We start from the raw sequence: 144,179 nt of genomic DNA, 5'->3' as shown, positions 1-144,179 counted from the left end.
TAGACTGAATTCCGCTGGCTGCAGTTGTTAGTCGGGCCTTCCTGGCGAAATCAATCTATTTCGTCCTTGAACAAGACCGCGCTATTGTTTGCTGCGTACTGTTCTTCGCTGGAACACGAAGCCCGACATGAACGTCAGAGGTCGTGACAGGGGAACAAACTTTGTTGCCAATGTCTTGCACAACTTGAAGGCCACTTTCACCTTCATAAAGGTACACCTCGTATGTCTACGTTGTTGACGCGTGAACACTGTTCCAGATCGCCAGTGCGCTTAACCAGCTCTTTGTTTTCGGATTCAGAAGCTTTTTTTTTCCTTTATCAAACTTTCATTTTCAACCTTAACGTTTTCTCAGGTCTCATTAAACATTTTCAGACTCTCGCGCATTAGGGCAATTTCGGCTAGGAGATCACAGGCGTCTTTTGCTAGTTCGACGTTAGTCACCATATCAAAAGTTGCACGAACAACGTAAGGATAGCAGTGAATTGGGCAAAAAATTGCACAATTTCAGAACAAAACAATCCGTGTACACACCTGCGTACGCAGTGCACCAAGGAATGTCTGCGATGCTCGTACCCGCAATCACTGCTGCCACACAAAAGTCCGTATGTTGCGGTGAATTACGGTCGGACGTTCTTGTGAAGCCCGTATGAGGAAACGCTCTTTTAAAATAGCAGAACTGATGCATTTCATTTGCGAATAACGTCCGTAGTTATAATACGTTGCCAGAACCTGACTGGTGCCGTACATTTTAAAAATAGTAATGAATTCATAAATGTCACAGAGCCAAAGGCTTTTAGGCGACTCTGCTAGTAGAGGGGTGGATGACGCAAGGTAGTTAGGTAATCAACTGGTTTTCCCGTTCAACCTTGATCACGCTTATATATAAAAAGGTTCTGACCTTATAACTATATCTTGTACAACTGACAACCCCTTGTTGGGAAAACTGCAACAGCCCACGTCCACTGATAAACTTTAATAAGTACAGCGTCCTTCTGCAGCAGTTTCTTTGCTCTGTGCTTGGAGGTGCAGGCTCAACTAAGCGGACAAATTTCAAGGTCATTGGCTATATTCTCCTGTCAGTTTTAAATCGAACAAACATAAAATATGCAGCAAATATGTCTAAGCAAAACGTAATTTTTTGCATCAACAACATAAAGCTGGATTCTGACAGATTTCGTGTTTCGTATATATATATATATATATATATATATATATATATATATATATATATATCAAAGTTGCAGTCCTTATTGCCAGTGCGGTTTGGCGTTTTAACAGTGTTTTTTTATAGTGCCGAATGAGGTATGATTGCATTTTTTTTGCAGGAATAAATAATCGAAAATTCAAGTGGAGAAAAAATGCACCGTTTTTTCCGGAAGCGGAAAAAACGGCGCATTTTTTCTCCACTTGAATTTTCGATTATTTATTCCTGCAAAAAAAAATGCAATCATACCTCATTCGGCACTATAAAAAAACACTGTTAAAACGCCAAACCGCACTGGCAATAAGGACTGCAACTTTGATATGTGTCCTTACGGAACCCCTCGTCCCGTACGTCTCTGTTCTACAAAATATATATATATATATATATAGAAATATATATATATATATATATATATATAGCCGAGGACTCGTGAAAGAGCGGTTTATTCCGAGAGCCGAAGACCCAGTAAGACCCCGTTAGAGTGAACTACTAGAATACTTGGGTAGTGGAAAAAGCGGCCGCCGCCGAGTGAGGCACTTCGTGTCAACCACGCGCGGTGGAGCTCGCGTCCCCGCCCGAGCGCTTTTTCGCCTCGGGTAGCGGCGGGTAGGCGTGCGTTGGGGCATTCTCCGAGGGGCTACAGCTCTTTTTTAAGTGCGAATGCACTTCTTAAGCGACCCTGAATCACGCGTCCACCGCCGTCCGTCCGTCCGCACCACATATCACTTAGGGCGATTGGCCAAGAAGAGGTCCTAATTTCTTTAGCACATACCCACTTAGGGCGATTGGCCAAGAAGAAGAAGGGCGGCGAGTGGTTGATGGAATACATGCTCGCCAACCACTCCATGACGTGCCTACCGCTAGAGGCTCCCACCACCATCAACGGCATCTACATCGACCTGGCCTTTGCGAGGAACTGTCTGATACGCGCGGTCTTGCAACAACTCTTGACCGTACATTTCAGTGACCACAAGGCGGTCATAATGACCGTCAACTACAACGACAACACCATCAAGTGCTGAATAAAGACTACTGTCGTTTCACTTCACTTGCGTGTGTGTGTGATCTCCTCGAACATACACTTTAATTCACCAAGATTTCCAGAGAACGACTAACGGGGTGTGTGAATCCCCACTTGATCACGCGGGGGTGTTAAATGCAACTAACGGGCCAATGCCAACACAGTTCAACATAACTCCCCCTCATAGCATCACCCGTGCATTCGCACTTCCCCATGCTCCCCTTCGGGGAAATGCGGGTGATTTTTCATGTAAAAACCGTTGATAATGCTATTAATGTACCAGGGTTTTTATGGGAAAGGTAGCTACGTCGTGTATTTACTGTTTGCTCATTTCTTCATCCCATTTAGCCAACCGAGCAGACCACGCCGTGCTTTAGCAAATCGAGCTCGTTATCATGCCGATATTTTTTTCTTCGTTGTTTGATGATTTTGCTATCGTATTGACAGAGGAAAGAGTGGCGTGCTTTAGGCTGGCCACCATACGTCACTTCTGATTTTTTTCTTTATTTTCTTGCTGATTTTTCTATCAAGATCTGCATACCGAGCAAACTGCGTCGTGCGTACGCAAACGTTTCCCGTTTTCTTTTTTTTCAAATTTCACACATGCAGCACACATGACAGATGTCTTAAAACTTCAGTTAAGTCAACAAAAAGAGCGCAAATACAGGATTCGCAACCGCAATTCTCGGAAAAGCACCAAGTCACACGGCATAATTTTATTGCTTGATCATTTTATTTATTAAATAAACATAATTTTATTGCGCGTGCGTGTGCGCGCGCGTGGGTGCTTCAGTGCGTGCAAGCGTGCGTGTATGTGTGTTCGCGCGTGCGCGCGTGTGTATGTGCGTGTGTGTTCGCACGTGCATGCGTGTATATGTGCGTGCCTGCGCGTGTGTGTGTGTGTGCAAGTGTGCCTGCACACACACACGCACACACAAATATAATAAATAAGCCTGAGCCCGCCAAACTGTTCCTAAATATCAGCCCGCGTCCGACAGAGTATGAGCCCAAAAACAATCGGCCTTTTCAACCTAAAGTGCGTATATATACAGATATATCGCATTTAATTTTCTTAAACTTGGACCGAGCTTTGTACAACACACACACGCACACACACACACACGCACACACACACACACACACATATATATATATATATATATATATATATATATATATATATATATATATATATATATATATATATATATATATATATATATATATACAGAAATAAGGGTTGGCAGTCGAGAAGACCTCGGAAAGCAAAGGGGAGGATGTGGGAGATCATTGAAACAGATTAAGAATTTGGAAAGAAAGAAAGAAAGTGAAGAAAAAATGCCCGCCAGGTGGGATCCGAACCCACGACCTCCAGAATACCGGTCTAGTGCGATAACCACTACGCTACCGGCGGGGCGATTTTCTCCCTCACTTTCTGGGCTATTTATGTTAGGTATTTTTGTTTCCTATGCTTGGGGGTGGTAGCCAGCGCCATTCGGACTACTCGGGGTGAAGGGGACCTTCTTTTTAACCCCCGGGTCGTGACTCGAGTGTCTACGACCTGTCCAGAGTGGTCGACCAGCTTTGAATCCTCTTAAGCTTCCTATGGCACCAAGACTGCCAGAACAGAGGCCCTCGCTATGCATGTAGCGAATCAGAATAGGAAATGAGGGGCTCGTTGAAAATAACACAGAAATAAGGGTTGGCAGTCGACAAAACCTCGGAAAGCAAAGGGGAGGATGTGGGAGATCATTGAAACAGATTAAGAATTTGGAAAGAAAGAAAGAAAGTGAAGAAAAAATGCCCGCCAGGTGGGATCCGAACCCACGACCTCCAGAATACCGGTCTGGTGCGATAACCACTACGCTACCGGCGGGGCGATTTTCTCCCTCACTTTCTGGGCTATTTATGTTAGGTATTTTTGTTTCCTATGCTTGGGGGTGGTAGCCAGCGCCATTCGGACTACTCGGGGTGAAGGGGACCTTCTTTTTAACCCCCGGGTCGTGACTCGAGTGTCTACGACCTGTCCAGAGTGGTCGACCAGCTTTGAATCCTCTTAAGCTTCCTATGGCACCAAGACTGCCAGAACAGAGGCCCTCGCTATGCATATAGCGAATCAGAATAGGAAATGAGGGGCTCGTTGAAAATAACACAGAAATAAGGGTTGGCAGTCGACAAAACCTCGGAAAGCAAGGGGGAGGATGTGGGAGATCATTGAAACAGATTAAGAATTTGGAAAGAAAGAAAGAAAGTGAAGAAAAAATGCCCGCCAGGTGGGATCCGAACCCACGACCTCCAGAATACCGGTCTGGTGCGATAACCACTACGCTACCGGCGGGGCGATTTTCTCCCTCACTTTCTGGGCTATTTATGTTAGGTATTTTTGTTTCCTATGCTTGGGGGTGGTAGCCAGCGCCATTCGGACTACTCGGGGTGAAGGGGACCTTCTTTTTAACCCCCGGGTCGTGACTCGAGTGTCTACGACCTGTCCAGAGTGGTCGACCAGCTTTGAACCCTCTTAAGCTTCCTATGGCACCAAGACTGCCAGAACAGAGGCCCTCGCTATGCATGTAGCGAATCAGAATAGGAAATGAGGGGCTCGTTGAAAATAACACAGAAATAAGGGTTGGCAGTCGAGAAAACCTCGGAAAGCAAAGGGGAGGATGTGGGAAATCATTGAAACAGATTAAGAATTTGGAAAGAAAGAAAGAAAGTGAAGAAAAAATGCCCGCCAGGTGGGATCCGAACCCACGACCTCCAGAATACCGGTCTGGTGCGATAACCACTACGCTACCGGCGGGGCGATTTTCTCCCTCACTTTCTGGGCTATTTATGTTAGGTATTTTTGTTTCCTATGCTTGGGGGTGGTAGCCAGCGCCATTCGGACTACTCGGGGTGAAGGGGACCTTCTTTTTAACCCCCGGGTCGTGACTCGAGTGTCTACGACCTGTCCAGAGTGGTCGACCAGCTTTGAACCCTCTTAAGCTTCCTATGGCACCAAGACTGCCAGAACAGAGGCCCTCGCTATGCATGTAGCGAATCAGAATAGGAAATGAGGGGCTCGTTGAAAATAACACAGAAATAAGGGTTGGCAGTCGAGAAAACCTCGGAAAGCAAAGGGGAGGATGTGGGAAATCATTGAAACAGATTAAGAATTTGGAAAGAAAGAAAGAAAGTGAAGAAAAAATGCCCGACAGGTGGGATCCGAACCCACGACCTCCAGAATACCGGTCTGGTGCGATAACCACTACGCTACCGGCGGGGCGATTTTCTCCCTCACTTTCTGGGCTATTTATGTTAGGTATTTTTGTTTCCTATGCTTGGGGGTGGTAGCCAGCGCCATTCGGACTATTCGGGGTGAAGGGGACCTTCTTTTTAACCCCCGGGTCGTGACTCGAGTGTCTACGACCTGTCCAGAGTGGTCGACCAGCTTTGAACCCTCTTAAGCTTTCTATGGCACCAAGACTGCCAGAACAGAGGCCCTCGCTATGCATGTAGCGAATCAGAATAGGAAATGAGGGGCTCGTTGAAAATAACACAGAAATAAGGGTTGGCAGTCGAGAAAACCTCGGAAAGCAAAGGGGAGGATGTGGGAGATCATTGAAACAGATTAAGAATTTGGAAAGAAAGAAAGAAAGTGAAGAAAAAATGCCCGCCAGGTGGGATCCGAACCCACGACCTCCAGAATACCGGTCTGGTGCGATAACCACTACGCTACCGGCGGGGCGAATGGCGAATGGCGCTGGCTACCACCCCCAAGCATAGGAAACAAAAATACCTAACATAAATAGCCCAGAAAGTGAGGGAGAAAATCGCCCCGCCGGTAGCGTAGTGGTTATCGCACCAGACCGGTATTCTGGAGGTCGTGGGTTCGGATCCCACCTGGCGGGCATTTTTTCTTCACTTTCTTTCTTTCTTTCCAAATTCTTAATCTGTTTCAATGATCTCCCACATCCTCCCCTTTGCTTTCCGAGGTTTTCTCGACTGCCAACCCTTATTTCTGTGTTATTTTCAACGAGCCCCTCATTTCCTATTCTGATTCGCTACATGCATAGCGAGGGCCTCTGTTCTGGCAGTCTTGGTGCCATAGGAAGCTTAAGAGGGTTCAAAGCTGGTCGACCACTCTGGACAGGTCGTAGACACTCGAGTCACGACCCGGGGGTTAAAAAGAAGGTCCCCTTCACCCCGAGTAGTCCGAATGGCGCTGGCTACCACCCCCAAGCATAGGAAACAAAAATACCTAACATAAATAGCCCAGAAAGTGAGGGAGAAAATAGCCCCGCCGGTAGCGTAGTGGTTATCGCACCAGACCGGTATTCTGGAGGTCGTGGGTTCGGATCCCACCTGGCGGGCATTTTTTCTTCACTTTCTTTCTTTCTTTCCAAATTCTTAATCTGTTTCAATGATCTCCCACATCCTCCCCTTTGCTTTCGGAGGTTTTCTCGACTGCCAACCCTTATTTCTGTGTTATTTTCAACGAGCCCCTCATTTCCTATTCTGATTCGCTACATGCATAGCGAGGGCCTCTGTTCTGGCAGTCTTGGTGCCATAGGAAGCTTAAGAGGGTTCAAAGCTGGTCGACCACTCTGGACAGGTCGTAGACACTCGAGTCACGACCCGGGGGTTAAAAAGAAGGTCCCCTTCACCCCGAGTAGTCCGAATGGCGCTGGCTACCACCCCCAAGCATAGGAAACAAAAATACCTAACATAAATAGCCCAGAAAGTGAGGGAGAAAATCGCCCCGCCGGTAGCGTAGTGGTTATCGCACCAGACCGGTATTCTGGAGGTCGTGGGTTCGGATCCCACCTGGCGGGCATTTTTTCTTCACTTTCTTTCTTTCTTTCCAAATTCTTAATCTGTTTCAATGATCTCCCACATCCACCCCTTTGCTTTCCGAGGTTTTCTCGACTGCCAACCCTTATTTCTGTGTTATTTTCAACGAGCCCCTCATTTCCTATTCTGATTCGCTACATGCATAGCGAGGGCCTCTGTTCTGGCAGTCTTGGTGCCATAGGAAGCTTAAGAGGGTTCAAAGCTGGTTGACCACTCTGGACAGGTCGTAGACACTCGAGTCACGACCCGGGGGTTAAAAAGAAGGTCCCCTTCACCCCGAGTAGTCCGAATGGCGCTGGCTACCACCCCCAAACATAGGAAACAAAAATACCTAACATAAATAGCCCAGAAAGTGAGGGAGAAAATCGCCCCGCCGGTAGCGTAGTGGTTATCGCACCAGACCGGTATTCTGGAGGTCGTGGGTTCGGATCCCACCTGGCGGGCATTTTTTCTTCACTTTCTTTCTTTCTTTCCAAATTCTTAATCTGTTTCAATTATCTCCCACATCCTCCCCTTTGCTTTCCGAGGTTTTCTCGACTGCCAACCCTTATTTCTGTGTTATTTTCAACGAGCCCCTCATTTCCTATTCTGATTCGCTACATATATATATATATATATATATATATATATATATATATATACATATATATATATATATAGAAAGTAAGGGTTGGCATTCAAGAAAACCTCGGAAAGCAAAGGGGAGGTTGTGGTGGATCATAGAAACAGATGAAGAATTTTTTGAGTCAGAAATTTGTGGTGAAAAAATGCCCGCCGGGTGGGATCCGAACCCACGACCTCCAGAATACCGGTCTGGTGCGCACCAGACCGGTATTCTGGAGGTCGTGGGTTCGGATCCCAGCCGGCGGGCATTTTTTCACCACTTTCGCACCAGACCGGTATTCTGGAGGCCGTGGGTTCGGATCCCACCCGGCGGGCATTTTTTCACCACTTTCTTTCTGAGCGGGACGAGTGCTTAGATATGTATATCAAAGCTGTGCAACAAGACATCATTGAAGCTTACAAAAAGCAGTCTACCTTCCGCCATAACCTCTCCATCAGTGAAAAAAAAAATCATTAGAAACCCTCTCTAACCGCACTGATATTGTAATTAAACCAGCTGACAAAGGTGGTGCAATAGTAATACTTAACCAACTTGACTACGTTAAAGAAGCACAGAGGCAGCTATCAGACTCTTCATTCTACAAACCACTCAAAAATTATCCTTCAGACGACGTTAAAGAAACCGTTACAGAACATCTCGCTCAACTGGCGAAGGATGGAGTAATGGCAGAAAGAACCGCCCATTCACTTGTTCCGCTTAATCCTGTAGCTGGCAGGTTTTACTTGCTGCCGAAAATCTACAAAAAAGATAATCCCGGCCGCCCAATCGTCGCGGGGATAGGCACCGCCACGGAACACCTTTCGCGGTACGTGGACTCGATAATTAGCATCAGACCGCCTAGTTTTCCTTCCTACATTAAAGATACTAACCGCTTCCTTTCGGACGTTTTAGATTTGGATATTCCCAGCAATTCCCTCCTGGTTACAATGGATGTTGCGTCACTCTACACAAATATTCCGCACGACGATGGAATCCGAGCAGTAACTCACGCTTGCCGGGAAGCAACCTTTGACAAACTTATTGATGGCTCTACACTAAGCACTCTTCTTCGGCTAATTCTAGAGCTTCACAATTTTGAGTTCGATGGAAAACACTACGTCCAAATAAGTGGCACATCTATGGGAACACGCGTAGGGCCAAACTGTGCCAATATATTTATGGGCGTCCTGGAGGGTGAATTTCTGAATAGCCAGAGCTTAAAACCACTCTATTATAAGCGTTTCATTGATGATGTATTCCTGATTTGGACCCACGGGCAGACGAACCTGATAACCTTCATAGATGCGTTCAACTCTGCGCATCCCTACTTTTCTTTTTCTTACCAATATTCCCCGTCTAATGTTAATTTTCTTGACGTAAACGTCACCGTCTCAGAGGGCAAATTGATCACTAAACTGTACCGAAAACCGACCGACAAGCAACAGTACCTACATTTTCAAAGCAGTCACGTCAAACATTGCAAAACCGGAATTCTCTATAGCCAAGCTTATCGTTTTCGTCGAATATGCTCAAAGGAAGAGGACTTCAATGATAATTGCAAGGAGCTACGCAGTGCACTTTTGAAACAAAAATATCCCGTTGAAATAATTGACAACGCTATAGACAGAGCACGAAACCTGAATCGCTCAGACATTCTCAGAGGCACCAAAACCTCCCACGACACCCCGCAAACGAACTTGGTCTTAACACATTCCGCATCTGTTCCCAAAATCTCGTCTATACTAAAAACGCTTTATACATTTGTACCCAAAGTGAGCGCCTAAAACATATTTTTCCCGAATCCCCACGGGTTGTGTACAGGAGAAACAAAAACATCCGGGATGTCCTGACCTCATCCAAAATAAGGACTCAAGCGACCGGCGGATGCAGTCCTTGCGGGAAGCCTCGATGTCAAATATGCACGCACATGTCCACAACGGATACCGCGGTCAGTTCAGCCTTTGACTTTCGGCTAAAAATCGGAGGAAACCTGAACTGCGATAGTTCCAATGTGGTATATTTGCTCGAGTGTACGGTGTGCCACCTACACTACATCGGGCAAACACAAAAGTCGTTCAGAACTAGGTTTAATAATCAGAAGTCACATTCCAAAACCCTGCCATCTCTCCCGTTGTCAAAACACGTTAACCTTCCTGGGCACTCTTTTGACCACCTCAGAGTCACGATATTAGAATCTGGGTTTCGCTCTCACCATGATCGACTAATCCGCGAATCGTACCTCATTTACAAGCTCAAATCCGCATCCGCAGGCATTAATGAGAGTTTGGGGAAATTACCGTCCTTGGTGGGTACGTAAGCCATTTTCACTTTTTTTCCATTTTATCCGTTTTTTTTCTTTCTTTCTTTTTTCTTTTTTGTTTCATTTCCCCTACCGAACACTGTCAGCCACCACACGTTTCCCCCCCCCTCCCCACCCTTGTCTGTCTCCCCTTTTTTGCGTGGAATAGTAGCTGCATCCCCAGTATGCCTCCGCTCCCGCGGTTGGCAGTCCCCTTTGGGGGGTTAAATTTGTTATCGCGAACGCGCCATCCGCGCGGTCACTCACCATTTTATTCGATGTTGCGCGGTCCCCCCCCCCCCCCCCCCTACGCTTCTTGGACAGTCAATCACTACTCACTTCTTTGCATGCCTCCATCATGCTGTGACATGCTTTTATTATATACACGGAAACTTGTTGACGCTTACTGGCGACCGATTTAATAGTTGCTTCCACGCAGGACGCACCTAGTTACTTCCTACCTGGCTAAATAATTGGTTGCGTTGCTGGCACGTGCGCTCTTCTGTGAACTTGTACACTGCCCTGACATTCCCAACGCTGCCGGTAATTGGTGCTTTCAGGAATGGATGTGTCACCGGCGGCTTCCGTTCTGTATTTGTTGTTCGTGTACTTTGCATTTCGTGTGTCGAGACGTTCCCTGCACCATTCATTTATTCGTGTAATTCGTATGAAAAGTGTTTTTTAACAGCTCCCAACCCTGTCTTTTTTAGGGGCGAAGCTCCTGGGTCTGTCCATCCCTTGTGTCTCGTGGTACGTGACCGCCACATGCTTTCGGAGATGTCGCAAAGTGGGCCGCGTTGCACGCGCAAGAACCGGCTGCAACCGGCAGCGCAAACTCGGCACCGGGAGCGCGAGCTTGTCTGTGTTCGCCAACGGAGGCGCGAGTGCAGGTGCACTGCGAGGGGGAGATCACGCAAGAGATCACGCCACGAACGCAGGCAGTCGTTCTCGGAGATCGAACGAGATGCAAGGACCTTTGCTCGTTTCCTGTCGTCTTGTTCGGGCACAAGTTCGCTCTAAATAAAAGTTCTTTCTTTACCGTTGTGTCCCATCCTACGTGACAAATCGTGGTAGAGGTGCGGGGTAGTCCTCGATGGCGCGGGGTCTTTCACCAGGTCTGGGCCTGGGAGCATTGACTCCGAAAATAAAAGTTGATTTGTACAATGTACGCACACAGTCTTACGTCTTTCTTAATGATGTAATGGGCGAACTTTCACGGGAGAGTTACAGTTACCGATGATCTCCCCCTCTCGAGCTTCGCCCCACTTATCATCATTCATTCCGTGGATATGGCGTGATTTTTTTTAATGAATGAAGTTGAATATTGCTGGCCTTTTTAGAAAAGAGTTTGTCATGATGTATAGTGCCACATGTATAATGCCCTCCCTTCCCTGTTCCCTCGCCCCAACCCGCCAATGTTGTTAACAAGAGTGCACTGCAGCACACCTTCTGCACCTAAAGTAACCTGGAGCAGAGGCTGCTATGCCCTGGAGCAAACACACAGGCCCTTTACATCTTCCGCAAGAACTTCCGCTCCTTCAACGTTCAGGTGACCGAACCTACTAAGTTAGGCTTAAGCGCAATATATCACAGACGATTTTTTTATTTCAGCTGGTCTGCGAAGCAGACGAGATCGCAAACATCGTTGCGTGGTGGCGGGGCAGCCCTTACGACAACCGTATCTCGGAGGATTCTAACCTCCGTAAGAACTTTATTGCCATCGTAACTAACAAATTTTGCACGTTCTCGCAATGCGTGCGTTGACCTAAAATACAAGGCTCACTAAGCTTGCACCACTAAACACAAATGGCGACTAGGGAGAAACGCAACACCGCTGTAATTAGGTCAGAGTCACTGTCGAAAGCTGAAAAGAAAACGCTGTACGTATCGAAACATTCTACCTGAACAATTTGAAAACAGAGAGCAATGAAAGCAGTGAAGCAAAGACTTTCTGGGAACACACTAGTTTATTTCAGGCGCCGCGTACGGCAAGAGGGATAAGAAGTCGCTGAAAGAACCTTTCACGCGCTTGCAACGTTGCCTTTTACCAACCTGTCTTTGAACTCGGGAAGAAACACCCGAGATGAACAGAGACTCGCGAATGTATCCGTTTCAGCGCACCACTTATAAAACGCCACGAACGAAGCCTAGGGAAACGAAATTAGCGTATGCCGCTGAGATGTCCGGTGATAGCGGCAACACATTTCACGTACGCGTTCCTGTGTTGCTTTGGCCCACACAAACAGCATACAAAAACGCCGTAGAAACGTTTGAAGGTCCACCAAAAACGCTTGCACGGGCCACAAACCGGAACGACGATCATTACACCTTTGACATCCACACAGTTTGGGCAAAATATTCTATGTAGAGATGCGTCTCGCTCAGGAGTCATCCGGATCTTTTGAGCCGCTCTTTTCGGTGAACGAGTGAGCCGTGGCTCAGTAAAAGCGAGCGGCTGTTCTTTTGGAGAGAGGGAGCCCCCTCTCGCCCCCTCAGTGATCCGTGCCGAACTGGGCGAGACACAGCCCCACAGCACAGGAAACCAAGGAGAAAGAGCCAACGAAGCCGGGAAGCCGTGTCAAAGCTCTCTGCGCCAGCTATATATTGCCGACGCGAGAGAGAAACTCCACTGCCGGGCCAGCTGGGGCTAATTTTCCAAATTCCTCCAGCGCCCCCTGTCGTGGGAGCAGACAATTCGAGCGAGAAGAACCTGATGCAGTTTTGACCCGTTCTTCGGCTCTTCCGGCTCTTCCGCTCAGTTACTGAGCCGAAGAACCGAAGATCCGGGTCAAATGAGCTGTCTCTCTGTGGCATCTATTGTCGGCACGAGAAAGCAATTGTACTGCCAGGCCAGCTGGGGCTAATTTTTCAAATTCCTCCAGCGCCCCCTGTCGTGGGAGCAGACAATTCGAGCCAGAAGAACCTGATGCAGTTTTGACCCGTTCTTCGGCTCTTCCGGCTCTTCCGCTCAGTTACTGAGCCGAAGAACCGAAGACCCGGGTCAAATGAGCCATCTCTCTGTGCCATATATTGTCGGCGCGAGAAGGCAACTGTACAGCCGGGCCAGCTGGGGCTAATTTTCCAAATTCCTCCAGCGCCCCCTGTAGTGCGAGCAGACAGTTCGAGTCAGGTGAACCGGATGCAGTTTTGACGCGTTCATCGGCTCTTCCTGCTCTTTCGCTCAGTTACTGAGCCGAATAACCGAAGACCCAGGTCAAATGAGCCGTCTCTCTGTGCCATCTATTGTCGGCGCGAGAAAGCAACTGTACTGCCGGGCCAGCTGAGGCTAATTTTTCAAATTCCTCCACCGCGCCCCCTGTCGTACGAGCAGACAGTTCGGGTCAGGTGAACCGGAAGCAGTTTTGACCCGTTCTTCGGCTCTTCCGGCTCTTCCGCTCAGTTACTGAGCCGAAGAACCGAAGACCAGGTTCAAATGAGCCGTCTCTCTGTGCCATCTATTGTCGGCGCGAGAAAGCAACTGTACTTCCGGGCCAGCTGGGGCTAATTTTCCAAATTCCTCCACCGCGCCCCCTGTCGTGCGAGCAGACAGTTCGAGTCAGGTGAACCGGATGCAGTTTTGACCCGTTCATCGGCTCTTCCAGCTCTTCCGCTCAGTTACTGAACCGAAGAGCCGAAGAACGGCTCCCGCTCTTTTCGAGAGCCGCTCTTCGCGAAGCGGATCTTCTAAGGCGCCATTAGGGAACCGCGGCTACGGTGGCAGTGAATGAAAGATCGGGAGGCCGCAATGGCAGCAGTGAACGAACTGCGTCCGTATTTTCAAAGTAATAGGAAAATAAACTCCTGTGACCATATTATTTACCACAGTTACATTTGTGCGTGCAGCTGTTGTTCGAGTCAGGAACAAGCCGGATCTTCTCAACCGCTCAGTTCCGCGGTGATTCTCGGCTCCCGGCGGTTCTTTGGCAGAGCGGCTCTCCTAAGAACCGGTGTTCAGCGGCTGCTTGCTCTATTAGAGAATCGTGCTGAGCATGGCTCTGAACAAGTCGTGTCGGCACGTTCCGGTAGAGTTCTTAAAGGCGTATCGGCCACCCCAGCTGGGTCTTGCGTGCAACTTTCGCGTCATGTATTACCACTGCCATAAAGCGGACCCGTCTCTCTTCGAATAAACTGAACAAAGTGTTGTTCACCACCACAATATTAAAATTAGTTTTTTGTATCATGTCTTCCAGAATCATTTTTTCTGGCGTCACAGCTCACTAGTAAAGATCATATTTGTGAGGTTATAAAGTTGACAAAAATTGCATTTTTTTCTTTATATATGGAGCGAGAGTAATTCTGAAATACCACTGACCCAAAAACTTTTGTAATGATGGTGAGGCCGATTCTTTTGAGTACAAATACACTGGATATTGTTACAAAATAAATGACTCAATAACAGTTAACTAGTAATTGAGATTATGCATGCTTACCAGAGGTTACAGACCTAAATGAACCGCTGAACCGTTCAAATGAACCGTTTCACTTCAGTGAACCGAGCCGTCTGAGCCACTCACTGAAGCACAGAACAGGGAGGATTTCAGAGAAGCAAAGGTCTAGCTTTCCCTGTACTGCCAGCGGCGTCGTGAACTACCCAGGACGCCCGCTTGATGGCGCTGTAAACACGGCTTTGCAAACATGGCTTTGGACACATCAGTTGTCCAAGGGAGCAACTTAGCCTGTGCAGAGTCAAGTGTAACACAATTTCACTGAAACAATTTATGAACCTCTTTTCTGTAAACTGGGGCAAGCATTACAGTTCCAGGGTGTTCGCCTAGCGCACAAATATTCATATCAGCAAAATGTGACAACAGCGCACACACTCTGCCTATAGATAGCCGTGCCAGATGTCCTATTTCAGACGTTCTTCCCCGTCACAAGTACTATGTTGACATACGTCATGAAGCTGATACATTGGTGCTCCTGCTAAAGCTCTGTGCTTCTCAGTTTACTGCAGCAAACATAGCCAATATTGCTATGCACTGTTTCGTAAAACTGGCTTGTTCAACCAGCACACAGGTACAACTTAAGAACGTCAATTGCTCATGTAGTTTGCCACTCTGTTGAAGCGGCAACGTCATGACGCAAACACATGCACTTTTTTTGAAAAGAGGTAGAACTTACTGCCCGAAATTTTAATTTTCTCACAACATTTGTCAACATTGCAGTAGTTTATAAGTGGCTTAAGTCAGAAAAATCGGGAAAATGACCTGTGTCACGGTAAAATACTTGCTGCACTACATTCGTCGCTACAGGGATGAACAGCCAGCTGCGGTGATGAGCTGAAAGGGCAACTTCCCTTGTTGTTTTTAACTTAACCCTCTGAACTCACCATTACACATGCAGCATATTGGTTATCCTGCGACATGTAGCTATATATTCACATGGATGGGGCAGTGAATTGCAAGTAAGCTAGCACTGATGCACTCTGGGTGGGGTATTGTCTGGTGCAAAAATACATTCAAAGTGTTTAAGCTTATCATAAGCTGTCATCAAACCTAGGAAGAAAACATTTAGCCTCATAAGCAGGCGATACATATCGTCAAAAGCAAAATTCAAACATGTCAGCCCATCAGCAGACGCCGTCGTCAAAAAAAGGAATAAAACCTGTTCAGCAGCTGCTGCCGTCAAAGGAGGAGTGAAAACATGTAGCCTCATCAGCAGGTCATGTAGTCAAAAGCAAAATTCAAACATGACAGCCCATCAGCAGACGCCGTCGTCAAAAACCGAATAAAGCCTGTTCAGCAGCTGCTGCCGTCAAAGGAGGAGTGAAAACATTTACCCTCATGAGCAGACGATACATATCGGCAAAAGCAAAATTCAAACATGTCTGCCCATCAGCAGACGCTGTCGTCAAAAAAGGAATAAAACCTGTTCAGCAGCTGCTGCCGTGAAAGGAGGAGTGAAAACATTTAGCCTCATCAGCAGGTGATGTCGTCAAAATCAAACTTATAAAGCAAGGAGGCTCATTAGCACATGCTGTCGTCAAATGCAGAAAAAACATTGAGGTTCATAAGATTATGCTGTCGAGGAAAAAGCTTAGAATATGGAACAATAACTGGCATGCCTTACAGGCTTAGGGCAACTGCGTCCCGCAAGGCAGTTGCTGGGGCAGGTGTGTCGTGTCCCTGCAAAGGATCAGGAGGTGACACATCTGTTCCACTGTCGGGGAGAGCTTCGTCGTCGTTGAGCTGGTCGGAAGCCCTCTGTGCGATGTTGTGCAGGACACAGGCTCCCAACATGGTATCGACAGCTTGTGGAATTGTTAGGACGTCAATGTGCAGAAGGCGTCGGAAACGGCCCTTCAGCAATCCAAAGGCGCCCTCAATTACCACTCGCTGCCGATTGTGGGCACTGTTGAAGGCCTGCATGTGTGGCTGCCACCTTCCTGTAGCCTGCTTGTAGGGGGTCAGCAGCCAAGGTTGCAGCGGGTAGGCAGAGAACCCAAGGAGGTACCCACCTGCAAATGTCTATGTGGGAAGCTTGCTATAGAAAAAATAATACAAACAAGGGCAATATTTTTATGAATCGTACGTGCGTAGAGGAAGAAAATGAAATGCTCTTTGTATTTTAGTATAAAGATTATCTGCACAAAAATCTACCCGAAGGAACTTTTGCTGCAACAAGTGGAACTGCATTGTTGGCAAATTAATTTTTACACATTGCAAATTTGCCTGCGCCTCCATCCAGAATTCAACCAAATTTATAGAAGTGCTGCTGTAGCACATACTTTAATGGGTAAATATGTGCATACCTCACTACCATTTCTCTATCATTACCTTTCGTCGAGCTTTTGCACTTCAAAAGGGATTAAGTTCGGCATTCGTGGCAGACCATCTGGCCCAACGAGAGGTGCACATTATCACCGATACGGCATCGGCCCAAAACAGCGAGATGGCTTACATGGAATTATTAATCAGCATTTCACAATTTACCTACGTATGCCTCTGTATTTGCGGCAGACAGTTTGCAGTTATTAGGTCACCAGTCCTTACCTTCGCACTTGGACGCCGCGTTCTGGAAGAAGAAGCTTTCCCGCAACACACGGGGGTCGTGGGCACTACCCGGAAACCCGGCGAACACATCCGTGAACAACATGTCCGCGTCACTGATGCCCTGCAGGACGATCGAGTGGAACTTCTTCCTGTTATAATAGCTCTCCTCCGACTCCGATGGCCTGGAAATGCGGATGTGGCATCCATCGACGGCCCCAATGACTTCCGGCAGGGCACCACGACTACCGAGTGACGAAAACGTCCGCTTCATCCTTCCGCGCTCGCCGGCGTCCGGCCACCGGATCTCTCGGGCGCTGATGGAATACAAGAATGCCAACACCCGGTTGATGGCAAGGTGCACGCTGGATTCGGCGACGTCGAATTTGTCCGCAATCCGGTACATCGCACTCTGCGTACCGATGTACGTGAGGGCGATGAGCAGGGTCTTCTCGGAGCTCATTTTTCTTCGTCCATGGTGCCCAGCAGGGTAGAATGCAGAAGTCTCAAATTCAGCACCAAGCTGAGCGACCGTGGACCGTGAGAGCCTGAACATCTTGCGGAATTCAAACTCCAAGTACGTGGAGACGACCCGCTCAACGTACAGGGGCACTCGGTGCCGCTCCTCCCTCACCAGCTTCGTCAAAATCAGGAGCGCAACGTAGAGGTCGGCGGAACATTCGTCGTCGCTGTCGCAGTCACTTCCATCGGAATCTGAACTCTCAGATTCCAGCAATTCAAGCACAGCGCCAAGAGCGCGAACATCTTCCGCCGACATGTTCGAGGGCAGACGATGCAGCAGACGATTTTTCCCGCCTCTCGTTTTTTGCCGGGCGCCGCCTGGCAGAGAGCGCAGAACTTCGCCGCAAAAACTGCCAGCTTACGTCACTGTGACGTCACTTCCTATCCAAACAGGAAGTGTTCGGACTCACGGCGGACTATCCGAGACTGGTAAATCGAAGAGGCCCAGTGTTGTTCGTTTTCTAACGACGTCACGCCGCACGCGACGTCACGATGGTGCGTTTTCGGTCTCTATTCGGGTGCGGGTTTTCCTTCCGACCGCCGCTTGCCGCCGCGCCGTCTCCGATTCAGCAGCGAAGTTCCGAAACCAGCGCTCCGCGTCCGCTGGACAGACATGAATTACCCACGCTGTGTCGTTGTTTCCAAAGTCAGCGACTGGCGTAATGTGAAAACGAGGCACGCTCTGCCGAAAGATCGTTTGGGTGCCACTCATCGGACTCTCGGAGTCGACGATTCCAACATTTTTTTCTTGCTTCTGGCAGGGACTTCTATCTTTTAAAATGTCTGCGATATACTGGCCTATTAAAGGTTATAATCCCTTGATCGCGAGGTTGCTCCGATAGTTTGAACACTTAATCAATTCGGCAAACGCATTTTCGCGAAGTTATACGCGCATTTGCAACGTAAACAAACCGTCCTCGTCGCAAGCCCAGCCGGCAAAGCCGGCGGAGCAATCCAAAAGTCGAAAAAAAAAGTAATCAATAAATGGTTGAAAAAGGTTTCAACACCCTTCCGCCGCCCCCGACAGTAAGTTAACTATGTAAAGGAAAATGTAAACCAAATATTAAACAGCCTAGGAAAATTTACAGCATATGTACAACTGGGGGCTTACCAGCAAGCCCCTACAACAAATTTATATCAGAGCTATAGAAACAATCATAGTTTATGCCGCTCCAATTTGGTATAAAAAACAGGTACCAATCAGAAAAAAACTAAGGAGTATTCAAAGAACAAGCCTCATAAAGTTACCAAAGCATTTAAAACAGTATCCAATCCGGCCTTAAATATCATAGCTAATGTCCCACCAATTCATCTACGATCGAAAAAGAAATCGAAGCATTTAACGTACTTTTTGCCGGAAAAATTTCACCTGGAAAAAGCGCTCTTTTACGAGAGACCAAATAAGTAACAAAGTAGATATATGGCAGCTGCATCCAGCAGATAAGATATCTTTTACCTATCTTACCCAACCAATTTCGCAGACAGATTTTGCAGTATTTACAGACGGCTCCCAAGATAAAAACGACATAGTAGCAGCTTTTATAATTCTAGACAAATCTCGCAAAATAGTAGAAACCAAACAATACAAACTTCCGGAGTACAGCAATAACTTTGAGGCAGAAGGAATCGCGATTTTAAAAGCACTTGAATACCTCCAAACTAGCTTCAAAGAAGGTAACGTACAGTTGTATACTGATAGCCTATCAACCCTAAAAGCGATTAGCAATCCAAATAATCGGAACCCGCATATCTTTAAAAATAAAGAAATGCTAAACAAAATAGCAAAACAGATCAAAATAACATTAACTTACATTAAAGGTCACAGTGGCAATGTCGGTAACGAAATAGCTGATGAAATGGCTAAAAAAGCTGCAAATATGGCGAAAAAATTGACTGGCCTATTTCACTACAATTTTATCAAAAAACAGCTCAATATTAACCTAAGAAAACATTGAAATGTTGAGTGGCAACAAGAAGGCAATGAAAGCTACACATTCCACTGGATAAAGAAAATTCCCAAAATTCCGGACCACTTTCCCACCAACTATTACACGTCACAGTTTATCACTGGACACGGTAGATTTCCGTTTTATTTTCATACGTTCACCATTACAAATAATGACATATTTAAATGTAACCTACCAGCAGACAGTTTTGACCAGTATTTATAGGACTGCCCAATAACAAACAAACACAGGGAACAACTTCTTGATATCCATAGAAATTATCTGGTAAGAGGAAACCAGAGCTAACAAAACATACAAAAACATTAAAAAATTTAGAAGAAATGACAATACTAATTAACGCTAATATTCAACAATACTAACCCCTAAAACATTTTGTCACAATTTCACTCACACACAGAAACAAAGTCAGCGGCAAATAACGCAGTAATAGCTTTTAGATGTTTTGTATTTAACATTGTTCTGTAGTGAGTCATTTTCTTCGTAATTATCTTGTTTAATTACCTTTTTACATTTTTTTTATTTTAAATCCAAACAACCATTTTCACTGTATTTAATTTACCCGTTATACCTCGGTGGAACGGGAAGGGTTTCAGTTCATGAGCCCGTTTAATAAAGTAAGTTAGGAAGGAGAAAAACCTCAACTATCCAAACCGTAGCGTCCGCACCATCCGGCCAAAAACCGGCTACGAGTAGGGCGCGACCGAGGGTTTTGTAGGCGGGCAGACGAAAAGTTGAATAACTCGGCAACCCGAGAGCCTACAGAAAACTGTAACCACTTGTTGTGGTAGGCAGAGCAAGTGCTACCGTTCTTTAAGGTTCGGAATCATAGTGCCTAAGATAAGCAGGATCAACGCACAGGCGTCGTTGGTAGGATTCACAGACCGGAAGTCGAGCGTCCTGACGCCACGTGACTATTCACAGTGGGGCTCTTCGATTTACCGTCTCGGACTCACCGCGCACTCCCCGAGAAGGAATCCGGTATTCGTTTTTCATTTGTATTCCTATCGCATGGAGAATCTTCGGACTACCTGCGCACTATCCTCGGTGAGTCCGAGAGTGTAAATCGAACAGTCCCAGTGTTTCCACCTCTTTCGACAGAAGCAAAAAGGGAGGGGGAAGCGATCGGCGGTGGAGGAGGGGTACGTTTAGTACTTTTATCGCTCGTGACATGCCTAATGCCGACCGTAGGGCAATAATTACAACGGAAACGCGTTTTCTAATACCGAACGTAGGGCAATAATTACAACGGCAATGTGTTTCTACATACAGGGCTTTTGTAATTTCCTAGAAAAGTGTTTCTCGGTCCCTTTAGGTCCGCTTGCGTGCTTTGAAGAGAGAGAGAGAGAGAGAGAGAGAGAGAGAACAACTTTATTGAATGGCCTGCGGTCTGTTAAGATGTCTCCCCACTGGGAAGACGGGACTTCACCGCGACGCGGCCATGACGTCTATCTCGGGCGTCGTGCTCCTCGAGGCCTTGCTCACTCGCTACTCCTTCGGGCCAAGAGGGCCGCCGCCCCCTTTCTGTGTGTTCTTCCCCCTTCCCCTCAGTTTCGCTCGGTCGCTGCCTTTCCAGAGCTGCCGAGACCTGCTGGACGGCCTGGGGCTGTGCTTCTCGATCGTAGGTCTTCATCGCCGCCTCAATTTGCGGAGGAAGCGAGGTCGTATGCTTGCCTCTCTTGGGTTCACTCTACAGTCCCACAGGATTTGATCCGCGGTGGCTCTCTCCTTCGCACACAGTTTGCACACATCACTTTCATAAACACTGGGGCACACGTACCTAGCTAGCACGGAGGTAAGTAAGGACCCCGTGGTGCTGTCTACTTATCAAAAACTTCGTTACTGCAATATCGTGTTTGCGTCTCTTCCTTGACTTTCGTTCCTTCGTCTTTTGGTGCGAATAACTACACCAGACCACTGCGGCACCTCTAGCCTCACCTTCTGCAGAATCGTAGCTCTCCGTGGCTGGTGGGCAGATTCTCTACTCCCATGTCACGCGAGTTGACGTCAGCGAGCACGTACCTGGCTAACTATGGTTCCACGCCTTGCAACGTAACCAAGTTTACCGCTTGATTGCTGATTAGGAACTCGATATTGTGGGGATTCAGGAAACGAAAGTTGAGGGAGAAGGCCAAACGCAGCTAATGGCGCAAACTTTCAATGCCCACCACCTTGTTTGCGTAAGTCACGCAGTGGGCGTTTGTGGGGCATGTGTGCTGTTAATTAAACAGAGTTTGGGCGTTGCAATTGAATCTGTCACGGCTTGTCTTGCAGGCCGGTTAATAGCTTGCGATTTTAAATTTTTGTTGCGCGATTGGCGTGTTGTAGATGTGTATGCGCCGACGCGAGCGAACGAAAGGAAAGGTTTTTTTTTTAATATCCGTGTACAACTGGACACTGAACGTATAGTTGTTTTTCTTGGAGACTTTATCCTTGTATGCTCTGCGCGCGACAAGCCCAGCGATACGCCCTTCTGTGACTTGAGTATCTTGGCGTTTGCTTGATGCAGCATCAGACTATTGTTTAGAAGATGTCGGGGATGCGTTGCTTGGCGTACTACAAGTGCAATTCACCCATTTTCAAAGCACAAGCCACACCCGCTAGGATCGGACTTAGATTTCGCTCGAGCCCTTGCCTGAGTGCGATGATTATTGCATGACACCCTTGTCATTTAGCGACCGCTGCCTGGTTTCTTTTACCCATGGTGGACGCAAGCCAAGAACAAGCACGTCTCATTGGAGTCTTTGGAAAATGAATAGTAAATAATTGCAGGACGAAAATCTACAACTAAAATAAATTCAAAAATACGGCGTTTACCAGATAGAAAAACTAGCTGGTCCTCTAGAGGGGAAATTTTGCAACAAGAAGTAAAGTTGTGTTCAATAGAAACATCAAGTTCACTAATGTATCGTGAGAGGCAAAGCGAACAACTTCTGCGTAAAAACCTCGCGTCGCTTACAAATGAAAAATGCCAGTCGCCAGGTTCGAATGAGGAAGAGATTAAAAGGGTTAGGCCGGAGCTTGAAGTTATAGACTGGAATAAATACCATGGTGCCCTGGTGAGAGCAAGGGCGGAAAAGTTGCTATTGGTGAAGCGCCCACCAAGAGAGCGCTTGCATCAGAAAAGCGCTAGGCTTGTAGAAATAGGATAGTCGAAATGGAAAATCTCGGAGTGCTAATGAGTCACCACGCGCAGATAGACGGTGCTTTTAAAGATTTTTATGAAGCCGTTTTCTCTGTTCATAAGGTGGACGCCGATAATCTCAGAGACGAATTCTTGAACTTAATGCCTACAATATGAGACGACATTAAGGCTATCCTTGAGATGTCAATCACCGTTAATGAAATTTTGAGTGCCATTGATGATTTAACCCCCGTGAAATGCCAGGCTCAGATGGCCTAGGCGCTTGTTTTTACAAGGCCTTAAAATACACACTTTCCGCAGTGTAATGTGAAGTTTACGACGAAGCGTACGAAAGGAACAGACTCCCACCATCTTTCACTCTATCGCACACAGTTCTCATTCCAAAGACTGAAGATGCCATTAAACTTTAGAATGTAACTGCGTACCGTCCAATCAGTCTCTCAAATGTCGACTATAAAATAGTAATAAAGGTCTTAGCTGCTCGGTTGCAATTAGTAGCGAAACAAATAGTCGGATCACACCAAACATGTGGCATTACGGGTAGTTCTATTACGACCAAACCCACGTGATTCGTAGCATCCTGGAATGCCCTGGCAGCCTTAAGCAAGGGGTAGCAATGGTACAAATAGACTTACAAAAAGCGTTTGACAGCTCCCACGAACTGCTACTGATGATTCTTGAGCACACAAACGTAAGAAAAAATGATTACGGATGGTGTACGCATGGCGTACAGCGACTGTAGTAGAAGTTCGGTAGTCAACAAGTCCGTAGGCGCTCCAGTTCAGGTCAGCCGTTCTGTACGCCAGGGGTGCCCGCTGTCCTCGCTGCTGTTCTGTATGTTTATTAAAACGTTTTTGTATCATCATCATCATCATCATCATCATCATCCGCCTATCTACGCCCACTGCAGGGCAAAGGCCTCTCCCATTATTCTCCAATTACCTCGGCCCTGTGCCAACTGTGAACAATTTATCACCGCAAACTTCTTAATCTCATCAGCCCATCTAACTTTCTGCCGCCCCCTGCAACGCTTGCCTTCTCTAGGGATCCACTCTGTTACCCTTAATGACCAGCGGTTATCTTGACTTCGCATTACATGCCCTACCCACGTCCATTTCTTCTTCTTAATCTCTACTAATATGTCCTTAACACGTGTTTGTTTCCTGACCCACTCCACTCTCTTCTTGTCCCTTAATGTTACACCTATCATTTTACGCTCCATTTCCCGCTGAGTCGTTCTCAATTTAAGTTGAACCCTCTTAGTGAGCCTCCAAGTTTCTGCCCCTTAGGTGAGTACCGGTAAGATGCAGCTGTCATACGCTTTCTTCTTCAGCGACAATGGTAGGCTGCTATTCATTATCTGAGAATGCCTGCCATATGCACCCCACCCCATTCTGATCCTTCTAATTATCTCTGCCTCATGGTTGGGATATGGGGTCACAACTTGCCCTAAGTAGATATATTCGCTTACCACTTCCACTGCCTCGCCACCTATCTCAAACCGCTGTGCTGTCCCGAGGTTATTGATCATTACTTTAGTTTTCTGCATATTAATTTTCAGGCCCACGGTTCTACTCTGTTCGTCCAGTGCGGAACGCATGCTTTGCAATTCGTCCCCCCGAGTTACTTAGCAAGGCAATGTCATCAGCAAATCTGAGGTTGCTGAGATATTCTCCATTAACCCTTACTCCCACCTGTTCCCAATCCAACGTTCTGAATACTTCTTGTAAACATGCTGTGAATAACATTGGAGAGATTGTCTCCTTGTCTGACACACTTCCTTATAGGTATTTTACTGCTCTCCTTATGGAGGATGATGGTAGCTGTGGACCCATTGTAGATATCCTCTAGTATTCTTACATAATGCTCATCTACCCCCTGGTTCCGTAATGCCTGAATGACTGCTAGGGTTTCGACCGAGTCAAATGCTTTCTCATAATCTATGAATGAGTCAAATGCTTTCTCATATACATAATCTACGTTTTTGTATACACATCCTTAAAAATAGGAAAATCAGCGGGTGTTCATTACAGTCCGGCGAATTTCATGTGCTCGCTTAGGCACACGACATTGGTTTGTATTTCCATTGCACGAGTAGCATCCACGAAAGTATAAGTGTTCTTAAAAGGGTCTGCCTCTAGACTGGTAGTTCCGGCAATTGGGATAAGTGTATTGGTTTCTGACAGGGCAGCCGGCTGTGGAAGCCGCGTACATTCGCAGCTATCAGCTGGGTAGACACACCACCCAGCAAAGCACTAACATCTCTACAACGTCCCAAAAAAGATCCGAACGTCTATGTCACAGCAGTATCTCTATTAGACATCTATACAACGTGCAGTATTTTTGGGAAAATTTTTGGATGTTGAGATAACGTTGCTTGTACCTTAATGTCAGACGTTCTTTCAAGTATGCTAAAGACGTACTCTCGAGGTTGCTGCTGCTTCATTTGTGGACGGTATTTAGACCTACTTTGCTGATTTTGTTCAGATGTTGCTGGTCTGTCCGTTGTTTACTTCGTACATGCCTATCGCAGTTACATTTATTTTAGCTACATCTGCTATATTTTATTTTCAAACTCTCCGCATGCGTACTGTTTTGAAGTTGTCGGGGGTTTTTTTATGTGTTTTGTGTGGGTTTGGTACCGAGGGGTTTTGTGCAAGTTTTGTAATCCACCAATATTTCTTTTACGGAAATATAAATGCGGAGGACATAATAACAAACTTAGACTCAACTTATGCGTGAACAAAATCTGATGGTGATAGGAGTTTTTATTCAGTGAAACCACCATTTTACTTGGTCGTTCTACCTTGGTAATGAAAATACAAATGCTGACCTGACAAATCGGTGGCGACACTGTTCAGCCACATATGTCAACAAACACATTTCCCCAGCTTGTACCGATGGTGAAAGGCTGGAGGAACAGGAGAGCTGGCAGGCTCTCCCCCGGTCACTTTCCTCACCGTACGGACATCTTACCCCGCAACGGCGGAAGAGGCGGCAGTAGCCCTGGCCCGCATCACCAGGCTGCCACCACACATTATAATCACTTATTCGAAGAGGGCCATTCAAAACTTCATTCGTGGTAGCGTTTCGTCTACAGCACTCAAGATTCTCCAAAATCTCCATACTCAACCACTCGGCATCGTCTGGACCCCGGTCCCTCTGGGGTGGGAGGCAACGAGGCGGCCCACAAAGAAGCACGAGAACTAAACAGCCGTGCTGGGCTCGCTTCTGCTCTCTAACACAGTGCTCGGTCGGCACGCGATCGTCTGCTCTCGTATCAACAAGCCACGAAGCATTATCGCCTCTCCCGCCACCGTTTTTCCACTGCCCGCACATCCCTCACCAACGCTCATACGAGAGCGGGGATCGCAAGGAAGGGGACTCGGGGAGGTTTTAGGTAAGGAAGGCGAGAGGGAAATGTGGTCTGCTAACTGGTTCAGGTTATTCTGACCGTGCCCTGCACCCAATGTACGCGCGGTCTTACGAAGGCTGTGTATCTGCTGGCAGATACGAGGTGACTCTGAGCGAGTCTGTATATATATATATGCGCCTCTATGATGTTGGGGAGTGCGCTTACGGCTTTGATGGCATCATGTACGGCTTGGAGATCCAGTAGTAGTGGGTCTGGCGTGTGTCTTCAGCTACGCATTAATTTCACGGTTATCATAACAGCGCTCATGCGGCGTGAAGCAGCTCCCGAAGAAATCTGGAAAAGGGGTCGCGTAAGTGTGGCCTTGATTGCTCAGATGCAAACTACGGTGTATTCGACTTCATCGATAACCGTTATTTCCCGCTCAGTTTCTATCACGCAGCTAAAATGTACGTTTTGCACAAAGAAATGCGTTGCCATGTGAAGAAACTCGCCGGACCGGCACGCGATACTTCTTTTTACCCCTGTTCAAACACTGTCATTAAAAAATTGTCCCGCGCATGAGGTTTACGCCTGAAGCTTTATTCTATTTATAGGCGTTTGTTTGCCCTGTTAATTATTTTGTTATTTTTGTATGTCCTTTTTTAGCCTACTTTGTTTGGTTAAAAAAGCTGAATACTGGAAACGCGCACATTTCTTTTTCCCTTTCTTCGTAAGTAAAATGCGTAATTTCTTTCTATTAGGTTAAACACTTCATTCCTTGCAGTGTTGTGTCGCGGTAGGAGACAAAAATAACAATTATATATAATTTACGTCACTTCGTTTGCTCTACCACACCCTGATGTCACACGATGTCAATTTCGGTGGAAACCTCCAGCACAGCAGTCTCGTAGGCGCTACATTTGCAATCAATTTAGGATGTGTTCCACGCGACGCATGCTGTTCATACTTTACCCAGGGTATCCTGGCGGGTAAAGGAAACGAACTGTACAATAATATCAGCCCCGAAAATTGGTGTCAGTACCCCTTTAACACCGTTGGGTGCGCAGTTGAGCGCACGTGAAATCCGCTCCGGGAAACCGCTGGCGACCTCAGCGTTCTGCGCAGGCACACTGGCGTCTGCGCTCCACTGGCCGAAAACCCGCTCCGCTCAAACTCTCTTGTTTTGCACTTTCTTAAAAGCGGCAATATCTTTTTTATTTTTCCCAGCACATGGAAAGGTTCACGCCGTACTGGAAACCCTGACAGCATTGCACATCCTTAAAATGTCAGCTTTTTCTTCTATGCATAACGCATTGCAAATCAATGGGATTCCCATAGCAAGTGGAAAATCGAACCAGTTTGTAAGAATTAAATGTCAAGCCATGTCATAAAAAATTACCCCCATCTCCCCGCGAGCGAACCCTGGTGTGATGCGACGCATCTGGGGGTTCAATTGGCGTTTCCATTGGGTTCATACTCTAAATCGCGTGAAACGGGTTGTGAACGCGTAGGATGTCTTTCCATCACATGCGGGTGTTCTCATACGCGGGACGATGAGGGTAATTTTACATTTTCATGTCGCTTCCATCACCTCTTCATCGGAAGAATCAAGTCAAGCACGAAGCAGTCAAGCACGAAGAAGTAGTCAAGCAAGGTCACGTCAAGTGCGAGAGCGAGCGCTTGGCTGAACTGCCGCGGCGCGGTACCCGCTTTATATTCACAGCGCTTGAAGGAGGGGAGGCAGCAGAGTAGAGTCGCGCATGCACGCACATTCGCGCCGGAGCAGCTGTTAACGCAGCGAAGCGAGCGCCAACCAAGCACACCAGCTGTCGTTATGATAATGAGCCGGAGTGAGAGTGTTGCGCACAGCTGTGGGAAAGATGAACGGAGGAGGGATGCGGACAGACGCCGCGACGCCGACGACGCAGGAGGGACATGCCTCATAGCAAGAGATGCGTCTCGCATCTAATAACAGGGTTTACAAATTGCTATCTTCCCTTCTTTAAAGCATATAGTATTCGACCAGGACCATAGCCTGAGGGGGAACTTGCAGTGACTGAAAAAAAAATGAAAGTAAAATGATTTTGATAATTTTTAAACCAAAGTGAAAGAAAAACGGAAATAGCATGTAAATGACACGTGCTTACAGGGTCTTATTCATAGTCACTGGGAACTTACTTCCACACTCAACTCTGCAACAGGGCTGGACGAAGTACTCGGGTGCCCATTCATCGAGCTTACTTGAAACACGAAAAAATAATGGTTTTTTCTGCATACTGTCTGCACTACGCTGTTACTAAACATGTGATCGATTGTCATTCATATGCTGAGATCAAAGTGTGTCTGGGGGGGTGGGAGTGGGGGGGGGGGGCAGGGTTGGAGCATGCAACAGTCCGGCGCTTTCTGTCTTTGCATGGGGCGTTTGCTTCTAGAAATGACCAATTACACGTTGTCACTAAAGTATGTTTGGACAAGATGATCATGGTTCAAGCACAGCTGTAATGGCTCTTCGTTAAACAGCCAGCGCCTGCTTTTCAATCTTCGCGCACTAGCAGAAAGCATGCCGATAGCGTTTAGGATTGCGATATTTCCGTCTACCGACGATAAATTCAGCTTCAGTTCGCGCGCAAAGTAGATGAAAGCACGTAGAAACTCAGCAATAAAAGACAAACTGTTGTGGGTACATTTACAACGGCAAATAACAGTGACTCGAAGCGACACCGTCGCGTTCCTTCTCGTTTCCTCCTCGTCGAAATGGCTCTCTGTTTTTCTTTTCATTTTTTTTTTGCGCCTAGAGTCGCGTCACTTCGAGCTGTCGTTTTGCTCCTCGTCAGGAGCGGCGCTATTTTTTTTTCGCCTGCCTACGATCACAGGACTCCCGAACCAAGAAAAACACGCATTTCTAACGCCAAAACCCGTCATTCCCAAAGACGGCCGCCAGTTTACAGAACCCACCCGCCGCGGTGGCTCAGTGGCTAGGGCGTTGCGCTGCTGAGCACGAGGTCGCGGGTTCGATTCCCGGCCGCGGCGGTCGCTTTTCTGATGGAGGCGAAAAGCAAAAATGCCCGTGTGTACGAGATTTCGGCGCACGTTAAAGATCCCCAGGTGGTCAAAATTAATCCGGAGCCCTCCACTACGGCGCGCCTCATCGCCTGCGTTGCGTCGGCGCGTTAAACCCTACAATCAATCAAATCAAGTGTACAGAACCCGGCCCCTTGTATGACTAGAACTTGAGTATGCACAAACCACCAGCCGCTTGATAACTGCTATTTCCATTGCGCCTGGTGTGCATGGACGCAACACTTGACTCGGGGGAACCATGACCATCCGCAGGCAACGATACGTCGCACACTGCCAGACAAACTTTCACGCACGTGTCTAAAAAAAGGGAAAGGAGGAGAAAGAGCACTGCGCGAAACTCGAAGCTATCGTAAAGGCTACATAAATAACGGTCAGAGCAGGCAATACTAGCTACAGGGCATCCGTAATTGAAAATAAATCTAATCCAAACGAAAGGCTTACCTCCAACAAGCTCCCACGGCAAGTCTGGCCCTTCCTCGACGAACCTTCTATCTTTTTATAGCGAAGCTGTATACCTCTCGTTGGCGGGAAAATGTCGTGGCGTAAACACAAAACGCACTGCAGGAAAGCCGACTTTAACTGGCAATGATGATGATAGTGGGTGAATTGAAGAAAAAAACGGTTTCGTGTCCGGATTCCAACCTTGGTCCCTTGCGATATGTAGCCGACGTCAATACGATTGTGCCATTCCGGCACGGCCGAAGCAGTTCGGATTTGGAGAGGGGTACATGGACGTACCTAGTAATTAAAACAAAAATATGCACCCCACAGTCCAACGACGACGATGGTTTAAAATTCGTTTCAACAAGCATCAAACCGCATATGATGGATGATAAGGTCCTGTGAACAACGGGAACACCCTCGCACGCGTTCCCGGTAAAGGTTAGGTTGCAGCTGCTTCAACAGGGCCGTTTGATCTAATTCGAAACTCTGGTGTGAAGTGCAAACCGCATAATGGTTTATAACCGCGCCTGCGGCAATGCGAGCAGGTTCCTTCACCCCGCGTGTGTTTCCTGGTTGCATAAGAATGTAGCAAAAATGGTCGCGGAACCAATCACGGTCTACCACAGCGACCACAAAGCGATTATCACTACCATTACTCTAAAGTAATAATAAAACATACCCCCCATCAGCATGTGCGGTGTTTGATACAGCTTCGCTGGACATTCACGTTTGCAGGGCGGGATGACGGCCAATATTTTTTCCTTTAGCGGAGGTGGTTAGGGATATTGAGCCATGACTTTCCTCTAATATTGTCACCTGTCATGATTGGTTACTGCTCTAAAAGAAAATTGCGATCGCAGCACCAAGATGTAAAACATGCTCGCCTTCGCTGCACGTGGGACATGAAACAACAGGCGTCAGGGAATAATTTCCCGTCTGTATGGTCAAAGAAAAAGAGCAACATGCAAACAACGTAGAGATATCCTCCCTCTCGCATGTACCCCCATGATACGAGTTGTTGTTTAGCGCCGCCCTTGTAACTTTCCTCAACTGTCACATTTTTAGATCACGTGTACTGCGTAGATGGCGCTACCTATAGCACATTTATCACATGTATCGCAGGGACCTCTGTCAACAGTAATATTTTTTTTTACAATTTCAGAACTTTTTAGTTGATAACTGCTGTATATTAAATAAACAAATCTGAGCCAGCTACCTCAAGATAACATGCACAAAAAAAACATTGAAACTGTGCTAAAAACATTTTGCGACGAGCTTTTACCCCTCATAAGCATGCAGAGAAAATAGGCTTTAAAAGGATATCTGGACAAAATTTATAAAGCAAACGAGTGAGGTACAGTAGATGTACAAACGTTTATCACAAAAAATTTCGTCCTTTCACCACCAAAGTTAATTCGCAAAAAAACAAAGAGCTGCGAGGTCCGGAATCCACATCCCTTCCTGGCAAAATGAAACCAACTCGAAGTGCCTGAGGCAAAACCGCTCAGCCATCGGCGCACAGAAGCTCTGAATGAAGAGTGTGTTTATGTAGCTGATAGGCGATAACAGTGACTGTGTTTGAGAAATTATCAATTTTGAACGCTTTAGCGTCCGCGTGATGACTTGTCGTTTGCACGCAAGGGAAGCCAAGTCCCTGTTCTAGCTATATCAGTTAACACAACTTGCACTTCAGCCATTGTGTTGTCACTAGGCGCGTTTTTGTTGCTGAAAGGCGGCTGAAATTGATCCCACATTTTAGCTGCTTTCATACGCTCCCATGTGCTGTGGCCTTTACAATGTTCGCAGTGATTCCTGGAAGCGTTCCCCGTCCTCACAAATTCAATTTATGCCCTGGATTTTTAATTAAATAAAAAAACAGCCTCTTCCCATTGCAAACCCACGTGCTTCGCGTCGTGGCCTTCAGGGGCGTCATTGTTTTGTGTCCCACATTTCTGGATATGCCAATTCGTCGATGCATATAGTACCAAAAACCGCAGTTTTTAATCTCCAAAGCCGCATACGATATCCAGACACGGAGGAAAAGCGCAGCAGGTTTTGAAATCGGTCATTCATCTCACAGATAGCTGGCCGCTAACGCTGTTTGGAGGGGGCGGCTCCAATTGTGTTAACATAAAAGCGCCTACGGCTTGGAAAACACTCCTCAGCTTTGGGTGCTTCGGACGCCTAGACAACGGGTGAGCAATACTGCCATGTATAATGCCCAACTTCCCAGCTTTCATAGAGTGCATCAGGTTGTATTTGTAGCTATCGGTGGTCGCTCATTTATTTCACGCTGTGCTCATTTATTTCGAACGTATTATTCTATTCTTGCCGATTCTTACAGTAGAGCTAATTTCTTTAGGCTGGAACTGGAAAACCCGTCTGAGCGATTCATGCGCCCGTTAGACCATTTGTAATGCCTGTGTACACGCCTCCTCGACTGAACGTTCCTGCCTAGTCAGACATGACCGGAAGCAAAAGCTATGAAACAGCAATAGCCATATTTAAATGGATGGCATAAACCCGCGCTGTACTTAATGCTAGACACAATAATGCCGTGAGGTCATTCACCAGTTATAGTGCTGTGTTCTGCCCCGGAGATTAAAGAAAGGCATCACCCTATTCTTAACAACGTGTTTACGAGCCGTGAAAGCCCGAATTATCACGGAGTACTGAGGACATCTTCGCGTTTTAATAAAATTGGGCAAATTGGAAATTTAACAGTTTATTCAGCATAAAAAAATCCTTCAATCAAGCGAGAGCCATGTGTTTAAGCGGCCGCAAAGCAATTTGCCTCTGTTCCCGTTTCGCAACGAGCTCATCGCGACGGGGCCTGAGCTCCCGCCATCTCTGTTTTTGCACTCGCACTGTTTAGACGAGCGACCATTACTCTCTTCCTTCTGTCACCAGCGCGCGTCGTAGGGAAAGAACGCACTATAGCTCCCACTATTACGAGCACACCTTTCCGCACACATTTGTCCAGCATTTGTGGGGTGGTTGTCACCCAAGGCCCCTTCCTACTCTTGTTGTGGCCGCGAGATGTTTCAAGTGCCTGCTCTTCGCTTGCTTCTTCCATGAGCTTGAATTTTCTTGTGTACCGGCTGAGGAATGTAATATATATGCACTGACGTATTGCCCCATAAAGAAGAGACGTTGTGCTGCTAAGACCAAGGACGCGGGTTCGGTCCCGGCCGCCGTGGCTGCTTTTCTGATGCAGGTGAAAAGCGAAAACACCTAGATGTAGATACTGCGGGGTACGTTAATTATCCCCTGGTGGTAAAGGTCATTCTGGGGCCCTCAACTACAACGCGCCGCATAGCCCAGTAGCAGCTTCGGTGCATTAAACCCCGCAATCAATCAATTAGTCAGACATTCGGCCACCTGCGCAAGTGAGAGGCGAAGACTGCGGAAACAGCGGATCTGGTAGTCCACGCTAGCTTTAAATTGGCTTTTTTTAGGCCTACCCCTTTCCTAAGTGACAGATGCTTAAAAAGCCAAGCTTTCAACATGCAAACTGAGGGAAATGGCAGTCCGCACTTCACCCTCTGGAGGTCCAAATTCAAAACTGCCGAAGTCGGAAGCCAAAGGGCAGCTCAACTCAGCCGAAGTCAAAAGAACGCCCACGCAAGAACCCAAAAGAAACGCTGAGCGTGCCGAATGCGATGATAACGCAATCAGACAGACGCCTCTTTTATTACCCGGGGAGCCTGAGATTGTATTGGATTGAAAAACATTTTTTGAATAGTGCATGTAGTGGAGACCGTAGGCGGTGGGTGGACATCCTAGTCCGCTAGTCCTGAGAAGCGTTTTTTTTTTTTTTTTTTCATCAGGCGTGGACACCTGCTGGTCAGCTTCTTGCCTCCTCGTCACTTTCCCTCCGAGTTATTGGCTGATCATTTTTTCTCCTCCACTTTGCTGCGCCGAGTTTTCCGCGTCGCCAGGAATGGATTGAACTCGAGCTTAAACAGCTCCGTTGTTTAAAAGAACACTGCTACATGAAAACAACCACTGTCTTTCCGCTCAGTGAAGCTGGATGACGTGCGAAGCTGGTTGTAGGTTGCCGTAGTAACGGGACTGAGAACCCCGGGAAGCCACAGAGGACGAAACATCGCCCAGGTGAGGTTGAATTGGTTTCTCACAAACTCCCCCTCAAACCATTTTGGCGCTCCGGGTAAGCGTTCAGCGCGATGGCATCCACGAAGGCGTCCAGAGTTTTCCCTCTTCAGTATTCGGGGTCCGGCGGTCACAGCGCTTCACATTTAGAGTCCGTGTATTGATCGCTGTTGGTGGTCTCATATCGCAACATTCGCTATTTTTAAAGAAAAAGCTGTCTACCTCTACCACTCAACGGTTCTTTCGCGGCGTGCGGGAAAATAAACTCCCAACGGGGCTCGTCCTGTGTAGTTCTTCTCTTTGTCCCGCGTTTTTCTGCGCTTTTATTTAGTATGTCTCCATACCAACTTGCCCACTTGTCGGTGCTCCTAAGTCCCAACGGGGGTTCGCTCACGGAGCACACTATAGATGGCGCGGCGAATTTACCCAGTGTTCCCCGCGCGGAGGCGCCTGCTCGCCGGCGGGCGCGTCGGTGGTACGGCTCTGTGGTCTGCTTTAGCGACGGTTGTTTTGGGCCTGGTTTGGCGCAGCTTCGCCTCCATTGCGCGCTCCTTCGCACGGCTTCATTAACTTCTTCGACAACACCTCCAGTGTAACCCGCACCCGACTGAATTAAGTGGTCGTATGGCAAACATACGTTAAAGATTGGTTTTCAGGGCGGGAAAACGAAACGTAGAGACCACATACAGACATCTGGCCGCTAGAGAAACGCTACCTTTCGCGCACAGCTTGCGACGAATGGAATTCCGTTTTCTAAATTGATGAATACCAATTTGTGTTTTAAGAGGTATTACAAAAGGCGAAAGGAGCAACTGGTTACGATAAAGAACGATAATAGAAATTCCCTCAGCTTTCTCGCAATTCTCAAACTTACTAAACTAACTAGTTTAAATCCCTATAAATGGGAATCACTAAGCTCACAAGCCGCATTGTTTCGGTGTCTACGCTTGCGTCACGCGGTGGGGTAGCCCCTACCTAGCACATCAGGATGGCTCGGTTCCGCTGTCTCACCCTTCGAAATACGCCCCAATCCGTTTTCTTTCTGCCGACTCACGGCCGGGATGCGACTGCGGCGTCTACCGCTCTAGCCCGGCCATGGCCAACGCTGCTGCGTTCGGGACGCCGGCACCGCGAATTCCTAGTAACGGCTCACATAATCGTTCTTTTCACTCTTTGTAGAGCCACGTCTGTGAATTCACGGGACGTCGCATCGGAAATTGTTGTGGGTGTAGTTTACAGCTTTGCTTTCCAGCCACCTTCACAGCGTGGATTGGAGCCAATTTTTTCTTCGTCTTTAGTCGGCTTCGGTGTGTAACACCATGGGAAAGCCGACAAGTCAACTTACAAAGATGAAGCTTACACTGATCTCAGGATGTCGGTGCAATCCTGGTGATAAAAGTTGGCTTCACTTCTCGAAGCAAATTCATTGATTAGAAGCCATTGATTTAGTGTAAGGTACGCCATTTTATATCAACCTACGAAGCGCCGGGGTGGACAGGCGGCCGAAGGGAGAGGGTGTGCCCCCAGCGCGAGAGGATAACATGTGTGGTCAGCCGCGGCACGTGCAAAGAACACGGTGCCGGAGTAACGGTGCTAAGAGCCCGGTTAACAAATCCAGGCAGGTCCCCCCTATTCTCCCTCCCCCTCCTCGCCTTACCCGCTCGTCACTCTTCAGACCTGCCACTTCTTGTAAATCGTCACAAAGAACACAGAACGCATTTACTCGAACAATCCCCGGAGTGTTTATGAACGTCGCCTCGGCGTTAAAATGTCTCGCAAAGCATGTGGACAGACGAAAAGACATAGACAGCATTAACATTTTTCGGGCTAGTTGGTTCAAACTGAGGGAAGGAGAAACTTTAGGTCGCTCAATATCAACGACAGATGTTTTTTTCTCATATACAGTGCACAACGCCTATTTACTATTGGCGGTGAGATATTTGAGTGACGCCCCCTGGTTCTGGCATTCGCTTAGGGACTCGCGCCGCTGTCGTCTGCTACACTCCGCTTGTGAGCAGTTTATAAGTGCTCACAGCAGCAGTGTCTGTGGTAGAGCTTTGATGCTTTAGTGCATTAAACAGCGCATTACCAGTAATTCAGTTATATTTTCCAGCTTCTGACACCTCTGAAAAATTTGAAGCTGTATCCACCACAAGTTTGCAACACACGAGGAGAGAGAGAACAACTTTCTTCGGAGCATTGGTCAGTTTATTATGTGTAACTCAACTCGTCCGTTCTAGCTTATTTCTGAGGTTCAATGCTCAGAGCTCCTCGATAGGTATTCAAAAAGCGTAGGCTTCCCTATAGTATTTTTGAGATGCTTTTGTGAAGACTCAACAGCCTAATGCTACGCACCAAGCAGCAGGCCCGTACACACGCATCGCACAGCAGGAAATAAAGCGGCTGTCGTCTATTTATTTCGTTGTTGTTGACTGGTATCAGGTGAATATTTTTTTTTTGTTCCCAAGGCTATAGTTTTTCTGCACCATCACAACCGTCTTATTACGAGTTTTGGTTATTTTTGACAGCTCGCAATGTTCGTGTGAATATTTTTTTCAGGCTGCAAAACATACACTACCTTCTTCACAAATTGGATTTCGTTATGGCTGCGTGCAAGAAGGTGCATATCCGCAGCGTGCGTTGTTTATTCACATGTAAATTCAATATGGTCTGTGCTGCACCACCGCGAAACGGCACAGACACTCGAAGGTGACTTTTATGCAACGAATTTACATCGTAACCATCGTTATCATAACGAACTGACTCTGAACCCTAACATTTATGACATGATTACGGTGTTGAAGGCTTGGTATACTCGATAACGAACGCAATTACTAATAGTATACGTGCCGCCTTCCAGTATAAAAAGAATCGAAACAGATGACTATGTCCAAACAGCTCTTTATTGTTTTTCAACTACTCCAGGCGTAAAGAACAAATCCTGGTTTATTAAGGATGGTGTTCTATGCTGTTAGGAAAATTACTCTTACTCTCTTGTTTTGGGCTGAGGACCCCGCCCACTAACCAGCTCGATTTTACTGCTAAATAAAGTTTTTCCCTCCTTCTGTTCTTCCTCCTGGGCCTCTTAAATGCAGTTTTACAATAACGCATATCTGAATATTGGAAAGGTACGGCTGTGAAAAATGTACCGAAATATTCCTCCAGGTCTGAACATAGTGTTACTGTATGTTTACCGTTGGCGTGACTCGATTTGCTCAGTAAGCCTCCATACTGGTTAGAAGCCTGGTATTAAACGAGAACGCGCCCATACACGCAGTAGGATATATGGAACTCAACATTTCTTGGTTTGCGGCCCATAGTGCGTTCCGGCATACTTTCATGCCTTGACGACGTTAAGTGATGTGATACAATACTTTCGAGAGTTCGGCAAGATGGAAAAAAATGTTTTACCTTACATATAATTACCAAGAATCGTAATGTCTTCTGCCAAAGCTCACAACCCCGAAGGCCTGGAATTTGTTTTAGTCTTGCATTTTCCCTGTTGTCGGTTATTAGCAGCTGGCTGTCCTCTTTGTTCGAAAAATTACGAATGCAGAAGCTAACGCCTAGCGCCGACTCTTCACGCTGCGCACTAGACCGGCTTCGCAAGGAATGAGGCCATGGCGGCAATGTTCCTTTCGTATACTTTAAATCACGCCTTGGGCTAGTGGCTGCGATTTTGTCTTTTATTAGAATAAAAAGTTACGCACACACAAAATCTGGTGCCTACAAGCAGCAAAATTCAAAGGAGCGTAAAGAAGCCGCAGGGCGAAGAGAGCCGGAGTGAAGCAGACGACAAATACGAGAATCCCTAAGCCGATGTTACGGAGACGCGCATCGCAGCGCCGCCCGTGGTCGCGCTCACCTACAATAGCCAGGTTGTCACGTATGTCCTCATCAGTCTCTTAACAAACTCCTTTTGGTGGGGTCAAGCTACCAGAATAATCCCTTGATATTTCTTACGGTTGAATGCTGTATGCTAAATGAGTGTTCTATATTTGCTGGAGTTACCTTTGGTGTACTAAAGTTGTGAATACAGCGGACAAAACCGGGCCCCGAAAATTGTATTCAGAAGTAGCTCAAAATAATCTCGTAAACTCATCATCGCGTATTATTCTCGTAAACAATGAGCCCAACAAACAATTTCTTCTGTTGTTCCAGGAAACACAGACCTCTCACTTCGGCAGACATGACAGCTAGAAGGCCGTACCGACAAATGATCGATGGAGAGCTCGTCTGTCCATGGCTAGACCCAGCGACCTACAGGAAGAACCGCTCCTTTCGGGCCGCCGACGGAGACCTGATGCAAAGCACGCACCCAAAGTGCGGAACGCACTTGGTCCAGTACATCACGCAACTGATCCTCAAAGGAGGCGAGCGCATCGAAACTTACAGCGACTTTACAAGCAACACGCGCGTCGTCGAGTACATGCAGTCCGGGGACTGGACGCCGACTCTACCCGTGAGGACCCTGTACACGCACCGACCGCTGTTCCGAGAGACGATGAACCCGGCGGCCAAGTACGTCTTCGTGGCTCGCAACCCGTGGGACTGTTGCGTGTCGCAGTTCCAAATGATCACCAACATGAGCGTCTACCACTTTCAGGATGCCACGTTCGAAGAGTTCGTCGACGCCTTCCTCGCAGGCGAAGTCGGCTACGGCAGTTATTTTGACCACATGTCACTGGGATACGACCTGAAGGATGAGCCCAACGTGTTCTTTATGACTTACGAGGAATTGCTGAAGGACAAGAGAGGCATGGTGCTCAAACTCGCACACTTTATAGGCGAGAAGTATGGCAAAGCTCTTGAAGACGACGAACAAAAGCTCGAGAACGTTCTGAAATGGTCGAAGCCCGAGCACATGAGGAACGTGATCGTGTTTGATTTTAAGCGCAATGATGATCTGGGATCAGAAGGTTGGGATGACTTGTTCGAGCGAAACAGGGTGACATGCAAGCACGGTTACGAGGGGAACGAAACGAAGTACGCCTTGGTCCAGAAATGCAAAGTGGGGGGTTGGAAGGAGCTCTTCACCCCGGCCCTGCTCGCTCGTTTCGAGAAGAAGATACAGGACGAAGGCGACAACGCTGCGTTTATGGAACTGTGGCAAGATATGCGCGAAGAAGCCAAGGCTATATGCCGAAATTCGTCCTGAGAAAAACGGCCTACTCTAATGCTGTACCAATACAATGTAATTTGTGTTAGAATAATGTCAAGTTGTGTTGCAGGGACCCACCGAATGAACGACTTGTTTTTTGGAGGATGATCTTGGCTTTCATAAAACTATTAAGTCTTCTTTTATTTTTACCTAATAGACTTATCAAGTATGCAATATTATTGAGAGATCGTGTATATGTTTGGACGGTCATGAGCTTTGTAATAAAATGTAGTGTACTGCTCAGTGAATGTTATGAATACTTGGTGCAGCTGTATTCCGTATTTTACAGCGTTTCTTGAATGCCCTTCGCAAAGAAGCGTGACTTTTGTGCGCGACGGGATTCTTTTAGTTTATATAACTGAGGGGGACAGTAGTGTGCCATGCTTTACGTGTATTGTAAAGGGAAACAAGAGTTACTTCATATCCACCTCTGGCTTTCGTCATCTTGGTGGACAATAACTAATAATACAAGAAAAAAAGGAAACGTACGACACTGCGAAAACTCGCAAATACCGGTTCATCAAAAAACAAACAAATGTGTAGTGTCGAGAATGCGCGCAATAGCGTTTTTCTCGCGCAAGATAAAAAAAACCACTTCCTAGGCACAAGCACCAAAAAAATGGGAGGGCACTGAAAAACGGGCCAAAACACCAAAGCCAAAAAACCTTACATCCTTCTCCAACGTGTAACGTAGGTAGGCGCCCTCTTTGTCAGGTATGGTTACAAGAGGGTTCTAAAACCTCTATTGCCGCATATTTCATGGCAGACAGTCTATGACAGCTCATGAGTTCTTTTTAGTCCCTTTGCCTTGGTAAAATACCGCATCACAAAAAAAGGTGACAGCTGCATACACGGTGAAAGTGGTCTATACATAGTTTACCAGTGTGCCTGCCCTGCACTGTTACCTGCTTCAGAAACGTTATAAAAAATAAATTTCGGTATTGTGATCAAATACAGGGTAAAAAAATCAACGCTCACCATGATTTTGCGGGCGCACCTACGGATATGTGCGGCGTTTACAACCACCGCTTTATGTGATTTGTCTCTTTAACTCCATCTGAAGCTGTTTCTCTCTCCTGCTGTAGTAGTAGCACATCCCCCTCATCTTTGTAGCATGATCACAAGGATAACGTCAAGGCACAAATAGGAAATGCCGCCCTGGAAATGCAGATACCCGCTATAAGCTTTGCTTTGCTGCAGTTTCAGTGCTCGATACTGTTCACCCTAAGAGCTAATACCAGACAACTCACCGCTGACACTGTCTTTAGAATCCCAATGAGTTTTGCGAGTGTCGGCTTCACCAAAAACGGTGTTGACTGAGGGAACGAACCCTGGCGGAGTCCTACGTAAGCTTGATTGCAGTTTTTTGGCATCATCCATGGCTTCGTATTTATCTACTAAGAGGTTTACTGCAAAAGGCCTTTCAGTAGTGTTCACACGAGTTATCTGAGACGTTCTCTTGGCTTTTACAGCAGCGTCTCTGGTCTGATCCTCTTTGTGAGTTCCATGGTTTAAAACGTAGCAATCGCACTTCGCAGGGCACCCAGATGAGACGTCAAAGGTAATAGTCTTGCTTGTGCGACTTAAACACGAACATTTTGGTCTATGTTTGCCTGCCCACCCACCTCCTGCCTGCTTGTCTGCATGTTTGCCTGCCTGCCTGCTTGTCTGTCCATCTATCTGTCTGCCTGTCTGTCTGTGTACCTATCGGTCTGCCTGCCTGCCTGCTCATCTGTTTGTCTGTGTGTGTACATGCCTGCTTGCCTGCTGGACTGCCTGCCCTCCTGCTTATCCTTCCGCCCGTGCGTCAGTCCGTCCCTCCTTCCGTCCGTATGTCTGTCTGTCTCTCTGTCAGTCCCTCGATTAAGCCGCCGAGGCCAAAAGGTAATAGAATTATTGAACGAGACGTTTATATCGACAAAGCATTTCCAAACTACTCCATCTGGCAGCAATATTCCTAGTTCAGAAGTACTTCAGTTGGTGCAGTTAGTACTAGTTCATAAGGCACACAGCGCAAGGACGACGGACTAAAAAAGGGTGGCAGGCGAGACACGCACTGACTAGCAACTGAAATTTTAATCCGCGGGAAAAACGTGTATAGACAAAGGGAGATTACAATTCACAGAGGGCGCATTCCTTCACGCACACTAGCAAGCATAATCAGACGGCCCTGGCCACAAGGTCGACCTCGCTATCAGCTAGCCCGATAGAGGGCTTGATAATTCACCTACCTGCTGTTTCTGGCGATGTCAAACACCTCAACTGTACATAGGGCGAGCCGGTCTTTGTGTTCAAAAACGACCTTAGTGTTGTCGAAGCGCGGGTCTCTTCTGCACTTGCCGGATGGGGCTGATAGATTTGCGCTTTTGTCCTTCTTGGTCTTGTTGACGTGCTCCCGCTGGCGCATGTGGAGGCATCGGCGGGTCCGTTCAACATACACCTAAGCACATGATAGGGGTAGACAATAGACGACCCCTCCGCCGGCAATGAACGAAAGACAGGTTGTGGTTCGTCTGGCAACCGATCCGCCTACGGTTCTCTGCCTTCTGCTTCCTCTAAATGGCGAGACTAACACTTGAGAGAGTTAATTTGGGGCTGAGAATACTGTTCGAACGCCGTGCCTGCAAGCGACATTCCTTAACCCACGAGATAACTGCAAGCGGAAATTAGCGATTCCAGGAAACATCTTCCTTTTTTCCATCATACTGGCCCCTCTCCACTGGTTCCTCTTGTGTTTCAGCCATTTGTTTAGGACCTGGCTGACAGCTATCCACTCACTATCCGAGTAACCGACCGACTCCTGTCTCTGAATTTGCCGAAAGAAGCTTGCACACACTGTGCTTAAGACGGGATTTTGCGGAGCGAAGTGCAGGCAAGATTTCAGAATTTCTCTTATCACCATCTTATACCCATGACACACGGACGCCTAAAAGGCCTTGGCAGAGAAAGACTGCTACCGAAACGTCTTTCGTATCGTTTACAAAGAACCAAAGAGTACCTCCTTAGCAGGCAGGGTTTTTTTTCGTATATAGAGGCTCTCGCCTATCACATTCCCCTTCCTAAAACAATAAGCGGCGCAGCCGCGCCACGGTAGGCCTTCACACCACCGATTCCACGCGACCAACCACTGCCGCGTGACTCTCTTTTGTTTGTTGGTGGAGTTTATTAAGCTAATTAAGGTTCATGGAGCCAAAATAGCTTCAGACCAGCGCATATGTCATCCGTAATTTTGCTTACGGCGCCTCGGTGAATCCGCCTCACCGTGGCTGTACATGTGGGTACAATTGGCACTCCTGTACAAACTGTAGGGTTAGATACGTGCTATTGAACTATTGTCGAAGTTAATATAAGCAATGGTCAATCAAAATAAACCAGCGTTTCTACCGTAAAAGGAAGAAGAAAAGCACCCGAAATGCTTCATTGCAACGGTTGAACTCGCAGTCGACGATACGAGCGCACATTTGCGTTCGCATTTCCGGGTTTAAGTAAATCAGCCGCTAATGACCAGCTATTTGTGGACGCTCAAGGGAAGCTTACAGCACCAGCGTTGTGAAACAAATGCTGAGCTTGGGAGCTAGCAAGGCTCTATTCCAATACGTAAACAATGATACACATCGTAAAGAGCTGGGCCGGTGGTTGGTGCGCTGGGCATTCAGCAGTTCTACTGCGTGTCTCTGTGGCCGAGAGGTGGGAAGCATTGAGAGCGCCGTGCACGCACCGCGGTGGCAGGTATGAATCTGCTTCGAGCTTTGTTTTTTTTTATGATTTTATTTGCTTCGCCCTGCCATGCATCCTGCATTTGAACTCTTTCTTTTTCACGGTGCTAATTTTCACTCCACCGTCACAAAATTCTTTCATGCAAACCTTGCGCACCTAGTAAATTTAGTCGAAACGAACACTTTCGTTGAATGGTATAACACATGCACAAAGCCGATTTTTCAGCACCTTGCCACTGGCTGCACAGATTTAGTGGCCAAATGCGCGTGGCAAATGCATCCACCCGTTTCGTGCAGCATGGCACCCGAAAAGGCCGCGGATGTTTAGAATATCTATATTTTATCGTGCTCCATAACACTTTGAGAAAAAATACCTTCCCTAATTTTGAAATGCTAGTGTCGAAATATCAAGAGGAGATGACAGGAACTCGCACGCAATGTATACCTTCCCAACTCAAGATGCTGTTGCGGTCGCAACCCTTTTTATCGGGAATACTCGAGAAAACTTTATCGCGGCAAGAGTCAGTACACTGTCATATTTACACACTAACACTTTATCGAGCTCCTAACGCTTGTAAGCATGCGGACATTGCTACAATTTAAATCCGTCAATCGTGGCGGGAAAAAATTTTTCAGTTGCTGCCGACTAAAAATACAAAGCACCTGTTTCGTTTCCTAAGCAACGGTAAAACGCCCGCGCACTGCCCAAAACGTTGACAAAGATTTATTATAACTTTATTGTTGGGCTTGTTTCATAACATAACAGATAAGGGCAACGTCGATGACAAGTCAGCTACGGAAACTACCTACCGGAGATCGGGGATGGCTGTGTGTCAAGAGCGCTACTCTTTCCCGTGAAAAGTCCTTTCGCGTAGTTAAAGGGGTTTAGTTTAAAGAAGATCTAACGTTGGCGTTTGTCAGAGGTATTAGAGCGCCCCGAGCTATATTCCGACAACGGTTTGCGCGTGCGAGGCAAATAGTTCCAGCAGACATTCCCGGGTAGAAAACGGAGTTTTAAATCCAGAAACTGTATTTCTCCATTCACCGGCGCTTCGGACGTGAAGGACCAACCACACCCGTTCTTTTCAAGGACGTCCGTGATTGCCCGCGCAGAATCTTGAAAGTTGTTGAAAAGAAGGGCAAGTTGACCGAAAAGAAAACAAGTTAATCGATCGTGTGCTTAGCCTGAGTACGCATGTCCACATGCAGTTGTAACTTCTCTGGCTACAGGAATGAGCATTTAAAATAACGCCTTGTAACAACTGTTATTATGCTGACACCTGTATCACTCTTATTAGCATTAAGATACCCAGTGACATTGACTTATTTAGCGTTTTTTTTGTGGTGACGTGCATTGGTGCACGGTATTTTACAAGAATAGTCATGCCATATGATGCTTACATTTTGGTTTTTAGTTACATTGTTTCGTGCTGACTCACAAATTAAGCCTGTTGTCAAACACAACTGCCAACAATATGTCTCCGGCTGGTATGAAGGAAGAAGTAGAACAATTGAAAAGCTTGCGAAGGCTTCGTTTGGGTACCTCTCTTTGTAGCATGTAATATATAAAATAAAACAATTTTTTTGTGCTCTTATCCTTGGTAGCTAAGAGATCGCAAATAACAACGTGATTCGTTACCAACCCGTTAACAGTGCTCTACTATTCTCAAATGGTAGCCGATTGCTGCCTGAAGTAAACCCCACATGCACGATGGTCCTCCAACCGGCAATGCTACAGATCGTCCACTTTAAAGGATTACTGACACGAAATTTTTCGCTTTCAGTTTTTATGCTGTAAAGAATACCTATTGGCCCAGTAGTTACGAAAATCGAACCAAAAGCCGTCAGCCGCCAACACAGAATTAATTATAGCACGTTTATTGCAACCAGATTCAAATTTGGTCGCCGCGCGGGAAAATCGCCGTTCGATGGCCAGCCTGCAAGCAGGCCAGCCTTACGTCACGGTCTCACCCGTGACGTCAGGGACGTTCGCCGCATCGTCTGCTACGATTGCACATGGTCCGCGCACTCGCCCGCGCAGTCGACATGTCGTCTGAATCGTCAGACCCGGATGAGTCGCGGCCACCCGACAGACAGAACAACTTTATTTGGCCAGGCGATTAGGCCGGCGATGTCTTCGCCGTCGTCCGTTTTAGATGCGACTGCATCTAATTCACTCGCCTTGTACATGCAGCGTCGGCGTTGTTGTCGTCCGCCCCTCCCCCATTCTCCTCGCCGCGCGAGCTGCGCTCTCCGCCGCTCACCCCCTCTCCTCTCCGATGCCCCTCTCTCGTCCACACCCCCAACACTATAAAAAAAATAATAGTTAGCGGCCTCCGGTTTCGATCCAACGACCCTGTGGACGGAACGCGAGGTACATGGAGCTCTTCCCACTGCGCCACAAAACCGAGACAGAATGAAATGCTACGAAAGCGCCTTATATCCTTGACTCATTCAAACTACGTCAAGAAGCGACTGATACAACGCATGATGGGGCAATGATTATTACTTGCAATAAAAGAAAAGAAGCTCCCACTTACAGCAACAATGATGGAGTAAAGGTCCTTGCGACAGCGAAGCCCCAAGCATACCACTTAGAGAGATTGAACAAGATTGGCCAATAAAACATAATAATAATCATAAAACATAACAATCATACGCGTTCCCGACACGTTTCACGCGATTTCAGAATCAATCCAACGTAAACACCAAGTGAACCCCACGATGCGTCGCATCTACACAGGGTTCCCCCCGCGGGGAGGTGGGCGCAATTTTTTTTTATATCACTGCGGCTCGAACCGGCGCAGACCGTGATAGCAACAGCTTGTCGCCCCTGTTCTAATCAATCTGATCGCGAAAAAGAAGTTCCACATGCGAGAAAGTAGATGTTAGTGTGTTGAAAAATTGTGCCAGGGGATGTTATCAGCGCTGAATTTAAAAGTGGTGTTCAGATATTTGCCGCGATGGTAAGCCTACGCTGACCGGCAGCGGAGGTTCGGCGCTCCGACCCAGCACTGCCGGCACCGCGGTGCGGCGAGCGGCCGAAAGATGGCGCCACCTGCGCGCTAACATCAAAACAGGCCCCGGCAGATGTCTTGGTCACCGATCGCTGAAACGGAAATTATTGCCAAAATAAAGCTCCATATGCGAATAAGGGGATGATAGTGTGGTGAAAAGTTGTGTAAGGGATGGTCATTCGCAGTTGTAGAGATACCAGCGATCAAATAGTCGCCACGTTACTAAGCCTTAAGTTCCCAACACCCAAGCTGACCCGAGCAACGCCGAGCCCGCTGGCTTGTGCGACAGTCAGGCCTCTCCAGCTTGGACGTTCTCTGGTTTCTCTATAGGCGGCGTAAAAATCGACGCCCCACGTGACCAACCTACAGCGCAGTTTTCGACCATCACGTCCACCAGACATCGCAAGCGCAAGGTTACTTTTGGTATAGAATACAAAACATTCATTCCGTGACTCAAAGATCCGACACAGTTCGCTTTCAATGTGTTGTTTAAAAAATATTATTAACAAGTTCCGAATCAAACATCCGTTGAGCAAAAATGTACGCAACTTTTTACGAACAGCCGACTGGTGCACCACCTCGTTTCTGAATTCGCAACCACAAAGCCGCCAATTCAAATTGAAACCGCTTCAACGGCCCACCGTTTCTATGTGCGCGGAGCACTGGTTTCGTGACTGTTATTGCTGTTATGTGCTTTTGCGTTCATCAGTTGTTGAGAGGACTGGCAAAACACGGGAATTGAGTGCTTGGGGAGTGACAAATGTGGGAAATTCTGCATCGGAAGACAGCTGTCGAGGCCAGAATATTTGATTCTTCCAACAGAAGGCGAGTGTTATGCACTCCACTAGAAAGACGGTGCAAACAAAACCGTTGTCGCCGTCAATACCTCATTTGTGCCCTTCATCGAAATCTTAGCGCAAGTGAACGAGTTTTATGGCAAAAAAAGAATGTTATCATGAAAGCGACGTACAATTGCAGCGATCGAAATGAAATGATGCCATGGCCTCTGTAAACTTGCGGATGTCAATAAACGATTTGTTCTCACTTGCTGCTCACTGTGGTCTGTGCCAGTCGAGGCCATCTGGTCACCTGGCGTAACATCACTTCACTAGCGCGGCGCAAGTAAACACGCGACCAGCGTGCCAGCCAGGAACCAGCAGGAGCAGCCACGGCCGGACTCGACGCTCCTTTCGCGCGCGGGAGGAACAGAGTCGAGTCCGGCCGTGGAGCAGCGAGCCGGCGGCCGCCGTGCGAGGGCAGCCATGTTATTAAGGAGCTCAAGCGGCCTGTGCAAAAAGCATCCGCCATGTTTACAAAGCCGTGTTTACAGCGCCATCAAGCGGGCGTCCTCGGTAGTTCACGACGCCGCCACTACGCTTTTTCTGGCACTACAGGCAAAGCTAGACCTTTGCTTCGCTAAATCCTCCCTGTTCTGTGCGACAGTTCTTGCTGCCGCCGCCGCGCACGAACTCAGTCCACGTTTAGCGCTGCATGTCGTCGCGTGGAAAATAATGCATCTTGGAGTCGTCGTCGTCGATTTGCTCGGACAGGCTTCCACGAGCAGTACTTCGCATTCCGCGAGGTTGCCATAGCACAACTTGGGCGAGCTCGGCGACACGCACCGCCGCGTCGCCGCGTTGCGCGTCGACATCGCGCACCGCGCGGTGCCGGCACCGCGCAGCTTTCGGCACCAGTGCAAGGGAACACCATGCGCCGCCCACGAACTGAAGAGCAAAGACGTCGAACACGCAAAGTGCGCAAAGTTTACAAGCATTGCTCACACAGCTACACCCCCGTCTCCTGCCCAAACGAATACCACTGACAGCAGCAGCGCAGGATATCGTTTCCGGTCCCGAAAACGACTATATGACGTCACCCTGAACCGGCCAGACACGCCGGCCAATGTTTGGTCACGCCGAAAGCGATTTCGCTAGTGCTGCCGATTTGTGGAAGCTCACGGCCGGGACAATCAAAATCAATTTAGATGTTATTCCGGCCTCGGATCGCTGCAAAACTTTCTGTGAGGCATCTGTACAAACTACTGAAGCCAATTATATCATTTTTAGGCGTCAAAATTTGGTGTCAGTACTCCTTTAAACAGGAAACTCACAACATTTATGAAAACCACAAAAGCGCATGGACCATGTTCCTGAACAAGCGGGTTAGTTCACTCCAACGTGTTGTGAGGCGCCAACTGAAGATGAAATGGAGTACATAGTGTATCAGACAGCGTTGTTCGAGGCATCTGCTTATGTTCTCCGCTCTGTTGCCGACAAAATTCTATGAATAATCCCAGCGAAAGGTTAACAGTGCGCAAAAAGTACGGAGAGCAGACAAGAATTGACGGACATATTGTGTATGCACGAGTGGGCACACAACTAAAAAAAGTGTACTAGTGCCTGAACGTAAAGTTTTCTTCTGTCCCCGATAAAGTTCTGAAACCTTGCACGATGAATGATAGAAAGGCAAGAGGAGAAAAGAACCGCGGTAAAAAGCTTAGAATTGCGGACTGTAAATACGCATAACGTATTATCTGCGGCATTTGCCTGACGTGAGCGAGGGAGTACGTTCGTCATACTTGAAGGTACTTGAAACATAGGTCAAGGGAACTTGCTGACAATGTAACGAACGCTCTTGAGAGATATGTGTGCGCTGGAACTCAACAGCTACCAAGAGTTGCACGGGCCGCACTCGCGCAAAAATATATTAAGGTTAACAGATGAAGAGTCAGGGACTGGAATTGTGTGCCACCCCTAGGGCGCGCCCTTAAATGAAAGAGATAATTTTTATTTTACCCAAGCGCAGCTGTGTCCTGAATGGTAAACTTTTATGGTTGCCGCAGTTATACTCGTTAGTGACGTCTTGCAAACAAACTGCTGGTTCAGCGTTCGCATAAATCACGTCGTCTACTGTCATTTGACCCAAATGCGCCGTTTATTTCTGGTAATTAGGTTCAAACAACAAGCCCGACTCGTCTATTTGGTGGAGCACCATCGGTTTCTGAAGGCGGGTTTCTGTACCGCAGATTTCGGGTGGCGAGCTTTATGCTTTTTAGGTCCTACTGTTCACAAGCGTGCACGGGGCAAGAAATGGTGGTATTGGCGCAGAATGAACTGTGCAATATATTTCTGCATTAAAACTTCACTGATGGACGTCCCTTGGTGATCACGAAGCAGCGTTTAATATTTTTGTAAAGCATTCGCACTTTTCGGCAGGTGGTAGTAGTGGAATCACGCGCACCGCATTAACTCCTTACTCCAGATGAACGCTGGTATGGAGGGTAGGATGTATTTGTTTGTTCACCGACTACTTTTATGTTTCTTTACGTTAGGTGGCTAATCATCTCTATTTACGCTTGCGCATTCACTAACGCGTGAATGCTCGTCGCGCATTGCTTATTTGAGATTCCTACCCCAAAAATTCTATATAAGAGGATAGGTGTTGTAGCCTATCCATTAAATTATTGACTATGCGAAAAAGCTTATCCCTTGCCTATGACCACTTAGTGCTCATTGAATTGTTCACCAAGGGGAGTGTCGCCTGACGGAACACCATAGCGTACAACATTGGGCACAAAGCCTATTTTCTGCGAACGATGTATCTTTCTTCATTGCGCCTAAGCAACAAAATCACAACCGCCGAACTGGTTGCAGCGTCTGGAAACGTGCCTGTGGTGTGCCACTTCAAAAGCGTGCGTCTGTGTACGTGTACTATTTTCGTTCTTTGGAGGATAGTTCTTATCAAATAAGTAGAGGATGTAAAACTTTTCAGAATCGTCTATCAATGCGTAAGCATTCCTGCTCCCATTCCCTTCATTTCAATCATTTCTCCAACCAGCTATTTCCATTCGCAAAGCTCATGCTTCATAGAATCATTTCTGTATGAAGATGGCTGAGAACCCTCCGCGATCTTACAACTCACTGTTACGACGATTAAATTATGTATTTTAGTTCAGATGCAGGAAGTTACGTGGTTGGTGCTTTTCAAACATTTTTAGTTATGTTTGAGTTTTTTTTCCGGCCTTTCTTGTTTTCACTGTGTGGGGGCGGTGTGTAATGTGCACATTTTCTCATTTCGTTAAGGAATTATTGCAATGTTTCTTGTTTTATCAGTGTACGTTTTACTTTTAAAATTTTTTTAAGCCCATTGTCTTTACTTACCCTTTTAAACGATAATATGCTTCAACTTCGTCAAATAGGCATTTTTGTTCAAATGCAGGACGTTACGCACTTGCTGCGTAGCGTACTCACCAATCAAAATGCTTTGAAAAATGAATCGCTACCCCGGCCTGGCGAACATGCTTGGCCAAAAAACTGATTGTAAATCACGCCAAATGCTCACGGGGTGGGTAGTCCTTTAATGCGAATGTATTAGCAGCTCCGTGGGTCGAAAATCTAGTGCGTTAATCAGTCATATAATGGCCGACGGATGGAAACAAAAATGCAAGTAAATGCAAAAATACAAGCAAAAAAAGGCTTGAAGGGTCTCCGAATTTCCGACAGAAGCTTATAAAGACAAAGTAAATAAATAGCGTTGAAGAGTCATTTGGGTAAATCTGGAAATGGGCCTTGAACCACGAGCTCCTGGAATGCTAGACGAGTACGCATGTCTAACGCTTCCCATATCATACGCAAGGCATACAAGCTGGTGTTGGTACTACCTGTCAGCACCTCGACACAGAAACTCCTACACTTGGGATTTTATAATACCTTTGATGAACTCCTTGAAGCTAATCATATGAACCAATTACTACATCTGAGCTCTACCTCCACCAGCAGAACAATTCTGAGCCAGCTGGGCCTGCGCTCACCGCTTTAACACCCCCAGGCCGATGCGACTCAGCTTTCGCATAAGATCCACCAATTCATTGATGTGGCCCCACTGCTCCGGAACATGCATCCAACACACCACCAGGATCGCGGAAACGCCAGAGCTCAAGCTATCTTCAAACGGCACGGCGAAAACTCCACCACAGTATACACAGACGCCGCCTCCTATCCCGGAGGAGAGCTAAGACCGCTGTTGTAACTACACCTCAAGCCCTCCTCACAAGTGCATCAATTCCTGCCACCCATGCACTACAATCAGAAGAAGTGGCCATAGCCCTAGCAATTGCTCAAACCACTGCAGAGATCATTATTACGGACTGCCAACAAGCATGCAGAACTTTCTCCGCCGGCTTCGGCTCCCCCCACCCCAGCCACACAAATTCTGCTGCAGCATTCTCCAAAACACCGCGTAAGGATTATTTGGGCTCCCGCCCATACCGGCGTGCCCGGCAACGAAGCTGCCCATCAGCATACGCGCGATCTGCCACACCGGGCTAGTCAAGAGTTCAGCGAGCAGTGGCGTGTGAGTTCCCTCTTGTTCTGCAAAGAAATCACGCAGCACTACCGCCTGCAGCGAACAATGTGCCCTCCTCCACATAAAACCTCACAAAAAAAAACAAGAGCGCCATATTCGAGGTATCCAAGCTAACACCTTTCCCCATACAACCAGAGCCCACATTCTGGGCCCCACCCTCTACTCCTCGCAATGCCGCTTCTTTGAGGCTCCGGGCACGCTTTACCATATTGTGTGGGGCTGCGATAACGACACCATCCTACCTCCCCCCCCCCCTCCCCTGCCCTTCCCTTCCCCTGAGCACTGGGAGAGAACACTGTCCAGCTCGGACCCTGATGACTAGCTTTGGCTGGTGAAGAGATCCCAAGAAGCCGGACGGTCTCAAGGGGTCCTGGAATAAGGACTCTTCCCCAAGGCGAACTGCTTCACAGGGACGTTTATTCCTCCTCTACCTTCCCACCTGGATTGTTCTGGAGCACTTAACGAATCAGTTGTTCCTTCGACTTATAAACTTGGGATGTATGGTACTTTGAACGCGATAATTTATTTTTTGCGTGTTACATGCTCCAAGGCACTTTCTCCTTAAATGTCCATTTTTCCCGGCGATCAAAACACACGTCTGTGTCGAGTAGAGTAATTCACAGAGTAAATAACCACGCAAGGGAACATTGAAGATCATAATGAAAAGAGACGCTCTAATATTTTACGCTAAGGCTTTTGCAATCACGCCATACTCGAAATAGAATTGTCCTCACAATAGAATTGAGTGACCACGGTACACTGTGATGGGAAATGCGACGTCTTTAGCTACACTCTCGACAAGCACCACCCGGGCGCACCCACAATTATGACAAACCAAAATGGGGATTGACCAGCTCGCGGCCGAATCCCAACGAACGATTGGCTGGGGAGTGAACACACACCTACAATTGTCATACACACCGCCAACGCATTTTACCAGTAATGGTGACCGGTTGCATGGGCAGATTCAAGGCCGTTTCATATTGTTGAAAGTATTAAAAAGTTACAGCCGTTCCACTCTACGTGAAAACTGTCGGAAATACAGAGCACTGATTCGCCATAATGGGCTGTAGCGCCGTTATCCGCTCACTGCTACCACCCGACGCATTTCAAATTTCCCGCCTTCGCAGTGCTGGCGCGCCCCCTGCCTGAAACTGCGCCAGCAGGAGTCCTGTTCTTTTTGTGCTTGTTTTCCCTCCCGCGCATGCTGGCGTTGCACTGCCACTTTTTTTGTTGGTGGTAGTGAATGCGTTGTATCAGCAGCTTCTTGACGTAGTTTGAATGAGCCAAGGATACAAGGCGCGTTCATAGCCTCCCACTCTGTGGCGGCTTTGTGGCGTAGTGGGTAGAGCGCCATGTACATTGCGTTCCGCCCGCAGGGTCGAGGGATCGAAACCAGGCCCCGGATAGTATTTTTTTATATAGTAGGGAGGGGTGCGGTGCGGACTACGGACGTCAACGCGGGTGACATCGTGAGTTACTGAAATGCTCTGCACTTAAAAGGAACAGGACGTGGACACTGGCAGCTGCCTCCTGCGATCACCATCATTGTATTGTAGTTCCATTCCACCATTGAAGCCATCACTTACGTCCCGCGACCATGCCTTGGTTTCTTCGATCCATATGGACGTACTCTCCGGCTTAACTAACCTTAACGGGCTATTTCTCACGCAGCAGATAAAGAATCTTCAGTCTCTGTCAATATTTTTTCTTGAAACCAGGAAATTTGTGCTTCTTTTTGATAGGCAAGCCACCCCCAATCTCCCGTTTTCCCACTTGCTATTCTTCAGGAGGAAATACTCGACAACGCCACCGCCTCTTCGCGTATATCATTAAAGAGCTCCATGAAAGAAGCCTTCATTCCTTCGTCCCGTATCTTTTTCTCAAGACGTGCCAGCTGATCCGGTGTGAAGTACTCCTTCCAGCCTCCCACTTTGGCTCTTCTCACCATGGAAAACTTTGTTTTGTCACCGTCGTGTCCCTCTTTGCATGACATGCTGTCGATACCGGACACCTTCTCCCAGTTCGCATTGCGCTTGCGCAGGTTAATGACTATGATGTTGCGCATGTATTCCGGCGTCGACCAGTTCAGGATATTTTGTAGCGAGTCCTCGTTTTCTTCTAGGGCAAGAACGTATTTCTCACCAAGAAATCGTGCCAGTCGCAGTACTGTCCCCCGAGTGTCCTTCTTGAGATCTTCGTAAGTAAGGAAGAAAAAGTTCGGCTCGTCTCTCAGGGCGTAACCGGCGGCCACGTGGTCGAAGTAGCTTCCGTAGCCGAAATCCCCCTCAATGAAAGCGTCGACGAAATCGTCAAAGGTGGCATCTTGAAAGCGCCAGACACTCACGTTTCTCACCATGTGGTAGAATGACACACACACGTCCCACGGGTTGCGCGCAATGTAGAGGTACTTCGCCTCCGGGTTCATTTTCTCCAGGCACGGTGGAACGTGAGTGTAGTAGATTCTCAAGGGCAGCTTCGGTTGCCAGCCCTCGTATTTCCAGTATTCAATGGCCCGAGTATTTGCCGTGAATTCTTCATAGTCCCTGACCGGTTCCTTGCCTTCCTTGAGGATCAGCTGAGTGATGAACTGCATCCAGTGAGTGCCACACTTGGGGTACGAACACTGCACGACATCGCCCGCAATTGGCCGAAAGGTGATGCTTTCGCGGAAAGTTTCGGGGTCGATCCAAGGGCTTCTTTTTGAACCATCGATTACTTGGTAATAAGGTCGACGACCTGCACTGGCCATGGCTTCTTCCTGAAAGAAAAGAGTTCATTAGTTAAACTTTACAAGTGGCAGGACCATGCGAACTAAAATAGGCCTCAAATGTATCAACGTTTCGCGTATTCTGATATATTTTTTGTGGTAGAATGTTATTTCGCCCCACTTCTGGCGGACTCATAAAATGTCAATGCACCTATTTATTTATTTATTTATTTATTTATTTATTTATTTATATATTTATTTATTTTTTATTTATTTATTTATTTATTTATTTAGTTATTTATACTCTCAGCCAAGTTCTGGAATACTTTGTAATGATGAAGAGTACAAAGTACTCTTCATGTATCGGTTGGGTGTTCTTGAAGCCCTATTGCATGTATGTTATGGCTTTTTCGCCAGACTCCATCCTATCATTCTTAAAAGTCTCTTTCAATAGAGTTTTCATAAGAATGGCGTATCTAATTGAGTTCACTTGTGGCCGTAAATTTCCCCTAACTTAGAAGTAAAAGAAATCATATAATTGACAGCAACAAACTTTGGCATTTCTCAAATTACCCCGAAGTGATTTGACTCACTGCGACAAAACTTTTAAATTAGTGGTATTAGAGTTGTGTGTGCTAAACGTTGTAGTCCAGGGGGAGCGCTTACAGCTTTATTCTAAGTGATCACAAACGTTTTCTCGCTTTGCTACATACACAATATACTTGTTCATTCTAACGCAGATCCGATGTAAGCTTCGAACCTAAGCGTGTGGATGTTGATACACGTTCTTTAGTTCAGTAAACCTAATCAATAATACTTCTTTTTTGTTTGCTCGTGTTATACATGTACACCATTTTGTCGGAGTTGAATACTAGTTGCAAGGTGTCACGCAAGTTCTTGCTATATATTTTGCAGTTTAACATCTAGCTCCATCTGATCGGCAGGCGTTCGAATACTGTTCTACAATACGCAGTCATCTGCAAACAGCCTTATGGGGACCGTAATGTTATGCGGAATAACACTCATAAACAACAGAAATAACAGGGGCCCCACGCACTTCCTACGGGTACACCAGACCATATGGTCGAGAAGGAAGATTGGTAGATTTCAAAAATGACGAACTGTTCTCCATGGCTAAGGTATGAGGAAACCCACGTGATCACCGGAGGTAGCTGAATAAAGCAATAATTTTAATAGCAACTTCGGATGCATACTTTATGAACAACCTTGCCAAAGTTTAATTTTCTTCTCCTACTTCAACTCCAGTCTCTCTAGCCCTTCCAATCAGTGTTGCGGAGTTACCAGTCCGGAATTGGAATGAATCCGGAATCATTCCACAATTTCGCGACCCCGGAATGGAATGGGAATGGAATGGGAATTAAGCTCCTTTTGTCCGGAATGGAATGGGAATGGAATTACATAAATTTTCCCAAAATAAAGCGCACTTTTCCTTCTACGCGCTGTTTTTTGTCAAAATATGCAAAAATACGCAAAAGATCCCACAAGCCCAATAACATTAGTAAGCCGGAGCCTTGACTTCAACAATAACTCAGTAGTGTTAAAATCGACTGGCTGATTACAACCACGGTATATTCACAAGCAGCGATTCTACTATAATTAAATACAGCGCTGCTACGAAGTTCGTCGCGATTCTCCGCCTAATAAACGCGGCTTTAAGCCGTTGGTATCCGTCGTGGGGAACTACCGCGATTGCATCCCCCCTATCTCTCCCACCAACTTCGCCTTGTGATTTTTTACCTTGGCGGCGCCTTCGTCCCGGCAGCGAGCTGTCTCCCCACGCTTCACTTTTGTTTTTTGCGTCCGGAACCGTCGGTGATCGCATCCCACCTCACCGTCATCGGGACGCTGACGCGGTGCTTGTGTTCACTGCGAAATTTCGCCTATCAGCTTACGCCCCATCTCCTTTCGTGCTCGCCCCTCCTCCCCCAGGACGTTTTGCAATCCTGGCCCTCCTGTCTAGACACTCGGACGCCTTTGCCCGAAGCAGCGTCTACGAAGGCCGAAAATATTGGTTCGAGAATCCACCCGAAACAGGAGAACCCATGTGATGGAAACTGCGGTCACGCCTGCGCCTGCAAGCTACACGCTGCAAGCTTTGTTCCTAAACGGTTCCGACCTAACGGAAAGCCAACGCTAGCCACTTTCACTTGCTTTCCCGATTCGCAAGGGCAGTTTCTGTTGTAAATGTGACGTCAGCTGACGTGGAACGCGTGTTTTCAACGGCATGTCTTGATTGACTGATTGTAGGGTTTAACGCGCCGACGCAACGCAGGCGATGAGGCGCGCCGTAGTTGATTTGATTGATTGATTGTAGGGTTTAACGCGCCGACGCAACGCAGGCGATGAGACGCGCCGTAGTGGAGGGCTCCGGATTAATTTTGACCACCTGGGGATCTTTAACGTGCGCCGAAATCTCGTACACTCGGGCGTTTTTGCTTTTCGCCTCCATCAGAAAAGCGGCCGCCGCGGCCGGGAATCGAACCCGCGACCTCGTGCTCAGCAGCGCAACGCCTTAGCCACTGAGCCACCGCGGCGGGTCAGGCGCGCCGTAGTGGATGGCTCCGGATTAATTTTGACCACCTGGGGATCTTTAACGTGCGCCGAAATCTCGTACACACGGGCATTTTTGCTTTTCGCCTCCATCAGAAAAGCGATCGCCGCGGCCGGGAATCGAACCCGCGGCCTCATGCCCAGCAGCACAACGCCTTAGCCACTGAGCCACCGCGGCGGGTCCACGGCATCTCTTTTAGTGACAGACAGCGAAGCGAAACCGGCTCTTAAACACCTATTTTAAGCAGCTCGTTTGTCAAGCGCAACTCACAGGCAGAAGGCAACTGTATTAGTTTACTTTTTTTTTTTTTTTAGAACTGATCGTTGAAACAGCCGTCATTTACACTTCGTGTTTTCAGAACTGAACGGCGAAGCGCCCATTTGGCTCACACCATTTTGTTACGGAATTTTGATGAATGAAACCAAAATAAACTTTTTTCGACATTTCACGGCAGCTTGAGACCTTTATTGCAGTATATAAAATTCACGAGGAGACCTAATTGCGTTGCTGAGCACGAGGTCGCGGTTCGATTCCCGGCCGCGGCGGCCGCTTTCCTGGAGGGCTCCGGATTAATTGGAGGGCTCCGGATTAATTTTGACCACCTGGGGATCTTTATCGTGCGCCGAAATCTCGTACACACGGGCGTTTTTGCTTTTCGCCTCCATCGGAAAAGCGGCCGCCGCGGCCGGGAATCGAACCCGCGACCTCGTGCTCAGCTGACATGCGTGAATGCTGACGACCTGTGCGGCCCGTGACCCGTATTTGGTGCAAAGGCAGGACAAGGTGCTCGAGCGGTAATTCTTCCAACTGATACTACCAGATCCGGAGGTTCTGTTCCTCGTTAACAAAATTATAGTTTTAACCATGCTCACGACCGCTCCGTACGCGTGTTAACTGCTTAATGAATATAATGTCTTCTTCAACCATACTTTTGTCAGCACAAAAATAGAACATGTCGTCACGTTAGCATTAACACATTCGCACTTAAACAATATTAAAGCATCAAAAATCGTAAAGACGTGCTGACCATGCAAATACTATAATAACTACCTGGAGAACTGCCCCTGTGGGAATTAGTAGGGTGATTGCACTGAACGATATGCCACAAAGCCACTGTCCCTCGACCTTGGTTACGTGTTTTGCGTATTTTAGCTGATCTTAACGCGTGTAATAACATCAGCTTAATGGTGGGTTCGGTGGTAACTTGATAATCACCGGATAAAACGTTGAGGAATTAGAGGAATGGAATTGAACTGCCCGGCCATTCCCGGAGTGGGAATGGGTGATGTTCCGGCATTCCGAGGAATTGAAAGGAATGGAATTTAGACAACTTGTATTTGCCCGGTATGGAATTGGAATGGAATGGGGACGCCCATTCCGCAACACTGCTTCCAATACCGTGTTGGTGCAATATATTTGAGTTCCCACCAATACATGTTCAGCCCAACTCGAGTGCTTTCTCCTTATTTGAACCAGGACGTTTTCTACCCAAGTATGCTCCCTATTCCAAAATTCTTGTTCCCACATTTTAAGTGTTACTTCTATTATTCGTTCTTTCTTCAAGATCCTTAGTAAGATCGTAAGTTCTGTTATATAAGTGATCACTCGAAAACTCATTTGCTGTGTAATATTCTTTAACGACTGAAGTATGCTACTGTTACTTGCTTGTGAATGTTGGCCGAATTTTATCACACCCATTGGGTTCTCCTCCCGATTTTCTTCTCGGGATTTGGATTTACCCTCACAGCCATGATGAACGTACCAAATATTGGTATATTCATCACCTTCTCTGGTACTTCATTGCCTAGCATGTCTATTTAAGATCAACTTACAATTATTTTTATTTCTCGTCGAATCCCGGGAATACGATTTTCCACAGCAATTTCAGAAGTATCATTTTCGGGTCTTATCAGGACAAGACGACATCATCCGAACAACTCAATTTGCTCAGATATCGTCCATTTATTTGTATATTTTGATTACCCAATTCAGTTACCTGCACACCCTCTCTAAAAAGGCTGTAAAGTTTTCCAGGAAATTGTGGCTCTTTGTATGACGCCGTTTGCGAAGAAATTTCTCACTCCTCTTATAAAGCGTTATCGTGCGCATAAACTGCTTCTATCTATCCTGCAAGACACTTTTGTAGGTCTCCTGTACGGCTTGCTCTCCTAAAGGGACACTGAAGTGAATTTGTCAGGCTCCCGTTTTTGTTTGCCCTGCGTAGGCTGGCTCAAATTAAGACAGTTTACATAATTTATCCGCTTGATGAGTCGGTAATTATTTTATAAAGCCGGAAAGATGGACAACTACTATGCGCGGTCCGCGACAGCAGCACCAATTAAAAGCTGTGACGTCGGGAGAAGGTGCACCGTGTATGGACGATGTCCAAGATTAGCATTCAATAAAGTTTTGGTTTCGGTTCTTTTAAACAGCATGCTTGATATTCGACGTTATCGTTGGATAGGCATTCTCGATATCTCAATAATCGTCATACTGCGCTTCTGCCATGTTTTCGGCTGTAAAATACCTAAGGTAAGCCTTGCAATCGTAGCAATCAAAAGCCGAGGCCTACGCAGCGGATGAACGTCCACCGCGTCACCGCAGCCACTGAAATTAGATGCGCTTTCCCCATATTTGGAGGTTGCCTCCCTCATACCTGTATTGTAAAAAAAAGCGTGTTCGCACCAGGCCAAGGGGCTTTTAGAAGAACTGCGAGTTGGGCTTGTTGGTATAGGTTCATAATGGGAAACAGCGCAAAAAAATTCCCCCGCATTTCCCCGAAGGGGAGTATGAGGAAGTGCGAAGCACGGGGTGATGCTATGAGGGGGAGTTTGTTGAAGTTTGGTGGCATTTTGCCCGTTAGTTACATTAAAGGGACACTGAAGTGAATTTGTCAAGCTCCCGTTTTTGCTTGCACTGCGTAAGCTGGCTCAAATTAGCACACTTTTCATCGTTTATTCGGTTGACAAATCGGTAATTATTTTACAAAGCGCGAAAGAAGAAAAACTACCATGCGCGGTTTGCGGCGGCCGCACCAACTAAGGCTGTGACGTTGCGAGGAGGGGCGCCGTGATTGGACGATGCCCAAGGTTAGCAATCAAACAAGTTTCGGTTTCGGTTTCGGTTCTGTAAAACATAACCAATGGCGTTGTTGGATGGGCATTCTCAATATCTCAGTAATCATCGTACCGCGCTTCTGCCATGTTGTCGGCTGTAAAATGCACAAGATAAGCCTCCCAGGACGGCTTGTAGTCGTAGCATTCACTAGCCGAGACCTACGCAGTGCATGAACGCACCCCGCGTACCCGCAGACGCCCAAATGTCATGCGCTTTTCCCCCATATTTGGAGCTTGCCTCCCTCATGCCTGTATCGTAAAAAGCGTGTTCGCACCAGGCCAAGGGTCTGTTCATTCTGGCCTGTGCCCACTGCCTGCAAGCCGTCGGTGCTTATGGCAACAGCACGCCAACGAGAACTCGCTAGCGCGCCAGTGCCAGCCTGCGCGCGTTTTGTGAACTAGTTCGTGTAGCCATGAACGTTGCGGCCCAAAAAAAGGTGAACTCAATATAGAAAACATCGGCGGAAAACAAAAAAGTTAACTTACAAAAGTAAAAAAGCACGTACCCGCGGGGATTCGAACTCGTGACTTGCAAAACACTTGCGGTGACATACCCAGCGCCCCAGACCACTGAGCCACGGAGCGGGATTTGAAAGACTTGCTAATATAGGGTATATATTGTACAACCGGTTTACACTTTTATTTATTTTTGGCATTTCAAGCAGCTTAGGTGACTATTTGTTGTACTACGCTCGTGCAGTAAGCGTAGCCCGAGTTTCCACAGTAGCTCACGTCTAGCAATTGCATTTCGTAGACGGAAAAGCGTTCGCAGATGCGTAGTCGTGCTGCTGACCGCTGTGCTTGTTCGCCCAGCGCAAAAAAGTGCTTCCCGCGCCCTAGTTTTACGCGGTACGGTAAAAATATCAGTTGATTTTATTTCCTTAGTACCTATATTGACTTCGCTGACTCTTCTCCCGCCTTCAAGAGGCCTTATATTGTCCTACTGGCGTACCAGTCAGCGAAGCGTCGCATGTGCGCTTGTGCAGCGCTTGTGTGAAGCGACCTTGACTTGGAGCTAGATACAGTGTACAAACAAACCAAGTAAAGAAAGGCACATTCTTCCATTCACAAACGTGTCCTGGCTTCGTTTCAACTAAGCGAACGAATTGCGACCAAGCTATTTTTTTTTAACCTCCTTGATTGCGACGACCCGCCGGCGGCCGGCGGACGAAACGCTGGGCCAACTGACTCTGTCTGAAGGCCGGGGAGCCGTGCGATAGCGCAGCCAATTGCCAGCTCATCCCCTCGATCACGTTCGGCTTAACACGCCTCGTTTGTCCCTCTGCGGAAATCTTGGTGAATTAACGTGTATGTTCGAGAGATGTTCGAGAGGGAATGTAATCACGCACACACACACACACACACACGCAAAGTAAAGTGAAACGACAGTATTTATTTCAGCACTTGTTTGTGTTGTCGTTGTATGCGACGGTCATTACGACCGCCTTGTGGTCGCTAAAGTGGACTAGCGGGTTTGTAGTATCACGTGTACACCACGCAGTTATCAAGCCGCTATAACGCCGCTGAGTCGCCAACGCACGCCGCTGACGACGTAGTTTGAATGCGTTAAAGATATAAGGCGCGTTACTAACACTGATGTCAGCGTCGCGTCCGTGGCTTAGTCGGTAGAGCGTCGCGCTGCGGCCGCAAAGTCCTCGGATCAAAACCTGGTGCCGAATGCTGTTTTTTTTTATATAGTGTAGTGGCCTGGCTGGCGCGCCGAGAGAGGGTGTTGCGAGCTGGAGAGTAGTAAAGGGGCTTTAGGAGAGTAGGCGAGGGGGGAGAGGAGGCGCTATGCGAGCGCCCTCACGCGTCGGAAATCCGGCGCCGTTGCTAGGCATGGTAGCTAGCTCCGTTGCTAGGCTGCGGACGGAGGACGGCGGTGGAAGCAGGAGTAGGCCCGACTAAGAAGTGCTTCGCACTTAAAACAAAACTTGGACAAGAAAGACAACGGGACGAAGCGCTACTAGCAACTGAAACGTTTAATCGTCAAAACACAGAAATATATACACGCAATCTAAGCCACCGCCAACATAAAGGTACAATACAATCTACAATCTTGTACAGTCACGGGGGACAACCACCAAAAACACTGCACACAACGAAACTGCACGTGTTCATACTCCGAAAGATGCACGGTACACTTTATCAGCCCTTATCCAAGAAAGCAAACTCGGCATCTGATAGCAAAACAGAAGGTTGGCTGACACATGTTTTTTCCTCTTTTTGGATGTAAAATGCTTCCATTATCTCTCTTGTTGCCCGCTTACGGTGTTTGTCAACAACGATGGTGTGCGGTAGCTCCGGATGGCACGCGCATTCCTCGTGGTTTTGGTTTTCATCAGTGAGCGTGAGTGGCAACTACGGCCGGCCCGTGCACTTCTTGCAATGTATGGCCAAAAGGGAATACGGTGCCGCTTTTAATGAGCTGTTGTGCTCACGAAGGCGAACGTTCAGGCAGCGCCCAGTCTGACCGATGCACTTCTTTCCACACTTGAAAGGGATACTATACACAACGTCCTTACCGCACTCAACAAATTTAATGCCATGTCTTATCCCACAACCATCCGTCCTTTTTTCTTTCTTGTCTGCTAACCTTTGCACCGCAGGGCAAATCTTAGCCACATTGTTTTGGGCTGAAAAGACGACGCGCACGCCACATCTGGAAGCACCTTTCTTCAGCCTTTCCAACTTTCTTCAGTGGGCGCAGGCCAGAATCAGCAGGCCGCCAAGGGCCTGCTGATTCTGGCCTGCGCCCACTGCCCGCAAGCAGTCGGCGCTTATGGCAACAGCACGCCAAAGAGAACTCGCTAGCGCGTCAGCGTTAGTCTGTGCGCGTTCTGCGAATTCGCTCGTGGAGTAGTGAACGTTACGGCCCAAAAATGGTGCAATCAGTATGTAAAACATCGGTCGTTATTGAAAACATAGCGCTCGTGCACAAAGCCTCCCCCAAATTTCCACAAAAGCTCACGTATAGCAATTGTATTTCTTAGACGTAAAACCGTTCGCAGATGTGTGGTCGTGCTGCTGACCGCTGTGCTTCTTCACCCAGCGCAAAAAAAGTGCTTCCTGCTCCCTAGTTTTACGCGGTACGATAAATGTTTCAGTTGATTTTATTTCCTTAGTAACTATATTGACTTCGCTGACTCTTCTCCAACCTCCAAGTTCCCTTAGACTTTACGACTAGCGTACCAGTCAGCGTAGCGTCACATGTGCGCTTATGCAGCGTTTGTGTGGAGCGACTTGGACTTGGAGCTTGATACAGTCTACAAACTAACAAAGTAAAGAAAGCACATTTTTCTATGCACAAACGTGTCGTGGCTTAGTTTCAATTGAGCGAACGAACTGCCATGACTCGTCAGCGGCCGCCAGACTAAACGCTGGGCCGACTGACTCTGTTGCAAGGTCGGCGAGCCGTGCAGTAGCGCAGTCAAGCCAAGTCATTTTTTCCTGACGCCACACGAAAACGCCACAGAAAATGGGCGAGGATGCAGAGGGGAGGACAGCACTTTCGAATCGATTTTTCTACTACATACATTCACGCAAACGCACTCAGAGTGATCGAAACAAGGCCAATGGACTCCGGACTACAATTTGCGCTAGTAATCCAGCAATGTTTACAAATCACTTCAGTGTCAATTTAAACGGGCCATGAAGAAAAAATACAAGTTTGTGTTATTCCAGCGCTTGTCCGGAAGCAAACGATGCTTTATTCACTGCGAAATTAATCAGCTTAAGTTAAAATTTCCATCCTCGCGTCAAAAGGTGTGTTTGAACGACATTTGCAATGACATCATAAGAACAGGTCTTTCGGCTAAACATTGTGTCGAGCGGAGACTTGTTTACTGTTAGTCAGCCTAGATGGCGCCACCCTGCTGCGGCAAGCCGTTTTTTTCCTTTGGTTTCTTTGTGACTGTATTTAAACCTGGGTTGTTTTTGGTCAAGGGGAAAGTAATTGTTTCGTGAAACATGGCTATCGCTCGACAAATATGGTCACGTAAGGCACCGTCGCTTGCGTCAATCGGCCAGTGGCCTCTGAGACACCCCAAATCCCCGCAGTGCTGTGCATCTAAATGAAGCGTATTGCGCGCAGTACCAACAGCAGTACGCATCGGTACTTCTGTGTTTACGTTTGCTTTCGTGACTTCCACTGTTTGTCCCACCACTCTTACTGATATAAAAAGAATGCGCCCTAACTTCAAGCGCAAATAGCTCGTTCGGCAAGCTTATAAGTTTTGTCTAATTTGCGTTTGCTTTTTCCGGCTTCTGCTAATCGCAGAGCCGGCTGGTATGACATCATAGGATCTGTTGCGGGAAATGAGCGAGGGGGTCGCATGACCATTCCCTTTTTTCCTAATTATACAGCTTATTTGTGCGAATTTTACGTTAAAAGTGGTGTCAGCATGATTCTAACGAGGCAATCTTTTGAATGAACCAAAGTTGCATTTTCTCTTCAGGGACCCTTTAAAGATGCAAGCACTGTGGGGTTTCTTTAGAATCAAACTTTTTTTCGTAAACAATAAATTCCATATAAAGCATTCATACTACTCCTACCCATACAAAAATGCCTTATGCGCGCCTATTGAAAATGTATGGTGAGCTATGGCCGCCTATGGGTTTTTATGGTAACTCATAAAAAGGCATAAACTAGGCTATAGCCAGCTATTGAAGTTTTTATAGATCCTGCACTAAAGACTGTAAACCATACAATTCTCTTTGAACGATTATAAACATCCTAGTGTGTTTAGTCTATAGAGTCACAGCTATTCAGGTTACTGTAGCCAGTTAAAGAAATATGTATGGCTTTAGTTCTATAGACCAGCCGCGGCAAAGCTCTTTTGGCTGGCTATAGACCATTGTTTAGCTTTAGGTCTACAGACTTGAAACCATTCAGCTGTCTTTGCCAGCTATTGGAAAAATTATGTCCTCAAGCTAAAGAGAGACAGCCACAAAAGCTCTTTTGGCTGGCTATGGGCTGTTGTTTAGCTCTAACTCTACAGACTCAAGACCATTCAGCTGTCTTTTGCCAGCTATTTAAAAGAGTTCGCCCTAAAGCTATAGAGAGAAAGCCATAAAAGCTCATTCGGCTGGCTATAGGCCATAGTTTCACTATAGGTCTACAGACTTGAAACCATTCAGCTGTCTTTTGGCAGCTATTGAAAAGAGTTCGTCCTATAGCTATAGAGAAAAAGCCATAAAAGCTCATTTGGCTGGCTATGGGCCATTGTTTAGCTCTAAGTCTACAAACTTAGAACCATACGGCTGTCTTCTGCCAGCTATTGGAGAGAATTTGCTTTAAAGCTAAAGAGAGGCAGCCATAAAAGCTTCTGCGGCTGGGTACAGTACAACATATAACTGTAAACCTTTAGAAGTGTGATCATTAAGCAACATTTTACCGGCATTAAGAAAGCATTTGACGCAGAACTTACAAGCCTGCATTCATAAATGCTTCTTTAGCTAACTACTTAGTAATATAAGGCTCCGAGTCTCCAGCCGCTAACCAAAAAGTGTTAGCCTATAAAGGTATAATTCGAGCAAACATTAATCCCATTCTTCTGGTTTTAATAAAACTTATGACGCGAAATTCATATACTCATGATTTACCTAGCTAGATCTACAACACAGATTGTATAACGATGATGAGGTTGATCGGCCGGTTATATGAGCATATTTGTTCAATAAGGTTAGGTACTTATTATACCAACAATAAGGGAAAAGTACAATTCAAGGAAGCTACTGATTAACGCTCAAATTCAGGTTGCAACTTTGGATACTGCGCGTCGGCAAAGCTTGCAAATGAACGTTGACCGAAAGACGTATAATTTCGGAGAATTCTTCCTCTGCGGCCCTTCGCTGCCACGGTCAAGTGAAAAAGCGGGCTTCTCTAAAAACGGCCCTCACAGCGTTGAAGCAGATTGGAAAAAACTTGCGCGGCCCACGGTACGCTCTCTCCGAAATATGGTGGAAGCTGCAAACAACAGCATTCTCTCTCCCGCGGAGCCCACTTTCAGATTAGTCATTGAGAAAGGGGGAGAGAGAGAGAGAAAATGACTTTATTGAATCTTTTCCGGCGGGGAGGAGGCGGATCAGGCCACGCAGGGCTTCACCGCTCCCCTGTCTATGAAACTAGGCAGACCCCGAAGCTATGCCTGGGCTGCAGCGCCGGCAAGGGGGAGAGTGACCCACGCCGGACCGAAGGAGGCGCGGTGAGGAAATTCTGGGAAGCGATGAAAAGGTAGAGCGGACATCCCTGCTTCCCGTTTGATTTTCTGTTGTTTGTTTGGAATACTGGTTTTGGCGATGGGTACCGAAGGACACGGCCGTGCTGCCCGCGCTGTGTTAGTATTCCTGCGCGCAGCAATGCTAGTGACAGACAATTTTCCCTGAGTACTGATCACAGATCAACCTTTTTTCGGATGAAGAAAACAAAACGTTAAGTGATCTTGTATTTACCAAAAAAAATAATTACCAGCGAAAAAGTTAGAAAAAGATCGAAAGATTTGCACGTATCTCCGCACTATTTGCTATCGCGATGGACGTGCTTATACCTGGATGTACTCAGTCAGCCACATTTCGCCTCCTTGCTCATGTGCGCGGGCATGGCACGTGTTGCCTGGTGCTGGGAATTTACGACTCGACGGCAATGTGCTCGTGTAGGTGGTGTGACGCCAAGCAAATGTGTTGCTTTTCGGTGTCGTAAATTTCGGTGTGTACGGTGACAGTTACGGTAAATTCAACATCAACTTCAAGTCATGCGAAAATGGATACGTGCGATACTGTGACAGGATTTTCATAGTACGCAAAACTCCAGGGTGAGTGATCTTACGAACTGAAGTGACTCTATAGTGCGAGAAATGCAGGACTTTTTTTGGTGTTCACGAATACTTTTCTAAACTACCCTGCACCACATGGGCATTCCAACGTACACAGAAGTGAAGATTTGGCCGCGGTGATGTGACAAAAACAATTATTTTTTCGCGAACTGAGAAAACTTACAAGTAACTAATTGAGTGAACTTGGAAAAACGTTTTTTTTTTTATCATTGCAATGAGTGCGGCCGTCTTCATTGTTTTATTGAGAGTGCATTTCTATTTTAGCCACCGTACTTGCAGCTGTGTGCGTTGAGTACTGAGTGTAATGAACGACTTCTGAGTGCTCTCTTTCCTGTGGACTACCCAGCACCTGTAGGTGTTTGTGTCTCGGCGGGCGTTCGCGGGGAATGTGCCGCGTAGTGTGGCTGTCGAGCGAGTCACTTAAACGTGAGCCAGAGTGTTGGAATGCGACTGCTGTGTTTTTCGATCGGCGTATGTGAACGACTGTTTACTGGTGGTGAAGTAGCGTAGATAGTAGCCCTTTATGTATTGAATGGAATGAATAAAGCCCTTGGTTTTGCTTTCCTTGAACGCCTGTGTTTAAGCCTTTTGTGAATGAAAACTGTCGAAGTGTTTGCAATCGCAATCTCGCACTCCCCCTATATCGCTGAAGTATTCACTGAGCATATATTACAGAATGCAGCTAGGCACACAACCTAAGTGCCAAAGGAGACTAGAGATCTGCAAGGCTCTATGCTGGCATGGCAGCGTGCTAATAATTTCTCAGTGGCTGCTGCTGTCGCTGTGTTTCAAGTAGTGGTGATTCTCTTCTGGCTGCAGCCCATGCAAAAATATTACATGGCCGGCTATTGAAAAATATTCTTATGGTCGTCTTTAGCTATTTGGCCCAATTATCTTTAGACATTTCTATGGCTGTCTTTAGCCATTCCTATCGACATTCCTATGGGTGTCTTTAGATTCTTCTATGGCCATAGAGCTATCAAAAGAAGAGGTAAAGACAGCCATAGAACAGGCTATAGAAGAAGCTAAAGGCACCCATAGGGGTTTCAATACGAATAGCTAAAGACAACCATAGAACCGGCTAATGAAGAACTTAAAGACACCCATAGGAATGTCGATAAGAATAGCTAAAGACGGCCGTAGAACCGGTTATAGAAGAAGCTAAAGACACCCATAGGAATGGCGGTACGAATCGCTAAAGACAGCCATAGAAAAGTCTAATGATTATTGGGCCAAATATTCAAAGACGACCATAAAAAAGATCTTATAGCCGACCATACAATATTTCTGTATGAGTACCCGCATTCTCCAAATAAAAGTGATGATATAAATGCCATTAATTGTAGCTTTTCCTAAAACAGCCTGCTTCCTCGGTTTTTCCCAAACTAGAGTGATATTTTTGATATCGCTACTACAAGGGTAAACCATGCATATTTAACGCACCAAGGCTGAGAGGCTGGAAATTCCTAAGCTGTTTAATACTGTCATTCTTGTGGACTGCAATTTTGTAGACAATTTTCTGTGTAAAATGGACAACTACGTACGTTGGTATTGGCGCGTTGCTACTAGCGGCGCGCGCAGGCGACGGACAAAAATGCAACAGGACGAACAGTGTTGCTCATCCTGTTGCTTTTTCTTCGTCCCTTGCCTGTGCGCGCTTGCAGAAGCCATTTCCCGGTAATTGGCATCATTGTTGCCTTCAGGCGTTCCCGGAATAATTTCAATACTTTTTCTACTACCATGTCACCGACATAATATTTTATTTTCGCGATCACTGCCTTGTCGTCTGCCATTTTGCATCTCTTGATTTTCCTAGGCGCCTCTATATGTTGTCTCGGAATACCCTTGGGATGTCGCGATCAAAACGACTTTGTCAAATATTGTTTCCTGGCCTTACGTTGCTTCGCTATAAATGTTTATATTACCTCTCTCGCACAGTTACTATGTCGAAATATTGCCTAAAATACGCGAAGGTTAAATTTGACAGTTACTCTGAAATGAAACAAGGCAGTTACAAGAAAAGCTGTATATTTTGCCTTGGTATTTCGGTTGCACTTCAGGTGTATGTGCACTTTTTTCTTTCTGGGAATTTCTTTTCTTCTGGGTTTTTTTCTACACTGGTCAATTAACAACTGTGTATATCATATTTTTATTGGAACTAAAATGGGGTTCTTTTATTTTTTCTATTAAAGCTTTTCTGGGTGCCTTTTTTATTTTTCTCATTTGCAGAAGAATGTATTGATTATTTTCATGCCATTTCTTTGGCCAAATTCAACGAATTTGCCATGTCGGGTATTCCGGCTACCCATGTCATACTTTCCAACTACATGCTCGCTTCCTTTACTTGTTTATTTCTTGCATTAGTGTCGGGGATTACAATCGCTCATTGAATATTTACCAGATTTATTAATAATTTAACCTCCTTCTAGATGCTGCGAATGTCGTCATTTTGTGGCCGGGTATTGGTAAGCGATCCGGTAGTACCTTTAACTTATATTTTTTGTTCAGCTTGGTGATAATTGCCGGAATGTTTTCGTTACTACTCAGAATGATATTTGTGCACCAATAACCCTACTCCAAGCTGCATTTATTCATCGTCCCCTTGAAAGCAGAGGACCCATGCGTAATTTAACTGTTTGCATGCCTTCCGCGTTTTTTACCTTATTCATTCCTAAAATGAACCGAGAATCGTTCCTGTAAGAGAAGAGCTCAGATGCCATCACCGGATAGTGCTCCAGCGCTTAGCATAGCTATGTTAAAATTTGTATGGAATCGTCACAGAACCCGCTATTTCTAGCATCCGCCGCTGTATAGCGGTTCAGGGACTCCACAGCAGCTGAAGATTGAGGCCTAGAGTCCAGTTGTATAATAGCATAAACCTCTTAACCAGATGCTACACCAGGAAGGGTAGATACTTTCTTTTCAAGGTAATGATGTTTTTTGGGCCAAAGAGGCTCCTATACTATGGTAATATGGTTACACCGCCATGTACGTCCTCCCTAGTACCGATGATTTAATGCCTTCTCGTACCAGGCAGAATTCTACGCCTGCAAATGCAATAAAGAGTGGAACCCGTGACTAATTTTAAGCTATTCGGGGAGAGAACGAAGGGCACCCGCATTTACACGATGTTCAACTTTATTAGAAGCAGCGAAGAATTAAGGGAATAAGGAAGCATGGTCAAGTAGAACACGGGTGTGCGATGGCTGCATATAGAAACAAAATAAAATTTAGTGTATACTTACTAATATCTGAGTTGCGGGCCGTGGGGCACCAACATGCATCTTAACAATGTGCAGTCAAAGAGAAAACTTAAAGTTATTTTAGGAGAAACATAAGTACAGTGAACTCCCGCTAAGACGAACTCTGTTAAGACGAATTCTCTCTTATGCTGAACAAGGCTGGAATGTTTTTTTGGTTTTACATAGACCCAATGCAGAAAAAATCCGCTAAACACGAAGATCCTTGCATGTCCTCTTCGGTTAAGACGAACAATTGTCAGTGTGAACAACACTGCTGGCGATGCTAGGTAGCGAGTGTAAAGTCTTGGCGTGGTACGGCGGGGCATTCACGCGACCAGAGGGGGAAAAAAGTAAAAGAAAACCACAGCACAAAGCGAATTCACGCTACAAAGAAAGGTAAGGAGGGAGAAAAAAAGACAAGCGCATAAATCTACCACTTCTCCCACCCTTCAACCCCCGGAGCCAGTGGAAAAGGAAACAAAATAGGAGCAAACGCGAGTTTGCGGCTGCTCTGCTCTGGAAGAGAGAGGCGCAGAACTTGAGGACAAAAAAAGTAAAAAAGCGACAATTGAGACTTCCTGTTCGCGAACAAAGCATCTCTCCTAACCAATGCCGTTTGTCAGCGAAAACATGTGATTTCGCTTCGGCTCGCGTCGCGATTCCCACCGCGTCATTGGCGAGAAAGCCAAGGAGTTCCATCTATCTCTCTTCTGCGTTGTCGCTTGAGGTAGCGGGTGTACGATCTTCGTCGACACTTCGATTAGATAAAACCAGCCAAGAGCACTTAAAGACAGTCGTCTATCCAGTTGCGCTCTCAAATAAATGATATTTTTGCCTTTTTCTTTCATTTAGGTCTACTTGATTCACTATCTTGAAGCAAAATATTTGCATGCACCTGGACGTGTTGCCGATTCTGTTTTGGGGAGAGCTTATGATAATACGAACTTCTGATAATACGATCAAACCATCATGGTCCCTTCAAGTTCGTCTTCACGGAAGTTCACCGTACATTACCAAAAGTAAGGAGTGCAGCAAGTGTTGTGCGCTTTCATGCGCGGCCCGCATAAGCTACGCTGATTGCATACCCCTGCCCCGAAGTTTGATGTACGGTGCTCGTACACCGACATTCTGCTCCCGCATGCATCTTCACTCGCATAATTCAAGGATATTTCGAATAAAGTTTGGCTTTGTGCAACTAAGCGTTTACTGCTGAAATCCATAAACATACATGAGTCTATTCTACAAATAACCTAGTGAGTGGCGGGTGTAGCGATTTGTGGAAAATTTGCTTTGTCTGTGTGCTTTACCTCCTGTAGGGCGTACTTGCAATGCCCACTAGTCATTTTAGTTAGGGCCAGTTCACACTCATCTGCATCTTTGACGTGCTTTAAAGCTTTAAGACACTAAAATATATTGTAATACGTTTTTAGTATATCGCGCTGTGGTTTATGTCGCATGAAGTAACAATCATGGCCTTGTGAATACGTGGACGTGTATATTGAAATTTGTCCTGCTCCTTTTGCAAATAGTTTGATAACCTGAAAAGGTGATAACGGGCTTCAATCATAAGAAAATACGGAATTATTTTATACGGCCTCGTAATGTGCTGCAAAATTAACATGGAAGTCGACGAAAATAACCTTGACAAACACTAGCGCGTAAACCCAAAGAAATATTCCCCAACATCCGCCGAATTTAGGGTTCCCGGCTAAAATCCTTGAGGTGTAGTAGTGTACTTTTAAAGAAAGTAACGTTAAAACACTGGACCTTACCTACAACTACATACAAAGTAGATTTCTGGCCTTCCATTGCAGTAGCCCAAAGTCAAATGTTGCAGCAGAATGGCGAACTGGGCTAGTTGGTATGTGTGCATGACGAAGCCTGCAATACGCGCGGCACTTAAAAACGTAAAGCAGACACAATAGGATGAACAGGACTACATAAATGGGGAACTGGGAAGCGCTCGTCCTGTTGTCATGTTTGTCTGAAGTCTTCAGTGTTGTGCTTTTTGAAGGTTTCGTCATAAATAAAATGAAATTGCACTCAGATTGCACAACTCCCCTCCAACTGTTCCTGTCTCCAATCATTGTGCAGTCCTCTTCTCGACATTTTTAGGGCATAGATAGATGAAGAATATTTCTCTGTGATAAAAAGATGCGCTGCTTACTTTACGCATGTATGTGTGATTCTTTTCTGTTTCATGAAGCCAGTGGCCTCAGTGAACCAAGGCAAAAACTAATACAAAATTCTTATCGTTTTAACTGTCCATTTTAGGCATTATAGAACTATTTTTGCAGACATTAAACATCAAATTGTGCCAAAATGCTTATTCTTCCCCCGGCAACTATATATTGTCAGTTCACGAAAGTAAAATCTGCATGGCAGTCCTTTCAAGACAAGCAGACTGGGAGACATTTGCTCAACAAATGACATATATACGGACAGATTGTGGGGCGTACACTGAGGAATACCACATAATCAAATCTGCGTCAGTAAGGACGCACAGTTGCTGTACCTCTAACGAGTAATTTACCCCATTCTTGTACTGTAATCATACCGTTTGGAGTGCAAACAATTTACGCAATACTGACATGTGCGAAGGAAAACTGCCTTTGTATTCGCAAAAAAACTGGGAGCAGGGTGAGAACCTGCATCAGAAGGATGCTTACCCATGTAGCAGCCATCAGGAAACGATCCTCCACTTGGCAGATTGCAGGATTTGAAACTCCACGCTGGCGTAGGCTGCAAGGGGCGAACACCTCAACTCACTGCCTCCGACACGTATCGCACGACACGTGTAAAAATGGGGACGGCTTAATCTAGAACTAACCGTTATCTTTGCGTTTTTACCCTGCTCTTGTCTCCCCCACTTCGCTAGAAACTCCGCGGAATGATACTGAGCACTTTTGTCCTCGAGCAGCAATGTCAAAAGCTTATAGCAGCATATGGGCATTCACACACGGGAATAGGTCAATCAGGTTGTAATGAACTTTCCCTGAAGTATATATATATATATATATATATATACACGAGAGGGTAGACACACGTATGAAAACAATGATCGAACTAACGTTTCGACCGGGGTCCGGTCTTCGTCAGAGACGAAGACCGGACCCTCAGAGGGTCCGAAGACCGGACCCTCTGACGAAGACCGGACCCCGGTCGAAACGTTAGTTCGATCATCGTTTTCATACGTGTGTCTACCCTCTCGTGTATTTTTGAAACCGAATCCCGGAACTTATTCATCGCTATATATATATATATATATATATATATATATATATATATATATATATATATATATATATAGAAAGAAAAACACGCGCCCAGAGTGAGGACCGAACGGCGTGGGTTCGGTCCTCACTCTGGGCGCGTGTTTTTCTTTCTTTCTTTCTTCTGTATATTAAAAAAAATGTTTACTTCATTAACCGTAGTGAAAAAGAAAAGAGCCTAACCACACCCCTATGCCTCCTTTGGCGTTGTAGACTGCTGCCCTATCTTTCTGTATATATATATATATATATATATATATATATATATATATATATATATATATATATATATATATAAATAGAGAGAGAGAGAGAGAGAGAGAGATCATGAGGTTCGATGGGCCAGTATAAAAATAGTGAAAGAAGTCGACTGACACGTTTCCCGTTTTTGTTGCCAACAGTTTCGGAGTTAGAAACTCCTTCTTCTCCGAAACTGTTGGCAACAAAAACGGGAAACGTGTCAGTCGACTTCTTTCACTATATATATATATATATATATATATATATATATATATATATATATATATATATATATATATATATATATATATATATATATATATATATATATATATATATATATATATATATATATATATAAGCACAGTCTTTATTACCAGTGCTTTTCAGCTACTTGTGGAGGATTTACAGCACCGAATGACCTGGTTGTCATTTTTGTATGGTACAGGAACAGGAATAAAGAAATCAAAGTCGAGAAAAAATCCGCTTCCGTTCACGGCGGATTTTTTACTCCACTTTGATTTCTTTATTCCTGTATCATACTAAAATGGCAACCAGCTCATTCGGCGCTATAAAGCACCTACAAGTAGCCGAATCGATCGGTACCAGCTTTTGGTATGTATATGTGTTATTGCAAATACCTGAAGTGCCCATGTTCTTCTGGTGTAGTCGGTGTATAAGCCTGCCTCGCCCTCGCTCTCTCTCTTTCTGTATATATATATATATAGTTGAACCCCTTTATAAGAGACACGTACCGGGGACCAGTTTCTGTCTCTTATATAAGATGTCTCTTATAAGCAGGGAACCGTGTTTTCACTTACTAATCAGACCCAAGTTCAATGTGGGCACCGTATGACTAAAATAAGCTCAAAAGAATGCTACAGCATGTTGAAAAACGCTCATTCTAATTTATGTTTGCCCCCCATAATTTATGAAACAGTTCTGAATCTTTGTTTGCTTCATGACTGTATTTACACTGTTTTTTACAACCGATTCTACAAGCTTTTCTTCCTTTCTCTGTTTGTCGAAGGTGAATCGTAGTTGAGTTCACAAGCCTGATGAATAGCCAGAGTGCACAGCTTCTTCCGCTGTGTGCTCAGGCTATTCATTACGCCTGCAGGACTCAACATCTGCGATGCTTCTTGACTGGGAGCTACGCGTGTGGGAGAGCCCGCACGTGCGGTCGCGCTCCAATGGATGGCAGTAAGCTTCAACCACTTCTGTAAGTTGCATTTGCATTGGCAGGGCTTCTCATCGTCATTTTATAGCTGACTGAACCACTGTGTGTGTTATCTGAAGTTAAAATAAATAGCGACTGCAGGCGTTTGTCATCCACCTGTGTTTTCACAATGAAAGCAACTGCAATTAAAAAGTTAAAATGTCTGCTACAAGCGAGATTATCGATTAAAATACAAGAATGACTTGTCCCTTATAACCAATCTTCTGCATCCGATGTCTGTTATAAAAGAGGTCAATTTAATGGGAAAGATAGGGCAGCCAACCATGTAGGTGAATAGTGTCTCTTATAACCATTGGTCTTTTACATCCATGTCTCTTATAACGAGGTTCAACTGTATATACCGTATTCGTTCGAATATAAGGCGGTCACGATTATAAGGCGAGGCGGGAGTTGAAGTACTAAAGAAAAGCAAAAAAAGTTTGCACACTAATATAAGGCGAAAGACCCCGCCAGAAACTTTATTCATATTCCTACCTTGGAAGTTAGCGAAATTCAGCCGCGATACCACATAATCACGAGCTGTCCTCATCTGAAGCATCACTGCTGTCCTTGTCCCTGGTGCGCTCCCAAACTTCGCTGTCGTCAGTGCCGTCCAGCGAGTTGGAAATGCAGCACAAGAAGCTGCCACCATAGCGTCGGGTATAGCTGTCCAGGCGTCGGCTATCCAGCGAGCCACTACCGACGGAGATGCACGCTTCAAACGGCCCGACGGTGTCAAGGCCGTTTCGTCGGAGGCCATCCATTCGTTGTAGAGGCGCCTTACATGGTCCTTAAAAGGAATGTTAAGACACACGTCCAGTGGCTGCAGTTGGCTCGTCATGCCTCCGGGGATAACAACCAGATCTGTGGCTTCTTCCTGCAGCTTTTTCTTGACCCCCTCGGTCAGATGTCCCCGAAAAGCGTCAAGGACGAGCATCGATTGGCGAGCCAACAGTGCCCCGGGGCGCCGGCACCACACAGTTGTAATCCAGTCGATGACGAGTTCCTCAGTCATGCAGCCTTCTTCTTGGCAGCGGATGTGCACACCCTTACGAAAATTTTTATTTTTAGGCATCGTTCTCCTCTTCAGCGCCACATAAGGTGGCAGCTTGTGCCCGTCGGCGGTGCACGCTAACATTACGGTGATCCGCGCTTTTTCGCACCATGCGGTACGTATGCACACTTGGCGATCACCTTTCGTGTGTACCGTTTGCGCCGACGGCATGTCAAAAAATATCGGGGACTCGTCTGCGTTCCCGATCTGGCCGGGGAGGAAGTTGCGCTCTCTTCGCAGTCCGATGACGTAGCGCTGAAAAGACAGCAGTTTTCTTCGTAGTCACGGGGAAGCTTTTGCGTAATAGAAGTCTGCCTTCTAAGTGAGAACCCGGCTCTCTTCATATACTTCTGCACCCAGCCTCGGCTGGCCTTGAACTGCGACCCGTAGATGCCGCGATCTTTTGCGAACTCTCGGGCCTTCATCTGTAGCATTTCCGTTGTCACAGTCAAGTCACGGCTCCTGGTTTGTGTGACGAATTCAGTCAGACTAGCCTCCACTTCGGGAAACACACCCTTGCGTGGTCCTCGAAAAGCTTTTCGCGTCGCAGCGCAGGCAAAGAGGGCCCCCTTCTCTTTTCCCGAACGACGCACGTTGTTTTCTGGGACGCCGTACTTCCGACCTGCAGTGCAGTTAACCAAAGCTTCGGCATCGGTAATCACAATTCTCTGGAATGCCGCATCGTAATGACGACGACGACTTGCCATGATCACTAGTCACAACGGAAAGGTTCCCGTAGGTAATCCAGTCAAATACCTCGCCGAACGAAGGTAGAGTACACTCTAACAAAGGTCACGGGAGGCTGCCGCTACACGTACACCAGCGAGGGAACACAAAAGAAAAGCACATGCAAGCGGCGAAGCGCACGTGGAAAACTGGCTGCGGCATAGAGAAAGAAATATGGCTGCGGTTTTGAACTGAGCTTGTGGATTGAAACATACTGAATTTTTGCTGGCTGTTTTTTACTTTTTATGACTTCCCGCGACGCGCCGTTGCTGATCTCGGAGCCCGCCCTCAAATATAAGGTGGGGTAGACTTTGAGGCCGCGGTTTTCGGAAAAAATCCTCGCCTTATATTCGAATAAATACGGTATATATATATATATATATATATATATATATATATATATATATATATATATATATATATATTGTAAGGATGCCCGTCGCCAGCGCAATTCACGTAGGAGCAACTCGAGTATAGGAAGCACTGTCCACTCACCATGAGAGGGTACGTGCCGAAACAGTAGAGCATCATCATCGCAGTCAAGTGACAAGAATAGACGGCAGCCGCACCGCGAACGCTTGGAAGGAAGAAGAAGCTGCCTCTCGCTTTTGCTCTCGGCCAACACTACAGAGCGGACTTCGTAATCCTGACTCTTGGAGCTGACTTTGAGCTGACCAGTCCTTCGGCCTTGGATTAAATCCTTCTTACAGTTTTGGTGGAGGTGCGGGTCCCTCCCCGTCCTGGCCCCAGCTTCCCACCTCACCGATGAGCAGGACGTCGACGACTGGCTTGCCGTGTTTAAACGGGTGAGCACTCAGAACAATTGGGACAACCGCCTCAAGCTCAATAACGTGGAATATTCTTTGACTGGATTCGCGGAGAAATGGTTCCTGAACAATGCAGCCCGTCTTGAAACGTGGCCAGAATTTAAAGCCGACTCCCAAGCAGTATTTGGACGCCCCACTGTACAGAAATTCCGGTCGGAGCAGCGCTTGCTCGAACGTGCACAGAAAAGTGGGGAAAACTTCATTTCGTACATCGAGGATGTCGTAGATCTGTGCAGGAGGATCGACAGCGCCATGCCCGAAACGGACAAGATCAAGCATATCCTGAAAGGCATCGAAGACGATGCCTTCCAAATGCTCCTCGCTAAAAACCCCCAAACTGTGGCAGAGGTCATTACCATTTGCCAGAGTTTCGAAGAGCTGCGTAGGCAGCGGGCTCTAACTCGGCGACCCATCGCACAAGATCAGATTATGTCCAGCTTAGCCGCTAACGACAGTGACGGTACATTATTTCAGCGAATCCAGCAGTTTGTGCGCGAGGAAGTGGCTCGTCAATTGTCCCTAATGCCTAACGTTCCGGAGTGTAAATCTTGATTGTAGGGTTTAACGCGCCGACGCAGCGCAAGAGATGAGGCGCGCCGTAGTGGAGGGCTCCGGATTAATTTTGACCACCTGGGGATCTTTAACGTGCGCCGAAATCTCGTACACACGGGCGTTTTTGCTTTTTGCCTCCATCAGAAAAGCGGCCGCCGCGGCCGGGAATCGAACCCGCGACCTTGTGCTCAACAGCGCAACGCCTTAGCCACTGAGCCACCGCGGCGGGTAGGGAGTGTAAATCTTCTCTCAGCCCTGACCTCCCGACCATTGTCCAACAACAAGTTGCTCAGTCCCTTCCAACTGCACTGCAGTCAACTCCTGTTGTTGTCGCCCCCGTGCCCTATTCCGACGCTACGCCGACAGCCCCAGTCACCACAACTCTGGCTTATGCCGATTCTATACCCTCCATGCCGATGGCCGCTCCACCGACCTTTCTTGACTCTGTCCCACGGCGACCTTATGCTGAAGTCGCAGCCAGGTACATACATCAAAGCCCCGTCTTTCTGCAGCCCCGCGTACCTGTACGCCCCCCGGTATGCTCTGGTCCGCAACTCACTAACCCTTGGAGGACGCTGGACAATCGTCCAATTTGCTTTGCATGCAGGGCTCGTGGCCATGTCGCCCGCTATTGCCGCCGCAGTATGACAACTGGACGCACCCCTACCACGGCTTATTCCTACGCCCCATCGCAACTCATTCAGGAGGGCGCCGCGTATTCGCCAGTGACATCTATGCCCTCCGAAAACCGTGACATCGCCGGCCGCCGATCTTCGTCTCCGCGACGACGCTCGCTGTCGCCCATGCATCGTCGTCCTGCCCCAACGCAAGCGGAAAACTAGGCGCCGCAGTTCCGGAGGCAAGAACTGCGTCGTCGTCGATCTGCCCAAGACCTCCTCCCTCTCCCGCAAACATCATTAGTATTGTCATAGATGGTGCCGAAATCTCAGCCCTTGTCGACACTGGAGCCGCCGTTTCTGTCATGGACGCCAAACTCTGCCACCGCTTAAAGAAGGTCACGACGCCGCACCTCGGGTTCTTATTGCGGACTGCTACGGCTCATCCCATAGAATCACTCGGCGTGTGCACTGCCCGTGCCGTTGTTGGAGACGTCCTATACGTTATCCAGTTCGTTGTCCTGCCTTCGTGCTCCCACGATGTAATACTGGGGTGGGACTTTCTTTCCCAACATGGAGCTGTAATCGACTGTGGCCGTGCCGAAGTAGAGCTCTTCCCGTCCATGAATCCTACCGCTGATGACCCGCCCGCTTGTTCTGCCGTAAAACTGGTCATCACGGAAGAAGTTAGCATTCCTCCTCATTCCGCCGTCCTTGCTTATTTATCGTGCCCATCTCTGTCCAATGCGACAATACTCTTTACGCCTTCTACCCTGTTCTACCAGCGCCGAAATCTTCCGCTTCCTTTCTCCCTGCTTCCAATCCGCAACAGCCAAGCTACACTTCTCCTTTCTAACTACGGCTCATGTCCCTGCACCTTGCAACGCGGAGAGTGCGTCGGCCACGTCGAGACCGTAGCTTCTGTTGTTGCTGTGGATTTTCCGGATGATTAACCAACCCTTGACGTCAGTGGACTCTGCGCTCCTGCAGCAGCGACACCCCCACCGTCTGCAGATGTCTTTCTTCGCGCCGTTGATGACAAGCTTTCGTCGTCCGAACGAGACCAACTTCTTGCACTGCTGCACCGATTTCGGACGTCTTTTGATTCTGTCCAGACTGGCCTGGGGCGTACCACCACTGTTGAACACACCATCGACACCGGGAGTCACGCACCCTTACGACAACGTCCCTACCGTGTTTCTCCTACTGAACGCCGCGTAATTGACGAACAAGTAGAGGATATGCTCCAACGTGGTGTGATTCGACCATCCACGAGTCCATGGGCGTCACCGGTAGTGCTTGTCAAGAAGAAGGACGGTTCTATTCGGTTTTGCGTCGATTACCGACGGCTTGACAAGATAACCCGCAAAGACGTATATCCTTTGCCAAGAATCGATGACGCCCTCGATTGTCTCCAAGGCGCAGAGTTTTTTTCTTCAATTGACTTAAGCTCAGGTTATTGGCAGGTCCACATGGCGGAGGCTGATCGTGCAAAAACGGCCTTTGTTACTCCAGATGGCCTCTATGAGTTTAACGTCATGCCGTTTGGCCTCTGCAATGCGCCTGCAACCTTCGAGCGAATGATGGACAACATTCTCCGTGTACTCAAATGGCAGACATGCCTTTGTTACCTGGATGATATTGTGGTCTTTTCTCCAGATTTTTCAACACATCTCATCCGACTTGAGCAAATTTTGACGTGCTTAACTACCGCAGGACTACAGCAAAACCTCAAGAAGTGCCGTTTTGCTGCCCGACAGCTTACCATCCTCGGTCACGTTGTCTCTAAAGCTGGTGTCCTGCCGGATCCTGCCAAGTTGCGTGCTGTGGCAGAGGTCCCGAAGCCGACATCAGTGAAGTCCCTTCGCAGCTTCATTGGGCTGTGTTCGTATTTTCGCCGCTTCGTACGGAACTTTGCATCCCTCATCGCGCCACTGACACAGCTCCTCAGCAAGGAAGGCAGTATCTCTGAGTGGTCAACGGCTTGCGACGACGCTTTTACTAAACTGCGTCATCTCCTCACATCTCCGCCAATCCTGCGCCATTTCGATCCCGACGCCCCTACCGAGATTCACACCGATGCGATCGGAGTCGGTTTGGGGCAGTTCTCGCACAACGGAAGGCAGGTTATGACGAGTATGTGGTCTCCTACGCAAGTCGTACGCTAACAAAAGCCGAGACCAACTATTCTGTGACAGAGCGAGAATGCTTAGCTGTTGTTTGGGCGCTTGCAAAGCTCCGCCCGCATCTCTACGGCCGCCCTGTCGAGGTTGTTACGGACCACCACTCGCTTTGCTGGCTGTCCTTACTAAAAGATCCGTCCGGTCGCCTAGCACGCTGGGCTTTGCGACTCCAGGAATATGATATTCGCGTTACCTATCGGTCACGCCGGAAGCACCATGACGCTGATGCCCTTTCTCGCTTCCCATTGCCGCATGAAAGTGAGCGACTCTCGACTACCGATTGTTATCTCTCACCACTGGAGATACAGTCCATGTCATCCGAGCAAAAGAAAGACGCCTGGATTTCCTCCATCTTCAAATTCCTGTCAGACTCTTCGGCGAAAGGCGCATCTCGAAATCTACGCCGGCAAGCGTCGCACTTCGGCATTCGTGACGGTCTGCTGCTTCGACGCAACTACCAACCCGAAGGTCGCAAGTGGCTCCTAGTAATTCCACGCCACCTACGTGCAGAAATATGCGCATATTTTCACGACGAGCCGCACTGCGCCCATGCTAGTGTACCCAAAACCTACCAACGTTTGCGCCTGCCGTACTACTGGCGCGGCATGTACCGTTTCGTTCGTCTGTTCGTTCGTTCCTGTGTTCACTGCCAACGCCGCAAATCTCCACCCCCCCAAGGAATTGGACCTCGACAACCTTTACCATGTCCACAACGACCCTTCGACCGCGTCGGCATCGACATCTATGGGCCTCTCCCTTGCACGGCAGCTGGAAACAGGTGGGTTGTTGTGGCTGTTGACCACCTGACCCGATATGCAGAGACGGCAGCACTGCCGGCTGCAACTGCGCCTGAAATTGCCTCTTTCCTCCTTCGGCACTTCATTCTACGACATGGAGCGCCTAGAGAACTACTCAGTGACAGAGGAAGGGTTTTTCTGTCTGAAGTTATAGAAGCCCTCCTCACAGCCTGGCGAACCATTCATCGCACCACAACGGCGTACCACCCACAGACCAATAGTCTCACCGAACGTTTCAACCGGACGCTAGGGGATATGCTCGCAATGTACGTGGCATCTGATCATTCTAATTGGGACACCATCCTTCCATTTGTTACATATGGGTATAACACCGCCACGCAAGCCACGACTGGCTTCTCTCCGTTTTTCCTTTTGTATGGACGCGAGCCCTCTTGTACGCTGGACACAATACTTTCTTATAGCCCTGATGACTCAAAGTGCACGCCTATCTCATACGTTGCGAAACACGCCGAAGAATGCCGCCAACTGGCACGTTCACTAACCAAGGAAGACCAACAACGACAGAAGACACAGCAAGACGAAAAGACCTCTGCACCAAGCTTCTTACCCGGATCACGTGTTTGACTGTGGGTGCCAACGACTGCTCCTGGATTGAGCAGTAAGCTCAATTCGCGATACGATTGTCCCTACCGTGTAATCAAAGGCACCTCCCCTGTCAATTACATTGTCGGGCCAGTTGCTCCATCACCCGACCAGCGACGCCGCGGCCGTGATCTAGTACATGTCCAGCGCCTCAAGCCTTATGTTGAGCCTCTCACCATTTCTACTCCCTGATCGCCAGGATGGCTCTTTTTTCCCGGGGGAAATTGTAAGGATGCCCGTCGCCAGCGCAATTCACGAAGGAGCTACCCGAGTATAGGAAGCACTGTCCACTCGCCATGAGAGGGTACGTGCGGAAACAGTAGAGCATCATCATCGCAGTCAAGTGACAAGAATAGACGGCAGCCACATCACGAACGCTTGGAAGGAAGAAGAAGCTGCCTCTCGCTTTTCCTCTCGGCCAACACTACAGAGCGGACTTCGTGCTCCTGACTCCTGGAGCTGACTTTGAGCTGAACAGTCCTTCGGCCTTGGAATATATCCTCCTTACAATATATATATAGTAAGGCAATGAGGAGCTCGTTGAGGAACTACAGACAGATCGGTCGGCAGTCAACAATGCCAAAGGAGGCATAGGGGTGTGGTTAGGCTCCTTTTTTTACTACGCTTAATGAAGTACTTTACTGCGCTTTTACTTAACGAGCCCCTCATTTCCTTACTATATTATTCTGCGAAAGCCTAGCGAGGGTCTCGGTTCTGGCAGCCTTGATGCCTAGGTAGCATAAGAGGGCTTCCGGCCAGTTATCCGCTCATGACAGGCTGTAGACGTTCGAGTCACGCCCAGGGAGTTCAAAAGAAGGTCCCCTTCTCCCCGTGTAGTCGGAGTGGCACTGGCTACCACCCTCAAGCGTCAGATACTCTTCTAGTAAATATAAATAGCCCAGAAAATGAAGAACAGAGTCGCCCAGATAGCGGAATTGGTAAGGCATTCGAGATCTAATCGAAAGGCGTGGGTTCGGTCCCCACTCTGGGCGCGTGTTTTTCTTTCTTTCTTTCTTCCGTGCACTTAAAAAATGTTAACTTCATTAAGCGTAGTAAAAAAAAGAGCCTAACCACACCCCTATGCCTCCTCCTATTATATATATATATATATATATATATATATATATATATATATATATATATTTCAATCAATCAATTAATCTACCTCGCTTACTATTCGTAGCATTGCCGTACATTCATCGTGTCATGTTTACACAGGCTTTCATCCTTCTTTCTTCTTTAGGGACGGGATTCAACCACGGCATTGCATACTCCGCTGCCTCCCGCCACACGACCGTTCACTGAATACGCTCACGAAGCTATCGCGCGGGCTAAGGAAGCGATTTATAAGATGTCGGCCAATACATCACTGCGTTAGGCCATGCACTCCCCTCATAGCTTCATCCTCTTCGTCTTATCTCTACCGGAAGAATATTTACGGATGTTTATAAGCAATTGTCACAAGGCCGCGCAGCCGCTTTTGTTTATTTTACTTAATATTGCGTCAGCAACAAATGGGTCGTGTCGGTAGAAATTCTCGATTGCTCCGTCAACTTCTTCAGCAGGACATAATACAGAAGACTTCAGGACGAAAACAGAGGGGAGAAAACCCGCGGATATAGCTGCCTTTTTGAGTTAAGAGGGTGGCATTTTCCATGGGACATTAGTCAATAAAAGTCTTCTGTCGCCTATTTCAGCCCTTTCCTACTCGCCTTCTTTGTGGCTAACCTGATCCGGACCGCGATAAGTGCCCCGACTAGACATACCAACCGTCACCAATTGTTACCGTTGTTGCATGCTGTGACATGGCGTCTGAGACTTCCGCAGGGCAAGAATACAGAAAGAGTTTGATGTCGATGGTATGCCGAAACTGGAAAAACAGACCTAGAGGGATGCGATCTACCAATGGATATTCCTCTGATTTCTCTTGATAGTTATGCTGAGGGCTACAATGGGAGAGCAGTTTTTCTATTGAGCAAACGAGAGAGTTCAGTGGCAAGGCTAATGGCGAAGCATTCTCGAGGCAGGGTGTACCCTAGAAAGCTTCCCTTTTCCGAGACGGCACACATGTCCGGTGTTGCGCTGTGGTGGGCGTGGCATCTACAGCCTAAGTACAGCCCGTGATCTTTTCTTTGAGTGTGTTTCAGCTGGTACGTCGCCCCCTTTTTCAGATACAGCATCGCCTCAACGCTATGTGCAACCGTAGCTGGCGACACCCAGAAGTAGATTATGCCGCACTTTACTGTCAAGTGCTACGTTAAGAGCTCCTGTCAGAAAAAGAACACGTTCAATACTTCGATATGTTTTGGGTGCCGAGATACGCATGAAATCAGCCTCTGTGGTAGTACGGTTTGATTTCTAATCGAGCGTATCACCTTAGAGGTTGGCCTACGTCGGGAGTAATGCGCGTTACCACTCAGCGCAACTTCATAATTGACGTCAGTTATGCGGCGAATGAGCTTAGATGGTCCAAAATACCGAAGTAGATGTTTTCCTGAACGACCACGCTGATGCTCTTGTGTAGAGACCCGTACCACATCTCCGGGTTCGTTAAACACTGCTCGCCTGCTGTTATTACGATGGCTGGGGTCCGCGCAATGTTGATTCTGGATCCGCTGTTACGCCAACTGGCGTGCGTCCTCCGCCGTTAGGGCGAAATTGTAGACGCCAGTACTGTCTCTTTCCTTGTGAATGGGTACCATGGGATCTTGTATAATCGTAGCAATACGACCCTAAAGAAGTTGGTCTAGCCATTGGTTTGCGAATTTAACGCTGTAATTCGCTCATGTTTTGTGTGAGGGAGTGCATGATGGAATGCATGAAGCGTACTGTGAAGCTGTTTTTCTGTCCGGTATTACGATATCTTACACCCAACCGTAAAACGATGTAGACAAAAAAACAGCGCTACCTTATCCGATGTGGCCCTGAAGACAGGTGCTGTTTTTCCACACCGCGGAATGTAGTCGATGGCAACCGCAACCCATTTATGTTCCTTCAACAACGTCGGAAGTGACCCTGGGAGGTCCACACCGACTTTACTGAAAGGCGTCTGTGGCATTTTTATCGAGTAAAGCCGCCCTGCCGTTTCAAAAAGTGCCGTCCTCGTCACCTGAGACCCCCGGCAGATCTTAGCAAAATGGTGCACGGTTTGTAATAATACTTTCGTTTTGTAGTATTTCTGTTCAATCCGGGCAGTGTACGGCTCGAACCCACGTGTCGCGTCAAGGATTCATTGTGCAAAGCATACAAAATGTCCGATGAAATTACTGCTAGAACCAGTAAATGCGCCCTTTTTATTCTGTAATTCCGCGTCTACAGCCCGCTGTTCTGGAGGCTGATTGACGACTGCTTTCATATGAAGGCGTATGAATTTGAACGTCGAGGCCTTCTACATGCGCGATAACAAGGAATAGTTCAGCGTCTTCTTCTTTCAGTAAGGCCATTTGAGAGAGGCTTATCTCCCCGAGAAAAGGAAAGCCTTCGTCAGTTCGTGTAAGTACCGCGTCTATGGGGGTCCGGGACAAGCAATCAGCGGCGTCGTTGTGCTCGCGTATCGACCTGTAGACGATGGTCATTTCATGTTCACCGAGCCGGAGGCTTCATTTCACAAGGCATGCAGATGGTTCTGTCTGTTTGGCCAACCAGAACAGCGAGTGGTGGTCACTGATAACAATAAACGGCCTGCCATACAGATGACCAGAATTTGGTTATGGCCGAGATGACAGCGACACACTGCTTTTTGTTTGTGGATTCATTCGCATCTGCTTTTCAGACAGCATGACTGGCGTAAGGTCATTCTGCTCCGACCGTCACAAACGGAGGACACCACGGTGATCAGTCTGTCATATATAAAAATGAGCTAGTAGCGGCGCTCTTTGTAGCCATTCTTCCAGGTAATTGATGACCGTTTTGTGCCCTTCTTGCAAGCGAAAGGCATGTCGTCTTTTGTCATTCTTGTTACTAGTTATGCAATTTCGTGAAAAGTCTTTATTATGCACAAGTGATACAAAGAAATGCTTAGAAAACCCTTAAGAGCTTCTTTTGACCGCTAGTGTCACAAGAGGATGACGAACAGGGAACGGCAGCGTATCAGAATGGACGTAATCTCCCGCAAAATAGAAGCTCTGGGTGGGCGCAGCATACGCGGGTGCTAAGATGGCCACCATGAAAATAATGTAAAGACACTGTTCGCATATCTCATAGTTCCATGGTTCATGTCTTTTGTCCAGCCGCCCCGTAACACTATATTCATGAACGCTGCTACAGCTGCGGTGTTTTCACGGTCAGGGGACATTTCTTTTGCGCTGATTTCGTGTCCTGGGAACCGCAGCTGTTCGTAACCGAAGTTACCGTTTTATTTTGTGAAGCGACCCAATTTTATAGCTCTTAAAATCGGCCCATTAAAAAAAACCCATCAAAACCACTTTGCACTCACACAGTCCATCAGGTATGACAAACGTGGTCGTTTCTCGGTCCCCTTCATCAAGCTCAATCCGCCACAATTCACTTTAGCGGTGTAATGACAAGAACAGGTCATCATTTCCTGGAAGCGGGTACACGTCTAGTTGTGTTACAAGTTTCAGCTTCCTGTAGTCGACGGTGAAAGACTGGGTTTTATCTCGTTTTCAACCAGCACAAGAAGGAATGCCCATAGATTTGTTGAGGGCTGAATCATCTAGTAGCATTACCTGACTTAGGTATGTATGGCTACCCGCGCCTTTTGTGATACGCGGTATGAAAACTGGTATACGGGCTTGCTCATTTCGCCCACGATGGTTCGACGTCTTGGAAAAGGTGTTAGTGGCGCCTCGGTCGAGAAAGTTACAGCATAATAGCGTCATTTCTTTAAAGAAAGTCCACACCTGTTACAACGTCTATGGAACATTCCGGGACCGCAGCGAGGTCACCCAAATTGGTGTAGCCACGGATACTAACCCAAGCCATACATAGACCCGCAGGGGCAATCAGAAGGCAACTCGCCGTGCGAATACGAGACCCGGCTCCATAGTTAGAGAACCATCTTCATCTACTTTGCGAGGCTGCTGCTGATAAGTCCGCCCCTGTGTCCATTAGCACAGTCACTTCGCAACTGTGGATAGTTACGGCGAAGCCAGATGAGGCGTCTTTCCTGTAATTTCCCGCTCGCGTCAGTTCCACTGTGCGTTGTCGTGGACGTAATGGAGTTATTCGTTGGCTGCCCTATCACCAATCCTACCTCTAGAGTTCACTGGTGGACAGTTTTCCCCACGTGGTCGGGTTGAGCGAAGCCCGGGAGAACTGCATGGACGACGAAGGATTTGTGACGCGTAACAACATGATGCGGCCCTGGCTTACCGACGGATAGAAGTAGGCGGGTGTGCTGTGCAAATACCTATTCTTGGATTTCCGCTGCTTGTTCACTCTCTCAGGGGTACGGTACATAGGAAGGGACACGGCAAAGTCCGAAACAGCGGTACATGCATGGCCTGTACAGATGACCAGCCCGATCAGCATTTGTCCCGTATGCGGCGGAGCTAGCCCGGTATTGCGCTTTCACCTGTCGCGATACCAACTGGTAATTTCTCCGTTACTTTTGGCTTTTCCGAAGGAGCCTTGCAAAATGCCTGATCGTTCCATTCTGGAGACAACGGAAGCCGAAGCTGCCCAGCTGTTTGCATCGTTCGCGATTTAAAGGAGCCATGAAGAGAAAACACAAGTTTGGTTTATTCGAAAGATTGCCTCGTTAGAACCATAACGACACCACTTACAACGCAAACTTCGCTCAAATAAGCTAAATAATTAGGAAAAAAGGAAATGACCACGCGACCCACCAGCTCATTTTCCCCAACAGAACCTATGATGTCACTTGAGAATGCTCTGCGATTGGCGGAGGCCGGCAAAAGCAAACGCATGTTAGGCAGGGCTTACAGATTGCATAGCGAGCTAAATGCCCGTGAAACATACTGCATTTTCTTTTTATGACAAAGAACGGTGGAGTAAACGGTTGAAGTTCCGAACGAACACGCAAGCGTGTATGCCAGTGCGTACGAAACTACCGTTGGCCGAGCTCGACATCTCGCCGTTGCCACCGTCGCGCAGACGAATTTTCGGGTTCAAGGCTCTTCGGGGCAAACGAACCGTCCCAGCACGCACAGCCGCGACCTTGCTTGGTATCGTAATCCCTTCACAGGAGGTTGGCCGTCATATCGCCAACCAGCAAAGGTAAAAATAGAAACAAGGGGATTAAGGAACACAGAGCAGCAACGAGATAGTGCCACTCGTCGCACAGGTTTCGGTATGGAGGTCGTGTTGGCTTGCTGCTATCGTTACGAGCTCGTTTACAGTTTACAACCACTGAAAACTTCAGTTTGTTCGAGTACTTTACAATGAAATTTCGTTGCTGTGTTTTGAAATGCCCATGTAGTACGGGCCAATCGTCGAGGGAGTGCGACATCCCCGCCGGTGAGATCTCCTTTCATGTGCTGCCCAACGACGAACCTCGGCGAAGCAAGTGGCTACGTTTTGTGAACTTTGCAAACGGAGGAGAAATAGAGCTAAAGGAAGTACGAGTGTGCTCGCTTCATTTCCGAGGAAGTGATTACGGCAGAGACCCGGACATGCTGGCGCTCGTCGCCGACTTCGTCAAAGCGCTCTGACTTTGGGGAAAAAAATTGCCGTACACACCGCGCATTGACGCTCCAATCTTTCTGGTCGGAGCAGAGAGCTCGAGCGAACGGCTTTCCATACACGACACCGGCCAACTGGCATACTGCTATACTGCTACTGCTATACTGCTACTAAAGCGATACTGCTACTGAAATTGAAAATACGGCACATACGTACCAGTCTGTATTCGTCCGTCGCGACGGGGCTGACGAGGCAGCGGTGCCGACGGCTGGGCGTTCGTCTGTTGTGGCTATCGCGGAATGGTCGCTTTCCCGTCCACCGCGTATCCCGCAACTCTTGCCGCTCGTGCACTTGGAAGCATTGAGCGTTCAAGTGGTGTGAGGTTGTTAAATGCAAGCCCGAGATCCTCGGCGAGAGTTTTGTTCTCCGGATCAGGCGATTCCATGACTAGGGCTGCGGGTGCACTAGGTTTTACTAGTATTTTTAAAATGGCCGCCGTCTCGGTCGACTCCCGCGTGTGGGTGCTATATGGAGTCGACATACTAAGTATCTGTTTCATGGACCGGCTCATGTGACGCCATTGTTCACGTGACGAAATGCGCAATTTTAGCGGGAGATTTAAAATTTTGGCTTAAATTGCCTTATTTCTCAGTGAATAATACATCATTTTCTTCCGGGAAAGCGCTTGGGGTACTATGAAACACCTAATCTTTCGAATAAAACAAACTTTTGTTTTCTCTTCATGGCTCCTTTAAACATAACCAGCGGTCGAGAATATAGTACGCGGATTCACGGGCGCCATTCCTGTTTTTAGGGAACCCGGATTGTCTGGAGGCGCACCTCCCTTTGCTTACTTCTTTTGTGGCTATCCCGTTTGCTCATTCGTGCTTTTTTAAGGAACAAAAAGATGGCGGATTGCACACATGGGTGGTAATTAATCACCGCACAGCAAGGCTTTACACTTTTGCTTTAACTTAGACATCACTACCGACTTGTTTTACGGTGAACGTAGATTTTAACATCTTCGAAAACGTCCTTTGGAATGGCAGTAACCATGTGGGTCACTGCAACCGTCACGTCTACATTAGCGCTGGCACAGCGTAGACGCTCCTGCTGGTCTACAAGCTGTTTGCACACGACCAGGTCAAAGAGCAGAGAACGTGATACACGCATGAACTGCGGCTCCTCCCAGCCAGTGACGTCCTGGCCCAACGGTGGTGATGCCTGGAGGCAGTGTGATCTGGTGTAAATTGACGCCTAACCCCTTGTCGCTTCCACGGCCCCGCTAGCCCTGTGCTCGGAGGCCAGTGTTATCTGGTGTTTGTTAAACCCAGCTGTACGCCGAGCCAGCTGTACGCCGAGCCAGCTGCAGTTGGCAACCACACAAAACTGGAAGGAGAGCCAAACACAGCTTCACTTTAACCAGACTGCGGTCACTTAAGACTCCTGCAGTGTGTTCAAGCCGATAACCTCCCTCGCCAATTACCTCTAGCACGTAGGTGACAATTGTGGGGGAGTACGTCGACGGCGCGGCCTGTAAGAATTGGTTATTCAGCCATGTGCTTCACAAGACCATTGCAATCGTCATTAGAGAATGCCATGGGAGCGGGAAAATGGCCGCAAAATGGGAACATTCACCCGCAAAATGGGAAAGTTGCATTGTCCGGCGAATTCTGTCGGCAGCGGACATTATCGCTGCCAAATCTCTATGAGTGTGCGTGTTGAAATGCCGCCAAGTGCGAGAGAATAAATCTGAGTGCAAATGTAGTATATGGATTGTATTCCGCCTGAACGTTAGATAACATTTACGCTAAGCCTAATTACGTGTCAAGCAATGTTAAAGTCACAGTACGTCGAGCTGCAGGTTCCTGTTGATGACGTTGAAACTCAAAGCATAGCGTTAGGCTTCACGCTGAGCTGTTTCGGGAATGGGGTCTTACGTCACCGCATAGTATACTGTTCTCAGTCGCATGACGTGTGGCGAGTGACTGAGGGTATCAGCCAGCGCACACCCCATTCGAACCAAATAGGGACGTCAAGCTGGCACATTCTTGCATTCCCGGCCAACGCATACTTGCGTTCTTGGCCGCACAATGCATTGCAGCCAACTGGGATGTTCGGCTGCGGTATACCTCCATTGACAGCCAGTGCTATGGGAACTGTTTGTGGGTATGTTGACAACTCAGCTAGAGATTTTAGGCACTATCGTACCATTGCCACTAAAGTCGACAACGTCGACTTCAAACTTTCGCATTACGGGACGTGGAAAGCTGCTGCCTTGGAACGGAAGTGGCTGCTTTTGTTTGCGCCACGCGCCTTTGCACCACCTGTGCTACAAAATGTTCCGTGCTCTAACATCTTCTGCTCTCAATTCCTCAATAAGGAATGCAAAAACCGGGATAGTCAGGGATTAGAAAAAAAGTAGGCAATTCGTTGTGAAAGATTTTCCAAAGAAATCGTTTTTTGTAGAAAAAGAGAAACTTTAGTGTTTATACAGCCTTTGTGGGGGCAGTCATGCCACACTGTCTTCTTTAGAAGACGGCCGGTCTGCAGCTATCCCAGATTCCGTCACTAACCACAAGGCATTGGGCGGCCAGGCGTTCTTGCGTCGGCTTGACGACGCCATGACCCGGGCTGAGCCAGTCCACTCAGGAATAATGCGGGAGTTTAGGCGTGCGCTTAGGTCTGCTGGCTCGCAGTCCCAGTAAAGGTGTCGTACAGGGGGCCGTAAGGAAGTTAGGTGTAGGGTTGGTGGGTCGCGCGGTGATCCAATATACACATTGTGGATACGGGATGCGTTAAAGAAGATGGCATTTCTGCTTGCATAAAACATTTTGCCTACTAGTACTTAGCGCGTTGAGGTGCTGTATTTGTTCCTGGCGATCCAAATCGTTTAGCAACACTGCGCATAGTACGGCCACCTTTTGGGGGATAGTGAAGTCCAGTACCCTAGATGAGTGTACTTCCAGCTTTTTGCAAGTCAGCAGGATTCGAGCGGTACAGGAAATGAAGGGCGATAGCCTGATGCTTCCATACCGATACGCCAAGGCTCGTCACGGCCATCAGAGCAGGGCCAAAGCAGCCATCTTCTCCAAGGCATTTTCTTGTGAGAATTAATGTGAATACACTTGGTGTTTTAAACACTGTGATTATGTGGACCAATGTTAATCGGTTTATTTGTAAATAACTGACTGTATGCCAGGGTATGCCGTCCAGGGAAACGCAGAGTATACGTCACTGCGCTACTTTTTCTCCAGCGCTCAACAGCAGCGCTCTTGAGAATTTCGAATTATTGGTCTTCATGCCTCCCGCAGAAAGAGACCTTGCTTTACCTGCTGTTAAGGTATACTAGTTTCGTATGCATTATCAAGCTCAATCTATGGCTGTTCTTCAAAGACAACGTAGTGACCAAAGATCTTTTTAAGTGCGAATGCACTTCTTAAGCGAGCCTGAAGCGTCCGCCGCCGTCCAAATAGCAACAGCTGCGGGTGCGCGCGCTCCTCGTCTTCCTTGGCAACGGGGGGAGATGGGCGCGCGCTGCCTGGCCGCTGACATGGCACATACCCACGTGGGGGATTGGCCAAGAATCGGGCGTGAGAAGGGCTAATGCACCCGCTTAAAGGAGTACTGACACGAAATTTCAAAGCTGAGATCCGCTCTAGCAATCAAGTACAACGACAACACAAATAGGTGTCTGTGAATAAATGCATCTTTCTTTCTTTGTAGTTGTGTGTGTGTGTGATCTCTCTTTCGCGAACATTACCGAACCGCGCAAATTCAACTCGTGCATTCGCACTTTCACATTCTTCCCCTCGGGGAAATGCGGGGAATTTTTTTGCTCTTTGTGGTGTTTAGCATGGGGAAGTGTCGCATGACTGATTGCCATACGCAGCAACTTTAGCACCATAAGTTTGTTTTCCGCTACGCATGCTTGACTCTGCATAGCGCATATATCACAAAACCACTGTTTCAGAGAAAATAGCATTGACTTGAAACTTGAAGCACTCGTATTATTTTCTTTTGAAAGGTGTGTCAGTGTTAAAGTCTTATTTCAAGATCAAGCCCAAGTTCAAGAATTTATGGCGTAGTCGTTATTCAAAAATAAAACTTGACTCGTATAACATCGGTGATTCCCTTTCGAGTTGCAAAGCAACAAAGATTCGACGCATAAAACTGTGACGTTTTGTTTATCAAGTCTGTGCTTTGATGGGCATGCACTCGGGTACCAAGGATGAACTGATAGGAACACGCGCACGGCAGCAGCCACTCCTAGAAAAAAGTACATCCTTAAAATCATTCCATACAATACCCTATACACTGCTACACTTTTAAAATGACGCGAAGGCCCTGATGAAAAGGTGATACCGACAGGTCTGTCTCTTGCCTTTTTAAATAAAAGATTTAGGCATCTTACTATTTTATGAGACTGTAAAATGCACCCCTATTCCAATTTTTCAGTTCCTCAGATAGTTCCTCACATAGTTCAGTTCCTCATCCAACAAGGCAAGCGCCTCTTCTCGGATGTCATTAAACAGCTCCATGAAGGAGGCCTTGTCCCCTTGGTCGAGTATTTTCTTCTCGACACGCTCCAGCTGATCGGGCCTGAAGTACTCCTTCCAGCCTCCAACTTCGGCTCTCCTGACAACAGAATACTTTGTTATATCGCCGTCGTGCCCTTTTTTGCACACTATTCTGTTCATACCGAAAGCCTCTCCCCAGTTTCTATCTTCTTTGTTGTGGAAGTTAACGACTATGGCGTTGCGCATGTAGTCAGGCGTCGACCAATTCAGGATGTTTTGGAGCAAGTCCTCGTTTTCTTCTAGAGCATGAATGTATTTGTCACCAAGGAATTGTGCGAGTCTCAGCACCGTCCCCCTAGTGTCTTTCTTGAGACCTTCGTAAGTCAGAAAGAAAACGTTTGGCTCATCCCTCAGGGCGTAACCCGCTGCCACGTGGTCGAAGTAGCTCCCATAGCCGAAGTCCCCATCGATGAAGGCGTCCACGAACTCGTCGAAGGTGGCATCCTGAAAGCGCCAGGCGCTCACGTTGGTTACCATGTTGTAGAAGGACACACACACGTCCCATGGGTTACGTGTTATATAAACGTACTTGGCCTCCTCCTTCATCCTCTCCCGGCAAAGTGGCTGGTGTGTGTAGTAGCACCTCACGGGCAGCTTCGGTTGCCAGTCGTCGTGTTTCCAGTACTCTATTGCGCAAGTGTTAGCGGAAAAGTCTGCATAGTCCCTCACCGGTTCCTTCCCTTCCTTGAGGATCAGCTGCGTGATGCACTGCATCCAGTGGGTGCCACACTTGGGGTAACAACACTGCACGATGTCACCCGCACTTGGGCTAAAGTTGATGCTGGCGCGGATAATTTCGGGAACGATCAAAGGGCTTCTTTTTGAACCGTCGATTACTTGGTAGTAGGGCCGCCGACGGACGAGAGCCTTTGCTTGATACTGAAAGCAAAGTGTAAGCAAAAAACTGACAAACTCGCAAGACAATCGCCATTGGGCATATAATTCGAGAGTAATAAAATACTTAAACATTCTTTCGATTTCGTTGTTCTTCCGGCAGAATGTTATTTTACCCTGGCTGCATCAAAAACCAACCGAGTGACTTTCCTGTGTGGAAAAATGTGCGCTCGCCTTAGTCTCGCGCTCATGTGTAAAGACCTCCAGAATACGCAAAATCAACCTTCTAAAAGCTCTCGCTTTCTCCTTTTGTGGTATATTAGCTCCTTAATGCATAATAGTAGAGCCATCACCGCGTAAGCGTTGAAATGCATTCGTACTCTGAGAATATTTACCCTTACTATGGTGCCATGGTGATCACTTTTCATTTGCATCTGTGCAGGAGGGCTAAGACACATGAAGAATTTACGCTCGCTGGGATCAGGATTGAAGCGTTTTGAGTAGCTATAATTCGTACTCAAACAAGTGTTGGAAGGCTGAACAAAGCTGACTTGTTCCACTACAAAAAACCACGTGCGTTCGTGCATGCGGGCGTATATGCATGCGTGCATGTTGACCCAGGAGCGCGTGGGCACGAGTGTGCATGCACGTGGGTGTGCGTGCGTGCATGAGTTTGTGGGTTAGCGTGAATACGTGCTTGAGTGTTCGTGTGCGTGCGCTTCAGTGTGTGTGTGGGGGGGCACGAACATGTTTCTGTGCGTGTGTGTGTGGGCGTGCGCGCGTGCGTTCGCGTCCAACTTTATTGCGAGACTTCTAACCACTGGCTTTTCCAGTCCATTATATTCCCCCCAAATTTACGTATTTCCCTTCTTCGCCGTGTCTCCTGCTTTTACGTTCCTCTTGAAATCTCTATGTAGCCACTTCGTTCAACGAACAACCTGCTGATTTTCCATCATTCGCAGTACAATACCTACCTAAACCACGTCTTCCGCTCAATTTGAGCTTGAATATCTTCGACCAGCGTTTGAGCCCTTATCCACAACGCGATTTTTCTACGCGTATTATCAATAGCAGTATTTGTTCAGTGGCCCGCTGGGCTTACTTAACGCCTTATTCAAGCTACCTGCTGTACTCGGATAGAGGCAATAGGTTATGCAGTGTATCCATTTATCGAAGCGCTGGACTTGTGACGTCCACGCACGCTCAGGTTTTTACAGATTCCATTTAATGGTTGATATCGTCTGCTTTGCTAATTTTGCCATCGCTACAGCAAACTATTAGCAGATAACGCAGAGAAGTCAAGGAAACAACTTGTTCCTTAAGGAAAGAACCAATCAAGGAAACAAGAAATAATCAAGCGTAACGCCTGATTTAATGTTTGTGTACTGGTGGTTATTCTTATTCGTCGTTTATTATGTTAGAACTGACCGAATGTCCACACCTTACCCCGCGAGTTGGTGGGCCGGACAAAGACGGCAGGTTGAGCGAGCTCGTAGGTATTCATACTGCAAAAAAACAGTGCGCGAAAGACTAGGACAAGGAAGGGCACAAGCCAAGCGCTGATTTTTGCTCAGCATTGACGTTTTTATTCCCAAAACATACGTATAAAAAATAAAACCGCGCATGTCAAGTGAGTTGAGCTCCTGAACAGGACTGCGTGGACAGTGCTACATGTTTAATTAGGCAACACAAGTAAGCCAGCAGGTTTAACATAAAGCAGCCTCTGCATCAATAATCTGTATATGAGTAACTTCGTCACTAATATTCAGGTAGTTAAACGTACTCCTTGATTGATTGATTGATTGATTGATTGATTGATTGATTGATTGATTGATTGATTGATTGATTGATTGATTGATTGATTGATTGATTGATTGATCGATTGATTGATTGACTGGTTGGTTGATTGATTGATTGATTGATTGATTGATTGATTGATTGATTGATTGATTGATTGATTGATTGATTGATTGATTGATTGATTGATTGATTGATTGATTGATTGATTGATTGATTGATTGATTGATTGATTGATTGATTGATTGATTGATTGATTGATTGATTGATTGATTGATTGATTGATTGATTGATTGATTGATTGATTGATTTTATGGTTTAACGCGCCGACGTAACACAGGTGATGAGGCACGCCGTAGTGTAGGGCTCCGGATTAATTTTGTCCACCTGGGGATCTTTAACTTGCGCCCAAATCTCGTACATACGGGCGTTTTTTTCTTTTCGCTTCAATCAGAAAACCGGCTGCCGTGGCCCTGAGTCGAACTCGCGTCCTCGTGCTAAGCAGCACAACGCCTTGAACATACTCGTGCTGGACCATACCGGCAAGCTCGCAACATTTTGCGCGTTCCCCGAGGGCCTGGAAAATAGATTTAGATTGACCTAATTCGTACTAACAATGTAATAAAAACTGTTGTGTTTAGTATTATGTGTACAAAAACAATGTCGTTCGGAGTTGCACATAGGTATGTGCGGTACCGATGGTATTGTGCGAAGAAAATGCTAAACAAGACTTCTCCTTTTAGAATGCTGTTAACGTAACTAATTCGCTTTTTCTTTGATACTCATTAGAAATTTGTTTTACTTACTTGTATGACTCATTGCTCCTCACCAGTAGACTGCCTAAGTGCGGCGCGGTCGTGTTTCCGTCGCATTCTTGTCATTTGGCGGCTATCCTTGCTGGGTTACGTTTTGACTTCTTTTTTTCCGCAAATTGGTAAGCTAATCTCATGGTTTACAGGAAGCGGCGGTTGCTTATTTCCCCGTGAAAATTGTTTTACAATGCCACAGTTTATTAAAAACCGATTTCTGTTTTTATTCCTTCGGCTGTAGACGTAAGTATATTTTAATCGAAACTCCGCGAGGGCATTTCAAAATATACATTATGCACACCTGGAAAATTCTCCTCAACTGCTGTCGCGCAAATTTCGATTATGTCATTCGTCTGCGACAGATTTAGATTATGTGTGAGGATTATTTTCTCTAAAATGCCCACACGGTAAAACTTTGCCGTGGCACATGATTGTCAAATGCAACTCACCTTTTTATTCCTATTGTTCGAATTCTCATTTGCGGGTGCAACCTCAAATAAACTTAGAGCAGATTTTGCAGAACAGAAGTGTGCTTTCCTCTTTAGTGTAGGCACGGATGAATTAGCCACGCTTCGGAACTAAAATGTTTTATAATATAAAGTTGTAGTTGTGTCTAGCCAAACTCAAGCACAAAAATGAGGGCGTGTTGTAGACAGATTTGCGAACAGAGTCATGCAGGTATGTACTTGAGGTGCCAGTATTGCACTATCAAGGTCACTAGGCTACGTCTACAAATGTTGGCAAGCACCCTAACTTCTCATGAAACTCAAGCACAAAGATAAGGGCGTGATATAGACAGATTCGCTAACACAGCCATGCAGGCATGTACTTGAGGTACCATTTTTGTACTATAAAGGACATTAGAGCAAGTCCCTTAAAAAAATCCGCGTATTGATGGAATTGCACAAAGGGGCTTGGGGTGCGGCCTGACCCCGGCGACCATTGCCGGTAATGCACTCCCTCACCAGATCAGGATTGGCCACCATGGTGTAGTAACGGCCACAACCGCCCATGAATACGCCAATTAACCCTCGGCCCTCAGTCCCCAGCGGCTGCGAAGCAACTGACCACGGCGGCGGTCAGACCTGTAACGTAGCAGAGGGTGCTAAGAATCCCTGGATCCGGGCAGGCCGCCAATGGAATCTGAACCTGGCAACGTTTAACGCGTGAACCTTATCTAGCGAAGCGAGTCTAGAGGTGTTGTTAGAGGAATTAGAGGGCATTAAATTGGATGTAATAGGGCTTAGCGAGGTTAGGAGGGCAGGCGAAGCATTTACGGGGCTGAAAAATCGACACGTCATATGTTACCGGGGCCTAGAGGACAGAAGAGAACTGGGAGTGGGATTTCTAGTCAATAAAAGCATATGTGGCAACATAGAAGAATACTATAGCATTAACGAAAGGGCAGCAGGTCTTCTAATTAGGCTCAATAAGAGGCACAAGCTCAAGGTGGTGCAGGGCTACGCGCCCAAATCCAGCCACGACGACCAAGTAGTGGAACGCTTCTATGAAGATGTGGAATCGGCAATGGCTAAAGAGAATTGCTTGGTAACAGCGCAAATAAAACAGGACACAAAAGGAAGAAGGAACGGACAGCGCTGTGTCCGTTCCTTCTTCCTTTTGTGTCCTGTTTTATTTGCGCTGTTACCAAGCAAGACAATGTACCAACTCGCCTAGTCGTCTGTTTTGGCTAAAGAGAAAACACAGTATACCGTAGTTATGGGGGACTTCAATGCTAAAGTAGGCAAAAATCAGGCTGGAGACAAGGCAGTTGGGAACTACGGTCTCGGCTGTAGAAATAGCAGGGGGGACCTACTAGTTGAGTTTGCAGAACGGAATAACCTACGCATAATGAATACTTTCTTCTGTAAACGGGATAGTCGGAAGTGGACCTGGAGGATCCCGAATGGGGAGCATAAAAATGAAATAGACTTCATATTATGCGATAACCCTGGCGTCGTGCAGGATGTGGAAGTGCTCGGAAGGGTAAGGTGTAGTGACCACCGTTTGGTAAGATCTCGAATGAGGCTAGACTTGAGGAGGGACCGCAACAAGCTAGTACAAAAGAAGCCGATAAATGAGCTAACAGTAAGACTTCAAGCAGAAGAATTCAGGATCGCGCTGCAGAACCGATATTCCGCTCTTAACGATGAAGCCGAGCTTACAACACAGGAAGCCAGCGACAACCTTACGCTCATTATCACGGAGTGTGCAGTAGAAGTCGGGGGCACTATGGCTAGACAGGATACTGGTAAACTTTCACAGGAGAAGAAAGATCTAATTAGGAAACGGCAGACCATGACAATCTCTACCGCAGCTGACAGAATAGAACTAGTGGAGCTTTCGAAGTTAATCAATAAGCGTAAGACAGCTGACATACGGAAGTATAATATGGAGAGGGTCGAATACGCTGTAAAGAATGGAGGTAGCCTGAAAGCAGTGAAGAGGCGTCTTGGCGCGGGGAAAAATCACATGTATGCACTTAAAGATACGCAAGGCAATGTCATCACAACTAGGGATAAAATAGTCACAGTGGCCGAGGAGTTCTATAGCGACCTGTACAGTAGCCGGGACATCCAGGATAATGCCGAACGATAAATTAGTTCAGAGGAGATAGACATCCCACCAGTAACGACCGAAGAAGTAAGGAAGGCTTGGAAAGAAATGAAAGGGGGCAAAGCACTTTTTGAGCATCACATAACAGCAGACCTCTTGAAGGATGGCGGAGAAATTGTACTTGAAAAACTGGCAAACCTGTATACGCAATGCCTAATGACCGCAAGTGTACCGGAATCTTGGAAGAACGCCAACATCATCCTAATCCATAAGAAAGGCGACATGAAGCACTTCAAAAATTTTAGGCCGATCAGCTTACTGTCAGTCGTCTACAAGGTACTTACCAAGGTAATCGCTAACAGAATTTCTGCAACCTTAGATTTCAGTCAACCTAAAGAACAAGCAGGGTTCCGTAAAGGTTATTCAACAATGGACCATATTCACACGATCAATCAGGTGATAGAGAAGTGCGCTGAGTGTACTGAACCCCTATATATAGCCTTCATAGAATATGAGAAAGCATTTCACTCGGTCGAAACCCTAGCAGTCATTCAGGCATTACGGAACCAGGGAGTAGATGAGCATTATGTAAGAATACTAGAGGATATCTACAATGGGTCCACAGCTACCATCATCCTCCATAAGGAGAGCAGTAAAATACCTATAAGGAAGGGTGTCAGACAAGGAGACACAATCTCTCCAATGTTATTCACAGCATGTTTACAAGAAATATTCAGAAAGTTGGACTGGGAACAGGTGGGAGTAAGGGTTAACGGAGAATACCTCAGTAACCTCAGATTTGCTGATGACGTTGCCTTGCTAACTCGGGAGACGAATTGCAAAAGCATGCTTTCCGCACTGGACGAACAGAGTAGAACCGTGGGCCTGAAAATTAATATGCAGAAAACTAAAGTAATGATCAATAACCTCGGGACAGCACAGCGGTTTGAGATAGGTGGCGAGACAGTGGAAGTGGTAAGCGAATATATCTACTTAGGCCAAGTTGTGACCCCAGATCCCAACCATGAGGCAGAGATAATTAGAAGGATAAGAATGGGGTGGGGTGCATATGGCAGACATTCTCAGATAATGAATAGCAGCCTACCATTGTCGCTGAAGAAGAAAGTGTATGACAGCTGCATCTTACCGATACTTACCTACGGGGCAGAAACCTGGAGGCCCACTAAGAGGGTTCAACTCAAATTGAGAACGACTCAGCGTGCAATGGAGCGGAAAATGATAGGTGTTAAGGGACAAGAAGAGAGCGGAGTGGGTCAGGGAACAAACACGTGTTAAGGACATATTAGTAGGGATTAAGACACATAAATGGACGTGGGCAGGGCATGTAATGCGAAGGCAAGATAACCGCTGGTCATTAAGGGTAACAGAGTGGATCCCTAGAGAAGGCAAGCGTTGTAGGGGACGGCAGAAAGTTAGATGGGCAGATTAGATCAAGAAGTTTGCTGGGATAAATTGGTCACAGTTGGCACAGGACCGAGGTAATTGGAAAATAATGGAAGAGGCCTTTGCCCTGCAGTGGGCGTAGATAGGCTGATGATGATGATGATGAGGGCAAGTCCACAAAAGTTGGCAAGCACCCTAACTTCAAGAAAAATAATTGGGTGGGTCAAATTTTTGTGCTAGTCGGCATAGAAATTCCACACATGAAATAATGGGGGTCGACGCCGCACAACGCTCCCAAAGAAAACGCACTTTAGAATCCATGGGACGTTGCTGAACACCAGGACGTAGATCCCAATTGGCCGTGGCCTCTAGGCCTGCCATCTGGCTCTACCATTGGCATTAGTTTCCATTTTTTGAAGCAGCTCTTCACACCACGTTTCAGCAGCCTATTTAAACAGCTGCGGCACTTACCAGAAATTTGCAATAACAGTCAGGCATTTCGAAAACATAACCAGACAGATTCACCTTAGGGGAATTGAGGGCATAAAATGCATAGCTGCCACATATGCCGCCCTTCACACGAACGCTGTAATAATAAATTGTGAATAGGTTCCCCGCCATTGCGGCAAACTTTGTGGGTAGAACGCGTAAAATGCAGCACTTCTTAGCTTAGTGCGACCTGGTTGTTGCGTTTCACGTTTTGCGTTTTGAGTTCTGATTGATTGATTGATTGTAGGGTTTAACGCGCCGACGCAACGCAGGCGATGAGGCGCGCCGTAGTGGAGGGCTCCGGATTAATTTTGACCACCTGGGGATCTTTAACGTGCGCCGAAATCTCGTACACACGGGCGTTTTTGCTTTCGCCTCCATCAGAAAAGCGGCCGCCGCGGCCGGGAATCGAACCCGCGACCTCGTGCTCAGCAGCGCAACGTCTTAGCCACTGAGCCACCGCGGCGGGTGCGTTTTGAGTTCTAAGTTCTCCTTTCCGGTAAATCTGGTGTGACGGCAAAACTAGAACAACAAACGGGAACAGTTTGATTTATGTTGATGAGCATGGTCGCACGCTTCCGATATCGTTGCTCTGTTAGTTCTGCGGCCACCCGTGGGGCCGTTTCATGGTCTTGGACACCGTCATTAGGAACCATTCATTGGTTAGTCACCAAGGTTGTTGTGCAGAAGTCACATGATGCTTTCATAGGTTTTCATCCCGTTGCTTCCAGATACAGGCATAAAATTGGAGTACAACAGTACACTTTAGCTACACCTTTCCAGGACTCAGAAACAACTCCGATCTTAAGTGGAACGCGAACGGCAGCACCATGGGTGTCTCTGTAGCTTAGAACCTAAATTGCGTGTGAAGTAATTTTTATGTATATTTACTATTTAGGCAATCTCTCTATACATTTTGTGTTTCCTCCCAGTATCCTGTAAATAAACTTTGTTTTCTTTGTGCGAAAAAGCTCACCCTGTAATAGCACCCTTTTCGCAGAATGTCCGCCAGCTCTGGCCTAAATGCCGATATGTGCCTAAAAACCGAGCCCTGTTTTCTGGAGGAACATTATCAGTCGTTCTTATAAAAAGCTTATGCACGCTTCTTATAAGTGTGTAATTAGCCTTGCCATATCGTTTCTCCGCGACCAGGGTGTATCAATAGCGTTAAACTCACAGTGGTATGGTGGCAACCTCATAACAGCCTAACCTTTTTCAGTCCCAACGTCAACGATGCACTTTATAAAGGTGACTTTCACCGCTGCCACCAGATGAAGACGCCACTTTTTGTCAGTGTTGCGTCACACATGGTGGCCGATGACAGCCAAGCTAGTATTTCACGCTTGGGTGAACACATGGTCGGGACATTCTCTAAGCGTAGAGAGGGACAGGACGCATTTACCATGACAGCACTTCCTTGGGGCAGCTTGGTAGCCCAAAGCTGTTCAGAGACTCAAAACTCTTGCCCTTTATGTGCTTGTCATAGTCTTACGACTTCATACTTCGCTGTACTTGAAATTAACTGAAAGGTCAGAATGTGTTCTCGTTCTGTGGAAAGACAAGCGCCTATGCAGACAAATGTTCCCACATATCCAACTCTCTGTATTCTTAAAAAAGGGGGAGGGTAAAAGGTCGCCGGATTGGATCATGTTAACGTTTCAAATGTTCACCGAGAAGGCCACCATACTTCACGGAAGTTGATTCACGACAGGGATTATGCGCACGCTATTCATCGCGCCCCCTGCATTTCAGAGTACGCAGATGTCTTGGCTTGAAAAAGTGGTCTCTGTCACTGAGATGGCCAGATTGTGCCAAAAGCTTGGCTTACGCAGCAACCAAGGTTCACGAAGGCGAAGTTACCGGGAGAGAATGAGTTGATGGTGGGCCTCCAGGCGGTAAAAGGTGCATTGCATCAAGCGGAAGATGAGGCTAATGGAGGTAGCAAAGTAGGAACGACTGAAACATCAGTAGAGGCCAAAGGAACAGGCAGAGGCAGCTAACATGAATATCTGAAGGCGGAGCCCATCAGCATTGACAGTCGAACTCGAAGATGAAAGAGATCACTGGAGGCGTTTTCTTTTTGTAGATGAAATAGGCCTGAAAATTCAATTTGGCTCAACTTATATGTGTATGCACACATACAACAATCTGTGTAAAGGCGATTGAAGGATAGGATCATGCAGGCAGAAAATTGCGATTGACCATAAGCAATGTTGAGAGGCGATGTTACTTGGTGGCGACACATTTTGTTTGTCAGAGGAGAGCTAGATTCGAGAGTCAAACGCCTACGCTGCGAATTGACGTAGCTCAAGAAAGCCGGAACTCTGTCTTGTCTCGCAAAGATATCACTTCTGTATGTTCTAATTGTTGCATCCTTTACTGCTGTATGGACGCGATTTGCTTGAATGTAGCTGGAATGGCAATTTCGACATTTCGTCCACAATTCCACGGTCATGATCAGAGGCGTCCACCCAAGTTTTAGTGAAAGGAAACATTGTGCCAAGAGAAGAAATTGAGAAGAGCCCCTTGTTGAGAACAGAGCACGCATAGAAAAACCAGATGTTTAGTTTGTTGCCTGGGTCCATTTAGAGGTACTTGTTCGGGTATTATCAATGTACCTGCATTCGCCCCGACCAAAAAGCAGGGGCCATGCGCGTGTTGGTGAGTTCGTTCATTGCAAGTACTTCCACTTGCACTTGCCAAGGGTACCGGCGAGACGTATTGGCTCAAAAACCGAGCCTTGTCTCAATCGGCCTCGTCCAGCGCTCGTCCACTCTTATTTCTTTCTTTGTCTTCCATCTGTGCGCACTGTTACATTATTCTTCGATGGGGGCCAGCAAAAATGCGCTGCAGAAGAACTCTGCTTAGCGAACGGGTTTACAATCTTGCCGCTAAATATTCCTTGCGGTCCGATCCACGGACCTTTACGAACGCCTTCGTTCTGTCTCTTCACGCATTTTGCTGCTGGTCGTTCATGCTACCATGTAATGGGAAAGTTGACGAGCACGGCGGAATTTCGCTGCTTTTTCCCATCACTTGATCTGCGGTATACCGGCGGGGTGACCACATTCGCTACTCCTGAGTTTAGGGTCGCGGTGGAGAAAGCGTCGTCAAGGGGTTATTATTACTTATGAACGCCGGCGCCCCTTTTTTTCTCAATGGGCCGTTCCACGGTTTCTTCTTGAAAAATAGCGGCATCGGGTGCCTGAAGAACCACAGCTCTAACACCAGCCCAAATGACGCGCCGGCAGTGCAAACTCAACAAAATTGGATAAACTCAGCAAACCTCCACTAAACTTATGGGAGAAGGTACAGGGGAAAGTAAGAGTGTGAGGGGAGTGAAGGAGGATTAAACCGGGTGTTACGTGGCAGGAGCAGTAAAAGACGTCTCTTGTTGGCATATGCAGTAAGTCAAGTGAACACCCAGCCAATTTCAACTGCCTATGTTTATTTTGTGGGCTCACGAAATGAATATACGTATCAAACATTCCGTCGTGCACAGACTACGCTACTTTATGCACCTTTTATGCTTTTTGCCCTTTTTTGATGATATTTCGATGTGCTTTTAACCGGTGCACCTGTCTGTGACCGATACAACCTTTGTTGTGTAGTACCTGCCCGAATCAAAGCTGCATAAAAATATTAAGGCGTACACTTCAGCGGCTTGCACATGCACCTTTGTACGTTTGCACTTATCTTGACCCTTGACAGTAAAACAAAAATACCTTGATGGAAGCAAACAGAGGCCTGCAATTTGGGCCGCCGCAAGGAATATCAAAGCGATTTCGAAGAGCGGACGAAAGCGATAATCTGAAAGCCGTTACCCGAATATTCGGTGCTCCCTTCGCGCTGTGCTACGAGCGCAATGATGGAGTAAGTCATGTTTATTTATGTGCTATAGAAAGTGACTGCTTTGTGTATCTCTACCTCCCTCACGCAATTAAATTATGTGATTACGGCAGTGATCGTGAGCCCAGTTTTTTGTTACATGATAATATTCTTCTACCATTATATAACCACCCTCGTAACAATGGAATGCTATGATGAGCCAAAGCGGCTGGTTAAGCCATGAAACATTTTTTCGGGGGCAAGGACGTATTAAGCGCTTTTGATGCATTCAGTTGGTGTTTCGTTCTTCATTGGAACAGACTGAATACACAGTTCGCTAAGAGCTAAATCGCCTAACAAACGCTCTCTCCACCTGCTGTTCCACAGTCGTGTGTATACATTCCAGACAACACAGCACGAGATAAAGTCGTTTCATGCACTTAAACACAAGTTTAAAATGTAATGTAAGGTAAACGTTTATAATTCCACAAGGCCCTTGTAATACAAAAACCAATACCACTTCACTTAGAACACACAGCTTCCTCAAACAAAAGGGCTCATTTTGCAGCATCTCCGGCTTAGACCTTTTCCCTTACGAACAGCTAAATATTTTAAAGAGTAGGAAATCTGTCGAGCAAGTATTTCTCTAGAGTCGCACACATTCCCACCGCGCCAACTGTTCCCAATTTTTTCTTACCCATGCAGCCGCCATCAAGAACCGATGGTCCACTTCCAGCGCTCAACGACGACGGTATTCAAGTCCAGCAGTGCAGCTCGCGATCTCCTACCAAGCTCACACACAGGAATAAACAACGGTTGTCTCTGGGTATAAACGCTATCTTTATCTGCTGACCTCCGTAGCATGCGTCATTGGCAAAGTCTCGGCACGGGCTTCGAAAAGTGTTTACCAAAGTACTCGTTCGCTTTGCTCCCGCACGGTTGTGTTTACGCTTGTTCATATCATCTATATGAAGCCAGGATGGTATATTTACGTAGTCTATTTTCGCCAAGGCCAAAATGAGCTTTGACCTCCGCGCTGTCGTCTCACTCCTTAATGTCCAGCGAACGCGCATCGTCGCCAGCTCGTGACGCATCACCTCGAGTGTAGGCACCGGGCAAAAGTCAGACAGCTCCTTTTCTGGGCGGCAATACTATTGTACCACTGGCTGATATGGCGCTGCAGTTACGTGCATCCAGAAGGAAGACGAAAGCTTGGCTGCAATCAACCGCGTTAGCTATTGCCAGAGGCGTCAGTCGGTTCACCTGCGCGGACAACACTAAATATTGTGTTAAATGTGTTCTGACGGGATGCTTTCACAAATACTTGATTGGACATCGCAGCGTCATCGTTGAAAGAGCACATTTCAACACTTGGGCCACAACAGGAGCCAAAGTCGAAGAATTCCCAAGAGCCTCACCCTATCTCCACAAATTTCGAGTACGGCATTCTGGAAGAAACGTTTTCGGTGAACGGTTTGTAGCCGCAATCAGGGACAGACATCTGTTAGCGAAATTGCAACTTGACCCAGATCGCACACTGAAGTAAGCCATAGACACAACTCGCCATGTGGAAACGATGTGACAGCGACAGACAGAGCTGAACTGCGCTTAACCAAGCGTACGCAGGGTAACCTTCACTGATCAGGACAAGTCAAGTCAAGTCACTTTTAAGTGCGAATGCACTTTATAAGCGACCCTGAATTCCGGTGACCGCCGTCCGTCCAAATAGCAACAGCGGCGGGTGCGCGCGATCCTCGTCTTCCTTGGCAACGGGGGGAGATGGGCGCGCGCTGCCTGGCCGCTGACACGGCACATACCCACGTGGGGGATTGGCCAGGAATCGGGCGTGAGAAGGGCTAATGCACCCGCTTAAAGGAGTACAGACACGAAATTTCAAAGCTGAGATCCGCTCTAGCAATCAAGTACAACGACAACACAAATAGGTGTCTGTGCATGGCACATACCCACGTGGGGGATTGGCCAGGAATCGGGCGTGAGAAGGGCTAATGCACCCGCCTAAAGGGTACTGACACGAAATTTGAAAGCTGAGATCCGCTCTAGCAATCAAGTACAACGACAACACAAATAGGTGTCTGTGAATAAATGCATCTTTCTTTCTTTGTAGTTGTGTGTGTGTGTGTGTGATCTCTCTTTCGCGAACATTACCGAACCGCGCAAATTCAACTCCTGCATTCGCACTTTCACATTCTTTCCCTCGGGGAAATGCGGGGAAATTTTTTATTTCTCGGGCACACACGTGCCATTCTGCACGGTCTTATGGGCTCTGGGTAGTCTCTTGGGCAAGCCGCCAGGCTCTAAGAAGCCCTTCTCTCCCAGAAATGGAGAATATAGGAGCGCTCTCCATTCTATGGTCCAACCACATGCTCGAGCCAATGGTGGCCGTGCTGAAGCTCTCGGCGGATGTGCGAGTCGGCGTTAACATTATAGAGCCTAAATTTCCGAGAGTGGTATCCGAATCCATCTGTTGAACACATACTCTGGCTTCTCTCTAGTGGCAAAGTACTCTCAAAACTGCACGCCAACTCAGGGGTTTGGCAGATCCAGTTCACAGTAGAAAACAGGGGCTTCCGACTTTGATAGCGCCATTTCTATGGATCAAGTTTAATCGACTCCCATTTGGTATCACCTCTGCGCCAAAATTATTTCATAGGCAGATGACTACAACCCTGCAAACTATGAGCCGTGTCGCATGCCGCATGGACTAAATCCTTGTGTGGGGCGCCACAAAAAAGTAGCAGAATAGTTTTCAGTTTTTTCGTCAAGTTCCCCGGAGGCTCAAGAAGCATACGTCACGCTCACTGTCACAGAACTCACATACCTGTTAGAAAAGATTGGCCAGCAGGGCATTAACCCTGATGAATTCAAGGTCAATGCAGTTCCGAAAGTGAAGCCACCCACGAACACAGCAGAACTGCGAAGGATATTTGGCATGGCAACATATCCTTCTCAGTTTGCAAGAAACTTCACACACATCAGCCAGCGGCTCCTGCTACAGCTGTCCGAAAAGCAGGATTTTGCGTAGAATACCAAAGCAAGAAGCGTTCAATAATTGGGACAAGCTTCTGTCAAGGAGACCAGTTGTTTCTCTCTACGACCCGCAAAACGGACATCAGTCACGGCGGATACTCCAACTTTGCGACTTGGCGCCATTCCTTGCGAGGGAAAAACCAAGGGGAACTTTGCAATACTCGCATACGCCATCCGGGTCTTGACAGAGATTGAAGAGCAGTAAGCACAAATCTATAAAGACACATTGGCATGAATGTATTGTTAAGTTAAAATTTCTGACTATCTTGGGGAAGAAGACGGCGGTGCTTGTTGACCGGTTGCTGCCCAGTTCAGCTCTCTGATTTGTGGTGTTTCTCGTTTATCCTGTCAAGATTTCTGCACGAACAGCAGTCTCCTCACGGAGGTATAGACCCTATGCGTCGCATGGGGTTCTTTTGGAATCATCCACTTTGAGGAGCTCCCGGAGATCGAGATCTCCATCACTGCCGCCTTGGCTACATCGAGTAAATGGAGCCTTCAATAGCTCCCCGGCACCACCGTAGTATAACCGGTTATACCCAATTGCAACAGTACAAAAAAAGGGCCAACCAGCAAAGAGAATTTTGTTTACCCGAAGGTGGAGAGAAATTAACGGGAAAAGCTTTCTTGCGACCCACCGCCAGGGGGACGAGCCCGGGGGGACCCCCCTTGTCCCTGCTCTCACCGGAGAAAAGTGTTCGAAAGACTCTTCGATGGAGCCACCGTGTAAGTGACCTTACCAGTGTGACAACGGCGATGATATTACTACCGCTACTTCGGGCACAGGACAAGTCTTAATTACCTGCGAAAGTGATGACACCGCTGCGGAGATGGACGACGTAGACCAGGAGGGCTTCAAGGTGGTGAGCCGTCGGAAGCAGAGAACTGTCGGCATACCCGTTCTGTTATCTCCTCTAGAAACTGGCAAAGATCTGAGGCGTGAAAACCCAGTTGTCCCTTTTTCTGCTGTTTCGGCTGTGCTGGGCAAAGCACCTAACTGTAGTCATTTTACAGCTCAAGGCGCCTTACTGCTTCATGTGACCTCTCAAGAAGAAGTGAAAGCCATTTTGCGATGCAACCGCTTGGGTTGTGTTGCTGTATTTGCCCGACTACCGCACTCTTATGTGCAGAACACGTGCATTAATGGAGGCGTCCCCAAGTGGCACACGGAAGAGGCGCTCGTCACCTACCTAAGGCCGCAGGGGGTCCTCCATCTTAGGCGCATTATGCGTCGAGACCATTCTTCGCCCGATAAGTGGAAAGTCTTCCCGACCAACGTGGTTGTGCTGACATTTTCCCCGCACTCCGAACGTCCGGCGAAGATCAACCTTGGTTTCACGAGACATGAAGTTGCCGATTATACGGAGTCACCTCCACGCTGTTTTAAGTGCCAACGTTAAGGCCATATTGTGAAATTCTGCGGAACTGAGCAGCGCTGCAAGCGTTGCGGAGGTTCACACAATTTTGTGGACTGCAAAGACAAGGTTTCTTGTGCAAATTGCGGTGGTAATCACCCAGCAAGTTATAGTACATGCCCATTTAGAGTGAGGGCATTTCATCGACGGAAGGCGTTTATTTCTTGGCCAGAACCTCCTCCAGAAGCGCCGAAGCCATCCGAGGAACAAGTTTTCAGCGTTCCCACCTTTAGAACCTACAAATGCAAAGGAAAGTGCAAGAACTTCAACATACTCAGAATTAGCGACGCGGGCAGCTACTCTCAGTGAGGTTCAATCTTCCCAAAAGCCACCTCAGGAGGTATAGACTGGGTAGTGTAGAAGAGCTATGTACTCTCAATCCTTGAAAGAGCGCCATAATAGACAGGAAGAGCCAAAGAGCGAAAACGTCATTGAAATTATACGCTCTCTCTTTGCAGCCTTGCGGTTGGAACTCGCTATGGAGGATCCAAGAGAGAAGCACGACCCAGCACCCGTTCTCGAAAGCGATGGAACAAACTGTGAGCGAGGCAGTGGGCGCAGCTTCGTCTTCTTCTTTACCCCAGCTATCGCCCTCTGCCTGCGCCCATCTCATTTATTTACAACACACTCCCCCCCGGCCAGAAAGGCAAGGACTGGCTTTCAAGCTGAGCCTTCTAATGCGGCGCATGAATATTGTCCCAGTGATCAGGCGAAAATAAATGATGTGGGAGTGTTCGCACGGGCGGCACTTTGAGCGATGGTTCTCATCTGATGTTGCGTCCTCCAGTTGCTGTGATGTTCCTTGTGCATCAGGATCACGCACTTCGCACCGTAGGTCTTGGGGTAACCGCCGGGGTCGTAAGGGAATCCGATCAGTTTGGGTGGCTTGATGTGATTCTTGATAACGAGCCCGTTCCAGAAGGTGCACTGCTTGGTCGGTGGGCTAGCGACTATGGCTGTGACAAACAGAAGGAGTCTAGTATAACTCTTGGTGTCGAGCTGCCTGCCATCTCCGGTTCTCAAGCTGTGTAGTTGAACTGACGGTGATTTCGCGCTGTGCCGTATTCGACACCATGGGGGAGGCGCCGGATTCGGAAGCGGGATGCCGGCCGGGGCAGGTATGTGCAGACACGGTGAAATATCCGGTGGCTAGCTGGGATGCGTTCGCGGTTATTCGCCACATGACCCAAGGCGTGGCTACTCATCTTCCTTCTGGTTGGTGGACGTCGATTCAATTCCTTCCTTCGCGACTCCAAACGGGTGGTTTTACGATCTTTAGGAGCGTCATCTAGGTGCATGATGAGGGTCGTGTCACCAGGTGACGATATCTTGGGCTGGCAAGGAATCCCGCTGCGCTTGCTCTCGCCAGAATCACTGAGCTCCTTGATTTGGTGCGTACGCGGATATGCCTCACGAAAAGGGGTGAGGGCGTGGCTGTCAGTTCTCAAATCGGACGGCAGGAACGCGTCTGCCTTATCGTCACCCAGCGCCTCATTCCAGTCGCTCGACAGCAGCGTGCTCTCACTGTCGGGGAAGACGGTGAGGCTGGTACTCTGAGGGCAGATCGGGACAGTCATTTGGCACTGGGTGAGGTCTTCTGCTTCCAATGTGCACGGTTTCGTTACTGGAGACTCACTGTGAGTGGCGTTGACAGCAGAGTCACCAGGCGCCATCCAAACGGATGAACTTATGTTGGCTGCGTGTTCGTCGTGTATGGTGGGCTCGAGCTGCTGTTGGCGCGTCTCTGGCTGAACCATCGGAAGAGAGACAAAGTGGGTGTTTTGCGGTACGATGGGAACACCCATGCGCTCTCGATTGTCACTCCTCCAGGTGGTTCGGACGTAGCCACCGGCGGCTGAATTCACAGCGGCTTTGCCAACCGGGTGGAGCAGCACGCGCGTTTTACACGAGCGCATTTTGTCGTCAAAATGCTGGGATACGGCAATGTCTTCCTTCAGCTTGTCGCCGGTCAGGTTTCCTTGAATTGCAGCATCGAGGGCCCGTATCTCGCTCGGCGTGTCGTGGAAGTGGTATATGTTGGCGGTCAGATCGGTCACGTGCGTAGCCGGGTCCTGGAGAAGGGCGTCGATTGCCGTAATGAGCCCTGTGATTTTCTCTCGCAGGAGCCTGCGGCGTAGTTTCAGGCGTTCCAATGGAAGGGGTGGCGGAGAAAAACAAGGGTCGGCTTGGGCACGAGCCATCATTGGCAGCGGTCGAGGGCAAGGCCTCCTGGATCAAATCGCGCGAAGGTTCCAGGCCCCGCGGGCCTCGCAGCCGCTGCGCCGTCAAAGTCAGGTCCGCTCGTGCCTCGAATCCCGGGTTTCACGGCACCAGCATATGGAGGATCCAAGAGAGAAGCACGACCCAGCACCCGTTCTCGTAAGCGATGGAACAAACTGTGAGCGAGGCAGTGGGCGCAGCTTCGTCTTCTTCTTTACCCCAGCTATCGCCCTCTGCCTGCGCCCATCTCATTTATTTACAACACTCGCCTCAATGGCCGCTGGCACGACCAAGATCATCCTTCAGACAGTGCTCGGCTTATAGCCAGTCATTGTAGGATCTTTGGTTCCATTCTTGCAACAATATTATGGCGTCCTTAGGCCGCAGCTTTACAAAACTACGACGAAAAGTGCTCCTAATTATGCAATGAAACTGTGCCGGTATAGCCTGTCGTCTGGCCGAAATTAACGTATTTGTTAAGGACACTCCGATCCCTATTCAGGCTTTGTCGGAAGCTGGATTACCGGGCAGAGGATCAATACCTAGCTACGTGGCTTACAGAAATTCGAGTCTCCAAACATTTCCGCATGGCAGTGTCACACTGTACATTCGGTGTGAGGTCACTCATGTATCTTTGCCGGTAAGAGATCTTTGCTGGGAAGTAGCGGAAGTGATTGCGGTGAGCATTCAACAGGGCAAGCACAGGCTTAGCGTTGCATCTATTTATTTGTCCCCAGGAATACCCATCGACTGCATTGCTGCCCCACCCATATGATCATCTGTGGGGATTTCAATGCCAATCATTGTCTGTGTGGCAAACATCTTGTCGACGTAATTGACCACTTCAACCTGTGTGTTGCGAATGATGGGGTTGCCACATTTTCCGACCACCTGCATCGGCAAGCGCAATTGATCTCAATCTCCATACCAGTGATATCCAGATCCTATGCTGCACAGCGCCCGACCGCATGGGCAGCGACCACTTTCCCATCTTCATTAACGCTGCTGGCTTTCACCAGAGCGAAGTGAAAAATGCCCGTGTGGTCAATTGGGACCGGTACAGAGAGGAGCTGATTGCCGTATCAGATGACCTGTTCAAGGATGTGTCAGCGAGTAAAGAGAAGGCAACAACAATCGGTAAGCTCCCATGCCGCTTCCCAGCGCCAGATTTGAAGTTGAAGAACCTGTGTGCCACCAGGCGAAGAGTCGACCGCCAGCTTAAGCGAAGAAAAGGTGATCCAACACTGAAGACCCCCTTCAACAGACTAAACTCCGCTATCCGGCGCTATACAATCAGATTGAGGCGCTCCCAATGGGCTGCGTTTTGCTTTTCCTTAAGCGTATTCACACCAGTGCCTCGAATTGGGAGCATCGTGAACTCGTTGTCTGGACAGTCACGTTCGATAAGGCCATTTGCGGCCTTGGTATTACGGAAGGATGTGACGATTGTCTGAGGAATTTGCGGACGCGTACAGTTATACCATGTATGCGGGACTCCCTTCCTCGTTAGCCTCCATGTCGTCCTCAGCGTTGGATGCCCCATTCACGCTTCAGGAGTTCGAGAGCGCGCTAAGTTACTTACGCAGGTGATATTCAACAGGGCCTGACTACATCACCAATCAAATGCTGCTTAATATGCCTTCAGAACGCGAAAGCGATCTCCTCCGGTACTTCAACCACATTTGGGAGACTGGTGCCGTTCCTTCTTCCTGGAAACTGGCCTGGGTGGTGCCGGTTCTTAAACCTGGAAAGGACCGAACGGCGGTGTCTTCATACCGGCCTGTTTCCCTCATATTTGTGAGGCCAAGTTGCTGGAGAAACTGGTTTGTGCGATACTAACCTGGTGGCTAGATCGTTATAAAAAACTACGATACTGCATGACTGGGTTTCGACGACGCCTAAGCGCCCACGATAGTGTTCTGGACTTTATCGGCCATGTCGAACATAACCGAGTGCATGAACTTTAAACTATAGCTCTGTTTTTTTTACCTTTCGAAGGCTTATGACTGTCTCCTGAGGCAAGCATTAGTAGACAGACTACATGCAATGGGTGTGTCAGGAAACGTTCTTCGCTTCGTTCACGGCTTTCTCACAGGCCGCTACATGCAAGTATGGTTGGGGAGTGTGCTAAGCGAAAAAGAAGCGTTTCTAGGGGGGGTTCCCCAGGGAAGTGTTTTATCCCGTATTCTTTTCAATGTGGCTATGGTATCCGTGTACGCGGAGTAACGAGCTCAAGTATCTGTGTACGCTGACGATGTTAGCGTCTGGTTGTCCGGATATCAACATAAGCGGCTGGCAGTGATGGCTCAAAGGAGTGTTCACACCATGCAGAAATATTTGTCCTCCGTAATACTTACGCTCTCGGCGGAGAAGTGCTGTTTTGTTCTTTTTTCTGAGAACCGGCGACGATCCACCCGTGTTAATTTAACACTGGGCAGCCATGATATCCTTCAAGCCACTCACGTGCATGTCCTTGGTGTCACCCTGGACAGCAGACTGTATGGCGACGGGCAGTCGACATGACTGTTTCGGCTCTGCTTCCCCGTGTGAACATTTTGAGGAGGATTGCTGGAATTAAGTGGGGGATTAAGGGGGGAATAGCTGCACTCAGCTATGATTGTCAGTCGCATTCTTTACCACTTGCCTCAGATCTCCCCTTCAGAATCCCAGTATGAGCGCCTCGAAGCGTTGCATAGGAAAGGGCTGAGGAGGGCAAATAGAGTTCCTCAGGGAGCGACAAACGAGAATGTCATACGGTAGAGCCAGTCTGCTACACTCCGCTTGATTGCGCCACAGAGGTTACTGACGCAGGTAATGCGTCTAGGGTAAACCAGTGCTCGAAGAGCAATAATAAGGTGGCTTCGAACAAAGACAGTTTCTCATACGCACACTGCTCTTAACATTATCAGAATATTGTGCCATCAGTGGCCGTGGAACTTCCCATCTCAATGCCCCAATGGTCTTACGGGAGCCTTCAGTGTCAGCTACATGTTCCTCAGATGAGATTCAAGCGAAACACGCCAGTGGAAGCAGCCAGATTTTTGGTTCCTAAATATTTGCAGAACTCTTATCCCAATCACCTTCACATTTTGACGGATGGCTCAGTCAATCCGCACAGAGGGATTAGTGCAGTGGCGTATGTCATTCCTGGTGCCCAGGAAACCTGGGCAGCACGCCTGGATCATGTGGTGTCCTCCACCGAATCCGAGTGCATTGCCATCGCGGCTGCTTTGAGGAAACTAAAGTCATATAAGCCGCAGGAAGTTGTAATTCTGACTGACTCAAAAGCAGCACTACAACTTTTGCAGCGTGGGATCCCCCCGAAAAGAGACTGTCAGTGTTCCTTAACGGCTTGTGCAAGAACTCAGCAGTGAAGGTTTTCATGTGTGGTCTCAATGGATTCCATCCCATGTTGGCGTCAAGGGCAATGAGACCGCTGATCAGGTGGCACGGAATTCGCTGCAATTTGCACCAACTGTTAAAGTTTCCGCCAATCACTTGAACGACTTCAGGCGAACAGTCGTCGAATATTTCAAGTCCTTGGGAAATCCCTATCACCAGCCTTGTGTCACAACGGGACTTACTAGATCGGAGGCAACATTGCTATACCGCATCCGAACGGGCTCAGCGAAGACCGCAGAATGGCGGTTCAAGGTGGGCCTCGTGCGATCGCTTCTGTGCTCGTCATGTGCAGTGATAGGGGATGCACACCACTACGTAATGAATTGTCCAGAGCATGATGTAGAGTGGACTGCAATGCTCTCAGCGATTCGTACGCTGGTAGGCCCACACAACACTCTGGACCACATCGTCTTTCCAAGGGGACATTGGATGCTGCGCACAGACGTGTCGCGCTTTCTACTAACCTTCCTTCAGGAGAAGGAACTCGCGAAATCGTGGTGAAAGGACACTACCATTGACTAATTAGGAGGAGCTTGGGCGGAGAAATTGCCGGCTTATCCAGCCAGGCTAACCCCGCTTGATCCCACACAACAACCACCACCACTACATGTTGGCAAACATTTTTTCTGTAAACTGACGACAAGCCTCTCGTGACAATTTTCAACTTGAAAAATCTCAGTGAACCATCGTTAAGGCTACAGAGATCACGCATACGTATGATGCGCTACACTTTAACGTGACCTGAAGTGGAGAGCAGATTGTGCTGGAAGCCGAAACGTCAGCACGTTTTGTTTGGACTGGTCGGTATCTGTTTTTGTTATGAATTTAACGTGACCTATGCACGTGAGAATGAGCTTTTTGTTGCCGATGCTGTCTCTCGCACACCGATTCCATTAGCCATCTCATCCGCAGATTTCCGCGACCTATTTGAAGAAAAAGACTTTTAACAGGCAGATCATGCGTATGTCAAGCGCCTGCGTTTCTCTGCCTTGGCAAGAAAGGCTTTTCGCAGTCATGGGGCTGACAAACGTGTTTGTGATGCATTAGGTGGTGAGGTGAACAGTAAACAGTAAACAGTATTTTGGGTGGGCTTCTTGGGAACGGAACTTCGACAGTTGTGAGGCACAGCCCGAAATTCTGAAGTGCACCAGTATGTTGGTGCTCCCGAAATCAAATTCATAACAGCTGGCCTAATGGGAGTTCAGCACTTACCGTTGTGAAGCGCGTACCGAAAACTGGGATGAGAAGGGAGGTATCTATATTTTGTGCGGGCTGCGAAATACTATATATTTGAGGTTTCTGATCTATTTATTGCCGTGTGCCCCATACTGGGCCCTAAGGCACGTCCTAAGGAGTGGGCATGGCGAAGTGAGCAAAACAGCAATGCTGACCATGTCTGTTCCCTTTGCTATCCAGGCAATCCTGCTTGGTAGCGTTTTCTTCGAGCCCGTCTGTCATCAGAAGCCCATATTCCTGCCCTGGCCTCCCTCGTCACAGCCTACCGCACCACCGCGCATGCCTGAACCAAGGCACGTGCTGTATAGTCTCCCGCCCGTCGACTGCTCCATGGCGCTCCTGCCTATGACGTCAGCCTCAGCGCGGACTATAAAGCCTGGCCTTCAACGGTTTCACTTCAGTGGGCATGGCGAAGTGAGCAAAACAGCAATGCTGACCATGTCTGTTCCCTTTGCTATCCAGGTTAGTAGCAAACACAGCTGCGTACGTTCAAGTAATAGGTTTTTGATTGTTGTGCCATGCCCACAAATGTGCATCTGTATTGTGTATGATTGTTTTCATGCTTGCAAACTTTTGCTTTGTGGAGATGTAGAACTGAATCCCGGTCCTCAAATAGAAGAGATGCTCGCTGAAATCTTGGCGCAACAAGGTGAAATTTTGAAAAGCATAGTCGATTTGAAAAGCGAACAGGCTGTTCAAAAATCCTCTCTTACGGTTATCACTGAAAAAATTTCTGTAGTAGAAAAACGTGTCACCGAAACAAAAGACTCAACAAGCAAGATCGATCAGTTTGATTCAACCTTAAAAGAAATAAAGACTTCCGTAGTGGGGACATCAGAAAAGATTGTTGACATAGAAGACCGTAGCCGCCGTTCAAACTTAGTCATATATGGCCTTGTAGAAAAAGTGAATGAAATGGAAGATCATCTAAAAAATGAGGTCGTTAAAGAACTATTTGGCAAAAAGCTTGGCGTAGAGTGCAAGTCGATTGGACGAATACACAGACTTGGAAGGAAAACTGGCAATCGTCCCATAATTCTGAACCTGCAGGATTACAACGAAAAACAAGAAATACTAACGAACGCCAAGAAGCTTAAAGGCACCGAAATTTTTATCCAAAATGATTACTCCCGCTGCACGCTTCGCAGGCGTAAACTGCTGTGGGACAGTGCTAAAATTGATAAGGCAAACGGCAAGAAACCCTATCTTTTGCACGATAAGCTCCGTATCGATGACGACACGTTCATGTGGGATGACAGCACCAATTGGCGCGTAAAGGTTCCAACCATTACCCGTCTAAGTTCATCACCGGCACCTAAGCCCCCGGAAAAATGCCTGACAAATCCCGCCTCCACGTAATCAAACCTTGCGTCTTCTTAATATCAACGCGCGAAGCATTATCAACAAAGTCGTTGAACTAGAGAGCACATTGTTAGCATACTCTCCTCACATCACGGTCTTGACTGAAACTTGGCTGCACGAAGGTGTCAGTGATGCTGAAATTGTTCCTCGCAACTTTAAAGTGTATAGAAGGGACAGACCGTCGCGTGGCGGAGGTGTCGCCGTTATTTTGAGCATTCATGTGATGGTTACGCCATTGAAACAAATAGACGACCATGAAAGCTTATGTTTGAAACTAAACGTGTTTGAATATTCTATTATTTTAGTAGCGGCCTACCGCTCTCCGACTTCAGATGACAATTTTCTGTCCAAAATCTATGGTTTCTGTGTAGAATATTCTGGAAGCCGCCTAATACTAACAGCGGATTTTAATTTACCTAATATTAATTGGTCGAAACTAAGCTCTTCCTCCTCAAGTGATCAGGTTGTTTTTGATTTAATGCTGGCATGCGATCTTGAACAAGCTGTGAATGTGCCGACAAGGGTGCATGATCACACATCGTCGATATTAGATCTCGTGTTTCATAGCAAATGCCTTTCTGACATACATGTATCGGTTGATGATGGCCTATCTGATCACAAATTGGTTCTCTTTACATGCCGTCTTGGTAATCAATCTGACAATATGCACGGGAAACAAAAAGTGTTTAAAATTTTTTTTTAGAGCCCATGACGAGACAATTCTAGATTACCTTGATGTAGCCTTCGATCGCTTTTCTGGTGATGATGTAAACTATCTTTGGAATATCTTCCGGTCACTCTGTGGCTATTGCCTCGACAATTTTATTCCAAACAAAACTAAAAAGCAACATTCCAAAAATTCATGGATAACTAGAGAAATCATTCAAATTGCACGGAAAATGAAGCGTATGAGAAAGCGCAACTCAAAAGGATTGCCATTTCCGAAATTAAAGAGAACGCTTTCAGAAAAAATACGGTCCAGCAGAAACGTATTTTATTCTGTTAAATTACCCCAATTCTTTAAGAGTGATCCAGCCACGTTTTGGCGCCACATAAAAATTAATCAACAGAAAACTGCAGATTGCATTGTGCTTGGTGATCAAAATATTCAAGATGAGAAACAAATGGCCACAGAGTTTAACCGCTACTTTCACTCTGTTTTTTCCAATCCATGCTCATTTAATAGTGCCATTGGTAGTAATTCTGTACAAATTGATCCTGACTTCATAACATTTGAAGGTGTCTTTTCCATGCTTCTGAACCTTACAACAAAATCTTCTTGTGGTCCGGACAACCTGCCAAATACTTTTTTACGTCGTTACGCCGAGTCGCTTTCCCATTTCCTTGTAGTAATCTTCCGCTTATCGTTATCCCAAGGCATTGTTCCCTCCGACTGGCGCATTGCTCGAGTAATTCCCGTTCTTAAAAAAGGAAATACCACTTTTTTGTCTAACTACAGACCAATATCCCTAACTAGCACTTGTTGTAAACTTCTAGAGCACATAATTTCTAACTATATGATTACTTTTCTAGACGAGCGCAACGTACTATCACCATTCCAGCACGGTTTTCGTAAAGGTCTATCCACTACAACCCAATTAGTTTCCTGTATACATTCTTTCTCCTCAGTCCTAGATAAATCCGGTCAAACTGACATTATCTTCCTTGACTTCAGCAAGGCATTTGATAAAATACCCCACTCCAAATTATTTCACAAACTTAACTTGCTTGGTTTTCCCTCGACCATTGTTAAATGGGTAACATCGTATCTATCTTCTCGCACACAGTTTGTTGATATAAATGGTACCTACTCCAATCCTCTTCCTGTTAACTCCGGAGTTCCCCAGGGTAGCGTCCTGGGACAACTACTGTTTTTAATCTACATCAATGATATTACATCCTGTGCCAAACATGGTGTTGAAATGCGACTGTTTGCCGATGATTGCCTTCTGTTTCGTTCAGTCAAATCCACAGATGACCAAGTGTTATTGAACCAAAGTATTGATGCAGTTAATACCTGGTGTGAGTGCTGGGACATGCACAGAAACCCAGAGAAAACTGTATCTATGCGCATTACTAACAAAAAGCAACCACTAATTTACTCGTACAGTATGAAAGGAACTCCCATTTTACTTGCACAAAGTTATAAATATCTTGGCGTCACAATCACCAACAATTTAACTTGGTCCTGCCACATTGAAAAGATTTGCTCATCTGCTCGTAGAAAATTAGGGTTATTAAGGCACACCCTCAAAAGCTATCCCGCTAAAACTAAACTCCTCGCATTTAACACAATAGTCCGGCCTTGTTTAGAGTACGCGTCTGAAGTCTGGGATCCACACACTAAAAAAGATATTAACAATCTTGATAGAGTCCAAAGATTAGCTGTTCGGTTTATCTACAATCGCTTCCGCCAGACTGACTCCCCGACAGAACTAATAATTAATAACAAAATTCCTACTTTAGAATCCCGAAGGAAACTAGCGAGACTTAAATTTCTTTTTCAACTATCCAGGAAAAACAGCATCATGGAACTTTCGCACGTCCTCACTCCGTTATCTTCACGTCCTACTAGAGGATACCATTCTTACAAATTCACACCTATCTTTGCACGCACTAGCAACTTCAAGTACTCTCTTTTCCCTCGCACAATAACAGACTGGAACGAACTGCAGCACCATATTTTTGAGTCTGGAAATGTACTAAAATCTTTGGAAAAATACTTTGAAGTGTGATTAATGTTACTTGTGAATATTTTGTATACCTGTGTGTTTTTTTCGTTTTTTTTTTCTTTTTTTTCTCTACACCTGTACGACTGTGTAATTGGTCATATCATTATCGTTGTACCACCTCCCACACCTGCTTGGGCCATTTTTTAGGCCTGCAGTATTTCATAAATAAATAAATAAATAAATAAATAATAGCATTTCATAGATTGCTTCCGACGCTCATGGAGCGCTTTTAATGGGCGGCCATCCACAGGAGAAGCTCTTGTAGCCATAAAATCTGGGGTGTGGACCTGGTGCGTCTCTTTCTCTGTACGTCAGCTCGGTTCCAGTTTTTTTACAGTGGAGCTGTTAGCCTCCAGTTGTTCCGGTTTTTGGCGTCCGTACGCAAAGACTTCCCATAGCGTTTCATAAACACACAGCAAGGCATACCTGCAAATGTGTATTGACCAACGCTTTTCAGCAGTTTTCCCGCCATTGCGTATAACGTCACAATAGGTCCACTAACACGTGCCCGCAGCTTGACATACAATAAGATTGATGCTGGAATTGAGCGACAGTTTATTTAGATGTCCTGACATTAAAGGTCCCGATGCAGAAGTGACGTGCAATGAATTTGATGTCCCTTGCTATGGCCAATTGATTTTTTTTCCCGCAGAGGTGGCGCTGCAGGTAGGAGAGTACTGACGTGGGTTGGCAACGCTCTGATCCAAGATGCTTCTGTTGGTGTCCAAATCGTCATCGTGCGCCTGAAACTCGTCACACCGGTGTATTTTTTGTCCCCGAAAACCCCTGAACGAACGCTATCACGGAGTGAGGGCGTTGTCTTTCACTTTCCGCCCTTATAACTAAGGCATCCAACTAAACCTAACCTCTCCACAGACGCCCGTTCTCCCGCCAACTTGATGCCTGTACCGACGCGCCTCTGTGTCATTGACTGCTAGCGGAATGCCCGCCAGGTACAGTCAACGCTCACGGGTGGAATGACGTTGTGCATAACCACAATCTTCCTAAACCAACCACGACGACTTCTCCGACCACAAGAGGGGGACAAAAGTACGACCTGCCGATCTCATGGCCTCTCTTGGTGTTCCTGCATACTTAACCCTTTGAAGATCAAATTTTCTCGCCAAATGCGACCCCCCAGGCATACCTCGGCAAACTTGGCGCGGCTCACTCAAACTCACTCACAATTTTTTTTTTCGAACCACCACTCACTCAAAGTCAGACTCAATGCTGAGCAGCACATCTGCGCTCCCTCAAACTCAAACTCACATTGAAGTGCAAAACTCAGAACTCACTCGGTCTCAAAACTCAAAATGTACTCAGAACTCAAGATGTACTGAAACTCAAAATGTACTCAGAACTCAAAATGTACTCAAACTCAAAATGTACTCAGAACTCAAAATGGACTCAAACTCAAAATGTACTCACAACTCAAAATGGACTCAAACTCCAAATGTACTCAGGACTCAAAATGGACTGAAACTCAAAATGTACTCACAACTCAAAATGTACTCAAACTCAAAATGGACTCAAAACTCAAAATGTACTCAAAACTCAAAATAAACTCAGAAGTCGAAATGGGCTGATAACTCAAAATGAATTCAGAAATCAAATGGCCTCACAACTCTCTCGCGCTAGGAATTTACTCTGGCTCAGATGGACTCTGACTTCATTAGCATTCAGTGTTGTCAAATTCACGCGTGCTAAAAATATTACGGGTGCAAATTCGTGAGCTCAACTTCTTGCATTCGGCACGACATGACACCGTAGCTCCTGTGAGGTCGGAAACAGTTTTTGTTGCAGATTTAACACAGTTATACCTGCTGCCCATGATGACTAGCGCTGGTTGCAAGCAATTGTACATATATATTGGATACCAAACTCTTGATGTAGGCTCCGTGTTCGTGTTCATGACAGAGGCGGTCCAGGCTCGATGGTTTGCTGGGTCCCCAGGTCGAAACAAGCAAGATTGGGTGAGGGGACGTGCGCTCACTGCTCCGTTCATTTATGTCGAAGCTGTTTAGGGTTACGGTTCCGTGCATTCTTGCTCTTCATCCTGAAAAAACGCCTTGCGTCAAAGCGAACTGTCCCCGCGAATCTCTGAAGCGCGAGGCATTCATGAATATGCCTTTGCTTTTTTAATGCGTAGCATTCTTTCCCGAGTACTCCCCTCTCCCTACCCCCACCAGGATCGTGTAATGCCCTGCATTTACACAAAAATGCAGATATCACGGAAGTTCAACCTGCCATAATTAAAAAAGCGTAAATGTAGACAATTGATCAAACTAAATGTTAAAAAACTAAAAAAATAATAAGACGAAAAAATATCGAAAATGGCGAACCGTGTAACACGGGAGTCATGGATAGTCTTAGATTGGGTTAAAATTCAGAGATATGTGGCGCTAAAGAATGTGGGGTATCAAATTGATGGTCTCGAGGAGGGAAATCACGTAGGACAAACAGAAAAGTGCCTCGTTGTTTGCTGAGGCACTTGTATTAGTTTTTATTAGCATTTGCTAGGTGGGATGAGCTCTCGTAGCTCGGCTCAGCACCACGCTATCGTTGTGAGCAGTTACCGCCACCGTACCCAGCTGTTAATTTCCAGCATGCACGCGTGTGCGTGTGCGTGTGCGTGTGCGAGTGCGAGTGCGAGTGCGAGTGCGCGTGCGTTTGCGTGTGTGTGTGCGTGCGTGTGCGTGTGCGTGTGTGCGCGTGTGTGCGCGTGTGCGCGCGCGGGTGCGTGCGTGCTTCTGTGCGTGCGCGTGCGCGTGTGCGTGCGCGTGCGCGTGTGCGTGCGCGTGCGTTTGCGTGCGTGCGAGCGCGTGCGCGTGTGCGCATGCGTGTGCGTGTGCGTGTGTCTGTGTGTATGTGCGTGCGTGCGTTCGTGCGTGTGCGTGTGTGTGTGTGTGCGTGTGCGTGTGTGTGTGCGCGCGCGCGCGTGTGTGTGTGCGCGTGTGTGCGCGCGTGCGTGTGCGCGCGTGTGTGCGGCCGTGCGTGTGCGTGTGTGTGCGTGTGCGTGTGTGCGTGCGCGCGCGCGTGTTTGTGTGTCTGTGTGTGTGTGCGTGCGTGCGTGCGTGCGTGTGCATGTGCGTGTAGTGTGTGCGTGCGTGCGCGCGTGTGTTTGCGCGTGTGCGTGCGCGCATGTGCGTGTGCGTGCGTGCGTGTGTGTGTGTGGGTGTGTGTGTGTGTGTTGCGTCAGTCATGTGTTCTTTCATTGTGTTTGAGATGTAGTCGTTAGAGAACTGAGAGCCCGACTTAATTCTTTTCCTTTAAATTGTCATGATGTGCTAGTTTTGTCTTGCGCTGATTTCTCATTGTAATAAAATCAGTTCGAACGCACACACAAACTCCACTTGCTTATTTTTCTGAAGTGTTTTCCTTCTGTCGAAATGTCTGTTTACGTCTTGGTGGCTCTGTTGCCTTTCTATCTCCTGCACTCTAGCAAGGAGTTAATGTCTCACATGTAATTGGCCAATTCTGGATTCGAGTGCACGTTGGTACACTGTGGGAAGGAAACTACGGACACGAAACGCGGCCGCAAGGCTTATTCATAAACAAATGTGAAATTCGCCTTTCTGATACGCTCTGATGCCCTATGTTACCTATGGTCGCCCACAATTTCCACGACACCATATGTGTCGAAGGATTTGCTCTTTTGTCGGGACACGGGGAAATAGAGGAAGTAACGTTTGAATGGCAGCTATTAGCAGAGAGTTTTTGAGTCTGGTGATTTAAGTTCGAGAGCTTGGCATGGCTTTTTTTGTTACCCCATGCCATCCTGCCTCGATGATTCAGCAATTAGACGCCAATATTTTTATTACTATATACCTCATTGATGGACATCTCTGGACAAGCCCTCGCATGTATACTGCCTTACGGGTTGGCAGGGAATTTTGGTTAAACCCTACCCAGCAAATAAAGAAAGATACCATTTGCTATATCCTCATAAATATAATCAGAAAGCATTTTTATATTTGTCCCACGTGATCCCCCTCGACGAGACCTTTAATTTGATATCCCACACACCCTAGCAGCATCATATGGAATTCATACCAGTCAAACTAACCATGACTCTCATGACTGTAACCAGGACGCATTATTTAAATGTCCGACGTCATTCCCCTAACTGAAACATTCAATTTGACACCCCAGATTTTTTAGCGGCCTCACCTTGAATTTAACCCAATCTATGACTCATAATGACTATCTCATGATTAGAACCACGAAGTCTTTTTTATTTGTACCACGTGATTCCCCTCGCCAAAACCGTAAATTTGATACCCTACACGCCCTAGGGGTGACTTCGAATTTTACCCGAATATAAGACTCGCCATGACTCTCATGATTATAACCAGGAAGCATTTTTGTATTTCTCCCACGTGATTCCGCTCAACAAGACCATTAATTTGATGCCCATCACATCCTAGCCGAACCAATTTGAATGTTAAACCAATCAATGACTAACCATGACTATCTCATGATATAGCCATACCACATTTTTATCCCACGTGATTTCCCTCATCGGAAACTTCAATTTGATGCACCGCACATCCAGTGGTGTCATTGTGAATTTTAACCTAATTTATGACCCACCTTGAGTATGTCATGATAATAATCAGGAAGCACGTGATTACCCTCATCGAGAACTTTAATTTGATACGCCACACGCCCTAGCGCAATGAACTTAAATTTTAACCGAATCTATGATTAACCATGACTACGTCATTATATAACCATACTTCATTTTGTCCCGAATGATTCCCCACATCGAGACCTTGAATTTGATTCCCCAGATGCCCTCGCAGCGTCATTTTGAATTTTAACCCAATCTATCACTCAATATGACTGCCTGATTACTACAATCAGGAAGCATTTTTTTATTTATCCCGCGTGATTCCGTTAATCGGGACCTTTCATTTGATACCTTACACGCCTTAGCGTCGTAAGTTTGACATTTCACCCAATCTAATGCGGTCATTATTCTGTTTAAAGGGGCGTTGCCCAGTCAATTCAGTTAATTCATTTGAAACAGCAGAAGGGACAGCCCCCGCCCCCTTTTCCCCCCCAGCTATCACCTCTTTCGTTGTGACCCCTAGTATATCAAGCCGTTAACAGTAGCAGGCGAACAACAAGCAAGCAAGCGCCGCAGTGTGCTTTCCCACCACTTTTTCCCACCCTCTTAGTGGATCCATCAGGAGGAAAAGTTAAGACAACCCTTTTTTATGACCTCACCAGTCAATTATCACTCACGCGCCAGCCGCAGAAACTTGGTATACAGCAAGTGCTTAGGGTCATGAAAATTCAACAAGAAAGTAAAAAAAATCAGACACCCCCTCCCTCCCAACTGATCACGCGGATCGCGAATGGTGCCGTACCCGCAGGTAACCTGAATTCCGAGCCCACAGCGACGCATGAAACTTAACAGCCAACCATAGCTGCCTGCTAGGCTACTCATATGTACTCAAACTCAAAATGATATGTACTCAAAACTCAAAATGTACTCAAAACTCAATATGTACTCAAACTCAAAATGGACTCAAACTCAAAATGTACTCAGAACTCAAAATGGACTCAAACTCAAAATGTACTCATAACTCAAAATGGACTCAAACTGAAAATGTACTCAGAACTCAAAATGTACTCAGAACTCAAAATGGACTCAAACTCAAAATGTACTCAGAACTCAAAATGGACGCAGAATTCACTAGGTCTCAGGAGTACTCAAACTCAATCGGACTCAAACTTAGTCGGGCTCACTCGGCTCAAACTCACTCAAGCTCAAACTCACCCTGCCACACTAGCCTTGCGCTCACTCAAACTCAAACTCACGCGTGAGTTTGATTCCGAATGAGTCTGAGTGAGTGGACTCATGCGTGAGTTCGCCGACCTCTACCCCAGGGTAGATTTTTATTACCAATATAATTGTTCGGAGGAATCTATTTCGAAAAAAAATTTAATTTTTTTAGGGTGACTATAAGTGACAAAAAGATAATTTGTGTTTTTACATACGCATGGTTTATTGATGAGTAACATACGAAATATTCTAAGAAAGTTTCGCGGGCGCAAGAAACAGGAAGGGCCAGGAGGACGAAAACAAAACCAGCAGACGCGCGCCCACGCATGACCCGATGCGCAAGCGATAGTGGGCGCACCCCTGTAGTAAAGCGGGTGGGAACGCGACCTTACCGCGTTCCTTTTCGTTTGGCTTCGCTTCACTGTTTGCTCCTCGCGGGAACTTGCTTGGCGAGACGTCGGCGCGGGGGATCTACTTCCTCGCCGAGGGAGTGTCTTGTGGCCGGCGAGAGCGCGCGGGATGCAAGCGGCGGAAGGTTGATGCTGGGGAAGCGAGGCGACAGGACGCGTCTGGCGAAATCCTTCCTTCGAGGATCGGGCAAAAAGAAGGGCGACAATGGCTGCCATCGGCGTCCCAGCGAGGCAAACGCGAGCGCGCTGAGGCGCCCCGGAGATGACTGTTGTCGCGGTGAGTCGAACCTCTCAATTCCCTTAAACTGCCCGGGCGAGGAACTAGATCCTCGCCGGCAACCAGCTAGCCTGCATGTTCTTTGTATGTTTATTATTAAAGTCAATGAGTGAAAACACTTCTCGCGTACTATGTTCCGTCGAGCCACTGCCTGCCGCGGCTGGCGCGGGACAGCGCGCAGTCGCGGGGTGCGAGAAAGCTTGCTGGCTGGGCGAAACGAGAAGACAAAGACTGATTTGTGTCCCTCGTCGCCGGCTTTGGTATTACATGGGGAAAGTAACCTTCCCTACTTTTACCCTCTATAGACCTCACATCTGGCGCATCAACGTGGGGCTGGCTCTCAGAACGTGGAGCTTATATACGTCTTTGTTCGGTGTGAGAAACGTTCTGTCCGAACCTGACAAGTGTTACTGCTAGCGTGAATCAGATCGCTAACGGAGGCAGGCGCACTTTCCTGAGAGCGGAGTGCACGTTGCTACATCGTGCTAGAGCATGTGAGCGCCGAGTTTTTTCAGAGTGCCGTTTACGCGGGACGTTTCTGCCGCGGCAAGCTGAGGCACTGAAATTATGAAGTCCCGCAACCTTGAAGCGCTAGGGCATAAGGCCCGCGCTATAATTCCAAGCCCTAAGTGAGCGAGTACGGATGCTGAGTTTTTTGGCCCGATTTTTTCTCGCCTGTCTCTTTTATCGACTCCGGAAGTCGGGGCACTGAGAGCGGTGTGGCCAGGGGCCACGGGTGCCGTAAGGGCTGTCTGGTATTGCGGCTCGGCACCGGGCGTTCCGACACCGCAAGACGCGATGGGCGCCGCCGCTCATTAGGATGCATATTTTGCAGCGAGCGGGTAAGGCCGACGACAAAGCCGATGTCCCCTTCACGGCTGTGCGAATGGGCCAGTAGAGCAAGCCTCTGGGTTGTGGGTCACTGCCAAAGATGCGTGTAGCTCCCGAAGGCTTTTCGGAGCCGGCACCGCGTGGGAGAGGGCACGACCGAGGGGGACGTAGCTCGGGAGCCGACGCACGGGAAACGGCCCCTCTTCTCCGAATGGCAGGGTGCGTGTCGTCGGAATGCTTGTTTTAAATGGTTCTGCACGTAGAGGGGCAAGATCTCCTTCGCCTAAAGAAAGTTGTTTTTGTGCGATGTTGGAAACCGTCTTTTGACAGCCGCAATTGTTTAACGTCGTGCCACGCGGCCGATGCTGAGGAATAGCATTTACTCCTTGCCTGAGTTCAGGCCTTGCGGGAATGCTTGATGTGATACGCAATGCGAGTTCAGTCACCCAGGCTTGCTTGCTACGAGATGTCTGTGCTGCCACCTGCTGCTCCGGGTCTGCGAGCGTTCGAGAGCTAGGGACCACTGGTGGCTGCCCTGGCATGGCAGCTACTTGGAGGCGGCCTACTTGTGGCTCCGTGGGAGCTCCCTCCGGCTGCTGTCTCCCTCCATGATGGAGGGCGTGTCGGTGCGGACGGCGCTGTCCTAAGCTGCCTCGCATGGCGTGACGGCGGTGCCTGGGCCGCAATTTACGGTCGGGAGGCTGCTGGACCTGCTGATACGTTCTCGGCGCGCCCAGGCTGAGAGCAGCAGCTGTACGGACGCCATCTGTCAGCGCAGTTGATACACTTGCTCGGGATGGCTTCGGACCTACCCTTCGAGACCATGGCCTGCTATCTTCCGCCAGGGCCGGACGGGACCTGCATATCACCACCACCCACGACTGAGAAGGGCGCCAGTGCGAGTGACGATTGCTCGTTTTGGCCTGCGCTGCGCTACGTCGACCTTTGGCTGAGAACTCAGCAGCCCGGTGTTCATTAAGCCTACTGATGCCTTCTCAGCGGGTATTGATGCAAGCAGCCCCGAACACAGCTGTCTACGACGAGACTGCATCTGTGCTTGGCATGCCTGTTCGAACCAACTTGTTCACCGTCACCTCAGCGTCCAGAGCAGCTGCGGTAAACTCCGTGTTACTGCGACACCTGAGCGTTACATTGTTAGATTGTGCATGGCCGGTACATTGTGCATTCGGCTGGGGATACCTCTTTGATGACGGCGAGTGCAAGGACAGCTACTACGCGGGGCGAACCTTCATGTGTTGTTTAGTGTTACGAACATTGCGTCTAGATGTCGCCGCGTTGTATACTTGCCACGGTACGGAAACGTTTAAGGTTTGAGGGATGTGGGAGCGCCACCTTAGCGCGTTCCAATCCGTTCGGCTTCGCCGCACTGCTTGCTCCTGGCGGGAACTTGCTTGACAAGACGTCGGCGATGGGGATCTACCTCCTCGCCGAAGGAGTGGCCTGTGGCGGGTGAGAGCGCGCGGGATGCAAGCGGTGGGAGGTTGGACCTCGGGAAGCGAGGCGACAGGACGCGCCTGGCGACCTCCTTCCTTCGAGGATCGGACAAAAAGGAAGGCGACAATGGCGGACATCGGCGTCCCAGCGAGGCAAACGCGAGTGCTCTTAGGCGCCCCGGAGGTGACTGTTGTCGCGGTGAGTCGAGCCTCTCGATTCCCTTAAATTACCCGGGCTAGGAACTAAATCCTCGCCATCAACCAGCTAGCCTGCATGCTCCTTGCATGTTTATTATTCAATAATAAATGTCAATGAGCGAAAAGACTTGTCGCTTCCTCTGTTTCGTCGAACCACGGCCCGCCGCGGCTGGCGGGGTACAGCGCGCAGGGGGTGGGAAAAGCTTGCTTGCTGGGCGAAACGAGGAGACAAAGGCTGATTTGTGTCTCTCGTCGCCGGCTTTGGTATTACGTGGGGATGGTAACCTACCTACTTTTACCCCTGCGACACCCACAAGCGTAAAAAAGAAAAGAGCCATCGGCGCCCTAAAAAACTTCACGCATTTCCGCAGTGTGGTAGAACATGCCAAGCTAGAAAAATGATAAAAAAATGAGCGCTTTTTAAACATATTACGTAGATGTAGGTCATTGGACATTTTGAAGGTGTTTGCCGGGGACGTATATGTACGTCATTGACCCTAAAAGGGTTAACGGAAACAGAGACCGAGGCCGCATCGCTTGGCATCCAAGAGGAAATGCACTTACCCTTCATCAAGACTGGCAAGGCAAGCGCTGCTGTCAAGCTGGAGAAAGCAACAAGTGTTTCTCTTGAGGGGACTGAACGTAAGATAATTGTGTACACCCTGCTGCAGAGAACTCCTGGGAGGGAGTAATACATCAGATCCGTGCCGAAACCAGTTCGGAAAAGCTCAAGGCGCACCTTAGCAGCAATGGAGCCAGGATAATAAATTCAAGAAGGATGGGGACGACATAAACTGCTCTCATCCCCTGTCAAAGACCATACGTACCAAGAACAGTCCTGTGTTATCAAAGAGAATACCGGTGCACAAGAACAGACAATTGGGTGAGCTGGTACTGATTCGTGCTCACTAGCAGCGCGCAGAGATGAAGGACAAAGGCAAAGAAGGCGACAGGACGAGGGCTCACTCACAAATACTTTTTATTGAAGAAAACGCGAAATATAGACTAACAATTCACCAGCTGCGCATGGCAATACACCGTCAAAGAGGAACGGATACCACTCTACTGACACTGCGCAAGATATGAACAACCGAAGCCGACTTATCTACAAGACGCAGCACTCCAGGAACAAAACATCACCTGTAATCCAAAAAACTCGAGTTCCCCATGTCTATGCACAATCAAGGGCTGGCGCACACACATTTGCCCCAGCTTAGCGATATGGTAAACCTCCACCACCTTTGGGCTCGTCGTATATTTATGCTTAAACGACACTTTCGTTTGCCGGAAATCCGGATGGCATCGAATAGGACAGGTTTCACAGTGCTTTGAAAGGAGCGCCTGCGCGTCTTGATTATATTGCTGTGCTCCTTTAGACGCACATTCAGACATCGCCCGGTTTGGCTGATATACTGACTCCCTTACATCAATTGAACTCTGCGGCAGTGGAGCTGTGATACCACTGTGAAACATGATGAAACGAAGCGCGAAGAAACAGCGACAACCAGGAGGATCAAATACGACAGGACGAAGCGCTGGTTGTCGTTCTTTCTTCGGGCTTCGTTTTATCATGAACCCTTACCAACTCGCTCAGCTTTCTTTGTTACTTCACTATGGATGTGCTATTGCTATTTAACATCATATTGGTAGTGGATACATTTTAGGGGCTACATTTTTCAAAGAAATGGCAGCCCTTAGCAGGACATTAACGCATGGCCACTCACCCTCGCCGGACACGGTCCGCTCCGTCTCAAAGCGTCGCAGTCGATCCCGTAAAACTTGCAAGAATGCAGAGGACAACAGGTCGGCCACAAAAACTTCCACTCAGAACGACGTCACCTAGCAGACGCTCGCATAGCGAAACGCTTACTTGAAGTTTGAAAACAACAGACTGGCAGAAGGCATCCAACGAAATTGTCGCTCTCCAAGTGCAAGTCACCTCACTCAAGAATAAAATCACTCCCATCGCCCCGAATATTCGGGAGCTGTTATAAACAAATCAGCCACAGACGGCGAGTTCTAACGAAACTAAACGTAAAAGAACTTAAGGCCCCAAAACGCAACCCCCATTTTCGATTAATCGGTTCATCATACAATGGAATTGCTGTAGCTTCCTCCAAACAGAACCGCTTTTAAAAGCTCAGGTAGCCACCTTACATCCTCTCGCTCTTCGTTTGCAGGAAACTCGCACCCCTTGTAAAAGCTCGAATTATAACGCGTTCGTAGATCCGGCTATTCTAACATACACACGCGATTGTACTGGACAATCACATTTGCCGGCCTTAGCGGCTGTTCTTCTCCCTAATTCGTGTGAGGCAGTGCAACACAAGAGGGATAAGGCCAGTACATTTCATCGCAAGGTTGTCATCGTAACAGTAGTTCTACCTGGTGGCAAGCCAATTGTTCTAGTGTCCTTATACTATCCCTCTTGTAAAGGCTCTGCCCCTTGCATTACTTATGGCTGGAATCCATATCTTAGATTACTCAATTTCAGGACACATCCTTGTGGGAGGGGAGGGAGAGGGGGAGAGAGAAGTCTTTAACACAAACGTTCCAAACGGAAACGAGAGCCCAATCCCACCGGACTTAAGACATGCATACCAAATCATACTGGGAGGAGACTTCAACGCCAACAATGCTCTATGGGGCGACTATTGCACTCATCCGCGTGGCAGGCTCCTCGAACAGGCACTTTATTTAGCTCCTTAAACCTACGGAATAAACCTGGCGTCTATACCCGCATAAGCCTTCATTGTAAACAAAGTGACACTACTCCGGATCTACCTCTCATCACTCCTAGCACGATCGGAACATGGAACACGCTTAACTGCACCTGGAGAATTGATCACTCTGCCATTCTTCTCTATCTCAACAGTAATAAATTTCATACCGGTCACACTGTGAATCACGTAAATTGCACTTCATTTAGAGAATATTTTTCAGCTGATTTCTTCTGCGGCATTGCTTATTTTGTTAGACCCATTACCTCAGCCCGCAACACTGCGATCGAGACCATCCCTAGTACGGTGGAAGTCGGGCAACCTGACGCGCACATTGTTCCTCTTCTCAGAAATGCAGAGCACCTTACCCGCAGTTATCATGCGGGGGTAAGCAACACCATCATTTATTGCAGCTCAAACACCATTACAACATTGTTAAACATTATCAGGTCAACCTTCAATGGAAATATTGGCCCTATCTCTCTCAGCAACACGGCCATGAATCGGGTCTCTCTCGTCTACGGCGTATTTTCCGTAGCCTTAATGGCCGCGCCAAGAAAAAGCTGCCCATTATTAATAACTTGTGCCTAACGGAAGATTACTTTCAAGTAGAAGATAATCTCATTCACGCCTTCTTCACTCATGCTATGAAAGATCCATCGGTTTTTCCTGACCTTCCCATTATTGACGTTATCGATCCCCTTCCAGAGCTAGATTCTCACGTCACTAGGCGACAGCTTCAGACAGTCATCTCACAAGGCCGCTCAAAATAAGCATTAGGGCATGATCATATCAACTGGCAGGCAGGATATACGCAATCTTCCCCCACTTGCCCTGTACGTTGTACTTAACCTTGTGAATTATCATTGCACCTCAGGGACGGTCCCTGACCATCTTAAAATTGCCATCATTCATCCAATACCTGAGCCTGGTGAGGACCCAAATACCCCCCTGAACTTGCGCCCTTTTAGTATTACATCGGGTCCTATGTAAACTCACTGAGCGAATGATACACAATAGACCAAAACACCACCTTGAGTGCTCAGAGTGGTTCCACCCCGCTCTCACAGGCTTTGGACCTCAGTTGAACACTCATGACTGCCGATGGCTCCTACGTCGCATCAATAACAGAACTGCTCACGCGGATTTACCAGATTATGTGATTGTACTGGGCATTCAGAAAGATTTCGATAATGTTGGTCAATCGGACATATTGCAGGAATTGGCTCGTGCACTCCGCGTCGAAACGGTCAAAATTGGGCACGAAATTTCCTTCAGAACCAATCTATCCAACTCAATCCTTGCATACACGAGCCGACCACTTTCTATTTAGATCGTGGTGTTCCACAAGGCTCCATCTTAGCTCCAATTTTGTTTACCCTAGCCATGAATCGGGTGGCACGAACACTCGAACAAGACACCGCTAATCGGTTTGCCTTTTACGCGGACGACGTAGTTGTCTCGACAGAAGCTAAAGACCTTCTTGTGAAGGTCCCATGCCAACGGAACTCCAGGCTGCCGTATTCAGCTGTGAACACTCCCTTTCGCAGTTCTGATTACGACTATCATTCACTAAAAATAGAGTTGACGCAAGAATGTCACTAATTCAGGAGAGGTCATTTCCATCCAGATCGGGGATACGCAGCTGGATTCTCATAACGGCCCCATTCGCCTCCACGGCTTCCCCATTAGCAGCTGCAATAGCCCCATAATGGATTCTTAATCTGAAAGCAACTTGCCGCAACATCATTTATGCCATCCTCCGCCTATACAATAAGTTTCGTGGTGCCCATCAACAGGCTTGTACAATGCTTGGCCGTGCAATAGCACATGGTCACCTCCATTACGGCTTTCCGGAATATGATCACGTAAAGCATCTCCTTATATTGAATCGGCACCATTCCCGTACAGTTAGTGGTCCTCCTCAATTTCCCACCGCAGACATCCTCCACCATATTGCACCCCTTCCTCCATTGATACCCTCATCAAAAAGACAAGCTGTGTATTCAGAAACATCTTGAGCAGTCCCACCAAGGCAATGCTATAGGCTCACGGGAATGTGTCGACAGTAAATTCGACCCCACTCTTTACCAGTTGACCCTCCCGCCCTGGGAGCGGCCTGCGATTGGCATCCCGTGGCGTCACCCTATACCTTGGCGGCAAGCAACAGCACGCCAGTTAAACGTTCGTACAAGAGCGACAAAATGTAGAACAAAGTCGGCATCTTCATGGACGCCGCCATTCGCGCAAATGAGGCTCTGATCCCATGGACGTCTTCGGGCGCCCTTTGCTAAGCGGTTCCCGAAAGATCTCTGATACATGTGGCTTAGCTGGAGAATCCTAACTCACGGGCGTCCTGGGCGCGGTCTACTACATCCGCGACCATGGTGACTCTCTCACTGCCCGGAAATTTAGCATCATTACGGATTCTAACGGCGCTCTTCAGGAATGGAACAGAACATTTTCACCTAATTATACGGCCACGAATATACTGTATGCCATCGCAAACCTTCAACTCTAAGGCATCGCCATCCGCATCGTCGGGGCCCCGGGACACACGCCTGGGGTATATGGCAACCACACGGCTCACACCACCACCCGGGTAAGACTTGACACATCTCCAGTGGTTTTCAGTGCCGTGTTGCAACACCTTCCCCGACCAGACTGGCAACCTTACCTGCGGAAATTCAAGCCAGAGAGTAGCAAGAGGCTGCACGGTACCACCCCAGTGGTTGTACTTGCCCCGCTCAAGACACTCGCACGCTCGGGGGAGGTGGTAGCTAATAAGGTCTACGCTAACAAGGCACTAACGCATGCCATTTGCTGCTCTTAGGACACCTTGATGACCCTCCCTGGTGTTTACATGGGCAAATCTAAAAACATGCGGCAGATAGGCTTTCGGAACCACAAGCTGTTCCGCCCGCGTACCAACACGCCATGCATTACTTCTTCCTTGAGAACGACCATTTTGCGTACATTTATCACCATCGGTCTCTACCCTTTTACGCTGCAGACCGAAGTCTCGGAAAAGAATAAAATTCAGAAGCCCCTCTGTTTTACGAAGACAGAGGTTGAAACTCAAGGCCTTGTTGCGTGCGAAAATCAAATCCTGAAGTGCCAAAGTCAAAGCCGCTGCAGCCAAAGTTCAAGCGTCATCGATCAAAGGGCATACCGCCTCAGAGTCCCAAAACGATTACGACAGCAAACGAATCCCTTTCCGGAAAGCTGAGTTCCCCACCCACCCATCGTACTCGATATGCGTATTATCGTCGTCATCCGATATTAAAATTGTAAAGTCCAAAGCAGAAGCCCACTTCACCTCAGCCAAAGTCCAAAGCCAACACCCGCCAAACGAACCCGAAGGAAATGCTGCGCGACCAGATAAATAAAGCGAGCTGTTCGCTGTGTAAACGGTGAAGCAATTTTGTGAGGTCACGGGGAGTCTGCTGAACTGGGGAGCGCGCCTAGTGTTTTGGCACGGTGAATGGCTAAAAAGGCCAGTGACGTTCGCTAATGTAACAGGGGTCACCACACGAGTAAACAACTTTGGAACCCACTAAAATATTATTCAGACAGTGAGCCTTACTGGCGGGGGCAGCTGCAACCACTGAGAGAGAGGGCGGAAAAAATGAAAGCAACTGATCCTTCAATGTTCGCGAGAGCCACGGCTTGTAATTTTTAAGGCAAAACTTCGATTTGTATTTGCTGCTTTTGTGGGAGGGTCTACTTAAGATATGTGCAGCAGGACGACTTTGTTTCGGCAAATCAGAGACGGCGGTTTAGGGCCGACTGAACTTTTGTACGACGGCTAGTAAACGGAGTTTTTTTTGCGTGATATACAGGACCCTTATCTGCGCACTGCAATCCAAGTTTGGTTAATGCGTGCTTTACCAGGACTTGTGCTTTCTTCAAGGTGCATGAAAAGTGACGTTTATGGATATTTTAAAGAAATCGCTATGTTATTGCGAGTTTTGGTAGCCAGTTTTTAGACGCAGTATCTGGCGAATTTAACCTGGAAAGAAATTATATTAAAATGTATCCGTCGTAGTCTTCCCCGTGACAGTGCATAGTGCTGTATACAGCGTTGGTCTAACACAAAATGTGTTAAAATGAGTCAAACGAATGGTAGTGTCACCCCGAGAAAAGTCTTTAGTCTTAAAACTGCACACTGATGCACACTCAGTAGCAACTTGGATGAAGGATAGATGCTGTCTCTGCCATGGGTACCCTACTGTTGTTTTTACAAACAACGCGAAACCGAAAATCACATCTTTGTCAATTTTTGGCTGCAGTGTGTTACTTTACGATGTCCTCAAAAGAACATATCTGAAAGATTTTCCCCTCAGCCCACACGGCTTACGTTTTCTGTGCCCACGTAGGGAAGACGGGGTGCCATTGTACAGTGTCATGTTGTAGGGCGTGCACAGTATTTGGAGTTTGCACAGTATTTGCCCATGGCCTGGTTTCATCATTGATGTAGACGCTCCACCAACACGAAAGCTTTTTCGGTAGTGTCTCACAGTTAGCGGAAGTTCAGAGAACGAAGAACTGTCCGCCTGAGTGGCCGTCAAAAATTGAACCCTTAACTCCACTTGGAAAATTTTGATAGGCAACGCATGGCATGGCGCCATTACTGTTGATTATTCTTTTTCATTGTACTCGGTGTCTTGTGTTGTTACTGTCGAGGACTGGCAAGAGAGAAAAAAGTCATGGGCAATCGAAGGGCCCAGGTTCGATTTCGACCAAGGCAAGCGTTTTTTTCTTGCTTTATTATCTCTATTATAATATATTCCTTCCCATTGAGTAAAAGTTATCGCGGCCCTTCTCCGAAGAAACGTTTTTGTTCCCCTTGCGGAAACAAGGTTTCAAGGTATAATACTTAGGCTGTTCCTCTAAACTTCATCCTTGGTGTCGTGTAACATGGCTTGAATCGGTGTTTCCTTCACATGGGGGGAGGTTCGCCTTCGTTTTCCCAATGGCTGAAACCGTAACTCACCTGTTTTTGTTTTTTTGTGCGTGAGTTTTGTCGCTGCTTATCTGCTCTGGCGTTATGAACCGGGTGTTTCTACTCCTTCGGTTAAGACCAGGATTTTGGAGGCCCGGCTCTCTCGGGAGATTGCTTAGTACGAGATCCTAAATGACCTCATGCATGCCGTCAGTGGCTGTTTCGCCGATAAAGTAAGGCGTGTCAAGCTGAATAACTGCCCCCTGCTGAGTTTTGTATGAACAGTCTAGAAGAAAGCACTTCGCTTGTTTTACAGCTCGTGCACACTTCTGGAACCAATATTACTTTCCGTATTCTCCGTATTCCGTATTCCGTATTCCCGATTCTCCTAGCATGCCCGATCTCTTTACGACTACGCACCCCTCAACGGTAGGCATACCTTCAACAAGATAGGTAGGGTTTCTATGCCTCGTGTGACGGCCCGTGTTCTCGCTCTGCTTGCCGAATTTTTGGGAGCTCTGAGGTTAACAGCGGACACGGCGAGCGGGAAACGTTTTGCTAGCGCACAAACAGCGACCTTCTCATTCCTTACCCCATTCGTGCACTTCTGCCGCGTAGTCGAGATTTCCGCATGGCTTGCGATTGGGTAAGCCCTTCGGTACGTTGCGACACCCCGCAGCACGATGACAGACGACCCCATGGAACAAGAAATACTTTGCACGTCGTCTAGTATAGTCTCTCGCGCATTACCCGCAGTTTCCCCTAGGTTTCTGAAATGCTGAGCTTCACAAAAATTATCCGTAGACTTCTCTAGCACGCTTTGAGCTTTTCACCTTTTCACCCTAGCAAGCTTTGAGCTGCAACAGGGTGAAAGTGCTCCGAGATCCCATGATCGCGGAGGCCGTCATAGCTTTGCGGGACTTCGGCCACCTATATACAACTGTCGAAATAGCAGGAGTGCCAGGCTGCCAGCTGCATCCCTGTCTCACCTTGCTAACCCCATGCCTTCCGGAGCTTCTCTTAATATCCCTGAGTTGTAAACCTAAACCACTGTAGCTGGTAGTGTGGAATTACTGGTAGCGTAAGACACATTAGAGGTCATCCTGCCTATTAGTGTAAGCCCCTCTCCGGTGAGAATCATTCTCACGGAAATGGCCCATTTTTCTTGTCGCCAGCTCTGCCCATTCGCTACCCGTCCAAAATGTTGCAGCTAGGCATGCAGGTTTTCCACACCGGCCACATCATCACTGAGATGCTAATTTGCTTTGGGACGTCCTGCAGGAGACGAAAAAGCGCACAAATTACACATTTCACAAGATATTTAACAATTGGCTGATTGAAGCATTACCACCGAAAATTTTGTTAGCATGCGACGGGAAAATGCGACGAGGCACGGGAGATTTATTTACAAAAGGTACAAAACTGCTGGAGACTAGGCTTGCGTCGCACTACACGGTCGCCCAGCCGAGCTCACAGGCTCCTCCATGTCATTTCCGAGTACCGAAGCGCTAAAAGATGTCTCAATTTTGGTTGTCTTCGGGGCTGCTCCTAAGGTGCTTTTTACGACATGTGAAGGCGCTGGCGTCAAATACTGAAAAAGAACTTCCCGTAAATACTTGGCTCCATAGAATGCTGTTTAAGTCCATCAGGTAACTGAACTTTATAAAAAACTACAAACAGCTGCACGCATGTTTCTGAATTCCTGGGAAGCACAACTTTTGTACCATATTCTGCAGCCATCACTCAAAAAAAAATTTCCGCTGCCTACAGACGGAATAAAGTTTGTGGCTACTGAGAAGCAAGAGGATGTGCCAGGTGGTATGGTATCGCTTCGTGACGTGCGCAGTACCAAGAGAAGGGAACAGCAGTGCGGCACGCGGGTGTCATGGGCGACCGGCAAGATTCTATTTTACTTACAGTATGTCCTACATTTAAAAACTATATAGAGCGCAATGCGAGCCGCCCAAGTGAATGCCAATTTTAGATATACGGGATGACTTAAGGAAGTTGAAGCTACTAACGACCATAGCATTGAATTGGCAACCCTTTTGTTGCTAGGTCGCAGTGCTGGTTTTTTGGTGTGCGTACCAAACACGCAATTATAGAGATGCAATTATAGAGGGGATCCAGTCTACCCCTGCCGTACGACGTTCAAGGTTCCGAATGCTTTATATGCAATTCTTTCTTTAAGGTAATATTGTCTAGCAGCTTGTAAAATTTATAGGTTCTTCATGTGTCTGTTAGATTGGTTCAGTATAAAATTATCCAGAAAATTTTCATTTTGTCTACGTATGTTCGCTTATCGAAAGGAGACAACACTAACATACAGTTAACCTCCTCGCCTGTCAACAACATCCTCGGCGAAATCTTCTTTCGAACACTCAAATGTGTGATCTTGCATCGTTTCGACTTGTAAAGCTTTTGAACAACCGAAACGGCCTAGTACGAAATTCGCCTAGTGAGGGTTTGTTGGAGGCTAACCCACACATACCGACAAAAGGGGTCATATGAAATAATACCATCATATACACCGCGTGAGGATGTTTGAGTGACTTACGGCTTGATATATGATGCATGCCATATTTAGCTTCTGTGTGAGGGGCGCGCTGAGCGGGAGCCCACCGCCCCACGACCAATTTATAGTGAACCCCTACACTAATCCCACCCGGAGGCAAAAGTAAGCTTCATCGACAGGTCAGGCGATGTCGTTAGCACCGCGAACATAGAAACTACAAGGCACGTCGAATCCACAAAACTAGAACGGCCATGGCGCTGGTGATGACCTCTGCAGCTACAAAAAAACTTCACGTAAGCACAGACTGCCAACAAGGGGCAGAACCTATGGCAACAGCGGCATATTTACATCCGTCCTCCTAATACTGAAGATACACCACGATCTCTTAAAACCGATTGTGCTAATATGGACACCAGGTCAGGCAGGTTTCACCGGAAATGAGCGAGCACACAATACAGCCCGGGAATCTCCCTCCGGGTATCGCACCAGTCACCCCGGCACCGAGAGCCCTTCCAGCCGCAGTACTGTGCTCTTCTGCAACCACCTCCGCCTCGAAAGATGTGCTTACTGAACATTGCACCAGAAGCTCGCGCTAGAAGAGGCTCTAGCCTGGCGGCAACTATAGAGAAGCAAAAGCCCCACCTTACCATGCTGCATATCATACAACCCACCTTGTATCCACCAGCATGCTCACATTGAAACGAATATACAACACTGTACCACACCACATGGTCTTGCCAGAACACACCAGCTGCCTCCATCATTCGCACCCCAATCTTCATGCATTGGAAGGCCGCGCTGTCCAGCTCGGACCCGGAGGACCCGCGACACTTGGAGGCCCGGCCACGCGTGACAGCAACCACCGCAGAATCCCTGAACTGAGGACTTCTTCCGCTTTCGAACGAAACTTCTTGATATGAAATGAAGTTTCACCACCACAAAATAAAACACGAAGAAAACGATAACTAAAAATAACAAGCACAAAAAAGGTCGGTATTTTAGAAGACCCTGGTATGCAATGTTCGTAACTAAACTGCCCTCGAGGACACACTGTGGCGCCACCTACGAATGACGTCACTTGTTGGACGCCGGGGCGCGTTGTTGTCTGCTACAACACATTTCCTGTGCGTATGCGACCGCGTGTCTTCTTTTTTTGTGTGTGGTCACCGTCTCTCCGCTCCTGGTGGATTTGATGCAAATTACCCAACAAAGTGGTCTGCAGACGGAATAATATGGGCCAGCAATCAGCGACTCGCTTGTTCCCGGCGACATCGCCGCGTTTAGGTAGTTGCTGCCATCGCGAATCACAGCTCGTGCGCAGCCAGCTAACGCCAAGGACGATGCAATTGACGCCGAGAAAAGTATACGCTGTAAATTCATTATAAAACGCCTGTGACGTGACATGTACGAGACTGTGTGCAGGGAAACACTGTAACAGAGATGGAAACGCGTCGCTCACCTGTGATCTCACCCCGCGTACTGTTTGCATTGCGTGGTAAATGAATGACAACGTGAGAATGGTGATCGGATTGCTTCGCCGCACATGCTTGTATTAAAGGTGCTGCTATGATCCGCAGTTTGTCTTAAGCAGTGCCTATTTCCCCTACAATGTTTTTATAGTTGTCCAAGGATTTGATTAACGATCACTGCCGTTCACAGTTCTCTGCACGGCTGATATGTTTACCTTTCGCGACAACTTTTCCGCAATGTATGAATGGTTTCAACGCGAGTTTTCAACGCCTTCGAGCGGATTTGGACATGGCTTTATTTAGTTTTCATTAGGACCTTGGAGTGGGAATGTGTAATTGCAACGTGGTTTTTTCTATGTTTACAGTGAGCCTGCCTTTCTGTAGCATCAATATCGAAACTCACTGCTGCTCACAGAAGGCGAGGCTGTGTACGAGGCGAAACACGTCGTAATGATTTGGGGTAATGGGGAGTTTTCGAATACGAGAACCGAGCTTTAGGGGCCCCCAAGAAGTTAGGGGAACCCAAACGCAACGCGCACGCGCGCGCGATGATAGGGTCTTCGCTCAGCTCAACCCCGGCTTCGGATGCACGTAATCGAATGTTGGGAACTTTAGGCTTAGCGTCCCAGCAGATAGTTCATCGCCGCTATCGTTACAGTTGCAAATGACAGTTTCTAACGTAACCTTTCACCGCACTGTCACCCCCCTTCTCGTATGTGGCACTCTGTACGCGCGGTGATTGCCGTTCAAGCGATCGATGATCAAGTCGCCTGCCATGGCCTCGGCTGATTCTCGTCAACCTTGGGCGACTAGCTACACCGCGCGTGAACGGGCCGGCGGTGCCGGGACCGACCTCTGCGGCCGGTCGGCGTAAGGCGCGGCAGATATTTAAGCATCGCTTTGAAAACCAGCTCATGACACTACCTAGCACAATTTTTCACAACACTAACATTCACTTTCACAAATCTGGAACTTCTTTTTCACGACTTGTCTGATTTTAAAAAGCGACGACAAGTTGTTGCTACCGCGACCAGCGCAGTTCGAGCCGCTCCGTCGGCCGTGCGGGCAGGCACGGTGCGTGTTTGCGGGCGATTGTACAAGCAGTAGACGCTTCATGATTTCCTGCTTTATACATTTCCTACAGACAACGGGAATCTAGAAACTTAGCTCGGGGATCGTCGTAGTCTATATTGTTGATCGGGGAAACGAGCCGCAGCTTACGTTTCGGTCGCATAAACCACCACGTTCAAGTTGTTTGCGGAGGAAGTACTACAGTTGATACGGTTATACAGTCCCCATGAGGTCAAACTGCACTTGACACACTGAGAATTAACTTCAAACGTCGGAAATTAACACGAAAACACTTTTACAACGCGCTTCCTAAGCGAAGTGCCACTCGCTGCAAGCCAACTACGCAGCAAGCTAGGAACGGTGATCCTTGTCAGGTCCGGGGGACAATAATAAAGAATATAATACACTGTGAAAACGAGACCTTTTGTTTATGTAAGCCGAAACCCAAACAAATGCACACAACAAACAGAGATAAACTAAAGAACAGCGGAAAACTAATAAACACTGAGGAACGGTGAAAAAACGGTATAGAACATGGTAAAGAGTTCAAGCAAACGGGGAATAGTCACAGTCCGGGAATGAAGGGCGAGGACTAAGTACGGTACTGAAATGTCCGAAATATGTGTTCGCTGTCGGAACGGAGTTGCCCTACCTCACGTACCAGAGGCGCAGTCGTGGTGTTGCGGTGTTGCTAGGTCAAGCTGGTAGAGCGTGCTCCCAGCTCCCGTTGCAGAGACGCCAACCCAGATGCCTTGGGCCGTCGCTGTCCTCCACCGATGCACGGTGAGACGACTTCCATGCGGAGGAGAAGTTCTGGATGTTGCGCCTGTGGAGGACTACCTGGGGACGGCACGGGTCTGGTCGCCCGACCGCCGCGCATCCCGGTCTGTCGCGTCCCTTCGGAGTTCTTCTCTGGCTCCCCTCTGCAGCCAGCCGCTGTCTCTGGCCGTTTCCGATTGGCCCGCGTCCGGCGCAAGCTCGTGCTCTAACCTCTAGCGCTAATCTCCGTAGCCCGGGAATGACCAGGTGCCGCGTGCCTTGCGTCGTCTTCAAGTGTTTTCTTCTTGGAGTAATGTTTCCTGTGGTCATGTGATTTCTTCGCATGATACGCCCCCAAACTCACGCAATTTTCACTGAAAAATGTTCACACCCCACGCACGGTTCAATATCACTTCACAAAAATGTTCGCAGTCCTACCACGCACAGTTCACCAAAAGTTCACGAAACTGTCGGTGGAACATTCATAATATAGCACGCCAACTAAATTCCTAGTCTTTAACAGCATCATCGTACTAAAGAACGGCACTCAAGCACAACTTAACCCACATGCTGACCAACTGTAGTCAAACTTCCTGAAACTGAACGTACACCAAATGAGCGCCACGTCAAGAAAACAACATAGCAGTGCGCTTGAGCGTATTACTGTGGATTTCGGGGCTTTCGGCGTTTCGAGTAAAATACTCTTCTCGGATACAAAGGGAACCATTGGCTTGATTGACAGCCGCCTGGATCGTCATCGTAACCGGTATTCACCTGCTCTCTCGCTACGTCTAATCTCCGAAGTTTCGACGTTTTACAGTTACCAGGCGATCCTGTTTCTGGGATCAGTCGGTTTGGACTCCGGGCTAGATAATCGAAGTCTTGAGCCCCTCGAACATTGCCAATGACCACATCGTACAGTGGAGATTTCACTTACCAACGCCATTCCAGTGAAAAACGGAGACTCGATGAACACTTTCGCTTCTGGGGCAGTAACACATTTTCCTTTGGCTAACTGTAACGTGCAGGAGGTGCCGGTAAGTGCCGCTCTTGGAACGAGAGACTGGCGAACGATTACTGTGTTAGTTCCCGTGTCTCTTAAAATGATGGCCGGCTTGTCTTCGACTCTGCCTTTCGAAACCGGCATATTATCTATTCCTGCACGGACGACTAAGAGTGCATTAGTCACCCTCCATTTTTCTTTCCTTACCCCACCCGGGCCGGGACTAGCCTGCCGTTCAACGTTACCTTCACTCTTCTCCTGGTTTCGTTCTTCTCCGGTATTATCATTGAAAAACAACAAGTGGTTCTGCTTTTGGGCATCCATCAAATGGTCAGCAGTGGTCTCAGAGAATGTTTTGCACTCCCTCTTCCGTACGAACATCGCGAGTTTTCTCTGGCAGTTAGAGAGAAGTTGCTCAGTGATTAACAAATCAGCGAGGCTGTCGAAGGTTTTAGACGTGACTGCATCTCATTCACTCGCCTTGTCCCTCCATACGGCGTTGTCCGCAGCCCTCGCCTACACTATAAAAAAAATAATAGCGGCGCCCGGTTTCGATCCCACGACCCTGTGGACGGAACGCGAGGTACATGGAGCTCTTCCCACTGCGCCACAAAACCGAGACAGAATGAAATGCTACGAAAGCGCCTTATATCCTTGACTCATTCAAACTACGTCAAGATGATACTGATACAACGCATGATGGGGAAATGATTAACACTTGCAATAAAAGAAAAGAAGCTCCCACTTACAGCAACAATGATGGAGTAAAGGTCGTTGCGACAGCGAAGCCCCAAGCATACCACTTAAAGAGATTGACCAAGATTGGCCAATAAAACATAATAATAATCATAAAACATAGTAATCATACGCGTTCCCGACACGTTTCCCGTGATTTCAGAATCAATCCAACGGAAACACCAAGTGAACCCCACGATGCGTCGCATCTACACAGGGGTCCCCTCGCGGGGAGGTGGGCGCAATTTTGTCTATGCTAGATAGTTCTACCCACCGCTCAAAATA

At 47.5% G+C, this 144,179-nt stretch overlaps 4 protein-coding genes across 6 annotated transcripts; 1 reads left to right on the top strand and 3 right to left on the bottom strand.

Annotated features, from left to right (window-relative positions):
• Nucleotides 1-16,939: 16,939 nt before the first annotated feature.
• LOC144146673 (uncharacterized) lies at nucleotides 16,940-17,728 on the bottom strand. The gene has a single exon (XM_077678602.1). It carries the CDS (start codon nucleotides 17,726-17,728, stop codon nucleotides 16,940-16,942), a length of 789 nt encoding a protein of 262 aa, XP_077534728.1.
• Nucleotides 17,729-31,539: 13,811 nt separating this feature from the next.
• Nucleotides 31,540-38,983, top strand: LOC144147254 (sulfotransferase ssu-1-like). 3 transcript variants are annotated; one of them, XM_077679337.1, is made up of 3 exons: nucleotides 31,629-31,656; nucleotides 35,688-35,776; nucleotides 37,736-38,983. In XM_077679337.1, exon 3 carries the CDS (start codon nucleotides 37,764-37,766, stop codon nucleotides 38,730-38,732), a length of 969 nt encoding a protein of 322 aa, XP_077535463.1. In that variant the 5' UTR covers nucleotides 31,629-31,656; nucleotides 35,688-35,776; nucleotides 37,736-37,763; the 3' UTR covers nucleotides 38,733-38,983. The 3 variants fall into 3 exon arrangements, with proteins under 3 accessions (XP_077535462.1, XP_077535463.1, XP_077535464.1); XM_077679336.1 differs by lacking the exon at nucleotides 35,688-35,776 and having other exon boundaries at nucleotides 31,540-31,656; XM_077679338.1 differs by lacking the exons at nucleotides 31,629-31,656; nucleotides 35,688-35,776 and adding an exon at nucleotides 33,556-33,577.
• A 12,811-nt stretch (nucleotides 38,984-51,794) lies between these two features.
• On the bottom strand, nucleotides 51,795-72,095 carry LOC144145561 (amine sulfotransferase-like). The gene is made up of 2 exons (XM_077677208.1): nucleotides 71,975-72,095; nucleotides 51,795-53,593 (listed from the first exon to the last, which is right to left on the bottom strand). The coding sequence occupies exons 1-2, from the start codon at nucleotides 71,987-71,989 to the stop codon at nucleotides 52,619-52,621; spliced, it is 990 nt and encodes a 329-aa protein (XP_077533334.1). The 5' UTR covers nucleotides 71,990-72,095; the 3' UTR covers nucleotides 51,795-52,618.
• Nucleotides 72,096-89,414: 17,319 nt separating this feature from the next.
• Nucleotides 89,415-105,219, bottom strand: LOC144147253 (3-alpha-hydroxysteroid sulfotransferase-like). Its single transcript, XM_077679335.1, has 2 exons — nucleotides 104,996-105,219; nucleotides 89,415-93,460 (listed from the first exon to the last, which is right to left on the bottom strand). Exons 1-2 carry the CDS (start codon nucleotides 105,008-105,010, stop codon nucleotides 92,456-92,458), a joined length of 1,020 nt encoding a protein of 339 aa, XP_077535461.1. The 5' UTR covers nucleotides 105,011-105,219; the 3' UTR covers nucleotides 89,415-92,455.
• Nucleotides 105,220-144,179: the final 38,960 nt, after the last annotated feature.

Source organism: Haemaphysalis longicornis, unplaced genomic scaffold (genome assembly GCF_048455015.1).
Source record: "Haemaphysalis longicornis isolate Haplotype H1 unplaced genomic scaffold, Haemaphysalis longicornis Haplotype H1 scaffold_7, whole genome shotgun sequence".
Classification (NCBI taxonomy): domain Eukaryota; kingdom Metazoa; phylum Arthropoda; class Arachnida; order Ixodida; family Ixodidae; genus Haemaphysalis; species Haemaphysalis longicornis.
The sequence above is the reverse complement of the archived record's forward strand: the minus strand, read 5'-3'. Positions and strand labels throughout refer to the sequence as shown.

Excerpts from the sequence above, each read along its gene's own strand:
- LOC144146673 (XM_077678602.1), bottom strand. The coding sequence starts at position 17,728 with ATGTCGGCGGAAGATGTTCGCGCTCTTGGCGCTGTGCTTGAATTGCTG.
- LOC144147254 (XM_077679336.1), top strand. The coding sequence starts at position 37,764 with ATGACAGCTAGAAGGCCGTACCGACAAATGATCGATGGAGAGCTCGTC.